Source organism: Neoarius graeffei, chromosome 14 (genome assembly GCF_027579695.1).
Source record: "Neoarius graeffei isolate fNeoGra1 chromosome 14, fNeoGra1.pri, whole genome shotgun sequence".
Lineage (NCBI taxonomy): Eukaryota > Metazoa > Chordata > Actinopteri > Siluriformes > Ariidae > Neoarius > Neoarius graeffei.
In genome coordinates this window covers 15086798-15230976 of record NC_083582.1, presented here as the reverse complement: position 1 = coordinate 15230976, position 144179 = coordinate 15086798, and the positions used below count along the sequence as shown (strand labels likewise).

At 45.5% G+C, this 144179-nt stretch overlaps 2 protein-coding genes across 5 annotated transcripts in view; both read left to right on the top strand.

Annotated features, from left to right (window-relative positions):
- The first annotated feature begins 23235 nt into the window (after positions 1–23235).
- Positions 23236–126345, top strand: slc4a1b (solute carrier family 4 member 1b (Diego blood group)). The gene is made up of 17 exons (XM_060939349.1): positions 23236–23295; positions 40276–40456; positions 42803–42938; positions 84827–84893; positions 85268–85310; positions 85709–85893; positions 103714–103927; positions 104136–104339; positions 104477–104625; positions 104722–104916; positions 108333–108581; positions 108750–108839; positions 109762–109928; positions 110650–110891; positions 112537–112706; positions 114014–114187; positions 126142–126345. Exons 2-17 carry the CDS (start codon positions 40300–40302, stop codon positions 126220–126222), a joined length of 2523 nt encoding a protein of 840 aa, XP_060795332.1. The 5' UTR covers positions 23236–23295; positions 40276–40299; the 3' UTR covers positions 126223–126345.
- A 16383-nt stretch (positions 126346–142728) lies between these two features.
- atxn7l3b (ataxin 7 like 3b) overlaps positions 142729–144179 on the top strand; it is an 11481-nt gene continuing 10030 nt past the window's right edge. For all 4 annotated transcript variants that reach the window (XM_060939348.1, XM_060939347.1, XM_060939346.1 and 1 more), the window contains exon 1: positions 142729–143631. In XM_060939348.1, coding sequence (XP_060795331.1) covers positions 143581–143631 — 51 coding nt within the window. In that variant the 5' untranslated portion in view covers positions 142729–143580. The remainder of the gene's footprint in view (positions 143632–144179) is intronic.

Below are 144179 nucleotides of genomic sequence, written 5' to 3'. Positions count from 1 at the left end.
TCCCTAATTATTCAGACGTCACCAGCCCGCTGACTGATCTCACTAAAAAGGGGGCACCAGATCCGGTCCAGTGGACGGAGCAATGCCAGCGGGCTTTTTCAGAGGTAAAGGCTGCACTGTGTGGGGGGCCACTTTTACACTCCCCTGACTTTGCTCTCCCTTTTGTGTTATAGACCGATGCGTCGGACAGAGGGCTGGGGGCAGTTTTGTCCCAGGAGGTGGAGGGGGAGGACCGCCCCTTCCTCTACATCAGTAGGAAGCTGTCAGTGCGTGAAGGGCGCTACAGCACCATTGAAAAGGAGTGTCTGGCGATCAAGTGGGCGGTCCTCGCCCTCCGTTATTACCTGCTGGGGCGCCCTTTCACCCTCTGTTTGGACCATGCGCCCCTCCAGTGGCTCCACCGCATGAAAGATGCCAACGCGCGGATCACCCGTTGGTATTTGGCACTCCAACCCTTTAATTTCAATGTGGTCCACAGGCCGGGGGCGCAGATGGTCATGGCGGACTTCCTCTCCCGTCAAGGGGGGGGGAGTCGGCTGCGGGCCGGACGGCTGCCCGGCCTGAGTCAGGCGGTGGGGGTATGTGGCAGCAGGGGCATGGTCAAGCGCCGGTCTGTGACAGGAGGGCGGAGTCAGGGAAGGTGAGTGGCAGAATCACTACACCTGAGAGCAATTAACCTGTTTGTGTGTCTTCCCAGTGGCCGCGCCCTATTTAGGGAGGGAGAGCGAGAGCAGAGGAGATCTCTCCCGAACCAGACACCTGATGTGTGTGTGCGCGTGTGTCTGTGCCCAACTTATTGTGTTAGACTGAAAAGTGTAACAATAAAACTATTTGTTGAACCTGATCTCTGTCCTGCCATCCTCTGTGCTCCACCCTTCCGTAAGAACTGCTACAGCGGTCTTCAGTTGCCCAAGGCTAAATTGGAGTACAGAAAACAAGCCTTTTCTTCCTCTGGGGCGGCACTTTGGAACACATTACCACATCATCTGAAAGCAGCTAGAACTCTAGCAAGTTTCAAACAATTATATGAACTTGATTGTTTGCCGAATATTGATATGCAAATTCTATCTTGATTTTAATTTTTTAAGTTTTTGTCATATTATGTTAACGTTATATCATTGTACTATTTCTTTTGTAACATGACTTTATTTATAGTTTGAAGCATGTTATTTTTAATGTTACTTGGTTTTTTTTGTTATTTATTGTATCATTTCATTTGATGTTGATAGTTTATGTCTGGGGGTTTTCCACCCAGGGCACATTGAAAAATGCCAGTAGGCAATATGTTTCCCCTGGTGAAATAAACAAACAAACAAACAAAACTTAGGTAGTCTTTAGCATAAACTAAAGATAGCCAAGTAGTTCTAGAAAAGGTTAATTTGAACCCAATATCAGGAATACAAGTGTTCAATAGCATTAAGACAAAGTTGTCCACACTTAAGCAAAATTCTAGAGTTTATTGTATGCTTACAACATTGGCTATGTACCCAACTCCTTTAAACTAGCAGTTATCAAACCCCTGATTTAAAAACCTGACCTTGATCCCTGTCAGCTGTCCAATTATCAGCCATTATCAAACCTCCCCTTTATCTCCAAGATCCTAGAAAAAGCTGTGGCACAGTCATTATGCTCATATTTACATAGTAATAACATCCATGAAATGTATCAGTCAGGATTTAGACCTCATCATAGCACTGAGACAGCACTGGTTAAAGTAGTAAATGACTTACTGTTGGTGTCTGATCAGGGCTGTCTCGCTGTTTGTGTTGCTTGACCTCAGTGCAGCATTTGATACCATTGATCATTCCATTCTTCTGGATAGACTAGAAAATATTGGGGGAGTTAAGGGAATGGCCCTCTCCTGGCTCAGGTCTTATTTAACTGATCACTATCAGTATGTTGATGTAAGTGGCGATTTTTCTAGATATACTGAGGTAAAGTTTGGTGTTCCACAAGGTTCTGTCTTAGGTCCACTGCTTCTTTCTTTATATATGTTACCTCTGGGTGATATTGTTTGTAAGCATGGTATTAGTTTCCACTGTTATGCTGATGACACACAGTTGTATGTTTCTGCAAAACCTGATGAGAGACACCAGCTTAATAGAATTGAGGAATGTGTGAAGGACACTGGACACCGGATGCTTATTAACTTCCTTCTGCTTAACTCTGACAAAACTGAAGTACTTGTACTAGGACCACATGCAGCTAGAAGTACATTTTCTGATTACACAGTAACTCTGGATGGCCTTTCTGTTTCTTCATGTGCAGCAGTAAAAGACCTCGGGGTAATTATTGACCCCAGTCTTTCATTTGAAACTCATATCAATAACATTACCCAGATAGCTTTCTTTCATTTCAGAAATATTGCTAAGATAAGAAATTTAATGTCACTATATGACGCAGAAAAACTAGTTCATGCTTTTCTTAACTCCAGGTTGGATTATTGTAATGCCTTACTGTCTGGATGTTCCAATAAGTGCATAAACAAGCTCCAGTTAGTTCAAAATGCAGCAGCAAGAGTAGAAACTAGAAAATATGACCACATCACCCCTGTCTTATCCACACTGCACTGGTTCCCAATCAAATTTTGTATTGTTTATAAAATACTACTATTGACCTTCAAAGCACTGAATGGTCTCGTGACACAGTACCTGAGTGAACTTCTGGTACTTTATGCCACGCCTACTTAGATCAAAAGGTGCAGGCTATCTGCTGGTACCTTGTATAGTGAAGTCTACATCAGGGGACAGAGCCTTTTCTTACAAAGCCCCACAGTTATGGAACAGCCTTCCAAAGTAGTGTTCAGGAATCAGACACAGTCTCAGCATTTAAGGCTAGGCTGAAAACACATCTGTTTTGTCAAGCCTTTTGTTAATAGTGTTTATGAGGGAAAGGAGTAGATCTGGAGGGTCCTCAGACATGGAGTGTTTTGGTAAACTGGGATGTATGGATGCTGTCAGTCCCCCACTCACTTGCTCACTCGAGTTTGTTGATGGTGTAATGTCTGTTGCTTATGTCCTGGGGCCCCCTCATGACCGTGCTACCTTCTGGCTCTCCCTGCCTGATTGATCCTGATGCCCTACATCTGGTTGGAGTCTGATCACATTGCTCCTGTGGAGGACGGCCCCATATGGACAGTTGAAATTCACACTTGGAAGATGTTCTGGACACTTACAGTAATGCTTTTATGGCTGAGGACTACAGTTGACTTGCTAACTTTATGACTGCAGTTGTCATGAATAGTTTTGCACTCAAGTTTCCATCAATGAAGAGTTATAACATCAACAAAACTGACTTCATGTTAAAACTGTTAAAAGTGTTATAATCACATTGTCTGTTATCACCCAAAATAGGATGGGTTCTCTTTTGAGTCTGGTTCCTCTCGAGGTTTCTTCCTCATGTCATCTGAGGGAGTTTTTCCTTGCCACCGTCACCACAGGCTTGCTCATAGGGGATAGATTAGGGATAAAATTAACTCATGTTTAAAGTAACTTAAATTCTGTAAAGCTGCTTTGTGACAATGTCTACTGTTGAAAGTGCTATAAAAATAAACTTGACTTGACAACACAAGACACCCTTGATATCCCCTGAATTCATGGACTACAGCACACTTCCACTGGAAATCCAAACTTGGCACCAAGTTCATGAGTTGAGATGCAGCCAATGAAAGATGAGCCAGCATCTTTATAGGAAGGTGACATTTATTCAAGGTCATACATTCATCTGATTTGTCCATGAATTATGTGCACACAGCAAGGCATGATAGTTGAAGGAATAGTCTCCAGTGCCCCGTCCTAGGGATTGAAAAGAAAATTAGCAGTTAGCCAAGGAATAAAAACCTCAGGGAAGGCTTTACATTTTAGAGGCAACTTCCTACTTTAGGGTAGTTTGTTTTATTTAAAAAAAAAAAGCAGCTTGCCATGTTAACAAGACCACAAGTTCTTCTATCCTGAAGACTTCCCATGAACTGGAAAAGTAGTTTTATCCCAGACTGTTAGTGCCAATGCTGAAGACACCTTCCATAAGACTTTACAGAAAAAGATCACCACAGTAACAAGCATTTTAACGTTTGTGGCAGAAGTGAACAAGCTACAACAAAAAACCTTCCAGTCAGAAACCCAGCAGTGTATAGAATAAAGGACATCCACAAACAAGGTCCCTAATGTGAACACTCATAGCAAAAAATAGCTAGTTTGAGCACAAAAAGACACGATTCAGACATTACCTTTCCTATTATCCAGCTCACACTTCTAGTATTCCTAATCCAGATCCTGTATCTGGATCACTTCCATCCCACAGCACTAGTTTCCCAGAGTGTGGATGCAAAGCATGGAAGTCTACAGAAAAATCAAATCAAAATCAAATCAAGTTTATTTGTATAGCGCTTTTAACAATAAACATTGTCGCAAAGCAGCTTTACAGAATTTGAACGACTTAAAACATGAGCTAATTTTATCCCTAATCTATCCCCAATGAGCAAGCCTGTGGCAACGGTGGCAAGGAAAACTCCCTCAGACGACATGAGGAAGAAACCTCGAGAGGAACCAGACTCAAAAGGGAACCCATCCTCATTTGGGCAACAACAGACAGCCTGACTATAATATTAACAGTTTTAACAGGTATAACCCTCAACTGTCCTCATGGGGCCGTCCTTCACAGGAGCGGTGCGATAAAACTCCGACCAGACACAGGGCACCAGGATGGATCAAGCAGGTCCGAGGGGCAGAAGAGGCCAGCATCTCAATCCCAGGATCAACATGTAACTCAGAGGGACAGATGGGGGGGAAGAGAGAGAGAAAGAAAACACAGGTTGTTAGGTATGCCCTAAAAATGACAAGTATTAAATCTGTGTGGTAGGCTCGCAGAGACAAGAGTCTTTACATCAGGCATAACACGCAACAATGGCATGTTAATATGGTAAAAAATATCATGACCTGCTCTGGCTGGATGCTTGATTGGGTGATGGGAGCACACTCCTCAGCAATGATGAGATGCAGATGGGACCCTTAGGGCTGGCCAAGACAATTCAGTTACATTTCACCGGGTCTGGGACATGCAACAGAATGTCTGACGGCCGATTCCCTGCAGGCTACGATAGCCAGTCGAGGTCTCCACCAAAAGATTTCCTGTTGACTCCATGTAACTCAGAGGGACAGATTTTGGGTGGGGGGGAGGGAAAGAAAACACAGCCCAGATAGCAAGCTGACATTGAATAGATATTGATTTTCCATCTGAATCATCAGAATGGTCGACATTGAAATCTTGATGCAAAATAGATGTTGAATCACCATTGTTAAACCGATGTAACCCGACCTAAAATAAAGTTGACAGCAGTGATATTGAAACAACATTGATTCATAGTCATCCTTATTATGATTGATGTATCATTGATATTTGGTTTACCGGGTGATAACAGTCATGTTGAAAAGTCATTGATTTTGTGTTGACCGGGAAATCACATATGGTCGAAAAGCCATCGATATATAGTTGACCGGGAAAGATGATTGAAAAGTCATTGATCATTGTTGAACGGGACAGGGGACAGCGTGAGACAAAGACTGGCAGCGGCGCACAGGCACCCTTTCTCGGATCCGGGATCAATTACAGGTAAGCAGCACTTTCAGCATTTAATCCTTACACATAGTTCAATGTATAGTTCACGCGATACATAGACTGCCACAGCGTGCTGTCACGGCCGATTTCCTCCGATCAGCAATGCAAGCTGTCAAGTAGGCTAGCCTGCTAGCAAGCTTGATAAACTGCAGGTTCTAGTTAGCTCAATGACTTCACTGGTGTCATAGTTGCTGTAACACTTAACACTTAATACACTTAATACATTGCCCACTTAATACAATTGTGTTGCACTGCAATGTAGATCCTAGTCCCTTTACCTAGGATCAGCGATCAAGGCGGAATGTCGATTTTGAATGAAACACTGCATGTGTGACCGAGGTCATCCTGCGACAGTTCGCTCGAACTTGCGACCTTCTAATCAACGTCCCTCTGTCCGGCTTGAGAGCATCGGTGAGAAGCTGCTGAGCTAAAGGTCCGGGCTGATAGCTCAGCAGCTAGCCAGAAATGAACTCGTAGCCTATTACAAGCCTATTACAAGTATTATGGACATTATCACAGTAATGTTTTGCTACTGTCTGGGTAATTGGCAGACTGTCAAACACGATTCCTTTTTTTAACGCACCATAGATTAAGCTGACCGTAAGGCTTCCTGCATGATGCACCTTTTGCAATATGTTCAGTAGCTGCTATGCATTCCGAATTCTTAGTCCAAGCTCTGCTTGACCAAACAACAAAGATCAATTCGAGCCTGTCTAGACATTCTCACATATTCTGAAATACCTTTCCAACAAAATGAAGTCAACATCTGCACTTTCTGCTGTATTCACATGCCACACCGAACTGCACAACAAGACGTCACAATTTCCAAAACATGTCTGGCAAACTAGCAAAATAGAATCACAATAAAATATGCCTATACTAATAAACATTTTATAAAATAAACGTTCCCTTCTAGCTGGGTAGCCCGTCGGCTCGCTATGCTAAGCATCCACTGAAAACAATGCCATAGCGGGCCAAAAATTCACCAAAACATACATAATGACTTACATGAACTTAACACAAAACAGGACCGTCTGATATCCCATATCGTATATCCCATAACGTCAAGTCAGGTCGTCATAATCCATTGTGTTATGATCAAGGATGTTTTCTGTGTTTTTCTGTGCAGAAAAAAAGTGTCAAGAGAGCAATCTTCACCCATGCGCTTGATTGTTGCACGAGAGAATGGACTGACTGATGCGTGATTTCATTCAGTCTGAATCAATTCCGAGCCAGGCTAAAAAAAAAAAAAATCTATACATGCTCGTATTTTACTCGTCTATGTTATCTCAATTCAACATAGAGGGGGTTGGCAAAGTCTTTCACAAATGCTCAGTAAAGCAGGACAGACACAAGAAACCCCTAGCTCATTCTCCCCTTTATATTACAGCGAACTCTCAGAATGATACGCTTCCGCTCTATTCACAATACCAGAATGAACCGCACGTTTCCATGAAGTGCAAAGTTCCTGGACAAATAACAAGCAAACAAAAAATGAATTTACCCAGTCAACCGATTTTGGGTAACCAAGGAAAAGGAAATTTGGTATTAGTAAAATAGTTACATTTTAGCTCGTACTCATAGAATATGCCTACCTAATGCTAATCATGCATTGGATTTCCATCGCACTGCAAATGACCACAGCGGGTCAAAATGAAACCAAAATTACTTACATGCACTCCAATGGAAACGGTCTAGTCGTAGTAATCCACAGCGTTATTATCCATGACATCTCATGACATCTCTTTTCTATATTTACAATATCTGAAAAATCGTTAAAGGACTGACATCGCACCTGCACCTGAACTCGAACACATAGATAGCTAGCTAGTGGTTGAAGCAATGCATGCTGGGATGGCCAATGCGGCCTTTTCATTGGGCACACAGCAGCATGAATAGGCCGCGGGCCAAAAAGGGTCAGAGGTCAAACCCCTAGCTTTAAAACTGATGGAGAGTTATCTGGGTATTGTCTGCATAGCAGTGGGAGGAAACGTTATATTTTCTTAGAAATATGCATGTTAAATCTCATGTACAGGGTATAGAAAATATAGTTTTTGCTGTTAAACGCAATAGTAAGGGCAAAAGTGCAGAACTGGTAGCCTATCTCATACATGGGTGCATGGTGACTGGGGCTGCGGGTCAATATGTTTCCTCATGTCCACACTTGTCTCCTCACGCCTCGCGCCACCCCTTCACCCCTCCTCCCTTGGAGGAAGCAAAGAAGGAATCAAGGGAGGATGGAGGTCTTAACTCTTGGCTTTTAAAGGCTTCAAAACCGCACGTCAGCCCAAATTGCCACCGGCGACAAATAACTTCTAAAACCACGCTTCTCTTCGTCGACATTTCGCTTCCCTCCTCTGTCCTCGTCCTCAGGCATCTTTGTACATTGATATGCCCTCAGTGATGTCAAGCATTGCATCATGAGGAGTGAGGAGACAAGTGTGGACTTGAGGAAACATATTGACCCGCAACCAAGGTCTTCTGGCCTCCCTACCCTTCCAAGGAGACTGGCAATGTCTCATTTACATATTTATGGCATTTCAGAAGACTATAAACATATTTAATATCTCATCTCATTATCTCTAGCCGCTTTATCCTTCTACAGGGTCGCAGGCAAGCTGGAGCCTATCCCAGCTGACTACGGGCGAAAGGCGGGGTACACCCTGGACAAGTTGCCAGGTCATCACAGGGCTGACACATAGACACAGACAACCATTCACACTCACATTCACACCTATGGTCAATTTAGAGTCACCAGTTAACCTAACCTGCATGTCTTTGGACTGTGGGGGAAACCGGAGCACCCGGAGGAAACCCACGTGGACACGGGGAGAACATGCAAACTCCACACAGAAAGGCCCTCGCCGGCCCCGGGGCTCGAACCCAGGACCTTCTTGCTGTGAGGCGACAGCGCTAACCACTACACCACCGTGCCGCCCATATTTAATATTTATATTTTATTATAATTATTATATTTAATGTTATTTAATGGCCCAACGTTTCACTGCACTATAGCCTACTTGTTAAGCACATTGAACTGCTTCTGTGTATGAAATGCGCTATATAAATAAAATTGTCTTGCCTTGCACCCCATTGGCAATATAACAAACTATTACAATAGAATACTTTTATTTTGCACCTGTGCAAACAATTCACATAACATTATGTTCTAAAAACAGCAGAAAGTAATAGAAAATGAAATTAAAGTAATAGTCTAAAAATATTAGGTGCCCAACTGTTTCTCATACAGATAATTTAACATACTGTTATCATATGCTTTGCTGCACAAGTGAGTGAAATGCTGTTTGCTACCACTGTACTCTCCCTTTTTTCCCTCTTTCCCCAGAAAATTCATTGTTTGTCAAGTAAGCAAGTACCTTTTCTGAATTGGTACACCACTTCCACAATGGCTTCACGCTGGTCAAAGAGGCGCAAAATTAGGTCACAGCTTAAGGCCACAGAAGCTGAGATATTACAGACCTTTGAGGAGAAATTTAGAGGTTCAAATATGCAAGGCAGCACAATCATAATAAAACATACTGATTGCCAGAGTGTAGAAATGCAGTCAGGTTTGTCAGCCTCTGGCCCAGGTACAGAGGATGTACCCATATGTGAGGATTGGGAAAATGAGCCAAATTCACTCGATAATGAGACCCATGAGCCAATGGACACTGTAAATGATAATGACTCAGATTCAGAACATGAGGAGGAACCCAGCCTTGAGTTTTTGTTGATTAGTTTGAGGTATTGGGCTTCAAAATTTTCAGTCTCTCTAGTGGCTCTGACTGCACTTTTGAGGATTTTGCACGTGTTTCACCCAAAATTACCCAAAGATGCTCGGACAGTTCTTAGGACGCGAGCTGAAGTACCAACTCAGGAGATGGAAGGTGGGGAATATCACCATTGTGGGCTAGCCACAGGGCTGATGTCAAGACTAAAAGCTTTGACCTTCTCTGGTAACACTTTGTGGCTGCAGTTCAATGTGGATGGACTGCCACTGTTTAAGAGTAGTAAACTGCAATTCTGGCCAATTCTTGCCACAGTGAATGTGGATCCTACCAGGTCGCCATTTCTTGTGGGCCTCTTTTGTGGTGCTGGTAAGCCAAAAAGTGTGTTTGAGTATTTGGGGCCATTCATAGCAGAGCTGAAAGAGATCCTAGAGAAAGGTATTTGGCACAATGGACGGCAGATACTGATTAAAGTTGGTTCGTTTGTGTGTGATGCCCCTGCCCGAGGCTTTCTCAAAAACATAAAGGGCCACAATGGTTACTCTGACTGTGATAAGTGTGTTCAAGTGGGTGAATGGCAAGGCAAAATGGTCTTCCTGGAAGTTAATGCAAAACTGAGAACTGATGAAGACTTCAACTCAATGGTTGATGAGGACCACCACTTAAATCAAACACTGTCTCCCCTAGCTTCTGTGGTGAAAATGGTAACAATGTTTCCCTCAGACTACATGCATTCATGTTGTCTCGGAGTAACCAGAAAACTGCTGAATATCTGGATAAAAGGGAAGTCACTGAAAAATAGGTTGGGTAGCCGCACGATTACAGAAATCTCTGATAAACTCTGCCAACTGAGTCCCTACACCCCAACTGAGTTCAGTCGCAAGCCCAGGGCCCTCTCAGAGATCGATAGGTGGAAGACAACTGAACTGCGGTACTTGATGCTATATGCTGGCCCCATAGTTCTTAACAATAGCATACCCATAGAGATGTACAACAACTTTTTGTTGTTTTCTGTGGCAATGCACCTCCTTCTGTCACCAGGAACAGCTGAGAGCATGATAGACTGTGCTAATGAATTGCTTATTTCATTCGTCAATCACTTTGGGCAACTGTACGGGAAAACTGAAATCACTTATAATGTCCATGGGTTGACACACCTGGCAGCAGAATACAAGGTCTTTGGTCCCCTAGACAACATTGCATGTTTTCCTTATGAAAACTATTTAGGCCACTTGAAGAGCCTGTTACACAAGCCTCACCTGCCTTTGCAGCAAGTCGTTAAGAGGCTTTCAGAGATGCCCACAGAGACAGACTCAAACCAGAACAGCCACAAGTACATGCATCATCACTATGATGGTCCAGTGGTGCCTCACTTAGAGCATGGGGATCAGTACCATAAGGTTGTCACTGAAAAGTTCACCTTAACAACCAACTGTGGAGACAATGGCATACAAATTCTTGAGGACATTGGGATTGTTGAAAACATTGTCAGGGTAGCTTGTGAGACTTTCGTAATTTTCTGAACCTTTAGAAAGAAGGACTCCTACTTCCAGTATCCCTTTCCTTCCTCGACAATAGGGCTGTATAAAGTGTCAGGGCTGAGCAAGAGTGTCAGTGTGGTAAAGTTGGACTTGATTAAAAAAAAATACATACTTTACCCCGATAAAACCGATTTCATTGCCATTCCCCTACTTCATACTAAGTAAATATCCTAACTGTCAATCAGTTCATCAAAAGAATCAAATAGTATATTATACAGTTCATTCATAAATTCATAACAGTCATAAAAAACAATCAGTTCAACAATCAGTTCATCAAAAGAATCAATAAATAGTATATTAAACAAATAAATAAATAAATAAATAAATAAATAAATAAAATTCATAACAATCTTAATAAATTCATAATTCAGTTATTTGTGTCCTTCTTTTTAGTCCTTACAAACCGCCTCTCTAAATCACAGCAATGAGCCAGTGGTCAATTATCCAGTTCACCAATGGGGGTACAGAACTGGTACCCAATACTTGGGTGCAGGGTGACAAAGTCTTCTGGCCACCCTACCCTCCCAAGGACACTGCCAAGCTCCGGGCTGCCGTCAATAGGAGGGATGAGCCAAGTAGTGGGTGGCACATGTATCAGCCCATAAAAGTCCTCTGTAGCCGTGGTGGGTATTGTCAAATAATTTTACATTTGATAAACATGTCAATGTTATCAACACTTGCTCGTATCTGATAACAATTCTGCGTTATAGGGACATTTGAGGAAGCACAGAGGAGCATAGACTGGTACTTGAGGCAGCATTGTGATACAACAGACATGGAGTCAGATGGGGAGGATTCTGGAAGATTGAAGAGGTTTCCTTTAAATTTACAAATTCAAAACCATGCATGTTTTCGGTACTTGGCAGAGTTCCCACTGTTTTAAACGGAATATTGAGTTTTGTTTTGCTTGTTTTTTTCACTTCTAGACCAAATCCAAACTATGTGAATGATGAATTTGACCGGGGAAGTAAAGCATCCAAACATCAATATCCAGCTGCACCAAAAGTTTTACTGCCAGGTATGGCGAGCTGGATTTGTGTGTGTGTGTGTGTGTGTGTGTGTGTGTGTGTGTGTGTGTGTGTGTGTGTGTGTGTGTGTGTGTGTGTGTGTAAACTTAAAGGAGAAGTTTGGTGTGAATCAATCCATAGCCCTGTTGTTGAAGGTCACTGAATGCTGTTTATAGGAAAAAGAACGAAAAAAATTGATACAATATAGACCGAATAATGAACAAGGCAACTAACACTAAGTAAATGGGGCATAGCATCTTTCAGTTTCATTCCGCTATGCCCCATTCAGTTAACAATAGTTATTGGTTTATAACTCGGCCTATGTTGCATCATTTTTTTTCCCGTTCTTTTTGCTACAGACAGCATTCAGTGATCTCTAACAACAGGGCTATGGATTGATTCACACCAAACTTCTCCTTTAAGTACAATGGCTTGTAATTAGGCTACCTTCATTTCCCCTAACTCTTTGTTGATACAGCAACAGCATCCACCACCCTGCAGTCCCCACCAAATAAAAGCCCTATATACCACAATCTCGAGCCCCTCTCCAGCTCCTCTCCTCAGTCCACAAATCTCCCGGTCCTGCAATCCTCTGCGATGCTTTCTTTCGCAGAGGACTTCCCAGCCATAACGCATCATGCAGAGATGCCAGCAGTCCATCCCTTCCAAGAGTTTTCACCTGAAGGTCTGTTGTAACAGAGGATATTTCATGTAATATTTAATTCCCATATTCAGTACTGTGCATTATTCATTTTCTCTTCATGGTTGTTACAGATACCAGAGACACTGCCAGGCAGGCTTTAAAAGGCAAGTGCAACTTTTGTGCTTTTATATTATCAGTAGATTGCCACTTGATGTAAATGGCCGTATACAATGCCTCTGGAAAGTATACATACCCCTTCCAATGAGTCACCTTTTGTTACATTGCAGCCGTCTCCGAGAATATGTTCAGTTTTTCTCCCCAATCTGTCATCATGTCCAAACAATTTAATTAAACAAAGGTGGTAGGATGTAGACTTGTGTCAAAGATATATTTGAAGAGGTGAGGGGTACCATAATCTAATTCTGCTCATGTGGATTGAGGAGAAAAAAAAATGAACACAAATGACTCAAGGAGATGGCTGCAATGTAACAGAAGGTGAAGCATTGAAAGGGGTGTGAATACTTTCGAGGGGCACTGTAGTTGTTTGCATAGCCTTAATTTTATTATTTCAACATGAAACATATACAAATCCTTGAACTCAAGTGTGATGAATACCATCAACAGATGTGGCCTTGCAGAAGCTGCTGGCGATGGTCACTGAGCTCTCCTCTGAAGTGAGGGAACTTCGGAAGGAAGTCCAGGAGTTCCGCCAGTCTTGCAGGTGCTGCCAACCTGTAAGGGGGGTGGGACAACAGGTGGCCCAGGCAGACGTGCTGGAGTTGCCCCTCCGAAGCATCGACGCATTTGAGCGCGCAGAGGATGTTCTTCAAACTTCTGAGGCCTGCAAGGCATTGGTAACTACGTCATTGTTGTGGTTGAACATGCAAGAACATGACAAGCTTTTCAGACATATAAGGAATCATTCTGAATGAATGAACCTTATAGTCCTTGAGGGTGAATAGGGTAAAATTTTCAATAAGTATCCCCACAAAACTTCCCCAGTAGATTGTTTACATTAAAACAATACCTTTTTTTGTTTTGCAAGCTTACTGGAATACTTTGTGCATATATGTAGATGAGCAATTATCAACTGAAATATTTGAAATTACCATGGGCTAGGGTGGGGGGGGTTCTACCAATGAAACGTACTTTTTGTGAAAGGCCTTGGCCAAGCGCTGTTGGTAGGTGTGAGAACAGCATGTCTTTTCTACAAAATAGATCAGATAGCAAAATGACTGATATTATAAGATAACTTTTGTCCCCTGTATTTTTGCCATGTGGTCTATGTGGCACTACATTCTCCCTCATACATACCATCAGCACTCAAACAATACCACATTAATTACTCTGACATTGTGTAACCAATCTCACAATCTGAAGCTACAATCTGCATTACCAGCAGGACTTAATTGAGGTGGAAAGAAAAGGCACTTTTGTGCATTACTAGCTTTAAAATAACTTGCCATCTGAAACTCACAATCACTGTATTTTTATAACAGGTGACTTGCTTGGCAGTTGTTGGTGGGAACAATTTGGAGTCCAGGGTGCGCCGGATCCTTTCATTGTTGCTGACCAATGAAGTGGCCTCTGGACTGAACTGGGCTGGGAAAAGGCCTAAGGAGGATGGGAGACAGAAGAGGGCCTTCAGAGATACAAGACTCTGTAAATGCATTTATGGTGAGTCATTACTGCTACCATTCTGCCTTTTTCAGGTTGTCATATGGTAACACACACCAATCTCACACACACTAATCCCGCTTGGTGTATGGGTCTATATTATGTCCACTCTGCATCGTAGCCTAGCCTACTTACATCACTAACGCTTAATCTATACAAGTTTAATTTTTTAAATGAAATTATAGAAATAAATCAACTTTTCCATGATACTCTAATTTTTTGGAAAGCATCTGTAGTATATTTGACGCTTTGTGATACTTTCCGTTTAATTGTTGCCGTTTGCTCGTTATGCAGCAAAAGTTGATTAGTTTTACCGGAGCAATCCCAAAATACAATTTGGCAACACTTGACGCGTCCCATGTAAAGTGAATGGAGTGCCGCTTCACTTACGCGTCTGCCACTTCACTTTACGTGTGACGCGTCAAGTGTTGCCGAATCAACTTTTGACGGATGACGAGCAAGCGTACAACGAGCATAAAAGGGGTTTAATTGGACTTGGTGGATGAAGGCTACGGAGCATCTGCAGGTTGTTAGACACACACTCACGTTACCCTTCAGATAACGTTTCACCAGACTGTAACGTTACAGTTGTCCCATGTTGGATGCTGAGCATGTTAACTGCAGTGGCATGCTAATTCCTCTGGAGGTCTAAATGGGCGGGTTGTAGTGAATTTGTCATCGTCACGACGCACGTAATGAAACATAATTAAAGGGTCATTCCATGTCAATTCAAGCAGTGCCCATGCACTTAGGTCTCAAAAAAATCTGAAAAAAAAATACCAAGTGTACCTATGGTACCCAGGAGACACTTTGTAAATTTTTGTTATGTTAAGATCAATCCTTTCCAAGTTACAAACAGTTTTATGGAGAGAGGAGAGTGTCGATAAGGGAAAAAAAATCAAGAGCTTAGGTTGAGTGAAAATATGCCTTCTGAAGGTCTCAACAGAGCCCAGACAAAAATGCCAATAAAATTTTGATCAACTTTGAGGGACAGATGTGACCATGCAGGATCATCCAGACCAAATGTGACAATTCAGCTACATACTATTCCTATTTATGTACCAGCATACAATATTTTAACCTCCTACATGGTTTAGTTCTTGAGCTATGGGCTTGTGAACTTGGCCAAAAAAAAAAGAGGACGAACAAAATCGACACCCTCCTCCCTCCGTAAAACTGTCTGTAACTTGAAAAGGATTGATCTTAACAAAACAAAAATGTACAGAGTGTCTCCAGGGTACCATAGGTACACATTTTTTTTTCAAATTTTTTTGAGACCTAAGTGCGTGGGCCCTGGTTGAATTGACATGGAATGACCCTAAAGATAATTCCAAAACCAACAAAAGTTCTTGTCTGATACCTACACGGCCCTCGATGCGGCATTATCCACATTAACTTAAAACATGCAATGTTAAAAAGCAATGGCAATAGAGATTAAAAATTTAACTGGTGTTCGAACCACGACCACAGCTAAGAAATCAATTAACTTACATAAAAGACTGGCACACATCGCGTCACGCCACCTATTGCCGAAAGCCTACAAATGGTAGCAGCTAACCGCACATAATCATCAGGTTAACATAAGATAAATAGCCTACACTTAGACCTCCAGAGCCTTATAAACATTCCGTGAAATTAGGCAAATGACACAAGTTGACATGTTCACCATCCAACATGGAACACCCGGAACGTGACACTAACTTGGTCTACAAAAAAATCTCTAAATAAACAAAATTTGTCCGCAGAATAACCAGAGATAGTCTATCCAGTTAGGTCTATATGCATACAACAGGCCAGTTGATTTGTTACACTTTCGTATAGGTAGGCTAAGCTAACTGTGGTGTGGCAGTAGTGCCTGAATACAATGTAGACGACCCGGTCGATTCCCTCTATATTTTTCTTATGCAAGCGAACATCGAAACTAACGTTAAAAGTAAGGTTTTGTTAGGTAACTTGGTAACTTGGACAGTTCCCACACCGAAAATAATTTAGGTTCCCCGAAAGTTCACATAACCAGAAAATGTCACCTGATGACCCCTCTGCTGCAGCTGGGCCTAGCGTTCTGCTTACCTTGGTCTTAAGATAGGCGTGAGGCTAAAAAAGCGACGTTAAACTGGTACAAGACAGTATCATATAGCCTATATAATAAAGGTGTGCTTACCATTTGATGTTCCCAGATGTAAATTCTCTTCAAAGAAATTTTGAAATGTATATGTGGCATCAATGGTGACTGCTGAGCCTTCACCTTGCGACCCCAGAGTGTGTCTGACCTAAATCTCTGGGCAGAATTAACTGATCATTCAATCAGCGCAAACGTTCACATATTCTCCACCAATCAGAGAGCGAGACAGAAAGGCGACGGGAAGATGAGTTGAGGCTTGCTTGCTAGTTATTCATTTTTCTCCTCGAGTTTTACTTGCCTACTTTTTGTTATCTTTTCCCCCTCCCTGAGCGTGTTTGACCTTTATGAGGATAGATGACATTTAAATAATAGTATTCCACAAAATATATAGCCTATTTTTTTTTTGGTAGCAGCCTATTATTAGCAGCAGTAGTACAATGTGTAACTGAAAACTATGTTTTGTGTGTGTTTCAGATGCCCTCACTCAACAGCCTGGCATGAATGATCTGGTCTTCACCCAGGCTGTGCAGAAATGGCTACGATATGCGCCAGACAGAACTGGAGGTGTCGCTCGCACCGAAAGACATGAAAATTAAATGAACTTAAAATAAAAATCTTGTTTTCTTAAAAAAAAGGCATGTGTTTCATATTTACTATTTTAGGCAATTAAAATGGAGATCCTGGCTGTAGATAAAGCAGGATATATGAGCCAGATATTTCTGGTAGGCTATCAATTGAAATAACATTGAAAGCGCATTGATTTTTAGTTATGTCAAAATTTCAATGTTGTTTCAATATCGACGCGAATTGAAATACAATTGAAGTTACGTGTGTTACGATGTTAATAAATCAACATCGTTTCAATGTTAGCGGAGGGTGCAAACTGATGTTAAATCAACATCGAAATCTGACGTTGATTCAATGGTTTAACGTCAACAATGCAATGTTGATTCTACATCGTTTCAATGTCAGCTTGCTATCTGGGAGGTTGTTAGGTATGCCCAATGTCACCTGAATAAGTAGGAGCAGTATACATATTGCACCAAGTACAAGCAGGGACTCCGGCAACTAACTATCACAGCATAACTAAAAGGAGAGAGCCAGAAGGTAACACAGGCATGAGGGAGCCCCGGGACATAAAGCAGCCAGCCACTACACTGTCAACAAACTCGAGTGAGCAAGCAAGTGGGGACTGACAGCATCCATACATCCCAGTTTACCAAAACACTCTATGTCTGAGGACCCTCCAGATCTACTCCTTTACCTCATAAACACCATTAACAAAAGGCTTGACTAAACAGATATGTTTTCAGCCTAGACTTAAATGCTGAGACTGTGTCTGATTCCCGAACATTACTTGGAAGGCTGTTCCATAACTGTGGGGCTTTGTAAGAAAAGGCTCTGCCCCCTGATGTAGCCTTCAATATACGAGGTACCAGCAGATAGCCTGCACCTTTTGATCTAAGTAGGCATGGCGGGTCATAGAGGAGCAGAAGTTCACTCAGGTACTGTGGTGCGAGACCATTTAGTGCTTTAAAGGTCAATAGTAGTATTTTATAATCAATACGAAATTTGATTGGGAGCCAATGCAGTGTGGATAAGACAGGCGTGATGTGGTCATAGTTCTAGTAAGGACTCTTGCTGCTGCATTTTGAACTAACTGGAACAAATAAAAAGGCCCCTTTCTTTGTAAGAAGAGTTAAATCAAAGTCACGCCATGGTTTCCACAGACATCACATGCACTCGCACCTGGTTCTGGTTTTACAGGTGGTGTGAGGACATCTGCTTCCCACCCATGTTTGTGCAATTGCTACAATACAAGAGAGTGTGTTTGTAAAGCTGTTCATGTAGCTACAACCCACAAAAAAGACCAAAAAACACATGCACATGTGTGGGTTTAAACTTCCAGCGTGAGACGACAGCAAAAACAGTGAGGCTTGAGACACACATTGTGACACGTCAGTATAGACAAACACCCACGAGTGCAATAAATACTGGAGCAAGCTATCATCTCACCTCACCTGAATGCACCTTACCTGGCCATCATTAGGAGAAGTGAGCCAATCAGCGTGCATCTTCTGCCACCTAGTGGCCATCACGCACTCATCACAAATACCCCAAAACCTTTTTGTTCATATGTTACACATTTTTTTCCCATTTGGACCCAAAGCGCATGCCAGTGCTCTCTTCATACGAATATTAAACATAAGCTGCAAAATAACGTCATTCTTTTCACTAAAACTGAAAATTAAGTTATTTTTTCTAAGACATGAAAATGGAGGTGGCACAGTGGTACAGTTGTTATCACTGTTGTCTCACCGCAGGAAGGTTCTGGGTTCAAACCTGTCAGCTGACTGTATGGAGTTTAAATATTCTCCTTGTGCCTGTGTGGGTTTTCTCTGGGTGCTCCGGTTTCCTTCAACAGTCCAAAGATGTGGATTTGGTGAATTGGATACCCGTGAATGTGATGGTTGTTTGTCTGTGTAGTCCTGTGATAGAGCCCAGGGTGAACCCTGCCTCCTACACAAAGTCAGCTGGGATTGGCTCCAGCTTCCCCCATGACTTGCAATGGATAAGTGGCATAGAAAATGGATGGTTGAATGGATGGACGGACAAGAAAATGTTAATGTTAGGATGAAGGACAACGAATTTCATCACCGTTCTGAAATCACCAACACTTTGTGCCTAAAGTTCAGTGTTTCACTTCAGCTTTCACATACATTTCACATATGATTATGTAAATAGTAATGATTATGTCTAAAATATACAAATGAAAATGAATTAATCATCTCAGGGTTGGGGATGACGTGAAAAGAAAATCACATGTGGAAATAAATGAATCATGTGAAATATTACATGTGAAGAAAAATGAACTGTCTGGAATCATGTGTGTCATAAAACAATCACATTGAAATTGATGAATCTTGTAAAAAAATACACATGAAAATCAGTTAATTGTCTTTAATCCTGCGGGGGGGAAATCATGTAAATAATTATGAATCTTGTGTGGGACAATCACCTATGAAAAAAGTACATGTGAAAATAAATGTATCTAAAAACCACAGGTGTAAATTTCACGTGATGTTTGTGGGTCTTTTCTGTATGGGTCCAAAAAAATAATAATGTAACAAACCCCAAGATAGCTGAGGAGATTAACCTGAGAGAACTGGAGAGGAAATGTGAATTATAACCAGTTTTGGTGACTGATAAATCATGAGCTGGAGAAAAGGAAAGATGATTTGAATCATGATCTTTGAGACTGATATTTAATATCAGCAATGTTATCAGTGTCTGGTCTTTTTGTGGTGGTTTTGTAATGGTACAACCTGGAACAGAAACTTACTTGATTGGGATTTTATGTCAGTGACTGGATAAAGAGGGTGTTAGCCAGACGAGGAACCAACAGGCCAAGGGTAATGCTACAGGAGCTGGAGAGAGGCACAGGTCAAATGGGAGAAGCTGTTCACTGGACACATGCACCCTGGGCACTCTACAAAGTTGTTGTTTATGGAAGAGTGGCAAGAAGAAAGCAGTTATTGACAAAAAAGGGGAGGGGGCATGTTGGAGACTCAGAAAACATGGAAAAAGGTACTCTGGTCTGATGAGACTAAAATTGAACCTTTAATGCTTAGCATTTAGCCAAGACCCAACACTCTGTTCATCACCCTGAGAACATAATCCCTATTATGAAGCCTGGTGGTGGTAGCATCATGCTTTTCATTAGCACAAACTGGGAAACTGGTCAGGGTTGAAGGTAACATAGATTGCATCATATACAAGGTAATCCTAGATGAAAGCCTAGACCTCATTCTAGTCTCCAAGAGACTTGAGACTGATGCAGAGGTTCACCTTCCAACAGGACAAAACCAAGGACCTGAATGTGTTACAGTGGTCCAGTACTCAATCTGATTGAGAAACTGAGGCAGGACTTGAAATTTGCTGTTCAGTAATTGTCGATAGAGCAATTTTAACAAGAAAAATGGGCAAAGAAATGTCAGGATCCAGATGCATATCCCAGAATACTTAAAGCTATAATTGAAGCCAAAGATGGTTTTAACAAGTATTATTCTGAGTCTTCAAATGTTACAAATACTGTGTAGATTTTTTAAAATTCCATTTCATTTCCAGGTTGTAGCAATATAAAACATGGAAAGGTTCAAGAGGATGAAATATTTTGCAAGGAACAGTAGACACATACGTACAATCAGGACAAACAAGAACAGAATCCAAACTCATGTCTAACTCAAGACTGTAACGCTATAAATACAATGTCGTCTTTTGAAGCATGAAGGAAACCTGCAGGGCCTTCATCACACTCAGGGTAATTAATCAGGTTAAGTTTGTGGTTTACAGTAAATGCGGCATGTCCATAGTGTTCTTCAGCAGAAAGGATGAAAAGTCAAACCTGGATATAAAAAATACTACAAATTTACAAATTTCTGTGGGCGGCATGGTGGTGTAGTGGTTAGCGCTGTTGCCTCACAGCAAGAAGGTCCTGGGTTCGAGCCCCGGGGCCGGCGAGGGCCTTTCTGTGTGGAGTTTGCATGTTCTCCCCGTGTCCGCGTGGGTTTCCTCCAGGTGCTCTGGTTTCCCCCACAGTCCAAAGACATGCAGGTTAGGTTAACTGGTGACTCTAAATTGACCGTAGGTGTGAATGAGAGTGTGAATGGTTGTCTGTGTGTCAGCCCTGTGATGACCTGGCGACTTGTCCAGGGTGTACCCCACCTTTCGCCCGTAGTCAGCTGGGATAGGCTCCAGCTTGCCTGCGACCCTGTAGAAGGATAAAGCGGCTAGAGATAATGAGATGAGACAAGTTTCTGTTATGACAATCTATTTCCCATGTTGCAGAATAAATGACAATGGAGAGAAAGCGTAAAGGTTAAGGAAGCAAAAGTTAAAGTAAAAGTATCTCCCGTGCCAGGACCTGATCTTCCCAGGAAGTTTCCTGTCCCAGTACTAACCAGGCACTTAGCACATAGAGCGGCTCCAATCTCCGCTTCCATAGCCCTCGGCCTCTTGCCTATTACATAGCTGAGGTTACAGTGGGGGCCAAGGAAGCATAAAAAGTCATAAAAAGTCACTGAATGAGGAAATGTCTTCTTCTTCCAGCTGCTCCCATTAAGGGTTGCCAGAGATCTGTTCTGCATATTTAATTTGGCATAGGTTTTACATCAGATGCCTTTCCTGACGCAACCCTGCCCAATTTATCCGGACTTGGGACCAGCACTAAGTATGCACTGGCTTGTGCAACCCCAGTTGCTGGATCTTTTACATAATCTACATGGCTTTGAACTGTGGGGGGGAAACTGTAGCACCTGGAAGAAACCCACACAGACATGGGGAGAACATTGGTCATGAGGTTCAAACCTGGAACCTTCTTGCTGTGAGGTGACAGTGCTAACCACTGCACCACCGTGCCGCCCTGAATGAGGAAAAGTAAACACCAGAAAACTTTAATTTAAAAATCAGAATTTCTGAACACTGATTATTTAACACTTATGTAATATCTATGGAAGGAGTCTCCAGTGTCAGCACTTTGTAACAGTCAGAGGTAAAGCTGACATGTTCAGGACAGAGGAGTTTACACTTTGAGGTTTCTCAGTAATATGGCATGTTATATTTTTTGTCTTATTAACTTCAAGAGAGAGAAAAGAAAGGCTGGTGAGGGAATGACTGTTTATAGCTGCTATTATGTAAGCTAGAACAGGAATTTCTTTCACGGATATTCCACAACATGGAAAAGTAACAATGAATACAACCCCAAATCAGAAAAAGTTTGGATGGTATGTTGAAATTGAAATTAAAACTGAAAACAATGATTTGTAAATAATCTTTGACCTGTATTGCACTCAAAACCATACAACACCACATTATTTGATGTTTTACCTCATGAATTTTTTTGTTTGTTTGTTTTCAAAATAAACATTCCAATTTTGATTCTTGAAATACATTTCAAAAAAGTTGGGACAGTAAAGCATTTACAACTTTATAATGTTGCCATTCCTTCTCACAACACTTAAAAGATAGATGTTTATGGACTGAAGACACTAAGTGATGAAGTGTTTCAGGTGTTATTTTGTCCCATTCTTCCTGCAAACAGGTCTTAAGGTGTGCAGCAGTACGGGTCAGAGTGGGATGAGTCAGGGGGAAATGACAGAAAAAAATGAGAAAGAAAAAAGCAAACCTGTATTTTTAGGTATGATCAGATTACATGAATTCAGCCCGATTTTGACATGATTTTGTTGTGGCTGACAAATTTCCAGCATCAAGGAATAATATGAAAGTTGGGAATGATGACTGGGCCATGTAGCATGACATTATCAAAAACAGTGATATTGGGTCTGGGATGCACCACGACACTCCAATAAAAAGTCTAGCATGTTAGAATTTTTTATATTTTCTTATATTTTGTTTGACAGCTGCTACAACGTCTTCTTTGATTGCCATGACTGATGATTTCTTGACCCTCCTCCCAGACGACATGCAAGGACGTGAACAATGATTGGTGGGGGGTCAAACTTGTAGTGTTTCCAGTCTCCCAACCAAGACATGGCAAGAATTTAGGGCGCTATGATTATGATTGCCTAATCTGACATGGTGACCATTGTGAAAGACATATCATGGCACCTGATTCTTGTATTACAGGCTCAGCATTGTGGAAGATGTTGAAGGTGAGTGAAACTTTATGTAGCTGGAGAGTGTGTTTAGTTTAAACAGACTGTATACATGTCATAAGATGAAAAGTAGACACACACACACACATTTTGTCCGATCAGTGAAGTTACCAAGTTTGGCTGTTTAGTACATCAATATTATGGATGAAGGTAGGAACAGTGCTCTGGGTGTGGGGGTGGGGGTGTGTCTATGCACAGTGTCTGTCAGTGTTGCAGGTATATGTGCTTTACAAGGCCCTGAGAGCTTTTTCACTATTGGTGCAGACATTCTTCGCATCTCCTTGCAGTTGGTAAGTGATTTGTGTCATTTATTTTTCATCTTATTTGTATGAAAAAGGGAGTTATATAATTTTTCCATCTTTACAACTGGAATTTTAATTGTAATCACTTTAGCTTATCATTGTGATCATTCATTTAACTTTTTCCAGTTGTTTTCCTTTGTGGTAAATTTGTTAAAAATCCATTCACATACATAAAATACAAGAAAAGACAGTATGAAATATGTGAATATTCAATAATACGTAATAAATATAATTAAGCTCAATGAAACTGTAAATATAAAGAAATGGAAGTAAAGACAGTCTCATGTAAATCTTCACTTTTCAGTCAACTTGGTTTAGCATAATTTAATATACAAGAGACTACATACACATTTGTTATACACTTCGAATATTGAATATTGTGGCTGCTGTATTCCTCCTTCTTCTTCTACTACTTCTTCTGACAAGAATAAAAATCAAACAGAAAGAAAGAAAGAAAGAAAGAAAGAAAGAAAGAAAGAAAGAAAGAAAGAAAGAAAGAAATTAGCATTTCATTATAGCATATCAAAGTTTGAATTTTGGAGAGAAGATATTAGTTACAGTTTTTTGGAGGACACACACACACACACACACACACACACACACACACACACACACACACACCTGTATGTATAACTCAAGACGTCTGCACAGATGTTATGGAAACAGTAAATGGTATTTACACCAACAGCAGCAATATAATGTCAAGATCAACAAAGAATTTCAGGAGATTACACATTATATAACAGTATAAAGTGCATTTATACATTATATATTAATGATTATATTAATAAAACTTGATATTTAATATTTTTTTTACCTTACCATTTATTTACATGTGAAAGAATGTTGCTCCTGACCAACAAAAGCCTGCTGTCAGTTTCTGTGTGACTTTTTTCATCATCAGTGTAAACATGGCTTTTACATCATCAGATCTCCAGATGTCAGAAAATGGCTGAATTTAAACAAATTAAACTCAACCAAAATGACCAGCATGTGAAACCTGACATTTGTTCTAGCACATGGCAGCTTAGTGCAATTAGCCATTAAATTAACACATAAATTATCTGTACTATGTACAAGCCAAATGATGAGTAATGAAGTGTGAAGTATGAGTAGCGTATTTTCATACAAATCTGTTGTTATAGGGTTGTTTGGGTAATTATGTTAAACTGTCACATGCTACCATGAGTTTCAAATTTCACTCGAGTCCATAGTCAGGAAGCCAGGAAAACATTTTGTCCTGCTCTTGGGGTGGAAAGGACAGCATTTCTCATGCTTCTATCAATCCAAATGACACTAAACAATGAGTGCAGGCACCTGGGAACAGTTAGTGTCTCCAACATTCAGGATCAGCATCTGATCTCTGATTGAATTAGAAAGAAAGAAAGAAAGAAAGAAAGAAAGAAAGAAAGAAAGAAAGAAAGAAAGAAAGAAAGAAAGAAAGAAAGAATTTTCAAAATATACTTGCATCTGTGCGGCACGGTGGTGTAGTGGTTAGCGCTGTCGCCTCACAGCAAGAATGTCCGGGTTCGAGCCCCGTGGCCGACGAGGGCCTTTCCATGCGGAGTTTGCATGTTCTCCCCGTGTCCACGTGGGTTTCCTCTGGGTGCTCCGGTTTCCCCCACAGTCCAAAGATATGCATGTTAGGTTAACTGGTGACTCTAAATTGACCGTGAGTGTGAATGGTTGTCTATGTGTCAGCCCTGTGATGACCTGGTGACTTGTCCAGGGTGTACCCCACCTTTCGCCTGCAGTCAGCTGGGATAGGCTCCAGCTTGCCTGCGACCCTGTCGAACAGGATAAAGTGGCTAGAGATAATGAGATGAGATGAGACTTGCATCTGTCTCCACATTCTAATCCTAACAGAATACTTCAACTGATAAAATAGATGCAGCAGCACACATGAAACAGCCATACAACAGGATCACCATGCTGATGCATTTCCTCCACCACTGGTAAATGGCTGGTTTTGGCTCCCTGTGATGGTGTTAAATACCCACCAAATGGGTTCCTACCCCAGTGCCAATGTTTTCATGTGAGCCTGGTGGAGCCCAAGCCTCACAAGAGTGTATGGGTGAGGTCTATGATACACTGGCTCATTGAGCCAGCACATCTGTGGGCCAACTACCTCACCAACATCAAACACCCATGCCTCAGAGACTCCACAAGGTTCAGTGAGATGTTAAATTTGCTGCTCCAAGCCCTCCAGAAGGAAAAAAACCCAGAAAAATTTTGGAGGGGCTGAAGCCTGCATGGACTCACCTGAAGCTGACAGCCTTCAATGAAAAGCTTCCTCCAGAGGCTGACAGGGCAACCTCCATCCCAGAGCTCACGGCAGAGGCTGATAGGGCGGCCTCCATCACAGAGCTCATGCCAGAGGTCAAAAGAGCAACCTCCATCACAGAGCTAATGCCAGAGGTCACCAAGGCAACATTCAAATGCCATGCTCCTGCCTAAGGTCTGTGAGGCAACATCCCATGCCATGCTCCTGCCTAAGGTCAGTGAGGTGATATCCGAAACCATGATCCTGCCTGAGGTCAACTAGGTGACATCTGATGCCATGCTCCTGCCTGAGGTCACCATGATGACCTCTGGCATCATGCCCATGTCAGAGACCGGCAAGGTGGTCTCTAGCATCATACCTATGCCAGTGACTGAAAAGGCAGTCTCCAGCACCATGCCCAGGTCCATGCCAGAGACTTACAACCCAGTCTCCAGCACCACACCCATGTCCAAATCCAACGGGGTGACCCCTACTGAAATGTTCATGCCAGAGGCCAATAAAATATTCTCTGCTTAGAACACTGTTCTGCAAACCTGTGTAATGGAAATTTCTAATAAACACTTCAGAACGCTAGCAGTCGTCTTTTCAGTTTATTTATTATAGTAAATCATACAAGGAATAAAGGATAGGAAAGAAAGAAAATTAAAGCAGAACATCACCTCTAGTGATGTGAGAGTACGCGCGCGCTCTCTGAGTTGTGTTCTAGTGGCTGCTATCTATTATACTCTAAAGGTATTCGCTTACTGCTTGCATCTTCACGTGATTGGCTCAAGATTTTCTATGAAGCTTTGTTAAAGCGTGCACCTGGCGTGCAGGCGGATGCGTAGTTATGAGAACTCAGGCACCCTGCTTATCACCACCGAGGTCAGGAAAAGGTGGTTACATCATGAGAAGATGCAAGCTAGGACGAACTCAAGCACCCTGCTCATTACCACCAAGGCCACAGAAAAGCGATTACAACATAGGAAAAAAACATCTTTCTCAGTATATTAGGCCACTTGAGCTCAACACACAGAAACACAGAAAATAGGAATGTTCATCCATTAAAATTCCCTCACATTCCCCCCTTTTTATCCTATAGGATGAAAATTGCTAAAAGGAAAGAAAAGAACTGTACACAGTTTCAGTGATAAGAGTTCTCAGAGAGATTTGACTTAACACATCATTGAGTGTACAGGGATAATGCTAAGGCTGTTTTTATAAGACATAGACATCTTAAATGAATGCTAGCAAGCCATATACATAGATCAGGAATAACAGAACAGGAAACAATCATATTGAAAGTGTTTTAAGTCAGGACTAATTTCATGTCAACTGTGCTGATGTCATCGAACGGTGGGTTATAGTCTTCATGTGAGTTTGGAGGCCAGTCAGACAAGTCATCAGAGTCTATTTTCACCATCTGGTAACCGATATTTGTCAGCTGCCTCTGAAACACAGACATACAACATTGACAGAGAACAGGGAGCAAACATAACATCACAATCACTAAGCCCAGGACCGGTATGGTGGATAGAATTAGAGTCTTCCATCCACTAAACCAACACCACCAGCTGTCTTTGTCTCCTCCATGTTCATCTGCTCGTAATTGTTCAGCAACCTTGCGCATCTTGTTCAGTGCCTCAGTGATGTTACCATGATTCCCGTCATTTTCAGGAATGTACGTATGACAGTGTTCTCCTATCATGACACACACTCCACTTTCCTTTGCCAAAAGGATGTCGAGGGCCATGCAATTCTGTGTCGTCATTAATCTGAGTGCAGTCAATTCAGTTCTCACGCCCTCCATGGCCTCTATGGTTGAATTCACAAACTGCGCCAGCCTATAATGCACCACCTCAAGTTCATTCCAGAGTTGTGTTATCCTGTACTGTGGAAACAGTGCCTGGAAGAATTTCTTCACCTTGGGTTGCAGCTGATGTTCTGGAGGAGGAAACTCATCGTTGACACTTCTGCACCGTCTGCCACTCGTCTCAGGGGTTGCTATTATTAGGTGGGCATCTAATTGGATCAGGGCACATGTGCCTTTCCAATCTACCGGAAGAAAGTTACACACATAGTGACCACACTTCCATTGCCAGCCTGGGTAATAGAAGGTTGGACCAGCTAACTGAGTTAGATTCCCTCCTGGTCCTAAGTCACCTCCCATTATCGCCTTGCTTGTACAGAGTGCCACTTTGTCCCGTGCAGGTCACATTTGGATTTGGGACTGAACCCTGCATAGTGCAAACGGTTGAACACCTAGTTTCCTTGACCTTCCCTACGAGGTTTGAGTTCGGATCGCCCTTTCGCCCTGCGCATAAGGTATAATTTATCCCCTTTCCTGGTTCATTTACACTAATTTCTACCCTCGGGTCATCTCCCCCACCTTGATACGTGACACTACAGTCTTTTTCTACATCATTACAGACAGCTTCCATCACAGCTTGCCATGCTTGCGCAGTGTCTTCATCCATTGTGTTGGTGATCTCAAACAGGAATGGTTGTGTAACGGTATGTGGCAGAGTTGAGCAAACTAGACAATTTGACCTGTTAGCTTGTTTAGCTGTAAAATTAGCATACTGCCAATACAAATTATGAGCTGGATGTCTCCCTCGTCTCGATTCTGTGTCAGTCTGGGTTCCCTGTATCGACCACCACACGAATCCTCCTGTGAGCCCCAGTAGGATCAAGATGCTCAGGCCCATGACTGGACCTAGTTTATAATGATTTACCCCCTTCATTTTATGTTAACTAGGTCTCCGAGTTAACCCTTGCCCTTCTTGACGTGTATTGGTGCTCAGAGGGCGGGCATGCCCTATCAGCCCTTGTCCCACCTCACCGGAGCTTGGAGAAACTCAGGACTTCTGAAACCAGTTTTACTGACTAGATACTAAAATACTCTTCTCTATTGAGGGTGCAACAGCGTAACTGTGCTGTCACGCTGAGTCCCGTGGAACTTGCTCGCCATGTGGTTTAGATTAAGGCAGGAAAGCGGTCATGTAGAGCACCTTCTAAATGATAATCACTTACCTCTCCTCCTGAGTCTCGGGTTACCACTTGTCCCACCTTATGGTTGGGATTCTGTTCTCAGATGTACTCAATTAACACTTCTTTCTCCTCGAGCTTTAATCAGCATCTGGGTTGCTTAGGCCTTCTTTTCCCTCCTCCTCAGCCGGTTCAGGAACCCTCCTGCAGTGGCTAGCGTGGATCCACGTCACTCTGCCTGTGACCTTCACTGCCGTTGGGGTCGTGAGCAGGACCTGGAATGGGCCATTCCACCGTGGCTTGTTCCACTTGGTTCGTTGGAAGTCCTTCACCACGATCCAGTCCCCTGGTTGTAGATTGTGCAGAGGTCCCTCAGCGGATTTGGGAAGTGCTTCTTTTACCTGTTTGTGGATAGATTTCAAAGCAGAGGACAACGTTGCACAGTAATTCAACATTGCATCATCACACAGTGTGGTGTCCGGCAGTGTTCCTTGAGCTGGCCCTATCCCCGTGTTGGGTACTCATCCAAACAGAATTTCAAATGGGCTTAACCCATGTTTAGGCCTAGTTTGCATCCTCATTTGTGTGAGTACTACAGGGAGGACCTTTGTCCATCCTAGCCCTGTTTCTGCACAAGCTTTGTTTAGTTATTTTCCCTCTCCACTGCTCCCGCACTGGCAGGATGGTAGGCACAATGTTGTTTCAGGTCTATCTCTAGGAATGCTCCTATTTTCTTTAGGGCTGCATTAACAAAGGGCGTTCCGTTGTCACTTGAGATTTTGCTAGGTATACCCCACCTAGGAATTACATCTCTCAGGAGTGCTTTGACTACTGCCTCTGAGTCTTGTTTAGCTGTGGGGAATACCTCAACCCATTTTGAAAACATGTCAACTATTACCAGGCAATACCTTTTCCCTTCACTAAGTGTCAGTTCAATAAAGTCCATTTGGAGGTGATCAAATGGTTTGTCTGGTATTGGGTGTGCTGCTTGAGTTAGTCTGATACCTTGACCTGCATTATGTTGTGCACATATCAAGCATTGCTTTCAAAATTTCGCAGCATAATTTGAAAACCCCTTTGTGAACCATCTCTTTGTTACTTCTGCTACCATCCCCCCTTTTGACACATGGGTGAGCCCATGTGTCAATTTTGCATAGAAAGGGAACATGTATTTTGGTAGACAGGGACGGCCCGAGGGACAAACCCAGACAGAGTTTGCAAGGATACAGCCTGCCTGTTTCCAGACTCATCTCTCGTCCTGGGTGGCAGTGCTCTGAAGGTCCGCTAGCTGTAAACAAGGGGTAGAAACCTGAGGAAAGGCAAGGTTAGAGAGTGAACTGGAAGCTGAGGCTGCACATTTAGCTGCCGCGTCCGCCCTGGCATTCCCTTGAGACACAAGATCAGTATTGTTAGTATGGGCAGCACACTTACACACAGCAATGGCTCTAGGGAGTAAAACAGTATCCAACAACTCAGAGACCAGTTTATGATGTGCAATGGGAGATCCTGTGCTAGTGAGAAAATTTCTATGTTTCCAAATGGTGCCAAAATCGTGCACAACGCCAAATGCATACCTACTGTCCATAAAAATATTGACAGATTGCCCTGCCGCCAATTTGCATGCCTCAAAGAGGGCACAGAGCTCTGCAGCCTGCGCCGACAGGTTTGAGGGCAGACATGACGCCTTGAGGACCTCGTGATCTGAGACTACGGCAAAACCTACTTTGTTCTTTCCCATCTCTGGGTCTCTGGAGGCTGAACCATCCACATAGAGGATCATGTCTGGATTTTCCAAAGGGTTGCTCTTTAAATCTGCCTGGGGGAACAAAAATCATTAGTGAGAGCAACACAGTCATGTGGCTCTCCATCGTCCTCTGTAGGGAGAAGAGAGGCAGGATTCAGAACAGTACAATGTTTCACAGTGATGTTAGGCATATCAAGTATGACTGTGTTATACTTCAGCCATCTCTGTGCTGACAAATGTGACGTCTTTTTCACCAAGAGAAGCAGGGAGACAGCATGTGGGACCAAAAGGGTGAGGTTAGAATACCCCACAATATTTCTGGAGGCAGTTACCGCCTTTTCAGCTGCAGCAACTGCACGCAGGCAAACAGGAAGTCCAGCCGCCACTGGATCCAGCCTGCTGGAGAAGCTACAGGTTTCAATCTATCCCCGTGTTTCTGCAAAAGAACAGAGGTCATGAAACCCTTCTTTTCATCTACAGTTTGAACAAATGGTTTATTGGGGTCAGGCAGTCCCAGCGTGGGTGTGGTCTGCAGGGAGCCTTTTAGGGCCAGGAATGCTTCTTCAGCTTCTGGTGTCCATACGACAGGTGACGAAGTGGTGAGGGACGAACCATGCACGAGCTCTCTCACTGGACTTTCCAGGATGGAATAATTCGGAATGAATGCTCTGCAATAGGAACACATACCCAAAAATGACAAAACTTGTTTCACAGTGATCAGCTTGGGAATTTTCTGAATAGCTGAGACTCTGTCTGCAGACAGTGTTTTTCCCTCCCCTGTGATATCATGCCCCAAGAAATGCACCTTCTGTTTTGCAAACTGTAATTTTGTGAGGCTAGCCTTATGACCTTCCTTACTGAGGTGTCGCAGTAGCGTTACGGTGTCATCCTCACATTGAGCTTTAGTTGGGGCACAAATCATTAAATCGTCAACATATTGCAGCAAAGCTGATCTTGGTGACAAAGTTAATGAAGGGAGGCTGTCTCTGAGGCACTGGTTGTATATGGTTGGGGACTCACAGTAACCCTGGCACAAACAAGTGAAAGTGTATGGACGACCATCATACATAAAGGCAAACCAATACTGGCTGTCTTTATGTATAGGAATAGAAAAGAACGCATTTGCTAGATCCACCACTGAAAACCACTTACTGTCAGCGGGCACCTGGCCCAAAATGGTGTATGGGTTAGGGACGTCAGGTGCACGCGGAACAACCGCAGCATTGACTGCTTGCAGATCCTGGACAAACCTCCACTCATCGAGCTGGGATGTTTTTCTTGCCTTCTTAACTGGAAAAAATAGGAGTGCGCACTGGAGAGTCCGGGCAAGGGACAATTACACCTGCCTTCAGCAACGAATCAAAGACCGGTTTTATACCTGCTATTGCTTCTGGTCTGAGTGGATACTGGGTCTGTCTAGGCCTGAAATCTGATTTGGGGGTGATCACCACTGGTTCAGCATTCTTTATTAGGCCCACATGATGTTTACCCTTTGCCCAAACGGAATTTGGAACTCCCGCCAATTTGGGGTGCACCTCTGCTGGAGTTATGCCTGTGGAAACAGAGACAAACAGGCCACTATGGCCAGGGTCCCCAGGACCCTGGTCATCAGTGGCTAATATTATGCTGCGCTTAACATGCACACACATAGCCTGACTTTGCTTGTAGACCCCAAGCCTTTGACAAAACAACACACTAGGGTCCTCTGTTAGGGACCCTAACATTGTCATTGGCTGCACACTTCTTGACCCACTTCCCCACATCTTTCCAATGGGCGGCTCGCGGTTTTGCTAATGAGACATGGGGTATAGAATTAATGATGTCAAAGAAATCATGTTGGCAGAAGTCAACCTCAGAGTCCTCTGTCATGAGGCTGTGTCGATGAGCATTGATGCAGCTGTTTGGACAACGAATAAAATGGACCTGCACAGCACAGTAATGTTTAGACCAATATGTAGTTTTGGGGGTCAATCTTTCACGTGTGTGGGGGTCTGCAAACCAAGCCTTTTCAAAATCTACATCTTGCCCTTGGTGAACATGTGCTGTGCAATGTAAATCTTCCTCTTTCATATAATCTGTGTCAACTGATGAGGTGTTCAAGCGTGCAAGCTGTACAAGGTGTTTTGGAGTTTGTGAGAGTTGATCTTAGCAGAGCCGCCAGACATACACATACAGGGGGCTTCCAAACCCATACTGCACACCGCACATTTCACTTACTTCAATAGTTAGCCCATCTGGAGTGGACATGAGATTTACTCCTAATTTGCACATTAAATCATATGCTAACAAATTTACTGGATGTGTATGTGAGATGAGAAATGAGTGGGACGTAACTATTCCTCCCTCGCTTTCACACGGGAGGTTGACTGAGAAAGTTTCGGTTACAGGTCGTCCTGAGATGCCCACTGTCTGAATAGAATTTGAGCTGAGCGGTGGGTCTACTGGAAGTACCCCATGTTGTATCACTGAGTGTGCTGCTCCAGAATCTACTAAAAAGGTTAACACATGCCCACCCAGGGACGCCAAATTGTAATGGAAATTTCTAATAAACACTTCAGAATGCTAGCAGTCGTCTTTTCAGTTTATTTATTATAGTAAATCATAAAAGATAGGAAAGAAAGAAAATTAAAGCAGAACATCACCTCTAGTGATGTGAGAGTATACGCGCGCTCTCTGAGTTGTGTTCTAGTGTGTGCTATCTATTATACTCTAAAGGTATTCGCTTACTGCTTACATCTTCACATGATTGGCTCAAGATTTTCTATGAAGCTTTGTTAAAGTGTGCACCTGGCGTGCAGGCAGATGCGTAGTTATGAGAACTCAGGCACCCTGCTTATCACCACCGAGGTCAGGAAAAGGTGGTTACATCATGAGAAGATGCAAGCTAGGACGAACTCAAGCACCCTGCTCATTACCACCAAGGCCACAGAAAAGCGATTACAACATAGGAAAAAAACATCTTTCTCAGTATATTAGGCCACTTGAGCTCAACACACAAACACAGAAAATAGGAATGTTCATCCATTAAAATTCCCTCACACCTGCTCTAAGGGCATCAATGCTCTGCCACCTGACTCTTTGCTGAAGACATTATTTTGCATGCTAGCTCCACTATAGACATAATGTCATAACTCAACCCCAGCAAGGACGTCTCTCTACCCCGTTTTCCTGCAGTCCTGCCCTCTGTCTTCTCCTCTGCCTGAGACTGTGCTTGCCTTGGAACCCAGGACCTTGTTGGATGTTTAGGAGCAAGTCCACCCAGAGATGTGTTCTTAGGCACTCTGGGAGTAGCACCTTTGGGGGGAGGGGCGGCGGGTTTTCGGTCACATATTTCCCCTCATGCTGAACATATCCAGTGGCTCAAGTACCATGAAGTGCAGTTTTGCATTCACTTTCTGTTTGTTTACATTACCATGTGTGTTGATTCCTGTCTTGTCTCCTCCCTTGTCATATCATTGGTTCACTCAAGTTTTTACTCACCTGTCTTCAGTTTCCCCGGATTAGTTTGTTCATTTAAACCCTCTTGTTCCTGTATTCCTTGTAAAGTATTATGTCCTGTGTCCCATTTGACTTTGATATCCTGTTTGCCAGTCACCGAACCTGCGTATGTTTTATGAACATGTTTCTGCCTGCCGATTTGGATCTGTTTTGCTTGCCTTTTAATAAATATAGTTAAACTGCACTTGGATCTGTTTCCACCTCCCAGTCTGAACAAAGAGAACAACTGCTCTAATCTAAAGACCTTAAAGGGGCAGTTTGTCACTTATATTTCCTTATCAAAATGTCAAATCAGACTGTTTTGTAAACCTTGTTGTTGTTCCAGCTGCTCAGAACGTCAGCACTAATGCCAAGGAGTAATATTCTCACAGACACCTTTGCACACAGCCCCTTTCTCTCATACTATGGCATGTGTCACTCACATTCCTGGTGTTTTCAGATTGAACATGAGCCAGAGTTTATCAGTGATCACACACACACAGAGTATCTATTATGGGTTGTCACAGCATGATTCAAAGTTACTGTTTCCAACCCAAAGTTGAACATTTATTAAGGAATGTTTATATAATGTTATAATGTTTATAGTTACATTTAATGTGAACAAGTTAGTTCCTTTTCTTATGTTATTGCAGATATAGACCCCTTCGCATGTTTGTAAACAAACCGACCATTGCCAGGATGCGCGTGCAGCCTGGACCCAGAAACAATGGTGTTGCCCATAGACCGGCATTATGAGCTGTCAGATTATGCCAAACAATTGTCGTTACAAGATCGAGAATGCTACATAAATAAGTTAACTCTAACAAGTGGACATCGCCTACCAGATCCGCATTTAATTAAAGAGTGGACAGACGATGTTAGTAAGTTCCCTGGTATACAATGGCCAGATATATACTCGTACCTTATTGACAAGACTTCAGTGTACACCCACGAAAAACTTCGTGCCTACAAGTCTTTAGACGCATATGATTATGTTATGTGCGGGCATGTACAACTTGATTAACAATGGGACATTCATATTCATTTTGTTTTAATCAAATTATGCCAGTGATGTGATGGCAATGTGGCTTTAGCTACAACAGCAAATACCAACACTAAACAGCAATTTGCAGTAGGTAATGGCATGAAAGGAATGATAGTGTAAAGAGTGCAGCTAAGAGAAATCAGAGCTGTGTAAAAAGCGAGAGGCAGAGACCAGAAATGAAACTGAACGGGGCAGGTGCTAGGTTAGAGCAGTCAACGTAAGTTGGCATTTAGAGTGAGGGCACACAATTTTACCTTTCCATCCTTGCTTTAAAATTGTGATTTTCGGCATACACAAATAATGATGGCACAAAATCTGGACTGCTTGAGTCAAGCAAGACCTCTCCTACAAACAAAATTGCATGCAAAGCTAAGTTAACATGCTAACAATATTCATGACATTGTGTAACTATGACCCAGCTAATCAGACAAACGTTACCAAAGTATTTTGCTACATCAATAAACGAAGACTAGAAAGAATAAAAAAGAAAGATTTAATAAATAGCCTGATCTTACCTGTGATGAAGTGGGCGCTGCAAACCCATGCATTTTTGATAGTGCTTTCATCCCAGTCTACACATTTGATGGCTCGTAGTCATAGATGTCGGCGATTTTTTTGGAATGGGTGAGATCCTGCTGAAATTCTGAACATTTTAACCCCATCACTGCTACGATTCTGACACCCGAAAACACAACAACTAGGCATTTCTGAGTCTTTTTTGGATCCAGGCTGCACGCGCAATTTCTGCTTACGTATGAATGACGTTTACTGCGAAGGGGTCTATAAAAAGTAATTCCCTTATCAGCCTCTTTTTTCAGTCGCTTGAAGGTAATACAAAAAAAATGTCGCTTATCATGATACCTAGAAACTGCAAAGTGCTGTCACTGGAGACTCCTTTCCTAAATCTTGAACAAACATCTCCTTGAAGAAAAAAAGTCTCTTTTCATCATAACAATATGCAGAGCATCTGTTGTACTAGTCCCTGTGAACAAGCTGTTAGTATAGAAACAGTCAGAACAAGTGTGTTTAAATAAACAGAAGCTGTTATTTAAAAAAAATAAATAAAAATAATTTGAACAATCAGAATTGAGGAGAATTCAACAGCATTGTAGTAAGAGTACTGTAGCAGTTCGTAGGAGGGGGAGGAGCACAGAAAGACGGCAGGCCAGAATAAAGTTCCATAATTGTATTTATTTGTTCTTTCCAGACACAAATATATTTCAGTCCCACAGAACACACCAGTTGGCTGGTTCAAGAGAGAGCTGCCTTCCTCTGCTCTCTCTCTCTTTATATAGGGCATGGTCACTGGGAAGACACACAAACACAGGTTAATTGACATCAGGTGTAGTGATTCTGCCACTTACCTTCCCTGACTCCGCCCTCCTGTCACAGACCGGTGCTTGACCACGCCCCCGCTGTCACATACCCCCACCGCCCGACTCAAGCCGGGCAGCCATCCGGCCTGCAGCCGACTCCCCCCCCCGACAGGAGAGAAAGTCCGCCACAACCATCTGTGCTCCCGGCCTGTGGATCACCTTGAAATTAAAGGGTTGGAGTGCCAGATACCAACGGGTGATCCGCGTGTTGGCATCCTTCATACGGTGGAGCCACTGGATGGGCGCGTGGTCCAAAGAGAGGGTGAAAGGGTGTCCCAGCAGGTAGTAGCGGAGGGTGAGGACCGCCCACTTGATCGCAAGGCACTCCTTTTCTATCGTGCTGTAGTGCCCCTTGCGCACCGCAACTCATCAATATGAGGCATTGGGTACGCGTCGAATTTAGACACCGCATTGACTTTTCTGTAGTCCACACAGAACCGGACCGACCCATCGGCCTTGGGAACCAAGACCACTGGGCTGCTCCAGTCACTGTGGGACTCCTCAACGATGCCCATCTCGAGCATGGCCTCGAGTTCTTCCCGAACCACTTTTTTCTTGTGTTCGGGCAGCCTGTAAGGGCGGCTACGCACTACCACCCCCGGGGGCGTCTCAATGTGATGCTCTATGAGGTCGGTGCGGCCGGGCAGGGGCGAGAACACGTCCGTAAACTCGGTCTGCAACTGGGCGACCTCCGCGAGTTGGGTCGGGGAGAGGTGGTCTCCACAGGGGACCAGAGAGGTATGCAATGCCAATGCGCCCTTTTGAACCTCTGGCCCCAGCTCCGCCTTCTCCGGAACCACCGACACCAACGCTACAGGGACCTCCTCGTTCCAGAGTTTGAGTAGATTGAGGTGGTAAATCTGTAGCGCCCCACCCCTGTCTGTTCGCCTCACCTCATTGTCGACCTCCCCGACTCGCCGTGTGACCTCAAAGGGTCCTTGCCACTTGGCGATCAATTTGGAGCTCGATGTGGGCAACAGTACGAGTACTTTATCTCCTGGTGCAAACTCCCTAAGGCGCGTACCCCTGTCGTACAGGCGGGTTTGCTGTTCTTGGGCCTGCCGCAAATTCTCCTGGGTTAGGTGTGTGAGCATGTGGAGTTTTGCGCACAGGTCAATAACATACTGAATTTCATTTTTACTTGGTGAAGGTCCCTCCCAATTTTCTCGCAGCACATCTAAAATGCCGCATGGCTTATGCCCGTATAACAATTCAAATGGGGAGAAACCCGTGGAGGCTTGCAAATAACAAGGGTTCGAGCCATTTATCCCAGTTACGTGTGTCCTCACTTATGAATTTTTTAATTATATTCTTGAGGGTGCGATTGAACCGTTCAACTAAACCGTCCGTTTGTGGGTGATAAACGCTGGTGCAGATCGGCTTAATACGTAATAGCCCATACAGTTCGCTCAGTGTTCGTGACATAAACGAGGTGCCTTTGTCAGTCAGAATCTCTTTTGGGATTCCAACTCGGAAGATGACGCGGAAAAGTGCCTCCGCAATACTGCGTGCTGAGATATTGCGAAGAGGCACCGCTTCTGGGTATCACGTTGCATAGTCCACCAGAACTAATATAAAGCAGTACCCTCGTGTTGACCGATCTAATGGCCCGACGAGATCCATCCCAATTCTTTCGAACGGGGTCTCGATTAATGGTAGGGGGCGCAAAGGCGCTTTTGGAATGGCTGCTGGATTTACTAACTGGCATTCGCGGCATGCCGTACACCGCCTACGGACATCGCCGCCAATCCCCAGCCAATAGAATCGGGCCATTATTCGGGCTAGTGTCTTATCCTGCCCTAAGTGTCCAGCCATGGGATTAAAGTGAGCCGCCTGGAATACCAATTCCCGGCGGCTTTTTGGAATCAAAAGCTGGGTGATTTGCTCTTTCATCTGAGTGTCCTGCGTCACTCGATATAATCTATCTTTCATAATAGAAAAATAGGGGAAGGACGGGGTGGCATTCGGCGGGAGCGTTTGACCATCGATTACTCTCACTTGGTCAAACGCAAGCCGCAGAGTCTCGTCTCATGACTGTTCTAATGGGAAATCCACAAGGGATTCCCCGAGAGAGGGAGGAGGAGCCTGTGGCTCCTCACTCTGACGCGGAGATGACGTAGACGGCTCTGCAACAGCTGCTCCCGCCAAAGCGACACCAGGACCTCCCCCTGCTGACCTATGGCAGGACCCACTCTTCACTAGATGACTCATCAACTCCCCGAATCCCGGCCAATCAGTCCCCAAAATTATCGAGTGGGTGAGGCGAGGATTAACTGCCGCCTTTACTATAAATTTTTCCCCTCGGAACAAAATGTGGACCGACACCAACGGGTAGCTGTGAACATCCCCATGCACACACAACACCTTCACCCCCTGTGCTCCCCCCAATGCCTCATCTTGCACCAGGCTTTGGTGAATTGAGGTCTGATTACAACCGGAATCCACCAACGCCTGATATGTATCCCCTTGGATACTCACTGGTATGCGATACGCTCCGGCCTGATCGAGGGCAGCTCCTGGCGCATCGGGGATCCGAACCACTGCGCCCACTCCCATTGCCGAACATTGCTGTTGGAGGTGGCCCGGCTCCCCGCAGCGCCAGCAAACCGGCCTGGGCTTCCTCTCTGCACCGGCGCCCTGGGGCTCACTCACCTGAGGGGGGGGAAGAGACAGACACAGAAGGGAAAAACGGGAGGACACCACGGGTGCGACAGGCCGGCTGGGGGGGCTGGCCCCCGCCTCCGGGGTGGGGGAACGGGGCGAGGACGAGACACAGGAGGAGAGAGGGGGAGAGAGAGAGAGGAGAGGAGAGAAGAGGATGTCCGCTGTCCTGCTGTCGGAACAGCCGCCAAATTGTCCTCCGCCAACTCGATGGCCTGATCCAGCGACGCCGGGCGGTGGCACTGGACCCACTCCGCGGTTCCCTCTGGCAGGCGGACGATGAACTGCTCCAGCACCACCTGATCGAGGATTCCCTCGGCGTCGCCACTGTTGGCCCTCATCCACCGCCAGCAGGTGTCTCAGAGCTGCTGGCCAAACGTGAACGGCCGGCCGACTTCCTCCAGCTGCAGAGCGCGGAAGCGCTGATGTTGTTGTTCGGGGGTGCACCCCACCCGCTGGAGGACGGCCCGGCGAAGGTCTGCGTAGGCCAGCTGGCGGTCGGCGGGGAGCTGTAGCGTGGCCAGCTGCGCCTCTCCCGTTAGCAGGGGGAGAAGGCGCGCCAAGCGCTGCTCCATCGGCCACCCTGAGGTCTCCGCGACTTGCTTGAAGAGCATGATGAATGCCTCGGGGTCGTCCTGCAGGCCCATCTTGGTTAGGGTGAGGGGGGATGGGCCCGCGGTGGGAGCACTGGTGGACCCGCCGACGCAAGGAGGTGCCGGAATGCCTGACGATCTTCCTGCTGCGCCAGCACCAGGGCCTCAAACCAGCGCTCTTGCTCCTTCCGGAGGGTGATTAGCGCCTGGTGCTGGCTCTGCTGGGCCATGGCGAGGGTGTGGACCAGGTCCGCGAAGGGGGAGGACTCCATAAGGTTGTTCTTTTCCTGTGCTCCATCCCGGGTTTCAGCACCACTGTAGCAGTTCGTAGGAGAGGGAGGAGCACAGAAAGACGGCAGGCCAGAATAAAGTTCCATAATTGTATTTATTTGTTCTTTCCAGACACAAATATATTTCAGTCCCACAGAACACACCAGTTGGCTGGTTCAAGAGAGAGCTGCCTTCCTCTGCTCTCTCTCTCTCTTTATATAGGGTGCGGTCACTGGGAAGACACACAAACACAGGTTAATTGACATCAGGTGTAGTGATTCTGCCACTTACCTTCCCTGACTCTGCCCTCCTGTCACAGACCGGCGCTTGACCATGCCCCCGCTGCCACAAGTACATTTCAGAGTAAGAGCAGAGTTTTTTTTTTATCCATGAGCACTAAATGTTTTTACGTCTACCACCTCTGCTACATCTTCCTTCACACTTAACTGATGACTCTTCAAGTTCACATGATGTTCCTCCCAAAGTGTGCAGGTGAAGAAATTCTCCATGGTGGGAACATCAAACTTCTATCTCCATCTGTCTTTTTTAAGGTCTATGTGGAACTGAGTGAGCTGATGAAGAACCAGAGCAAGCAGGGAGGCCGGCAGGAGACAGGACGATGGCAGAGTTACAAAGAGAGCCACGACCCTGAGGTTGGCCACTGGGAATCTTCTCATGTCTCCTATCTGACCTTTAAGAGCCTTGTTCAGCTCAGATGCATGATGGACACTGGTGAGAAAAACAAACATAACACAACACTTTCAGACATAAACAGACCTCTGTGCTTATCTCAAATGTCTGTATGCATGTTTGTGAAATCTGAAAACCTGGTTTAAGAGTACTAGGAAATTCTTAGACACTTGCAAGCTGTCTCTCAAACAGATAAGTTGTAATGAGTGAAAATGTTCATCTGAAGTCCGGACTGATGGCTCAAAAAGTACTTCTGGTCTTATCAATAAAAAAATTAAGCTTCAGGAACCTGAAATGTCCCAAAAATGGTATTTTTAATATATTTTCAGCCTTACTTGATAGCTTAAAATGAACATAACATCAAATGTTCTTTTTCTTCATATTCTCTACCAGTGTTGTAGTTGAGTCACTAAACCTCGAGTCCGAGTCCAGTCTCGAGTCCCCAGTGTCCAAATCAAGCTCAAGTCATTAAAAAAATTTCTAGCCGAGTCAAGTCCAAGTTGAGTCCACTATTGAGCCAAGTCGAGTCGAGTCCAACACTGCAACCACACCTTTTGACAGTGGCTGTTTTAGCACCATTAACATTAGTTTGTTCCTGAACATGACGTTTGAGCAGGTGAATGTGCATTCTCTTTGTAAGGGAGTGCGAAGTATTCTGTCAGAGATGGTTGGGAGACGGATGTAAGTACAGAAGGTCAATTAATACAAGTGAAGATCGGTAAACAATCCAGAACGGCAGGTAAAATCGTAAAACAGTGAAACAGGCAATAGGTCGAGTGAGACATAAACAGGTTATTGTAGACTCGGCAGAATCAAAAACAGGAAATCAGGAAACCAAACAAGGTAATAAGGCTCAGTAATGTGTCAGCAACACAACTCAATACTTTCCAAAGTAAGTGTGTTTTCACAGTTTTAATATAGGCGCGCTGTTTGTTCCTTAATCTTATACAGGTGCGAGTTGTTTACAGTGCACACACGTGAGTCTGCTTGGCGCACGCGCTGTCTGGAGCGTGCCCGAGAGTCAAGTGCGACACTCTTGCATGAAATTCGTACAAACATTAATGTAGATATAAATGTCTTATGCCAAATTATTATAGCATGTTACCAAAGAATCAAGAAAAAAATCTGAGTCTTTGTCTCCATTTTCTGAGTCCGAATGCAATTAATGCACGAGTCCAAGTCATCAGTGCTCAAGTCCAGTTTGAGTCACAAGTCCTTAAAATTAGGGCACGAGTTGGACTCGAGTCCAAGTCCTGGACTCGAGTACTACAAGCCTGTTCTCTACATTTTAAACACATCAGCTACTCAATAACAGATCACTAAATTGTTTTTTTTTGCAAGACAGCTTCAAGAAGGGCCGGCACGGTGGTGTAGTGGTTAGCGCTGTCGCCTCACAACAAGAAGGTCCGGGTTCAAGCCCCGTGGCCGACGAGGGCCTTTCTGTGCGGAGTTTGCATGTTCTCCCCGTGTCCGTGTGGGTTTCCTCTGGGTGCTCCGGTTTTCCCCACAGTCCAAAGACATGCAGGTTAGGTTAACTGGTGACTCTAAATTGACCATGAGTGTGAATGGTTGTCTATGTGTCAGCCCTGTGATGACCTGGCAACTTGTCCAGGGTGTACCCTGCCTTTCGCCCATAGTTCAGCTGGGATAGGCTCCAGCTTGCCTGCAGAACAGGATAAAGCAGCTACAGATAATGAGATGAGATGAGCTTCAAGAAGCTCAAGAAGATTCCATCCACTACTCCAAGTTGAAACATCCAGTTAAAACAGTTAGCTAGCTGTTTATTTACTGCTACGAGATTACTCTGTAGCTAGGCAATCATTCACTTTCACAGGAAAATCTATTGGACAAAGGCATTTCCAGCTAATTCATTTCTGACAAAAACCATTCAATTTTTCAAATTTCCAAATTCAAATTATTCTGATTTTTGACATTAAAAAGCAAGTAGCTCCAGATTTAAATGCCAATTTAAGTAAAACTGAGATGTGGAAATAACAGTTTTTCTTGCATGATATTGATTCGAGTGAGGAGCAGCATTAAATCCAGAGCCACTCTGACAGTTTCAAGCTAGGGCAGGCAATGTTGGAGACACCAGCAAGAGTAAACTATATTTTGAAAGAATCCAACCAAAAAAACAACTGGGACTATTCATGCAACAGTGTATTAGGTTGTGTATGAGAAGGTTTGTCTGATTTCCAGAATGAGGAATGTGAGTGTTGGTAAATCAACTGAAAAAAGAAAACAACACCATGGCCTCACATTACGCCACACTACACTTACCTCTGTCCATGTTCCATGCAGATCCACAATCCATCCTTCTTCCATCTCCTGTTTCCTCTTCTTTTTCCTTTTTTTAATTTCCCTGATCACATTCTGCCATGTTCTCAGGGGTGGTGACGTTGGACAGAGAAGAGCCATCACTCTCCAGCATCATGGAAAAAATTGTGGATGAGATGATCAAGAAGAGGCAGATCAGACCCAGTGACCATGATGGGGTTTTTAAAGCTCTAACAGAAAACTGTAGGTAAAGATGACACTTTACTAATTCCAATACCATTTTGGATTCCAGTTCAAATTCAATCTTGAGTTTAAAAATTCTACAACCCCGATTCCAAAAAAGTTGGGACAAAGTACAAATTGTAAATAAAAATGGAATGCAATAATTTACAAATCTCAAAAACTGATATTGTATTCACAATAGAACATAGACAACATATCAAATGTCGAAAGTGAGACATTTTGAAATTTCATACCAAATATTGGCTCATTTGAAATTTCATGACAGCAACACATCTCAAAAAAGTTGGGACAGGGGCAATAAGAGGCTGGAAAAGTTAAAGGTACAAAAAAGGAACAGCTGGAGGACCAAATTGGCAAGAGGTCATTAACATGACTAGGTATAAAAAGAGCATCTTGGAGTGGCAGCGGCTCTCAGAAGTAAAGATGGGAAGAGGATCACCAATCCCCCTAATTCTGTGCCAACAAATAGTGGAGCAATATCAGAAAGGAGTTCGACAGTGTAAAATTGCAAAGAGTTTGAACATATCATCATCTACAGTGCATAATATCATCAAAAGATTCAGAGAATCTGTAAGAATCTCTGTGCGTAAGGGTCAAGGCCGGAAAACCGTACTGGGTGCCCGTGATCTTCAGGCCCTTAGACGGCACTGCATCACATACAGGCATGCTTCTGTATTGGAAATCACAAAATGGGCTCGGGAATTTTTCCAGAGAACATTATCTGTGAACACAATTCACGGTGCCATCCGCCGTTGCCAGCTAAAACTCTATAGTTCAAAGAAGAAGCCGTATCTAAACATGATCCAGAAGCACAGACATCTTCTCTGGGCCAAGGCTCATTTAAAATGGACTGTGGCAAAATGGAAAACTGTTCTGTGGTCAGATGAATCAAAATTTGAAGTTCTTTATGGAAATCAGGGACGCCATGTCATTCGGACTAAAGAGGAGAAGGACGACCCAAGTTGTTATCAGCGCTCAGTTCAGAAGCCTGCATCTCTGATGGTATGGGGTTGCATTAGTGCGTGTGGCATGGGCAGCTTACACATCTGGAAAGACACCATCAATGCTGAAAGGTATATCCAGGTTCTAGAGCAACATATGCTCCCATCCAGACGACGTCTCTTTCAGGGAAGACCTTGCATTTTCCAACATGACAATGCCAAACCACATACTGCATCAATTACAGCATCATGGCTGCGTAGAAGAAGGGTCCGGGTACTGAACTGGCCAGCCTGCAGTCCAGATCTTTCACCCATAGAAAACATTTGGTGCATCATAAAATGGAAGATACGACAAAAAAGACCTAAGACAGTTGAGCAACTAGAATCCTACATTAGACAAGAATGGGTTAACATTCCTATCCCTAAACTTGAGCAACTTGTCTCCTCAGTCCCCAGACGTTTACAGACTGTTGTAAAGAGAAAAGGGGATGTCTCACAGTGGTAAACATGGCCTTGTCCCAACTTTTTTTGAGATGTGTTGTTGTCATGAAATTTAAAATCACCTAATTTTTCTCTTTAAATGATACATTTTCTCAGTTTAAACACTTGATATGTCATCTATGTTCTATTCTGAATAAAATATGGAATTTTGAAACTTCCACATCATTGCATTCTGTTTTTATTTACAATTTGTACTTTGTCCCAACTTTTTTGGAATCAGGGATGTAATTGTAGTTTCCCTTCTGAATTTTATTCTAATTTAAATCCACAGAGATTGCACTGAAACTCACAGTGATGATTAAAAATATTGTTCAGGTTAGTTTGGTTCATTCAGCTTTATAAGTTTAGAATAAGATAAGATAAACTTTATTCATCCTTCGCTGGGGAAATTTTCATGTTACAGCAACTCACAAATAGAAAGAGCCATGAATAAACAATAATAAAATAAAGTGCAATAAAAGTATATATATATATATATATATATATATATATATATATATATATATATATATATATATATATATATGCTAACATGCTACCGGTCAGACAGAGCGCTAGTCAAGGGGGGAAGACTCGCAGCGGAGGACTCTGTGTTTACATCAGTGATGCCTGGTGCTGCGATGCTGTCGTGGTCTGCAAACACTGCTCACCACTGGTGGAGTTTATAATTATTAAGTGCCGGCCATTCTACCTGCCGAGGGAATTTACAGCCATATTGCTGGTAGCGATATACATCCCTCCCGGCTCCAATAACAACACGAGTGAAGCACTGAATGAAATCTATCAGCACATCAGTGAGCAGCAGACAGCCCACCCAGATGCTTTCCTCATCCTGGCTGGGGATTTCAACCATGCAAACCCCAAGAGCATGTTTCCAAAACTCTATGGACATATCAACTTTCCCACACGTGGAAACAATACTCTGGACAATGTTTACACCATGCATAAAGACGCCTACAAAGCCATACCCCTCCCCCACCTTGGGGCCTCAGATCACTCCACTGTTATGCTAATGCCAGCATACAGGCCACTGGTTAAAGTCACCAAACCAGCTACAAAGCAGATACATGTGTGGCCAGAGGGGTACTCAGAGGCACTCCAGGACTGTTTTTCCACCACTGACTGGAGCATGTTCAGACAGGTGGCCACTTACAACAACACCACAGATCTCCAGGAGTACACGTAGACCATCACTGCCTACATGAGGAAGTGCATGGACGACGTTACAGTCACCAGAACCATCTCCATTCAGGCCAATCAGAAGCCATGGCTGACAGGGGAAGTCCACAGGCTCCTGAGGGCTCGGAATGCCGCCTTCAGAGCTGGGGATGAGGTGGGCCTGAGGACAGCTAGGACCAACCTGTCACGAGGCATCAGAGTGGCCAAGAGACAGTATTCCAAGAACATTGTTGTCTACTTCAACAACAGCAGAGACACCAGGAACCTGTGGCAGGGGATTCAGACCATCACAGACTACAAGCCCTTGCCACAGACCTGTGATAACTCCACCTCTCTGCTGAATCAGTTGAACGACTTCTTCGCTCGCTTTGGGGCAGACAACTGCACCACGGCACAGAAGACCCCACCACCTCCCAGGGACCAGGTGTTGACGCTGTCCCTAGACAGCGTGAGGAGAGCTCTCAGGATGACAAATGCATGGAAAGCCCGGGTCCTGATAACATTCCTGGTCATGTCCTGAGAGACTGTGCCGAGGAGCTCACAGATGTCTTTACAGACATCTTCAACATATCGTTGAGCCAGGCTGTTCTCCCCACGTGCCTCAAAACACACCAACTCTCAACGTTCATTAACACACTGAACTCAGGAACTGCACATTTCACTTTACCTCGCTCATTTGCACTATTCTGCACTACCTCACTGTGGCAGCGGGGGCGTGGTCAAGCACCGGTCTGTGACAGGAGGGCGGAGTTGGGGAAGGTAAGTGGCAGAATCGCTTCACCTGAGTGTCATTAACCTGTGTTTTGTGTGTGTTCTCCCCAGTAAACCGCCCTACTTAAGGAGGGAAAGGGAGAGCGGAAGGGAGCTTCTTCCCCGGCAGAGCCGACAGTGTGTGTGTCTCTCTCTCTGCCTGCGTGATTTAAAAACATTGTTAGACTGAAAAGTTCGGCAATAAAGCCATCTGGAAAACCTTGATCTCTGTCCTGCCGTCCTCTGTGCTCCACCCACACGCTATTCTCGCTACAGTGGTGCCGAAACCCGGGAGCAAGGTGGAGCATCAGTCCTGCAGCCCCATGGAATCCTCCCCGTTCGCGGACTTGGTCCACGCCCTCGCCACGGCTCAGCAGAGCCAGCACCAGGCACTCGTCACGCTCCGGAAGGAGCAGGAGCTCCACTTCGAAGCCCTGGTGCTGGCTCAACAGGAAGATCGAGAGGCGTTCCGGCGTCTCCTCGCGTCGGCGGGGTCCACCAGCACCCCGGCCGCGGGCCCGTCTCCCCTCACCTTAACTAAGATGGGCCCGCAGGACGACCCCGAGGCTTTCATCACGTTGTTCAAGCAGGTCGCAGAAGCCTCGGGGTGGCCGATGGAGCAGCGCGCGGCGCGCCTCCTCCCCCTCCTGACGGGAGAGGCGCAGCTGGCCGCACTACAGCTCCCCGCCGATCGCCGGCTGGCCTACGCCGACCTTCGCCGGGCTGTCCTCCAGCGCGTGGGGCGCACGCCGGAGCAGCAGCGCCAGCGCTTCCGCGCGCTACGGATGGAGGAAGTCGGCAGCCCGTTCGCGTTCGGCCAGCAGCTCCGGGACGCCTGCTGGCGGTGGCTGAGGGCCGAAGATCGCGACGCCGAGGGAATCATCGATCAGGTGGCGCTGGAACAGTTCACCGCCCGCTTACCAGCCGGAACCGCGGAGTGGGTCCAGTGCCACCGCCCGGCGTCACTGGATCAGGCCGTGGGACTGGCGGAGGATCATCTGGCGGCTGCTCCGGCGGCAGGACAACCACCAACATCGTCTTCTCTCTCCTCTCCTCTCTCTCTTTCTCTCCCCCCTCCTCCCGTGTCTCGTCCTCGCCCCATTCCCCCACCACGGAGGCGGGGGCCGGCTCCACCCCAGCCGGCCCGCCACACCCGTGGTGCCCTCCCGTTTCTCCCTTCTGTGTCTGTCTCTCCCCCCCCTCAGGTGAGTGAGCCTCAGAACACAGCTGCAGAGGGGAGGCCTGGGCCGGTTTGCTGGTGCTGCGGGGAACCGGGCCACCTGCAGCAACAGTGTGCAGCGATGGAGGTGGGGGTGGTGGTGCGGATCCCCGACGCGCCAGAGGCTGCCCTCGATCGGGCCGGAGCGTATCGCATACCGGTAAGTGTACAAGGGGCTACATATCAGGCGTTGGTGGATTCAGGTTGCAATCAGACCTCAATCCGCCAAAGCCTGGTGCAAGACGAGGCATTGGGGGGAGCACAAGGGGTGAAGGTGTTGTGTGTGCACGGGGATATTCACAGCTACCCGTTGGTGTCGGTCCACATATATTTCAGAGGGGCAAAATCAATAGTGAAGGCGGCGGTTAATCCTCGCCTTACCCACTCTTTGATCTTGGGGACTGATTGGCCGGGATTTCGGGGTTTGATGGCACGCCTAGTAAAGAGTGGGTCCTGCCGGTTGATGGGGGAGGGTCCCGGTGTCGCTTTGGCTGGAGCGGCGGTCGCAGAGCCGTCTACGTCATCTCCGCGACAGAGTGAGGAGCCCCCGGCCCCTCCTCTTTCTATTGGGGAATCCCTCGCGGATTTCCCACTGGAACAATCGCGAGACGAGACTCTGCGACACGCGTTTGACCAAGTGAGAGTAATCGATGGTCAAACGCTCCCGCTGAACGCCACCCCGCCCTTCCCCTATTTTTCCATTTTGAAGGATAGGTTATACCGATTGACGCAGGACACTCAGACGAAAGAGCGAGTCACCCAGTTGTTAATTCCAAAGAGCCGCCGGGAATTGGTATTCCAGGCAGCTCACTTTAATCCCATGGCTGGACACCTCGGGCAGGATAAGACACTCGCCCGGATAATGGCCCGATTCTATTGGCCGGGGATTCGCGGCGACGTCCGTAAGTGGTGTACGGCGTGCCGCGAATGCCAGTTAGTAAATCCAGCGGCCATTCCAAGAGCGCCCTTGCGCCCCCTACCGTTAATCGAGACCCCATTCGAAAGAATTGGGATGGATCTCGTCGGGCCATTAGACCGGTCAACACGTGGGTACCGCTTTATATTAGTTCTGGTGGACTATGCAACGCGATACCCGGAAGCAGTGCCTCTTTGCAATATCTCAGCACGCAGTATTGCAGAGGCCCTCTTCCACGTCATCTCCCGGGTTGGAATCCCGAAAGAGATTCTGACTGACCAGGGCACCTCGTTTATGTCACGAACACTGAGCGAACTGTATGGGCTACTGGGTATTAAGCCGATCCGCACCAGCGTTTATCACCCACAGACGGACGGTTTAGTTGAACGGTTCAATCGCACCCTCAAGAATATTATCAAAAAATTCGTAAGTGAGGACGCACGTAACTGGGATAAGTGGCTCGAACCCTTGTTGTTTGCAGTGCGAGAGGTCCCCCAAGCCTCCACGGGGTTCTCCCCATTTGAATTATTATATGGGCGTAAGCCGCGCGGCATCTTAGATGTACTGCGGGAAAATTGGGAGGAGGGACCTTCACAGAGCAAAAACGAAATTCAGTACGTTATGGATCTGCGCGCAAAACTCCACACGCTCACCCACCTAACTCAGGAGAATTTGCGCCAGGCCCAGGAACGGCAAACCCGCCTGTACAACAAGGGCACGCGCCTTAGAGAGTTCACTCCGGGAGATAAAGTACTCGTCCTGTTGCCCACGTCGAGCTCCAAATTAATCGCCAAGTGGCAAGGACCCTTCGAGGTCACACGGCGAGTCGGGGACGTCGACTATGAGGTTAGGCGAACGGACAGGGAGGGGGCGCTACAGATCTACCACCTCAATCTGTTAAAACTCTGGAAAGAGGAAGTCCCCGTGGCGTTGGTGTCGGTAGTTCCGGAGAAGGCGGAGCTGGGGCCGGAGGTCCAAAAAGGGACATTGGCATCTCGTACCTCTCCGGTCCCCTGTGGAGACCTCCTCTCCCCGACCCAACTCACGGAGGTCGCCCAGTTGCAGGCCGAGTTTTCGGATGTATTCTCGCCCCTGCCCGGTCACATTAACCTCATAGAACACCACATAGAGACGCCCCCGGGGGTGGTAGTGCGCAGCCGTCCTTATAGATTTCCCGAACACAAAAAAAAGGTAGTTCGGGAAGAACTTCAGGCCATGCTCGAAATGGGCATCGTCGAGGAGTCCCACAGTGACTGGAGCAGCCCGGTGGTCTTAGTTCCTAAGGCCGACGGCTCGGTCCGGTTCTGTGTGGACTATAGAAAAGTCAACGCGGTGTCTAAATTCGACGCGTACCCAATGCCTCGTATTGATGAGCTGCTCGATCGACTAGGCACGGCTCGCTTTTACTCGACACTGGATTTGACAAAGGGATATTGGCAGATCCCCTTGACTCCATTATCCCGGGAGAAAACGGCCTTTTCCACACCGTTCGGCTTACACCAGTTCGTCACACTTCCGTTTGGGCTGTTTGGGGCGCCCGCTACATTTCAGCGGCTGATGGACCGGGTCCTCCGGCCCCACGCCACCTACGCGGCGGCTTACCTAGACGACATCATTATTTATAGTAATGACTGGCAGCGGCACCTGCAGCACCTGAGGGCCGTCCTTAGGTCGCTGAGGCGGGCGGGGCTCACTGCCAACCCAAAGAAGTGTGCGATTGGGCGGGTGGAAGTACGGTATCTGGGCTTCCACTTGGGTAACGGGCAGGTACGTCCCCAAATTAATAAGACAGCAGCGATTGCGGCCTGCCCGAGACCCAAGACCAAAAAGGGGGTGAGGCAGTTCCTGGGGCTAGCTGGCTATTATCGTAGGTTTATACCTAATTATTCGGACATCACCAGCCCGCTGACTGACCTCACTAAAAAGGGGGCGCCAGATCCGGTCCAGTGGACGGAGCAGTGCCAGCGGGCTTTCTCTGAGGTAAAGGCTGCACTGTGTGGGGGGCCACTTTTGCACTCCCCTGACTTCTCTCTCCCTTTTTTGTTACAGACGGATGCGTCGGATAGAGGGCTGGGGGCCGTTTTGTCCCAGCAGGTGGGGGGAGAGGACCACCCAGTGTTATACATCAGCCGGAAGCTGTCAGTGCGTGAGGGGCGCTACAGCACTATCGAGAAAGAGTGCCTGGCCATCAAGTGGGCGGTCCTCACCCTCCGTTACTACCTGCTGGGGCGCTCTTTCACCCTCTGTTCGGACCACGCGCCCCTCCAGTGGCTCCACCGCATGAAGGATGCCAACGCGCGGATCACCCGTTGGTATCTGGCGCTCCAACCTTTCAACTTCAAGGTGGTCCACAGGCCGGGGGCGCAGATGGTCGTGGCGGACTTCCTCTCCCGTCAAGGGGGGGGGGGAGTCGGCTGCGGGCCGGACGAGCGCCCGGCCTGAGTCGGGCGGTGGGGGTATGTGGCAGCGGGGGCGTGGTCAAGCACCGGTCTGTGACAGGAGGGCGGAGTTGGGGAAGGTAAGTGGCAGAATCGCTTCACCTGAGTGTCATTAACCTGTGTTTTGTGTGTGTTCTCCCCAGTAAACCGCCCTACTTAAGGAGGGAAAGGGAGAGCGGAAGGGAGCTTCTTCCCCGGCAGAGCCGACAGTGTGTGTGTCTCTCTCTCTGCCTGCGTGATTTAAAAACATTGTTAGACTGAAAAGTTCGGCAATAAAGCCATCTGGAAAACCTTGATCTCTGTCCTGCCGTCCTCTGTGCTCCACCCACACGCTATTCTCGCTACACTCACCTTAACAGCTATTAGTTTATTGTTTATACTGCTTATTTCATGTTTACCTGCTATACCTCCAGTGCCCTTGACTGTTTATTTGCTCTAATTTATGTGTGTGTGTGTGTGTGTGTGTGTGTGTGTGTGTGTGTGTATACATATATGTGTATGTATACACTACCGTTCAAAAGTTTGGGGTCACTTTGAAATTTCCTTATTTTTGAAAGAAAAGCACTGTTCTTTTCAATGAAGATCACTTTAAACTAATCAGAAATACACTCTATACATTGTTAATGTGGTAAATGACTATTCTAGCTGCAAATGTCTGGTTTTTGGTGCAATATCTACATAGGTGTATAGAGGTGTATGTCTATTCCCTTGATTAAAGGGTGGGTGTGTCAGTTGATTGAATAAGCCAAATCAGGTGTGCTGCTGCATGGCTGGAATGAAAACCTGCAGCCACACGGCCTTTTATGGATCAGTTTGGACACCCCTGCTCTAGAACCTGGATATACCTTTCAGCATTGATGGTGTTGTAGGTGCATTTGGTAATTATTAAGTGATCTCATTAAATCAGTCTCATTAAATTTGAAGGTTAATAATTAAAATGAATCAGTCTCATTTCAATCGTTCAAGTGAATCAAATCAGTGAATCATTCAAAGTAGTGAATCATTCAAGTGAATCATACCATTAATCCTGGTGCTTAATAATAAATTACCAAACAGCTAAATTATGGTATATTCCAAATTATTATTGATCACTTACCATATTACATAACTTATATGCATCCTTTTGAATTCTTTGAGAGATTGGGTGACTTCAAAGATATTTATTAACACAAATAAAGCACAGTTTGTTTAATAAATGAATTTATTATAACAAAGATAAAAATAAAATGAATAATGTCAACAGATATATACAAATATGATGATATGGTCATATACTTGAGTATGTAGATGTGTAAGAGCGTGTGTGTGTGTGAGAGAGGCTATAAAGTTTGGAATGTTATCTGTGAGAGGGAGAGCAAGTGTGTGTGTGTGTGTGTGTGTGTGTGTGTGTGTGTGTGTGTGTGTGAGGGGGCTATAAAGTTTGGAATGTTATCTGAGGTGTTGGGGGAAGGTGAATCCTTGTGGTTTGCCTTGAGACAAAGGAATTCTACCTACTTATAACATTATCAAATCCCCTGAAATCTTGATAAGGTCAAAATGTGTGTTAAGGAGATTGAGGATATTAGTAAAAAGAAGCATGCACAGCCTATCTAATTGAGATATTAAAACAGAACAATTCAATTTGACACGCTGCGTGTCTAATAGTGTAAACAGAACTTTCCTGAGTTTAAATTCACACTGTTTCAATAAAACCTAAAATCCTAAGACTGATCTTTATTTATGCCCAAAATGTTGACAGTCTTACTTCCAGTATCTCGCTTATATGCAAGATTAGGGAGATGTTCTAAAACTTCTGAGTCTCGCCGTTGTGGAGCACGTGAGTTGATTCCGTGAGTCAATTCCGTGGACAGAGAACTTCTCTTGATCCGACGCGTCGTTCGTGATGAAAGGAAAGTCTCTGATTAAAATTAATGTGCACAGCGCTTCAATCAGGAGGAATTCTGGTCGCTCCTAATTACAAATTAAAACTGCGTTTGGGCGGCGGTCGTGACGTCACTTCTAATACGAATAAATCGGTTGTAACTCAGGTTGAGTTTAAAGATCGCGCGACTCTGGAGTTTACCTTGGCCAAGGGTAAGAAAGAAATCGCGCTGAATGATGGATCTTGCAAGAAAGAGGTGTTTTCGGGTTTGCCCGCGAAGCGAGCAGTCTCTTTGTGTCTGAAGACCACCGGTCCAGAGACGGAAAGAGGAAGGGCAGAGCATTTCCCTTTGTCTTATGCTTTCAGCGAGGATGTGGTGGTGATCCCGCCCCAGCGTGACGTGGGTCAACGCGGAAGTGGGCTGATGGGAAATGTAGTTTCTTAAAGAGACAGTGGAATGTACCTACAGTGTCTTTCCAGATGTGTAAGCTGCCCATGCCACACGCACTAATGCAACCCCATACCATCAGAGATGCAGGCTTCTGAACTGAGCGCTGATAACAACTTGGGTCGTCCTTCTCCTCTTTAGTCCGAATGACATGGCGTCCCTGATTTCCATAAAGAACTTCAAATTTTGATTCGTCTGACCACAGAACAGTTTTCCACTTTGCCACAGTCCATTTTAAATGAGTCTTGGCCCAGAGAAGACGTCTGCACTTCTGGATCATGTTTAGATACGGCTTCTTCTTTGAACTATAGAGTTTTAGCTGGCAACGGCGGATGGCACCGTGAATTGTGTTCACAGATAATGTTCTCTGGAAATATTCCTGGGCCCATTTTGTAATTTCCAATACAGAAGCATGCCTGTATGTGATGCAGTGCTGTCTAAGGGCCCGAAGATCATGGGCACCCAGTATGGTTTTCCGGCCTCGACTCTTACGCGCAGAGATTATTCCAGATTCTCTGAATCTTCTGATGATATTATGCACTGTAGATGATATGTTCAAACTCTTTGCAATTTTACACTGTTGAACTCCTTTCTGATATTGCTTCACTATTTGTCGGTGCAGAATTAGGGGGATTGGTGATCCTCTTCCCATCTTTACTTCTGAGAGCCGCTGCCACTCCAAGATGCTCTTTTTATACCCAGTCATGTTAATGACCTATTGCCAATTGACCTAATGAGTTGCAATTTGGTCCTCCAGCTGTTCCTTTTTTGTACCTTTAACTTTTCCAGCCTCTTATTGCCCCTGTCCCAACTTTTTTGAGATGTGTTGCCGTCATGAAATTTCAAATGAGCCAATATTTGGCATGACATTTCAAAATGTCTCACTTTCGACATTTGATATGTTGTCTATGTTCTATTGTGAATACAATATCAGTTTTTGAGATTTGTAAATTATTGCATTCCATTTTTATTGACAATTTGTACTTTGTCCCAACTTTCTTGGAATCGGGGTTGTAGATGAAGGAGGGAGTGGGGCAGAATCAAACCTGTTGAAGAACAGGTTCAATTCATTTGCCCATTCCAAGTCTCCAGATTCAGGGCCTCTCCCACTGTCCTTGCTGTGGCCAGAGATGGTTTTCAGGCCCCTTCACACATCTCGTGTATTGGTCTGTTGCAGGCATTCCTCCAGCCTCCTCCTGTAGCACTCCTTGCCCTTTCTTATCTCCCTTTTGTTACCTTCCACACTCTCCTCAGCTCCTCTTTGTCCCCAGATCTGAACAACAACTTCTCATTCAGCGGGGTTTTCAGGTCAGGGATCATCCACAGTTTGTTATTGGAAAAACACTGTACCTTTCTGGTTGGCACAGTCAGTGGCGATCCTAGTGTGATTTACTCCCTGGGCGAAACCCCCTGCTGGCGCCCCCCGTCTTTTTTTCGGGGTTTTTTTGGGGGGGACCTTTTTTTGGGACCGTTTTTTTTTTCGTGCCCGCGCTCGTGCTGCCCCCCCGCGTTGGGCTCTGTATTAGCCAACAGAATGTTAACAGCTTTACATGATCGTTTAAACATTTCTCGTCGTGTGTTGTACGTCGCGGACATGGCCCGTTATAAATTTGCTGTTACCAGAATGGCAATGATCAAGTCGTAATGTATTACTTAAGACTCTGTGTAATGTCATAGTAGTGTAGTACTATGGTAGTAAAGTCTTTTTGATGACTAGTACAACGTTCCGCTGGCGGGATTGTGCATATTATGGGGCTATGACAAGTTAGGCACACACACACACACACACTGATGACGTCACCTGCGCAACTTTGGTATCGAGGGCTACCGCATGATGTCACCATGCCACGAGATTTTGTTAAGCACTATATTGGAAGACCAAGTACACATCTATGCAAGTACATACATTCATAAAACAAACTACACCTGAAATGTAGCCAGGGCCGGTTCTGCCCTAATCTGGACCCGGGTGCAACATCACGCAACCCCCCCCCCCCCCCCCCCCAAAAAAAAACCCCAGTCTAAATCAGGACAACCATCACATAACTATAACTATAAACATTTTATATCAACTATTTTGACTAAATGGGCTATAATAAATAAGCCTGCAGCCACGGCGGGCTGCCTCAGAAAAGTAACCATTTGTCCTACCTTAAAACTCGTTTTGCATTTTCTGCCTCCTTTTTTGTATTTTCGACCCTCCGTTTATTTTCTTTCCTTTTCTGAAAACCCGATTTGTGTCCAGACATTTTGTTCTGCTACCAACGAACTAACTCGTCAGGTCTCGTCTCTCAAGCCCGTGATGATTCCCGTGGGAAGGGCAACAATTGCTCCTTTGCTCAGAGACACTCAGTAATGCACTTATTCTCTGTCTCCTGGCAGAAAGCTCCTTGGTTTGCTTGTGTCTCAATCACAGCTGGTATTCTGTAGAAAGACTTCTTTTCACCTTTCCCATCAGCTTTGTTGGAACACCCTAACACAGCACAAAAGTTTATCATTGTAGGTTTATGATGAATCAAGTGCCTCGTGGGTTTAAATTCCACGCGCTGCCATTATTTCCCCCTAATCACGAGTTTGTTGGTCTTCCAATATGGCGCAGGGTTTGTTTACTTCCGGTTTCTGGTGACGTCAGTGAAAAGGGTCTATTGGGCTTCCCCATCCAAAATGTTCACACACACACACCCGCCCGTCTTGTTTTTTTTTCGGGGGTTTCTTTTGGGGGGGACCTTTTTTTGGGGGGGGGACCGTTTTTTTTTTTTTCGCGCCCGCGCTCATGCCGCCCCCCCCCCCGCGATGCCACCCCGGGTGGCTGCCTGGGCGGCCCGCCCCCAGGACCGCCCCTGGGCACAGTGTTCTCCACACAAAAATTAACATAGTCTGTGATGCAGTGTGTAAGACTGTCAATGTCCTCCCCATGGTGACTAGACAGCACTTCCCAGTCTGTGGTTTCAAAACAGTCTCTCAGTGCCATGCTGCTCTCCTCTGACCATTTTTTCACACACCTAGTGGTGGAGGGTTGTTTGTTCACCACAAGTAGGTAAGTGGGGACCAGATTAACCAGGTTGTGTTCTGAGCAGCCCAGTGAAGGGAGGGGTGAGGAGCTGCATGCATCCTTGGTGTTTGCATACAGTAAGTCCAGTGTCTTATTATCCCTGGTATAGCAGTCTACATACTGAGTGAAAGTGGGGAGAGTGGAGGACAGGGTACCATGATTAGAGTCCCCTGAGATTAGGAGGAAGACTTGTGGAAGATGTTTGCAGCTGTGATACAACAGTGTGTAAAAGCTTGCAGGCTGCTGCAGCATTAGCCAGTAGGATCTACACAGTTATTGAAATAACATGCAAGAACTCCCTCGGGATGTAGTATGGCTGAATGCTAACAGCTAGCAGCTCAATGTCCCATGTGCAGCACTACTCTTTAACACTAATGTGCCCGAGGTTACATCATCTCTCGCTCCCAAACATCGCTACCCCCATGCTTCCTCTTACCAGTCACTTTAGATCCCCTGTTCACTTTCACAAGTTGAAAACCATCCAAATTGACAAGTGAATCCAAAGTGAGTTCATTCAGCCAGGTCCCTGTGAGACACATGATGCTGCACTCCCAATACTCTCTCTGCAGCCTGGTCACCTCTGTGAGCTCTTCCATCTTATTAGGGAGTGATCTTACATTCTCCACAATAACAGAAGGTATGGATGATTTATACTGTCTTTTCCTCTCACAGATCTTAGCTCCAGCTCTGCATCCCCTTGTCCTCCTCTTTATTTCCTCAGGGATCTTGTATCTCTCCAAGGGGAGCATCCGCGTGCTGCACAATGCCATCAGCTGATCGCAGGTGTAAACAATCAAGTCCATGACTGAATGGCTCTCCTGATATTGTTTTTAAAAGTCCCAAAACAAATAAACACAAAAGTAGGTCACACCAAAAGCACATGCATAGTTGCATGTGAACAAGTAAGATTAATACTAAGAAGGGTATGACTAAAGATGATAAAAAGAACAAAAACAGGAAGAAAAGTAAGAGCTGCTGAAACTGACTGCCAGTCATGTGGCACCATCTTGTATTTAGATGCATGTTTTTTTTATTTGTTTGTTTTTTGTCTTTTTTTTACATTTTTTGCTCAAAAATTTTTATATTACAATTCTTATAGGGCGGCACGGTGGTGTAGTGGTTAGCACTGTCACCTCACAGCAAGAAGGTCCTGGGTTCGAGCCCCATGGCCGGCGAGGGCCTTTCTGTGTGGAGTTTGCATGTTCTCCCCGTGTCCGCGTGGGTTTCCTCCGGGTGGTCCGGTTTCCCCCACAGTCCAAAGACGTGCAGGTTAGGTTAACTGGTGACTCTAAATTGACCGTAGGTGTGAATGTGAGTGTGAATGGTTGTCTGTGTCTATGTGTCAGCCCTGTGATGACCTGGCGACTTGTCCAGGGTGTACCCCGCCTTTTGCCCGTAGTCAGCTGGGATAGGCTCCAGCTTGCCTGCGACCCTGTAGAAGGATAAAGCGGCTAGAGATAATGAGATGAGATGAGAGACAATTCTTATACAGAATTAATTTTGTGTACAGATCCTATTATGCCCCATATATGCGATTGAAATTGTGTGTATAATGTGTCTAGCTACACTGGCAAACAAATTAACAATTTTTCAAGTTAAATATTCTATGTGGTGCAGCTTCTAAAAGGAAAATATTACATGGACTTAATAATACATATTTAGTCAGTGCCTAAAAGTGGTGCTCCTGATGAGTTTATGAGCAAAATATTTGCAAGGGCACAAAATCAACCTGAATAGAAGAATTTTATCACACGTACAGTTAAAGGAGATACACAGAACCATGGCCTCACTTTTTGTTTATAAATGCCTTGAGACCTCAAGAATGGCATAGGAATAGTTTTAAGCGTGAACAATTAATCTAATATAGTAATTTTTATGATTAAAAAGTGATTCATACAGGTAGTGGTCTGAGTGTATGACTTTGATATCTATGACATCACAGCGGGAAGGCTATCGGTCGGTCTCATTGCCATTTTTGCTATACTAAAACACAGAGCTAACTGCAACGTCTATCCTCCATTTTGAGTTAATTTAAATCACTATGCCATGTAGGTGTGTTACTGGTGGGTGCAGCAACACAACGGAAGCTGGATTTATGTTGCATTCATGGCCCAAGAATGTTCAAACTGCAAAGATTTGGATGCGTTTTGCAAGATTGGGTGCCTATGAAGTGGTCTCTCCTCTGCTCTGCGCATTTTACTGAGGACTCATACGAAACCTCTGATCTGTTGAGCATTGGTGTAGTATCTGACCAGGTGGGTGGAGCACAGAAGCACGGCAGGCTAGAACTGAGTTCTCAAAAACTCTTTATTTTTAGCTTTTCAGCTTTTCATACTCTCCCAGCCACACACGCACGCACATAAGTGTTCTGATTGGGGAGAGAGCTCCCTTTCTCTGCTCTCTCTCTCTCCTTTTAAAGGGCGCAGTCACTGGGGAAGACACACAAACACAGGTTAATTCCTATCAGGTGCAATGATTCCACCACTTACCTTCCCTGACTCCGCCCTCCATTCACAGACCGACGCTTGGCCACGCCCCCGCTGCCACATACCCCCACCGCCCGACGCAGGCTGGGGAGCCATCTGGCCTGTAGCTGACTCCCCCCCCGACGGGAGAGGAAATCCGCCACGACCATCTGCACCCCCAGCCTGTGGACCACCTCGAACTTAAACGGCTGGAGTGCCAGATACCAATGGGTGATTCGCGCATTGGCATCCTTTCTGCGGTGGAGCCACTGCAGGGGCGCATGGTCCGAACAGAGGGTGAAAGGGCGCCCCAGCAGGTAGTAGCGGAGGGCGATGACCACCCACTTGATGGCGAGGCACTCGTTTTCTATTGTGCTGTACCTGCCCTCACACACCGACAGCTTCCGGCTGATGTACAGCACTGGACGGTCCTCCCCCTCCACCTCCTGGGACAGAACAGCCCCCAGCCCTCTGCCCAACGCATCTGTCTGCAAAATAAAGGGGAGAGAAAAGTCAGGGGAGTGTAACAGTGGCCCTCCACACAGTGCAGCCTTTACCTCCGAGAAAGCCTGCTTACATTGCTCCATCCACTGGACCGGATCTGGTGCTCCCTTTTTAGTGAGATCAGTCAGTGGGCTGGTGACATCCGAATAATTAGGTATAAACCTATGATAGTAGCCAGCCAGCCCCAGGAACTGTCTCACCCCCTTTTTGGTCTTGGGTCTCGGGCAGGCCGCAATCGCTGCTGTCTTATTAATTTGGGGATGCACCTGCCCCTTGCCCAAGTGGAAACCCAGATACCATACTTCCACCCGCCCAATCACACACTTCTTCGGATTGGCTGTGAGACCCGCTCGCCTCAGCAACCTAAGGATGGCCTTTAGGTGTTCCAAGTGCCGCGGCCAGTCATTACTGTAAATAATGATGTCGTCCAAGTAGGCGACCGCGTAGGTAGTGTGGGGGCGGAGGACCCTATCCATCAGCCGCTGGAACGTAACAGGCTCCCCAAACAGCCCAAAAGGAAGGGTGACTAACTGGTGTAAGCCAAACAGTGTGGAAAAGGCCGTTTTCTCTCAGAATAGCGGAGTCAAGGGGATCTGTCAATATCCCTTTGTCAAATCCAGTGTTGAATAAAAATGAGCCATGCCTAGTTGATCGAGCAACTCGTCAATACGAGGCATTGGGTATGCATCAAATTTAGACACCGTGTTGACTTTTCTATAGTCCATACAGAACCGGACCGACCCGTCAGCCTTGGGAACCAAGACCACCAGGCTGCTCCAGTCGCTATGGGACTCCTCGACGATGCCCATTTCAAACATGGCCTCGAGTTCTTCCCGAACCACCTTTTTTTCTGTTTGGGCAGTCTGTAAGGGTGGCTGTGCACTACTACCCCCGGGGGTGTCTCAATGTGGTGTTCTATGAGGTGGGTGCAGTGGCTGGGCAGCGGCAAGAACATGTCAGAAAATTCTGTTTGCAACTGGGCGTCCTCCGTGAGCTGTGTCGGGGAGAGGTGGTTTCCACAGGGGACCGGAGCAGTGGGTGATGTAAATTTTCTTTTTTGAACCTCCGGCCCCAGCTCCACCTTCTCCGGAACCACCGACACCAACTCCACGGGGACCTCCTCATTCCAAAGTTTTAGTAGATTGAGGTGGTAAATCTGTAACGCCCCACTCCTGTCCATTCGCCTCACCTCATAGTCGACGTTCCCCAACTCGCCGTGTGGCCTCAAAGGGTCCTTGCCACTTGGCGATCAATTTGGAGCTCGACGTGGGCAACAACATGAGTACTTTATCTCCCGGTGTGAATTCCCTAAGGCGCATGCCCCTGTCATACAGACGGACTTGACGTTCTTGAGTCTGCCGCAAATTCTCCTGGGTTAGGTGCATGAGTGTGTGTAGTTTGGCGCACAGATCAATAACATATTGAATTTCATTTTTACTGGTTGAAGGTCCCGTCTCCCAATTTTCCCGTAGCACATCCAGAATGCCACGCGGCTTATGGCCGTATAATAATTCGAATGGGGAGAACCCCGTGGAGGCTTGCGGGACCTCTCACACTGCGAATAACAGGGGCTCGAGCCATTTATCCCAGCTGTGTGCGTCTTCACTTACAAATTTTCTAATTATGTTTTTGAGGGTGCGATTAAACCGTTCGACTAAGCCATCCGTTTGTGGGTGATAAACGCTGGTGCGGATAGGCTTAATTCCCAGTAACCCATACAGTTCACGCAGTGTGTGTGACATAAACGTAGTGCCTTGATTAGTCAGAATCTCTTTGGGGATTCCTACCTGGGAGATGACGCGGAAGAGTGCTTCTGCAATACTACGTGCTGAGATATTGCAAAGAGGCACTGCTTCCGGATATCGCATTGCATAGTCCACCAGAACTAAAATAAAGCAATATCCTCTTATTGACGGATCTAACGGCCCGATGAGATACATCCCAATTCTTTCAAACAGGGTCTCGATTAATGGCAGAGGGCGCAAAGGCGCTTTTGGAATGGCCACGCGATTTAAGAACTGGCATTCGCAGCATGCCATACACCACCTACGGACATCGCCGCAAATCCCTGGCCAATAGAACTGGGCCATTATTCGGGCGAGTGTCTTATCCTGCCCCAAGTGTCTGGCCATGGGATTAAAGTGAGTCACCTGGAATATAAATTCCCAGCGGCTCTTTGGGATTAAAAGCTGTGTTATTTGTTCCTTAGTCTGAGTGTCCTGCATCACTTGGTATAATCTATCCTTAATAATGGAAAAATAGGGGAAGGACAGGGCAGCGTTTGGCTGGAGAGTTTGACCATTGATTACTCTCACTTGGTCAAACACATGCCGCAGAGTCTCGTCTCGCGACTGCTCTAACGGGAAATCCGCAAGGGAACCCCTGAGAGAGGGAGGAGGAGCCTGCTGCCCCTCACTCTGACGCGGTGATGATATAGTAGACTCTGTGACAGCTGCTCCCACCAATGCCACTCTGGGACCTCCCCCTGCTGAACTATGGCAGGCCCCACTCTTCACTAAATGCATCATTAATTCCCGAAATCCCAGCCAATCAGTCCCCAAAATTATCGAGTGGGTATGGTGAGGGTTACCCGCCGCCTTTACTCTAAATTTTTCCCCTCAAAATAGAATGTGGACCGACACTAAAGAGTAGTTCTGAACATCCCCATGCACACACAACACCTTCACCAATTGTGCTCTTCCCAATGCCTTGTCTTGCACCAGGCTTTGGTGGATTGAGGTCTGATTACAGCCGGAGTCCCCACCAAAGCCTGATACATATCCCCTTGGATACTCACCGGTATGCGATATGCTCCAGCCTGATCAAGGGTGGTCCCTGGTGCGTCGGAGAGCCGAACCACTGCACCCACCTCCATCGCCGAGCACTGATGCTGGAGGTGCCCCAGTTCCCCGCAGCGCCAGCATACCAGCCCAGGCTCTCTCCCTGCACTGGTGTTCCAGAGATCACTCACCTGAGGGGGGGAGACACAGACAAGGAAGTAGGAAACAGTAGGGCACCGCTGGTGCAGTGGGCTGGCTGGGGTGGAGCCGGCCCCTGCCTCCGCGGTGGGGGAATGGGGCGAGGACAAGGAACAGAGGGAGAAGGACAGAAAGAAGAGGGGGGAGACACACTGTCCTGCCGTCGGAACGGCCGCCATATGGTCCTCCGCCAGCTCGATGGCCTGATCCAGCGATGCCGGGCGATGGCACTGGACCCACTCCGTTGTTCCAGTGCCACCAGATCGATGATTCCCTCGGCGTCATGGTTGTCAGCCCTCAGCCACCACCAGCAGGCGTCCCGGAGTTGCTGGCCAAACACAAATGGCCAGACGACCTCCTCCAGGCGCAGCGCGCGGAAGCACTGTCGTTGCTGTTCCGGGGTGCGACCCACATGTTGGAGAATGGCCCTGCGGAGGTCCAGGTAGACCAGCCGGCTGTCAACGGGGAGCTGTAGTGTGGCCAGCTGTGCCTCGCCCATTAGCAGGGGGAGGAGGCGCGCCACGCGCTGTTCCACCAGCCAACCGAATGCCTCTGCTGCCTGCTCAGAAAGAGCGAGGAAGGCTTCAGGGTCATCATGCGGACCCATCTTCATTAGGCTGAGGTGGGGAGGGTCTGCGGCGATGGTGATCGTGGACCCCGCCGATGCAACCAGGTACCGGAAAGCCTGGTGATCTTCATGTTGAGCCAGCACCAGGGCTTCGAACCATTGTTCCTGCTCCTTCCGGAGGGCGATCAGCGCCTGGTGCTGGCTCTGTTGGGCTGTGGCTAGGGCATGGACCAGGTCATTGAAGGGGGAGGACTCCATGTGGCCGTTCCCTTCTGCACTCCTTCCCAGGTTTCAGCACCACTGTAGTATCTGACCAGGTAGGTGGAGCACAGAAGCACAGCAGGCCAGAACTGAGTTCTCAAAAACTCTTTTTATTTTTAGCTTTTCACACTCTCCCAGCCACACATGCATGCACGCACACAAGTGTTCTGGTTGGGGAGAGAGCTCCCTTTCTCTGCTCTCTCTCTCCTTTTAAAGGGCATGGTCACTGGGGAAGACACACAAACACAGGTTAATTCCCATCAAGTGCAATGATTCCACCACTTACCTTCCCTGACTCCACCCTCCATTCACAGACTGATGCTTGGCCACATCCCTGCTGCCACAGTTGGCTATAAGCCCATGTTGAAAGAGGGTGCAGTACCAACAATTAAAGGAAAAAAACTACAAGAAAAGGAAAGTAAGTTCAGTTGCACCAGTTCTTCCGGAGTGTGAGACAAGCAGTAATGACAGAGTATTCAGTATGGAGATAATGTAGAATGAGTGGACCAGTCGTCAGATTTCTCCACTGGATGTGCTTCCCCCCCACTGGATATGCTTGCCTCAGCAGCAATATCTCACCCTTATGTGGAAGAAGCGAATGAACGAAGAACTGAAAGTCAGATTGTTTCAAAACAATTGGCCACAAGCTCAGCCTTCAAGAAGCGAGAACACAGATGGGTAAGATCAAATCAAATCAAATCAAGTTTATTTGTACAGCGCTTTTAACAATAAACATTGTCGCAAAGCAGCTTTACAGAATTTGAATGACTTAAAACATGAGCTAATTTTATCCCTAATCTATCCCCAATGAGCAAGCCTGTGGCGACGGTGGCAAGGAAAAACTCCCTCAGACGACATGAGGAAGAAACCTCGAGAGGAACCAGACTCAAAAGGGAACCCATCCTCATTTGGGCAACAACAGAGAGCCTGACTATAATATTAACAGTTTTAACAGGTATAACCCTCAACTGTCCTCATGGGGCCGTCCTTCACAGGAGTGGGGCGATAAAACTCCGACCAGACACAGGGCACCAGGATGGATCAAGCAGGTCCGAGGGGCAGAAGAGGCCAGCATCTCAATCCCAGGATCAACATGTAACTCAGAGGGACAGATGGGGGGGGAAGAGAGAGAGAGAAAGAAAACACGTTGTTAGGTATGCCCTAAAAATGACAAGTATTAAATCTGTGTGGTAGGCTCGCAGAGATGAGAGTCTTTACATCAGGCATAACACACAATGGCATGTTAATATGGTAAAAAAAATATATCATGACCTGCTCTGGCTGGATGCTTGATTGGGTGATGGGAGAACACTCCTCAGCAATGATGAGATGCAGATGGGACCCTTAGGCCTGGCCAAGACAATTCAGTTACATTTCACCGGGTCTGGGACATGCGACAGAATGTCTGACGGCCGATTCCCTGCAGGCTACGATAGCCAGTCGAGGTCCCCACCGTCTCCACCAAAAGATTTCCTGTTGACTCCATGTAACTCAGAGGGACAGATTTGGGGTGGGGGGAGAGAAAGAAAACACAGGTGGTTAGGTATGCCCAATGTCACCTGAATAAGTAGGAACAGTATACATATTGCACCGAGTACAAGCAGGGACTCCGGCAACTAACTATGACAGCATAACTAAAAGGAGAGAGCCAGAAGGTAACACAGGCATGAGGGAGCCCCGGGACATAAAGCAGCCAGCCACTACACCGTCAACAAACTCGAGTGAGCAAGCGAGTGGGGACTGACAGCATCTATACATCCCAGTTTACCAAAACACTCTATGTCTGAGGACCCTCCAGATCTACTCCTTTACCTCATAAACACCATTAACAAAAGGCTTGACTAAACAGATATGTTTTCAGCCTAGACTTAAATGCTGAGACTGTGTCTGATTCCCGAACATTACTTGGAAGGCTGTTTCATAACAGTGGGGCTTTGTAAGAAAAGGCTCTGCCCCCTGATGTAGCCTTCACTATACGAGGTACCAGCAGATAGCCTGCACCTTTTGAGGCGTGGCGGGTCATAGAGGAGCAGAAGTTCACTCAGGTACTGTGGTGCGAGACCATTTAGTGCTTTAAAGGTCAATAGTAGTATTTTATAATCAATACGAAATTTGATTGGGAGCCAATGCAGTGTGGATAAGACAGGCGTGATGTGGTCATATTTTCTAGTTCTAGTAAGGACTCTTGCTGCAGCATTTTGAACTAACTGGAGCTTGTTTATGCACTTATTGGAACATCCAGACAGTAAGGCATTACAATAATCCAACCTGGAGGTAACGAAAGCATGGACTAGTTTTTCTGCATCATGCAATGACATTAAATTTCTTATCTTTGCAATATTTCTGAGATGAAAGAAAGCTATCTGGGTGATGTTATCAATGTGAGTTTCGAATGAAAGACTGGGGTCAATAATCACTCCGAGGTCTTTTACTGCTGCACGTGAAGAAACAGAAAGGCCATCCAGAGTTACTGTGTAATCAGAAAACTTACTTCTAGCTGTATGTGGTCCTAGCACAAGTACTTCAGTCTTGTCAGAGTTAAGCAGAAGGAAATTTATAAGCATCCAGTGTCTAATGTCCTTAACACATTCCTCAATTCTATTAAGCTGGTGTCTCTCATCAGGTTTTGCAGAGACATACAACTGTGTGTCATCAGCATAACAGTGGAAACTAATACAATGTTTACGAATAATATCACCCAGAGGTAACATATATAGAGAAAAAAGCAGTGGACCCAAGACAGAACCTTGTGGAACACCAAACTTTACCTCGGTACGTCTAGAAATATCACCATTTATATCAACATACTGATAACGATCAGTTAGATAAGACCTGAGCCAGGAGAGGGCCATTCCCTTAACTCCCACAACATTTTCTAGTCTATCCAGAAGAATGGAATGATCAATGGTATCAAATGCTGCACTAAGGTCAAGCAACACAAGTAGCGAGACACAGCCCTGATCAGACGCCAACAGTAGGTCGTTTACTACTTTAACCAGTGCTGTCTCTGTGCTATGATGAGGTCTAAATCCTGACTGATACATTTCATGGATGTTATTCCTATGTAAATATGAGCATAACTGCTGTGCCACAGCTTTTTCAAGGATCTTGGAGATAAAGGGGAGGTTTGATATTGGCCGATAATTGGACAGCTGACAGGGATCAAGGTCAGGTTTTTTAATCAGGGGTTTGATAACTGCTAGTTTAAAGGATTTGGGTACATAGCCAATCATAAGAGAAGAATTTATTATTTTTAGAAGCGGTTCAATTACTCCAGGCATTATCTGTTTGAATAGATGTGTCGGTAAGGGATCTAGTACGCAAGTTGAGGCTTTTGATGTAGAGATTAATGAAAGTAATTCAGTTTCTTTTAGGGGAGTAAAACATTCTAACTGATGATCTGATACAGTTATATTGTTAACTACAAGGTCACTTTCATTGTCTAACCTTAAATTAGTAGTTTGAATTTTTTGTCGGATATTCTCAATTTTGTCATTAAAAAAATTCATGAAGTCGTTGCTACTACATACTGCAGGTGTGCATGTGTTGATAGTGGACTTATTCCTGGTTAATTTTGCTACAGTATTAAATAGGAATCTAGGATTATTTTTGTTATCTTCTATTAGGGAGGAGAAATATGTTGATCTCGCAGCACTAAGAGCTTTTCTATACTTCAGGAAGCTCTCCTTCCAAGCTAATTTGAACACTAACAATTTTGTTTGACGCCATTTACGTTCCAATTTTCGAGTGGTCTGTTTTAATGTGCGAGTGTCATCATTATACCAGGGTGCTAATTTTTTGTCTCTGACCATTTTCCTTTTTAGAGGAGCTACATTATCTAAAGTATGGCGGAATGTTGACTCTAAGCATTCAGTTGCCTGATCAAGTTCTGCAGGGGCTGACAGTGACCCAATCAAAGTTGACAGCTCCGGGAGATCATTTATAAAGCTCTGTGCAGTAGTTGACATGAAAGTATGTTTAATACAGTAGCGTGGTGAGGTGCATATATTATTACTCAGACATATTTTGAATGAGATGAGACAATGATCTGAGATAACTTCAGACTGTGGAAGTATGACTATATTGTCTACGTTTAATCTGAATGTTAGTATTAGATCAAGGGTGTGACCACCATTATGGGTCGGTCCTATGACATTCTGCTTAATCCCGACTGAATCTAAGATGGACACAAACGCTGTTTTTAAAGGGTCTTCTGGGTTATCGAAGTGAATATTAAAATCTCCGACAACTAAAGCTTTGTCTAAGGAAATAACCAAATCTGAGATAAAATCTGCAAATTCAGAAAGAAACTCAGAATATGGCCCCGGGGGCCTGTAAATAATAAGCAATGGAATTAACTGGGTAGACTTATTTTTCGAGGCTACATACATTATATGAGTATGAAGAACTTCAAATGTATTAAATTTATAACCAGGTTTGTGTGTTACACCTAGATAATCGTTATAAATAACTGCGACGCCTCCTCCTCTGCCAGTTAGACGAGGCTGGTGTATATAACTGTATCCAGGAGGACTCGCTTCATTTAATGCTATATATTCATTTGGCTTAATCCATGTTTCTGTTAAACACAGTACATTAAACTCCTGATCAGTAATGAGTTCATTAACCATTAGCGCTTTAGATGTAAGAGATCTAATATTTAATAGCCCCACCTTTAGATCAAAGGTGCTGGCAGCAGCTGTACAGTCAGTATGATCTAATTTTATATTGATTAGGTTACTGGAACAAACTCTCTGAAAATTTCGACCTTTTTGTTGAGCTCGGGGAACAGACACAGTCTCGATGTAGTGGGCCCTGAGTGACGACTCTGTGCAGCTAGCAGACAGTCGGTTTAGCCTGTTCATCTGCTCCCTGGCCTTGGCTCTGTATTGTCAGAAATTAACTAGGCCTGTTCTGAGACTATGACCTATGCTGCAGGAAATGAGAGCAGCACCTTCCCGAGTGGGATGGATACCGTCCCGCCCTAACAGGCCAGCAGTGCCCTCAAAATTAGCCCAATTATCTATAAAGCCCACACTGTTTTCAGAGCACCACCTGGACAGCCAGCAGTTCAGCGACCATAACCTGCTGTAAGCTACATCGCCACGCCGCATTGGGATGGGGCCAGAGCATACTACAGCATCGGACATCGCCTTCGCTAATTTAAACACCTCTACAAAGTTACTCTTAGTAACCTCAGACTGACGAAGGCGTATATCATTAGCTCCTGCATGGATAACTATCTTTGAGAACCTGTGCTTGCCTAGGACCCTAAGATTACCTGCTATGTCCGGCGCCCTGGCTCCCGGTATACACCTGACTAAAGCTGCTGGTGCCCCTAAAGGCTGAGCTAATTTCACGTGCCGTATGATAGAGTCCCCTATAACCAGAGCTCTTTCAGGTTTCTCAGTGGGTGCATCACTAAGGAGAGCAAACCTGTTCGACACGTGACGCGGAGAGGAGTGGTGCTCCCGTGGGCGAGCCTCAGCGGTAGCTTTGGCTCTACGCTTATGCCGCCGAGCCGTCACCCATTCACCCCGCTGTAAGGGCTCTAATGCCGGAGTTGGGGGATTGCTAACTCCACCTAGGGCGTCCAGACTTTCCCTAACAGAAACTACACTGTTCTCACGCTCACTAAGCTGCTCTAAAGCCTGGACATGCGCTTCTAGCACTGTAATCTTCTCTGTCAGAGAGCTAACTAATCTGCACTTATCACAAGTAAAGCTAATAGAGCTATCGCTAGTGACGGAGGAAGAATGACTAAACATCCTGCACTCAGCACACTGAACAGGCTGAAGGTGTGCCATGATGAAAAGATTCACGTACCTTAAATGAAGATCTGTTGATATTAAAGCAGATCAGATGGCCTCCGCTTGTGGACTTTACACAGGAGGAGAGAAAAAGAAAGCTTCCGGTCTCGGCGTTCTTCCGAAAAAAGAAAGGAAAAAAAACGGAAAAAGGAAAGCGAAAGTGAAAAGTACAAAAATGAAAGCGACAGTATAATAAAAATGAAGAGGATACTGGAAATTTATTTATAGAAAAGAAGTTAAAAAAGGATTAGTAATTAACGCCGGCACTCGCGGGAAAAAGGACTCGGCGCGAACAACTCAGGAAACAGGAAGATGCGACTCATTTTGTTACTGTAGCACGAATAAAGTGTGGGTGGAGCACAGAGGATGGCAGGACAACGTTTAGATGCAGAGAAGGATATTTATTAATCAACTTTTCAGTTGAGATGCAGCGTAAGCTCACATACACACACACACACACACACTCTGCTTCCGGTCCCGGGTCGCGCTCCCTCTGCTCTCTCTCTGCGTCCTTAAATAGGGAGCGGTTACTGGGAAAACGCACACAAAACACAGGTTAACTACCGTCAGGTGTAGCGATTCTGCCACTCACCTTCCCTGGCTCCGCCCTCCTGTCACAGACCGGCGCTTGACCACGCCCCCGCTGCCACATACCCCCACCACCCGACTCAGGCCGGGCGCCCGTCCGGCCTGCAGCCGACTCCCCCCCCCCTTGACGGGAGAGGAAGTCCGCCACGACCATCTGCGCCCCCGGCCTGTGAACCACCTTGAAGTTGAAGGGTTGGAGTGCCAGATACCAACGGGTGATCCGCGCGTTGGCATCCTTCATGTGGTGGAGCCACTGGAGGGGCACGTGGTCTGAACAGAGGGTGAAAGGGCGCCCCAGCAGGTAGTAACGGAGGGCGAGGACCGCCCACTTGATCGCCAGGCACTTCTTCTCAATCATGCTGTAGCGCCCCTCACGCACTGACAGCTTCCGGCTGATGTATAGGACCAGGCGATCCTCCCCCTCCACCTGCTGGGACAAAATGGCCCCCAGCCCTCTGTCCGACACATCCGTCTGTAACAAAAAAGGGAGAGAGAAGTCAGGGGAGTGTAAAAGTGGCCCCCCACACAGTGCAGCCTTTACCTCAGAGAAAGCCCGCTGGCACTGCTCCGTCCACTGGACCGGATCTGGCGCACCCTTTTTAGTGAGGTCAGTCAGCGGGCTGGTGACTTCCGAATAATTAGGTATAAATCTACAATAGTAGCCAGCCAGCCCCAGGAACTGTCTCACCCCCTTTTTGGTCTTGGGCCTCGGGCAGGCCGCAATCGCTGCTGTCTTATTAAGTTGGGGACGCACCTGCCCGTTGCCCAAGTGGAAGCCCAGATACCGTACTTCCACCCGCCCAATTGCACACTTCTTTGGGTTGGCAGTGAGTCCTGCCCGCCTCAGCGACCTAAGGATGGCCCTCAGGTGTTGCAGGTGCTGCTGCCAGTCATTACTATAAATGATAATGTCGTCTAGGTAAGCGGCCGTATAGGTGGCGTGGGGCCAGAGGACCCGGTCCATCAGCCGCTGAAACACAGCAGGCGCCCCAAACAGCCCAAACGGAAGTGTGACGAACTGGTGTAAGCCGAACGGTGTGGAAAAGGCCGTTTTCTCTTGGGATAATGGAGTCAAGGGGATCTGCCAATATCCCTTCATCAAATCCAGTGTCGAGTAAAAGCGAGCTGTGCTTAGTCGATCGAGCAGCTCATCAATACAAGGCATTGGGTACCCATCGAATTTAGACACCGCATTGACTTTTCTATAGTCCACACAGAACCGGACCGAGCCGTCGGCCTTGGGAACCAAGACCACCGGGCTGCTCCAGTCACTGTGGGACTCCTCGACGATGCCCATTTCGAGCATGGCCTGAAGTTCTTCCTGAACCACCTTTTTTTTGTGTTCGGGTAGTCTATAAGGGCAGCTATGCACTACCACCCCCAGGGGCCTCTCTATGTGGTGTTCTATGAGGTTAGTGCGACCGGGCAGGGGTGAGAACACATCCGAAAACTCGGCCTGCAACTGGGCGACCTCCGTGAGTTGGGTCGGGGAGAGGTGGTCTCCACAGGGGACCGGAGAGGTACGTGATGCCAATGTCCCTTTTTGAACCTCCGGCCCCAGCTCCGCCTTCTCCGGAACTACCGACACAAACGCCACGGGGACCTCCTCGTTCCAGAGTTTCAGCAGATTGAGGCGGTAGATCTGTAGTGCCCCCTCCCTGTCCGTTCGCCTAACCTCATTGTCGACGTCCCCGACTCGCCGTGTGACCTCAAAGGGTCCTTGCCACTTGGCAATTAATTTGGAGCTCGACGTGGGCAACAGGACGAGTACCTTATCTCCCGAAGTGAACTCTCTAAGGCGCGTGCCCTTGTTGTATGGGCGGGCTTGCTGTTCCTGGGCCTGCCGCAAATTCTCCTGAGTTAGGTGGGTGAGCGTGTGGAGTTTTGCGCGCAGGTCCATAACGTACTGAATTTCGTTTTTGCTCTGTGAAGGTCCCTCCTCCCAATTTTCCCGCAGTACATCTAAGATGCTGCGCAGCTTACGCCCATATAATAATTCAAACGGGGAGAACCCCGTGGAGGCTTGGGGGACCTCTTGCACTGCAAATAACAAGGGTTCGAGCCACTTATCCCAGTTACGTGCGTCCTCACTTATGAATTTTTTGATAATATTCTTGAGGGTGCGATTGAACCGTTCAACTAAACCGTCCGCCTGTGGGTGATAAACGCTGGTGCGGATTGGCTTAATACCCAGTAGCCCATACAGCTCGCTCAGTGTTCGTGACATAAACGAGGTGCCTTGGTCAGTCAGAATCTCTTTCGGGATTCCAACCCGGGAGATGACGTGAAAGAGGGCCTCTGCAATACTCCGTGCTGAGATATTGCGAAGAGGCACCGCTTCCGGGTATCGCGTTGCATAGTCCACTAGAACCAATATAAAGCAGTACCCTCGTGTTGACTGATCTAATGGCCCGACGAGATCCATCCCAATTCTTTTGAATGGGGTCTCAATTAATGGTAGGGGGCGCAAGGGCGCTTTTGGAATGGCCGCTGGATTTACTAACTGGCATTCGCGGCACGCCGTACACCACTTACGGACGTCGCCGCGAATCCCCGGCCAATAGAATCGGGCCATTATCCGGGCTAGTGTCTTATCCTGCCTGAGGTGTCCAGCCATGGGATTAAAGTGAGCCGCCTGGAATACCAATTCCCAGCGGCTCTTTGGAATTAATAACTGGGTGACTCGCTCTTTCGTCTGAGTGTCCTGCGTCACTCGGTATAATCTATCCTTCAAAATGGAAAAATAGGGGAAGGACGGGGTGGTGTTTGGCTGGAGCGTTTGACCATCGATTACTTTCACTTGGTCAAACGAGTGTCGCAGAGTCTCGTCTCGCGATTGTTCCAGTGGGAAATCCGCGAGGGATTCCCCAATAGAAAGAGGAGGAGCTGGCGGCTCCTCACTCTGTCGCGGAGATGATGTAGATGGCTCTGCGACCGCAGCTCCAGCCAAAGCGACACCGGGACCTTCCCCTGTCAACCGGCAGGACCCACTCTTTACTAGGCGTGCCATTAAACCCTGAAATCCAGGCCAATCAGTCCCCAAAATCAAAGAGTGGGTAAGGCGAGGATTAACCGCCGCCTTCACTATAGATTTTTCCCCTCTGAAATATATGTGGACTGACACCAACGGGTATCTGTGAACATCCCCGTGCACACACAACACCTTCACCCCCTGTGCTCCCCCCAATGCCTCATCTTGCACCAGGCTTTGGCAGATCGAGGTCTGATTGCAACCCGAATCCACCAACGCCTGATATGTAGCCCCTTGTACACTCACTGGTATGCGATACGCTCCGGCCCGATCGAGGGCAGCTTCTGGCGCGTCGGGGATCCGCACCACCATCCCCACCTCCATTGCTGCGCACTGTTGCTGCAGGTGGCCCGGTTCCCCACAGCGCCAGCAAACCGGCCCGGGCCTTCCCTCTGCAGCTGTGTTCTGGGGCTCACTCACCTGAGGGGGGGGAGAGACAGACACAGAAGGGAGAAACGGGAGGGCACCACGGGTGCGGCGGGCCGGCTGGGGTGGAGCCGGCCCCCGCCTCCGTGGTGGGGGAATGGGGCGAGGACGGGACACAGAAGGGGGGAGAAAGAGAGAGAGGAGAGGAGAGAGGAGACGCTGTCGTCGGCCGTCCTGCTGCCGGAACAGCCACCAAATGATCCTCCGCCAGTCCTACAGCCTGATCCAGTGAAGCCGGGCGGTGGCACTGGACCCACTCCGCGGTTCCGGCTGGTAAGCGGGTGATGAATTGCTCCAGCACCACCTGATCAATGATTCCCTCGGCGTCGCGATCGTCGGCCCTCAGCCACCACCAGCAGGTGTCCCGGAGCTGCTGGCCGAACGCGAATGGCCGGCTGACTTCCTCCATCCGCAGCGCGCGGAAGCGCTGGCGCTGTTGCTCGGGCATGCGCCCCACGCGCTGGAGGACGCCCGGCGAAGGTCGGCGTAGGCCAGCCGGTGGTCGGCGGGGAGCTGTAGTGCGGCCAGCTGCGCCTCTCCCGTCAGGAGGGGGAGGAGACGCGCCGCGCGCTGCTCCATCAGACACCCCGAGGCTTCGGCCTCCTGCTCAAATAAGGTGATAAATGCCTCGGGGTCGTCCTGCGGGCCCATCTTGGTCAAGGTGAGGGGAGACGGGCCTGCGGCCGGGGCGCTGGTGGACCCCGCCAACGTGAGGAGATGCCGGAATGCCTCTCGATCTTCCTGCTGGGCCAGCACCAGGGCTTCGAAGCGTCGCTCCTGCTCCTTTCGGAGCGTGACGAGTGTCTGGTGCTGGATCTGCTGAGCTGTGGTGAGGGCGTGGACCAAGTCCGCAAACGGGGAGGATTCCATGGGGCTGCAAAGCTGGTGCTCCACCTTTTCCCGGGTTTCGGCACCACTGTAGCGCGAATAAAGTGTGGGTGGAGCACAGAGGATGGCAGGACAACGTTTAGATGCAGAGAAGGATATTTATTAATCAACTTTTCAGTCGAGATGCAGTGTAAGCTCACATACACACGCACACACACACTCTGCTTCCGGTCCCGGGTCGCGCTCCCTCTGCTCTCTCTCTGCATCCTTAAATAGGGAGCGGTTACTGGGAAAACACACACAAAACACAGGTTAACTACCATCAGGTGTAGCGATTCTGCCACTCACCTTCCCTGGCTCCGCCCTCCTGTCACAGACCGGCGCTTGACCATGCCCCCGCTGCCACAGTTACATAACAAAAACAGCACTTGTTTACCTGCATTTAGATTAATACATGTAATACAACCCCGATTCCAAAAAAGTTGGGACAAAATACAAATTGTGAATAAAAACGGAATGCAATGATTTGGAAGTTTCAAAATTCCATATTTTATTCAGAATAGAACATAGATGACATATCAAATGTTTAAACTGAGAAAGTGTATCATTTAAAGAGAAAAATTAGGTGATTTTAAATTTTATGACATCAACACATCTCAAAAAAGTTGGGACAAGGCCATGTTTACCACTGTGAGACATCCCCTTTTCTCTTTACAACAGTCTGTAAACGTCTGGGGACTGAGGAGACAAGTTGCTCAAGTTTAGGGATAGGAATGTTAACCCATTCTTGTCTAATGTAGGATTCTAGTTGCTCAACTGTCTTAGGTCTTTTTTGTCGTATCTTCCGTTTTATGATTCGCCAAATGTTTTCTATGGGTGAAAGCTCTGGACTGCAGGCTGGCCAGTTCAGTACCCGGACCCTTCTTCTATGCAGCCATGATGCTGTAATTGATGCAGTATGTGGTTTGGCATTGTCATGTTGGAAAATGCAAGGTCTTCCCTGAAAGAGACGTCGTCTAGATGGGAGCATATGTTGCTCTAGAACCTGGATATACCTTTCAGCATTGATGGTGTCTTTCCAGATGTGTAAGCTGCCCGTGCCACACGCACTAATGCAACCCCATACCATCAGAGATGCAGGCTTCTGAACTGAGAGCTGATAACAACTTGGGTCGTCCTTCTCCTCTTTAGTCCGAATGACACGGCGTCCCTGATTTCCATAAAGAACTTCAAATTTTGATTCGTCTGACCACAGAACAGTTTTCCACTTTGCCACAGTCCATTTTAAATGAGCCTTGGCCCAGAGAAGACATCTGTGCTTCTGGATCATGTTTAGATACGGCTTCTTCTTTGAACTATAGAGTTTTAGCTGGCAACGGCGGATGGCACCGTGAATTGTGTTCACAGATAATGTTCTCGGGAAATATTCCTGAGCCCATTTTGTGATTTCCAATACAGAAGCATGCCTGTATATGATGCAGTGCCGTCTAAGGGCCCGAAGATCACGGGCACCCAGTATGGTTTTCCGGCCTTGACCCTTATGCACAGAGATTCTTCCAGATTCTCTGAATCTTTTGATGATATTATGCACTGCAGATAATGATATGTTCAAACTCTTTGCAGTTTTACACTGTCAAACTCCTTTCTGATATTGCTCCACTATTTGTCGGCGCAGAATTAGGGGGATTGGTGATCCTCTTCCCATCTTTACATCTGAGAGCCGCTGCCACTCCAAGATGCTCTTTTTATACCCAGTCATGTTAATGACCTATTGCCAGTTGACCTAATGAGTTGCAATTTGGTCCTCCAGCTGTTTCTTTTTTGTACCTTTAACTTTTCCAGCCTCTTATTGCCCCTGTCCCAACTTTTTTGAGATGTGTTGCTGTCATGAAATTTCAAATGAGCCAATATTTGGCATGAAATTTCAAAATGTCTCACTTTTGACATTTGATATGTTGTCTATGTTCTATTGTGAATACAATATCAGTTTTTGAGATTTGTAAATTATTGCATTCCGTTTTTATTTACAATTTGTACTTTGTCCCAACTTTTTTGGAATCGGGGTTGTATATTTTTTGGCAATAGATTATTTCTTGCTTTGTACATTATTTGTGCTGTTCTGAATTTGACCAGATCCATAAATTTCAACATGTGTGATTTTATGAATAGTGAGTTTGTGTGTTCTCTGTATCCTGTTTTGTTTATTGTCCTTATTGCTCTTTTCTGTATTGTACATATCGGCTGCAGAGTGGTTTTGTAGGTGTTTCCCCAGACTTCGACACAATAAGTCAGATATGGCAAAAATAATGAGTAATATAGAGTATGCAAAGATTTACAATCAAGAATATATTTTGTTTTCCACAGAATTGCCGAGCACTTTGCCAGTTTTGCTCGTACATATCCTACATGAGGTTTCCAGCAGACTTTAGGATCCAAAATCACACCAAGAAATGTAATTTCCTGTACCATTTCTATCTTAGTATTGTCTATTATCAATTCTACATTACAATCTATTTTGTGTCTCCCAAACAACATAATATTTGTTTTGCTTAGATTTAATGATAATTTATTTTTGTCAAACCATAGTTTTAGTTTATTTATTTATTTCAGTTGTTATTATCTCTAAAGTCTGCTGCAAATTCTCACCGGAACAAAAAATATTGGTGTCATCTGCAAACAAAAGAAATTTCAGTACTTGAGAAATTGTACATATGTCATTGATATATATTATGAATAATTTCTGACCTAATATTGACCCCTGTGGTACCCCGCATGTAATGTTCATGAAATCAGATTTATGGTCACCTATCTGCACAAACTGTTGCCTGTTTCTTAGATAGCTCGACAGCCAACTCCACCCAACTCCCCTAACACCACACTTTTCTAGTTTACTTAATAATATACTATGATCAATAGTATCGAATGCTTTTTTTAGGTCCACAAATACTCCAATTGCTATTTTTTTATTGTCTATACATTTTGTGATTTCCTCTATTAGTTCCATTAGTGCCATCGATGTTGATCTGTCCGTTCTGAATCCATATTGACTGTCTGTAAGGAGGTTGTGTTTTTCAATGAATTTGTCCAATCTATCTGAAAAAAGTTTTTCGAGTATTTTGGAGAATTGGGGGAGTAAAGAAACAGGCCTGTAGTTTGTGAAATGGTGTCTATCTCCATTTTTAAACAATGGTATCACTTTTGCAATTTTCATTTTGTCTGGAAATGTACCTGATTGAAAAGATAAATTGCAGATGTGGGTGAGTGGTTTCACAATTCCCTCAATAACTGTCTTTACTGTTAAAGTTACTTTACTGTTACTTTAATGTTCATTAAAGACATTAAAGACATTAATGAAGGTTGGTGTACTGATGTCACAGTTCTAAACAAATCATGCAGTCCTCATCTGGAGTCATTATTCATAAACTGCAAACCGTTTTATGCTCCGCGAGAGTTTTCCTCGTTTATTCTGGTTGGAGTTTACATCCTCCCTCAGGCGTGTGTTAATGAGGCGTTACAACACCTGGCTGACCAGATAAACAATGTGGAGAAAAAACACCCGGACTCTTTGCTCATTGTTTTGGGGGACTTTAACAGAGCAAACCTCAGCCACAAACTGCCAAAATATAAACAGCACATTAAGTGTCCCACCAGGGACACTAACACTCTGGACCATTGTTACACTGTTTTAAAGGACTCATACCACTCTGTCACCCGTGCAGCCTTGGGACTATCTGATCACTGTATGGTTCATCTTATCCCGTCCTACAGGCAGAAGCTGAAAGCTGCTAAGCCTGTAGTTAAGACGGTGAGGAGATGGTCCGATGAGGCCAAAGTGGAACTACAAGCCTGCTTTTGACTGCACTGATTGGAGTGTTTTTGAGGCTGCAGCCTCAGACCTTCATGAACTGACTGATACTGTGACATCTTACATCAGTTTTTGTGAGGATATGTGTGTGCCTACCAAAACCTTCCCCATATACAACAACAATAAACCCTGGTTCACTGCAAAACTCAGGCAACTTTGACAGAACAAAGAAGAGGCTGACAAAAGTGGAGACAGAGTTCTGTATAATCAGACCAGAAACACACTCAGTACGTTTACATGCACATCCAAATCGAGCTACTGTCAGTAATCGAGCAAAGGGTCCCAGCAGGGGTGCCAGAGAAATCCAATCCTACATGCAACTGTGAAATCGAGCTATTGTGTGAGGTGCATTGTGCACCCGAGCCACAGGTGGCGCTACACGCCCCATCGTGTTGGTACACTTCCAGTTGTCGTCATGAAGAAGAGCTATAGTGTTGCCAGATACTGCTGACGTTTTCCAGCCCAAAACATGTTCAAATCCGCCAAAATGCACTTAAAATCTGGCAACACTGGCAGTTCCGTGTTCAAGCTGTTAGGCTTGCTCTAACAGACTGTATGGCTACAAACTGTCCTGCGCAGACCACTGTTTTGTAAGACAACTTATTTTGCACAATTGTATATTTTTCTAAAGTCCATTTTTTGCTTACAAAAAAATATTTTTTTTGCTTACAATTTAACTTATGTCTTAATAAACACACAGAAAGTTCAATTGTTTTGTTTTTATTAACATTCTTCAGATGTTGGATATACACACACACACACATATATATATATATATATATATATATATATATATATATATATATATATATACACACAAATACAATGACTTGTTTATGTACACAATTCACAGCTATGCAACAGCTGTACAGATGTATTTGGTGATACAGTAAGTGAGCTAAATTTTAACAGTGCAAACAATGCCACAAAAAGAAAAGATTCATGCCGTTGTCATGATTCGTTGTCATGCCGACCGAGGCTGTTGTGTTTCCCGCTTGTGGTCTCGTCACTCGTCACTTCTGGAAGGGGCAGTAGGTAGCTCGACTACTAGCTCGATAGGGTATACATGCACTAAGTAGCTCGGCAGAAATCGCATAATCTAGGTCGTGTAGCTCGATTCTGAGAAATCAAGTTCGGTTCAATTTCAGCCGAATTAAGGTGTATACATGGCATTTTGAACTTCGATTTCAGTCGAGCAACGGCAGAAATTCGATTCTCTCTATGTGCATGTAAACGCACTGACTGACAATGGAGGTGAAAGCAGCTAAGAGGAGCTATGCTGATAAGATTAAAAACAGCCTTTCAGCAAACGATCCAACGTCAGTGTGGAGAGGCCTGCAGAACATTACTGACTATAGGAGGCCATCCCCCAACACTGCAGTGAACCATTAACTGGCTGACGAGCTGAATGTGTTTTACTGCAGATTCGACACATTCACACCTCTCCCCCTTTCAGTCATTAAAGACCCATTTACACCCCCTGCCATTCTGCCACCCCCCGCCTCTGACCCCCCACCAGCACTCAAGATCTGTGAAGAGGATGTCTGTCAGCTTTTCTGCAGACAGAAGATCAGGAAGGCACCTGGCCCAGATGGTGTGTCACCCTCTTGTCTGAAGGTCTGTGCTGACCAACTGGCTCCCATCTTCACCCAGATCTTTAATAGATCCCTGGAGCTGTGTGAAGTCCCCTCATGCTTCAAACACTCCACAATAATCCCAGTTCCTAAGAAAACCAATATCACAGGACTGAATGACTACAGGCCTGTTGCCCTCACATCTGTAGTCATGAAGTCCTTCGAGAGACTGGTGTTGTCATACCTGAAGGATATCACAGACCCCCTGCTGGACCCCCTGCAGTTTGCCTACTGGGCAAACAGGTCAGTGGATGATGCAGTAAATATGGGTCTACACTACATCCTACAACACCTTGACACTGCAGGGATGTACACCAGGATCCTGTTCATGGACTTCAGTTCGCCATTCAACACCATTGTTCCAGACATCCTCCACACCAAGCTCACCCAGCTCACTGTGCCCTCCTCCACCTGTCAGTGGATTACAAACTTCCTGACTGACAGGAAGCAGCAGGTGAGGATGGGGAGCATCATATCCAGCACTCGGACTATCAGCACTGGCGCACCCCAAGGGTGTGTGCTGTCCCCACTGCTCTTCTCCCTTTATACCAATGACTGCACCTCAAGAGACCCGTCTGTTAAACTCCTGAAATTTGCGGACGATACAACGGTCATCAGCCTCATCCGAGATGGTGACGAGTCTGCATACAGACAGGAGGTTGAATGGCTGGTCTGTTGGTGCGGTCAGAACAATCTGGAGCTGAACATGCTCAAAACTGTGGAGATGACAGTGGACTTTAGGAGGAGCCCCCCCACTCTGCTGCCCATCACCATCACCAACAACATTGTGACTGCTGTTGAAAGCTTCAGGTTTCTGGGTTCCACAACCTCTCGGGACTTGAAGTGGGAGACCAACACAGTCACTATCATCAAAAAGGCTCAGCAGAGGTTGTACTTTCTGCGCCAGCTCAGGAAGCTCAACCTGCCTAAGGAGCTGCTGACACAATTCTACTCTGCCATCATTCAGTCTGTTCTTTGCTCTTCCATCACTGTTTGGTTTGGATCAGTCACCAAAGAGGAGAAGAACAGACTGCAATGGACAATAAGGTCTGCAGAGAAAATTATTGGTGTCAACCTGCCCTCCATCCAAGACCTGTACCTGTCCAGAGTCAGGAAACGGGCAGGTAACATCTCTGTGGACCCATCACACCCTGGTCACAAACTGTTTAAACTTCTCCCCTCAGGGAGGCGATATAGATCACTGCATGCAAAAACAACCAGACACAAGAATAGTTTCTTCCCTCAGGCTGTCTCTGTGATGAACAGCTAAAATCCAGATTCATATATCAGTAATATCACTTGCAAAATATTTGCACACTCATACTGTCATTCTGTGCTCACTGTTACTTATATTATATTTATACTTATTTATATTTACTATTTCATCTTTGCACTATGCACCATATTGCACCATAAGGGAAAATCCTTTCTGTGATGAACAGCTAAAATCCAGATTCATATATCAGTAATATCACTTGTAAAATATCTGCACACTCATACCGTCATTCTGTGCACACTGTATACTTTATATTTATTTATCTATTTCATACTTGACTTACCTGGATTACTTTGCACTATGCACCTATTGCACCTTTTTTGTTTGTTTGTTTGTTTGTTTGTTTGTTTGTTTTTGTTTGTTTGTTTTTGTTTGTTTGTTTGTTTGTTTTGTGTATACACTTTTTATCTGTTTTTGTACTATGAGATCTAAGTGAAACCGGAGTCAAATTACTCGTGTGTGTCCACATACCTGGCAATAAAAGTGTTTCTGATTTCTGATTTCTTGTGATTCTCTTCATCTGGGGAGTAAATCAGGATGTTATCAATGTATGCAATAGTGAATCTACCTAGCATGTCCCATAGCACATCGTTGATCAGGCATTGGAACACGCTAGGTGCTGAAGAAATATGGCATCACCCAGTACTCAAAATGGCCGGCGGTTGTGCTAAAGGCAGTCTTCCATTCATCGCCCCTTTTGATCCTGACCAAGTTGTACGCATTTCTTAGATCCAACTTTGAATATATCTTAGCTGATCAAAGTTGTTCTAGAGCCACAGGGACTAGAGGAAGGGGATAAGGGTATTTTACTGATACCTGGGTCAACCCTCTATAATCAATACAGGGTCAGAGTCCACCGCCTTGTTTTTCCATGAAAAAGAACCCTGCGGAAGCAGGAGACTTAGACGGGTGGATATATCCTTGCTTCAGGGCCTCTTGGATGTACTCTTCCATGGTGGCATGTTCTTTCTGGGAAAGGGGGTAGATGTGCCCCCATGGAGGTGACATGCCTGGCAGGAGATCAATAGTGCAGTCATAGGGCCGATGTGGTAGTCCACATGCCTTTCCCTTGCTAAAGACCTCCTGCAAATCCATGTAGCACTCTGGGATGCCCTCCAAGGAGTCAGGCTGAGGACTCTCAACTGTGGTGGAGGAGAGCTTAACTTGTAGAGCAATGTAGTTAGTGAAACAAGTTATAGACCACTGAAGAATTTCCTTGCTCTGCCATGAGATCAAGGGATTGTGAAGCTGTAGCCATGGATAGCCAAGAATAAGGCTGTGACTTACTGTATTTGTGATGTATAGTGAGATTTGCTCCAAATGCAGAATGCCCACTTGGAAGTGAAGTGGTGTGGTCCGTGAAGTGGCGAGACCGTCTCCTACTGGTCCTCTGTCAATGGACCTAATGCTAAGCATGCTTTGCAATGGGACCATGGGCAAGTTGAGTTTCTGCATGGTGGAATGGCTGATAAAGTTTCCTTCCACCCCTGAATCAATGAAAACACACAGGAGATGTGTGGAATCGGTCAACTTCAATAATACTGGGATTTTGAAGGACTTTGATGTGAATTTTCTCACCAGACTCACAGAGTGTGTAGAACCTTCTGCTAGAGCTGCACAGGACAGATGAATGGGACAGTGGTTGAGCTGATGTTCGGAGCTCCCACAGTAGAAGCACAACCCCTCCTTCCTCCATCTCTCACACTCAGAATGTGACAGCCTGGTGCGTGAAACCTCCATGGGAGAGCTGTCTTCAGTAGCCATGATAGGCTGAATGCCTTCCTAGATGGAAGGGTGGTGAGTCAACAGATGGTTGAGCCGGATGGCCAAATCGATCAGCAAGTCCAGCGTGAGTTCTTCTTCTTGGCATGCTAGCTGACTGAGAATAGCAGGACATAGACCCTGATGGAAAACAGCCTTCAAAGTGGACTCGTTCCATTCACTAGTTGCTGCCAGGGTTCTGAAGTTGAAAGCGTATTCCGCCACACTTTGAGAACCCTGTGAGATGGTAATGAAACTTTCACAAATTTTAATACCTTCCGATTCATGGTCGAATACCCTCTTGCACATAGTGAGAAACTGCTCATATGATGTGGTTTGTTCTTGGTCTTTGCCCCATACTGCGTTTGCCCAGCATAGCGCTTTGCCAGAGAGAAAAGAGAGGAATTTATTGATTTTATGCTTATCGGAGAGATTTGGCATGGTGTCAAAATACATAGAGCATTGAAGCAAGAAACCTCTACAGGCAAGGGCGTCTTCAGCAAACTTCTTGGGTGCAGGGAGTTGTAGGATGGGGCTAGGAAGAGACTCAGGACACGGTAGGAGGGCCTATGACATCACAGTGGTCAGCTGCATGAGACGGGTGTCGAGGTCCACTCGGATCTGTTGATGTTTTCCCAGTAGGCGACCCTGATCATTCAAAGCAGTCCGCTTCGCTTCTTCTGCTACATCCATAAGGGAGAAGTATCCTGTCAGAGTGCAGGCACTTATGGATGTAAATGCACAGGAGAGCGGGGAAGCAGACTGTCAATGAAGCCAAAATGATAGACAAGAATTGAGGTCAGGAAACAAGCGAGGGTCAGTCAATCAGCAAACAACGAAGAAGAGACGAGATAAAGAGCATAAACGAAGGAAGGCTAGCAAAGGTCAGAAACTAGAGAGGCAGATATAGAAATACAAGGCTTGGTATGAACTGGGTAGATACAGAACAATACTTCGCATTGGAGTGGAGTGTGAGAGTGGTTTATATAGGAGAGGGGCTAATTGACGAAATGAGTCAAGTCAAATCAAGTTTATTTGTATATCGCTTTTAAAAATAAACATTGTCGCAAAGCAGCTCTACAGAATTTGAACGACTTAAAACATGAGCTAATTTTATTCCTAATCTATCCCCAATGAGCAAGCCTGTGGAGACGGTGGCAAGGAAAAACTCCCTCAGATGACATGAGGAAGAAACCTCAAGAGGAACCAGACTCAAAAGGGAACCCATCCTCATTTGGGCAACAACAGACAGCATGACTATAATATTAACAGTTTTAACATGAAGACAGTTTTGTTGATGTTGTAACTCTTCATTGACGGAAACTTGAGTGCTAAACTGTTCATGACAACTGCAGTCCTAAAGTTAGCAAGTCAACTGTAGTCCATAAAAGCATTACTTTAAGAGTCCAGAGCGTCCTCCAGGTGTGACTTTCAACTGTCCTCATGGGGCACAAAGTCCACAGGAGCGATGCGATGAGACTCCAACCAGACACAGGGCACCAGGATGGATCAAGCAGGTCCGAGGAGGGGCACAAAGTCCACAGGAGTGATGCGATGAGACTCCAATCAGACACAGGGCACCAGGATGGATCGAGCAGGTCCGAGGAGCAGAAGAGGTCAGCATCTCGATCCCAGGACCGACATGTAACTCAGAGGGACAGATTTTTTTTGGGGGGGAGAGGGAGAGGAAACACAGGTTATTAGGTATGCCCAATGTCACCTGAATAAGTGTAGGCAACAGATGTCAGCGTCTAAAAATAAAACAAGTATTAAGTCTGTGTGGTAGGCTCACAGAGACAAGAGTCCTGACATCAGGCATAATACACAACAATGGCATGTTAATATGGTTAAAAAATATCATGACCTGCTCCGGCTGGATGCTTGATTGCGTGATGGGAGCACACTCCTCAGCAATGAGACAGTTGGAATTATAGATCAGAGTGAGTGCAGGCAAATGCAGATGGGACCCTTAGGGCTGGCCAAGACAATTCAGTTACATTTCACTGGGTCTGGGACATACGACAGAATGTCTGACGGCCGATTCCCCGCAGGCTACGAGAGCCAGTCGAGGTCTCTACCCTCTCCACCAAAAGATGTCCTGTTGACTGCATGTAACTCAGAGGGACAGATTTTGGGGGGGGGGGGGGGGGGGGGAGCGAGCGGGAGAGAAAACACACTGAGTGTCAGCTGTAGTTAATATTTGGGAGACAGAGGGTGCTGTGAGTCTTGGGGATTGTAGTCTTGAATGTCGATGTTTGTAGTTTGAGTGTTGACAGCAGGGTTACTGACACCTTGCAATTACAATGGGGTTCCCTGTGGTAGTATATGTACGTTGTTTTTATGTACAGATGTCGGAGAGTTGCAAAAGCCATCAAAAATCAGGTCATTGCATTACCATATTCTCTTAAGTATTGAGCTCTGCTAATAATCATTGTAATGATTTTCCTCTTCTGTTGTCTTTTTTGTTTTGTTTCATTTTAGCTGGGTTGTTGCTGAGGCTCTGTAATCTATTTTTTTAAAAGCCAAAGCCAGTCCTCAACCAGTTCTTTGACCTCTCTCTTTCTCACTCTCTCTCTTTCTATGTCTCTTCAGCCAGTCAGTGGAGACACAGCCCTTGGTGTCACCTCTAGAAATTCAGACATTCTCAGTTGCAGAAAAGGTAAGAAATATCTTTTTATTTGTGTGTACTGTAAATACAAATTTCAGTCAGGGACTGATTAGGGTAATATTATGTGCTTAAAACTAGTTTTTAATCTAACAACAATTTTATTTTGTTTTATTTATTTGATAGCAATACATTTGTTCCTATGTGCATTGTACAGTCCATTATTCTCTTACAGTATGTTTATCAATAAACACTTGTTTCTAGTGAACAGCACTGAGTTCTTATTAAAACTAAAAGGAAAAATATTTGACGGTTTCTGAACTGATTTAAAAAAACACACACTTTTTGGACCCAGTTTGTTAAAAAATGCTGCATTGTGGTTTGATTGCCACATGTGAATGGTTAAATTCCCCTTGCGTATTCAACAGAGAGATGTATCTGAAGGTGTGGAGGCCTCCATGGTGTTTGTAGGTGAGTGACTGTGGATTATATTAATTTTCTAAACCTTTAAAAAGTGAAATACTTTTCCACATCCTTGAGATGAAATAAAATAAAATTCATCCTTTGTGTGACTTTTATTTCATAAGATAGAAAGTGATCAGATTGAATGTCAAGAAATGATATGTTCCAGATGCTATAGTAATAAAATATGATTTTAAAGTTTCTCACTTTGATGTTTTTAATTCAATGTGAGATTTCTCTCATTTTCAGTGGGAGATAAAGTTAATTACTTGGAAATACATTTTATTATAGCCTTTTTTTTCAATCCCATCTTTATCAAGAGTGCCAATAATTTTGGAGCTGACCGTATATACAATAGTGTGTGTGTGTGTGTGTGTGTGTGTGTGTGTGTGTGTGTGTGTGTTCAGCGGCTCTGGACTTCCTGGAGAAGCCGACTGTGGCATTTGTCCGCCTGAAGGAAGCCCAAGTTCTCGAGACATCGCTGAAGGCTTCAGCTCCTGTTCGCTTCATCTTTGTGCTCATTGGATCAACCAAAAATGACATGGACTACCATGAGACTGGACGAGCTATGACTGCACTTCTGTCAGATAATGTAAGAATGATTCATCATGGTTAACCAGTTGAACCTGGGCAGCTATTTTTGCTTTTACAATTCCCCATATTTCTTCTTTGATCATCTAAACAATATAAAACAAACGAGAAATCTTAGTAACACTTTGAATGAATATTTGAAATATTCATATATACAACCCCAATTCCAAAAAAGTTGGGACAAAGAACAAATTGTAAATACAAACGGAATGCAATAATTTACAAATCTCAAAAACTGATATTGTACTCACAATAGAACATAGACAACATATCAAATGTCGAAAGTGAGACATTTTGAAATTTCATGCCAAATATTGGGTCATTTGAAATTTCATGACAGCAACACATCTCAAAAAAGTTGGGACAGGGGCAATAAGAGGCTGGAAAAGTTAAAGGTACAAAAAAGGAACTGCTGGAGGACCAAATTGCAACTCATTAGGTCAATTGGCAATAGGTCATTAACATGATTGGGTATAAAAAGAGCATCTTGGAGTGGCAACGGCTCTCAGAAGTAAAGATGGGAAGAGGATCACCAATCCCCCTAATTCTGCGCAGACAAATAGTGGAGCAATATCAGAAAGGAGTTCGACAGTGTAAAATTGCAAAGAGTTTGAACATATCATCATCCACAGTGCATAATATCATCAAAAGATTCAGAGAATCTGGAAGAATCTCTGTGCGTAAGGGTCAAGGCCGGAAAACCATACTGGGTGCCCGTGATCTTCGGGCCCTTAGACGGCACTGCATCACATACAGGCATGCTTCTGTATTGGAAATCACAAAATGGGCTCAGGAATATTTCCAGACAACATTATCTGTGAACACAATTCACGGTGCCATCCGCTGTTGCCAGCTAAAACTCTATAGTTCAAAGAAGAAGCCATATCTAAACATGATCCAGAAGCGCAGATGTCTTCTCTGGGCCAAGGCTCATTTAAAATGGACTGTGGCAAAGTGGAAAACTGTTCTGTGGTCAGACGAATCAAAATTTGAAGTTCTTTATGGAAATCAGGGACGCCGTGCCATTCGGACTAAAGAGGAGAAGGACGACCCAAGTTGTTATCAGCGCTCAGTTCAGAAGCCTGCATCTCTGATGGTATGGGGTTGCATTAGTGCGTGTGGCATGGGCAGTTTACACATCTGGAAAGACACCATCAATGCTGAAAGGTATATCCAGGTTCTAGAGCAACATATGCTCCCATCCAGACGACGTCTCTTTCAGGGAAGACCTTGCATTTTCCAACATGACAATGTCAAACCACATACTACATTAATTACAGCATCATGGCTGCGTAGAAGAAGGGTCTGGGTACTGAACTGGCCAGCCTGCAGTCCAGATCTTTCACCCATAGAAAACATTTGGCGCATCATAAAACGGAAGATACGACAAAAAAGACCTAAGACAGTTGAGCAACTAGAATCCTACATTAGACAAGAATGGGTTAACATTCCTATCCCTAAACTTGAGCAACTTGTCTCCTCAGTCCCCAGACATTTACAGACTGTTGTAAAGAGAAAAGGGGATGTCTCACAGTGGTAAACATGGCCTTGTCTCAACTTTTTTGAGATGTGTTGTTGTCATGAAATTTAAAATCACCTAGATTTTCTCTTTAAATGATACATTTACTCAGTTTAAACATTTGATATGTCATCTATGTTCTATTCTGAATAAAATATGGAATTTTGAAACTTCCACATCATTGCATTCCATTTTTATTTACAATTTGTACTTTGTCCCAACTTTTTTGGAATCGGGGTTGTATATATATGCACGGTGGTGTAGTGGTTAGCGCTGTCGCCCCACAGCAAGAAGGTCCGGGTTTGAGCCCTGTGGCCGACAAGGGCCTTTCTGTGCGGAGTTTGCTTGAAGACATGCAGGTAAGGTTAACTGGTGACTTTAAATTGACCGTAGATGTGAATGGTTGTCTTTGTCTATGTGTCAGCCCTGTGATGACCTGGCGACTTGTCCAGGGTGTACCTGGACAAGTCAGCTGGGATAGGCTCCAGCTTGACTGTGACCCTGTAGAACAGGATAAAGCAGCTAGAGATGATGAGATTATATATATATATATATATATATATATATATATATATATATACAGGTAGTCGTCGACTTACGACTGCGTTTGGTTATGACTGACCAGTCGTAAACCGATCTAGTCGTAAGTTGGCCTATGTTAAATGACGTAAGTATATTGTGATGTGTAATGATATTGTAATCATCTTAAAGTCTTATTTTATCAACATTTTCTTATTTCATTATCTTGGCTCATTATTTGGTTTAAGTCAAACACTGCATACTACACTGCATACAGTACAATTCATTTAATATGTGCAAAACAAAAAATATAAAATACAGGTGTGAAAAATAGAAAACATTTTAGTTTGAAACATACCAAAATACAAATGTAAAACATAGCAAAATACAAAATTTAGTGACCGCTGGCATCACTGGTGCTTGGCTGTGGGTCGTCTATGTCATCATCAGCTGTTGCAGCGCTCGGGCTGGCGGGAGCATTTGCTCGTTTCATAAACCAGGAGCTGGGGCGTAAACTGTATGACGGAGTGCGCAAGGGTGTGCGAGAGAGACTGCGCATGTGCCTGGAGCTGGGGCGGAAACTGTTGTACGCGGTGAGAGGCGCTGCTGGGATATGGGGCGGAAACTGTATGACGGAGTGCACAAGGGCACACGAGAGAGACTGCGCATGTGCCTGGAGCTGGGGCGGAAACTGTATGATGGAGTGCGCAAGGGCGTGTGAGAGAGACTGCACATGTGCCTGGAGCTGGGGCGGAAACTGTATGGTGAAATGTGCAAGGGCGCGAGAGAGAGACTGCACATGTGCCTGGAGCTGGGGCGGAAACTGTATGACAGAGTGCGCAAGGGCGCGTGAGAGAGACTGCGCATGTGCCTGGAGCTGGGGTGGAAACTGTTGTATGTGGCAAGAGGCGCTGCCGGGAGCTGGGGCGGAAACTGTCTACGCTCAGCTAGCTCAGCTGGGAAACACTTGCCAGTCATAACCAGACAGTCGTAAAGTCGATCGGTCGTAAGTCGCATAGGTCGTAAGTCGACGACTACCTGTACAGTGTCATGCAAAAGTTTGGGCACCCTTGCTGAAAATGTCTATGTGGCAGCGGGGGTGTGGTCAAGCGCCGGTCTGTGAAGAAGGGCGGAGTCAGGGAAGGTAAGTGGCAGAATCACTACACCTGAGAGCAATTAACCTGTCTTTGTGTGTCTTCCCAGTGACCGCGCCCTATATAAGGAGGGAGAACGAGAGCAGAAAGGAGCCCTGACCAAGACGCCAGTCGTGTGTGTGTCTGTTCGAGTTGAGAATTGTGAAACTGAAAAGTGTAGCAATAAACACTATTTTGAACCTGATCTCTGTCCTGCCGTCCTCTGTGCTCCACCCACCAATACTGAACCGCTACAGTGGTGCCGAAACCCGGGAGAAGAATTGTGGAGCACAGCAGCCGATCAGCCCCATGGAGTCCTCCCCGTTCGCCGACCTGGTCCACGCCCTCATCATGGCCCAGCAAAGCCAGCACCAGGTGCTAGTCACCCTCCGAAAGGAACAAGAACGGCACTTCAAGGCCCTGGTGCTGGCCAAGCAAGAAGATCGGGAGGCGTTCCGGCACCTCCTCGCATCGGCGGGGTCCACCAGCGCTCCCACCGTGGGCCCGTCCCCCCCCAACGTAATCAAGATGGGTCCGCAGGATGACCCCGAGGCTTTTATCATGCTCTTCGAGCAAGTTGCAGAGGCCTCGGGGTGGCCGATGGAGCAGCGCGCGGCGCGCCTCCTTCCTCTACTAACGGGAGAGGCGCAGCTGGCTGCGCTACAGCTCCCTGCTGACCGCCAGCTGGCCTAAGTGGACCTCTGCCGGGCCGTCCTCCAGAGCGTGGGGCGCACCCCGGAACAGCAGCTCCAGTGCTTCCGCGCCTTGCACTTGGAGGAAGTCGGCCGGCCGTTCGCATTTGGCCAGCAACTCCGGGACGCCTGCTGGCGGTGGCTGAGGGCCAACAACCGTGATGCTGAGGAGATCGTCGACCAGGTGGTGCTGGAACAATTCATCGCGTGCTTGCCAGCAGGAACCGCAGAGTGGGTCCAGTGCCACAGCCCGGTGTCGCTGGATCAGGCCATCGAGCTGGCAGAGGTCCATTTGGCGGCTGTTCTGGCAGCAGGACAGCAGACCGCCTCTTCTCTTCTCTCCTCTTCTCTCTCTCTCTCTCTCTCTCCCCTCCTGTGTCCCGTCCTCGCCCCATTCCCCCACCGCGGAGGCAGGGGCCGGCACCACCCCAGCCGGCCCGCCGCACCCGCGGTGCCCTCCCGTTTCTCCCTTCTGTGTCTTTCTCTCCCCCCCCTCAGGTGAGTGAGCCCCAGAACACCGGTGCAGAGAGGAAGCCCGGGCCGGTTTGCTGGCACTGCGGGGAACCGGGCCACCTCCAACAGCAGTGCATGGCAATGGAGGTGGGCGCAGTGGTTCGGATCCCCGACGCGCCAGAAGCCGCCCTCGATCGGGCCAGAGCGTATCGCATACCGGTGAGTATCCAAGGGGATACATATCAGGTGTTGGTGGATTCTGGTTGTAATCAGACCTCAATTCACCAAATCCTGGTGCAGAACGAGGCATTGGGGGGAGCACAGGGGGTGAAGGTGTTGTGTGTGCATGGGGACATTTACAGCTACCCTTTGGTGTCGGTACACATTTTTTTCCAAGGGGAAAAATTTATAGTGAAGGCGGCGATTAATCCTCGCCTTACTCAGTCTTTAATTTTGGGGACCGATTGGCCGGGATTCCGGGATTTAATGACATGCTTAGTAGAGAGTGGGTCCTGCCATTTAGCAGGGGGAGGTCCCGGTGTCGTTATGGCGGGAGCAGCTGTCACAGAGCCGTCTACGTCATCTCTGCGTCAAAGTGAGGAGCCGCCGGCCCCTCCTCTCTCTATTGGGGAAGCTCTCGCCGATTTCCCATTAGAGCAGTCGCGAGACGAGACTCTGCGACATGCGTTTGACCAAGTGAGAGTAATCGATGGTCAAACGCTCCAGCCGAACGCCACCCCGTCCTTCCCCTACTTCGCGATTATGAAGGATAGGTTATACCGAGTGACGCAGGACACTCAAACTAAAGAGCTAGTCATGCAACTTTTAATTCCAAAGAGCTGCCGGGAATTGGTATTCCAGGCGGCTCACTTTAATCCCATGGCCGGACACTTAGGGCAGGATAAGACACTAGCCCGAATAATGGCCCGATTCTATTGCCCGGGGATTCGCGGCAATGTTCGTAGGTGGTGTACGGCGTGCCGCGAATGCCAGTTAGTAAATCCAGCGGCCATTCCAAAAGCGCCTTTGCGCCCTCTACCTTTAATCGAGACCCCGTTTGACAGAGTTGGGATGGATCTCGTCAGGCCATTAGATCGGTCAGCACGAGGGTACCACTTTATATTAGTTCTGGTGGACTATGCAACCCGGAAGCCGTGCCTCTGCGCAATATCTCAGCACGCAGTATTGCGGAGGAGCTCTTCCGCATTATCTCCCGAGTTGGAATCCCGAAAGAGATTCTGACTGATCAAGGCACCACATTTATGTCACGGACACTGCGCGAACTGTATGGGTTATTGGGGATTAAGCCGATCAGCACCAGTGTGTATCACCCACAAACGGACGGCTTAGTTGAACGGTTCAACCGCACCCTCAAAAATATAATTAAAAAATTCGTAAGTGAGGACACACGTAATTGGGATAAATGGCTCGAACTCTTGCTATTTGCAGTGCAAGAGGTCCCCCAAGCCTCCACGGGGTTCTCCCCATTCGAATTATTATATGGGCGTAAGCCGTGCGGCATTCTAGATGTGCTGTGGGAAAATTGGGAGGAGGGACCTTCACAAAGCAAAAACGAAATTCAATACGTTATGGACCGGCATGCAAAACTCCACACCCTCACCCACTTAACCCAGGAGAATTTGCAGCAGGCCCAAGAACAGCAAACTCGCCTGTACAACAAGGGTACAAGCCTTAGAGAGTTCGCACCGGGAGATAAAGTACTCGTACTGTTGCCCACATCAAGCTCCAAATTGGTTGCCAAGTGGCAAGGACCCTATGAGGTCACACGGCGAGTCGGGGATGTCGACTATGAGGTGAGGCGAACGGACAGGGGTGGGGTGCTACAGATTTACCACCTCAATCTGCTTAAACTCTGCAATGAGGAGGTCCCCGTGGCATTGGTGTTGGTGGTTCCGAACATAAAAAAAAGGTGGTTCGGGAAGAACTCGAGGCCACGCTCAAAATGGGCATCATCGAGGAGTCCCACAGTGACTGGAGCAGCCCGGTGGTCTTGGTACCCAAGGCCGACAGGTCGGTCCGGTTCTGTGTGGACTATAGAAAAGTCAATGCGGTGTCTAAATCTGATGCGTACCCAATGCCTCGGATTGATGAGTTGCTTGATCGACTAGGCACGGCTCGCTTTTATTCGACACTGGATCTGACAAAGGGATACTGGCAGATCCCCTTGACTCCTCTATCCTGAGAAAAAATGGCCTTTTCCACACCGTTCAGATTGCACCAATTCGTCACACTTCCTTTTGGGCTGTTTGGGGCGCCCGCTACGTTTCAGTGGCTGATGGGCAGGGTCCTCCGCCCCCATGCCATATATGATGCCGCTTACCTAGATGACATCATCATCTACAGTAATGACTGGCCGAGGCACCTCGAACATCTGAGGGCCATCCTTAGGTCGCTGAGGCGAGCGGGGCTCACAGCCAACCCAAAGAAGTGTGCGATTGGGCGGGTGGAACGGGCAGGTGCGTCCCCAAATTAATAAGACGGCAGCAATTGCGGCCTGCCTGAGGCCCAAGACCAAAAAGGGGGTGAGACAGTTCCTGGGGCTGGCTGGCTATTACCGTAGGTTTATACCTAATTATTCGGACATTACCAGCCCGCTGACTGATCTCACTAAAAAGGGGGCACCAGATCCGGTCCAGTGGACGGAGCAATGCCAGCGGGCTTTTTCTGAGGTAAAGGCTGCACTGTGTGGGGGGCCACTTTTACACTCCCCTGACTTTTCTCTCCCCTTTATGTTGCAGAACGATGCGTCAGACAGAGGGCTGGGGGCGGTTTTGTCCCAGGAGGTGGAGGGGGAGGACTGCCCCATCCTGTATATCAGCAGGAAGCTGTCGGTGCGTGAGGGGCGCTACAGCACCATAGAGAAAGAGTGTCTGGCCATCAAGTGGGCGGTCCTCACCCTCCGCTACTACCTGCTGGGGTGCCCTTTCACCCTCTGTTCAGACCACGCGCCCCTCCAGTGGCTCCACCGCATGAAGGATGCCAATGCGCGGATCACCCGTTGGTATCTGGCACTCCAACCCTTTAATTTCAAGGTGGTCCACAGGCCGGGGGCGCAGATGGTCATGGCGGACTTCCTCTCCCATCAAGGGGGGGGGAGTCGGCTGCAGGCCGGATGGCCGCCCGGCCTGAGTCGGGCGGTGGGGGTATGTGGCAGCAGGGGCGTGGTCAAGCGCCGGTCTGTGACAGGAGGGCGGAGTCAGGGAAGGTAAGTGGCAGAATCACTACACCTGAGAGCAATTAACCTGTCTTTGTGTGTCTTCCCAGTGACCGCATATAAGGAGGGAGAATGAGAGCAGAAAGGAACCCTGAGCAAGACACCAGTCGTGTGTGTGTCTGTTCGAGTTCAGAATTGCGAAACTGAAAAGTGTAGCAATAAACGCTATTTTGAGCCTGATCTTTGTCCTGCCGTCCTCTGTGCTCCACCCACCAATACTGAACTGCTACAGTCTGTTACTGTGAATAGTTAAGAGAGCAGAAGATGAACTGATCACCAAAAGGCATAAAGGTAATGATGACACATTTCTTTTCAGCATTTTATGCAGGATTTGTGTATTATTTTTGTTTTGTACAATTGGAGAGTGAAAAAAGAAAAGGAACACCATGCAAAAGTTTGGGAACCCCAATAGATTTGAGTTCTCAGGTAACTTTTACCAAGGTTCCAGACCTTAATTAGCTTATTGAGCTGTGGCTTGTTCAAATTTTTCCTTAGGAAAGGTCAGATGATGCAGATTTCAAAGCTGTATAAGTTCTCCGACTCCTCAAACTTGTCCCTAAAATCAACAGCCATGGGCTCCTCTAAGCAACTCCCTAGCATTCTGAAAAATAAAATAGTTGATGCTCACAAAGCAGGAGAAGGCTACAAGAACATAGCAAAGTGTTTTCAGGTAGCTGTTTCCTCAGATTGTAATGTTATTAAGAAATGGCAGTTAACAGAAACAGTAGAGATCAAGGTGAGGTCTGTAAGGTGAAGAAAACTTTCTGAAAGAACTGCTCATTGGATTGCTAGAAAGGCAAATAAAAAACCCTGTTTGACTGCAAAAGACCTTCAGAAAGATTTAGCAGACCCTGGAGTGGTGGTGCACTGTTCTACTATGCAGCGACACCTGAACAAATATGACCTTCATGAGAGAGTCATCAGAAGAAAACCTTTCCTGTGTTCTAGCCACAAAATTCAGTGTCTGATGTTTGCAAATGAACATCCAAGCAAGCCTGATGCATTTTGGAAACAAGTCCTGTGGACTGATGAAATCAAAATAGAACTTTTTGGCCACAATGTGCAAAGGTATGTTTGGAGAAAAAAGGGTGCCAAATTCCAGGAAAAGAACACCTCTCCAACTTTTAAGCATGGGTGTGGATCGAACATGCTTTGGGGTTGTGTTGCAGCCAGTGGCACAGGGCACATTTCATTGGTCGAGGGAAGCATGGATTCGAATATATACCAGCAAACTCTGGAAGCAAACATCACACCATCTGTAAAAAAGTTGAAGTTAAAAAGAGGATGGGTCCTACAATAAGACGATGATCCAAAACACACCTCAAAATCTACAATGGAATACCTCAAGAGGCACAAGCTGGAGGTTTTGCCCTGGCCCTCACAGTCCCCTGACCTAAACATCATTGAAAATCTGTGGATAGATCTCAAAAGAGCAGTGCATGCAAGACAGCCCAAGAAACTTGTAGAACTGGAAGCCTTTTGCAAGGACGAATGCATGAAAATCCCCCAGGTAAGAACTGAAAGATTATTAGCTGGCTACAAAAAGTGTTTACAAGCTCTGATACTTGCCAAAGGGGGTGTTACTAAGTACTGACCATGTCAGGTGCCCAAACTTTTGCTTCAGGTCCTTTTCATTTTTTGGTATTTTACACCTGTAAATGATGGATATAAAAATGTAATCTTGCGGAAAATATTAAAGAAATGTGTCATCTTTACCGTTATGCCTTTTGGTGATCAGTTCATCTTCTGCTCACTTAACTATTCACAGTAACAGACATTTTCAGCAAGGGTGCCCATATACACACACACACACACACACACATATATTTTTTTTAATCTCTCGAAATGGTTTCTAATTGTTTCATTTTCAAACATGCTTTTAAAAGACTGTAATATTTTATTACACTTCAGTTTTCATTGCATTTGTTTAGATTTTTATTTTTAATCAAATTCAATTTCATTAAAATAAACTATTGCTAAGAAGGTAAATACATCTGTGGCAGCAGGGGCATGGTCAAGCATCGGTTTGTGAATCAAGCGTGGGGCCAGGGAAGGTGAGTGGCAAAACAATCACACTTGTTGTCAATTAATGTTGTGTAAGAGCAAAGAGAGCAAAGAGGCAAGGTCTCTCCCGACCACAGCATGTGTGTGAGCAAGCTAAGGAGTTTAGTGAAGCTGAAAAGCAAAAGAAAGAGTGAAAATAAAGTCTGTGTTGACATCATCCTCTGCCTAGCCATGCTTCAGTATTCCACCCACCCAGGGACATACTACAATATCATATTGACAAACCAAATTTGAATAAGTGTGACACACCTTCTAATTTGATGCTTTTTCTTAATGATTTTTATTTATTAAAAGTCACTTCTTATCTTAAAAGTAATGATGGCTGTCATTTCTCTTTACTTAGCTTAGCAGTTCTTGACATAGGATGGATTATGAAATAGGGCTGTTTACTGTTATAATGACTTTGGATGGGTGGAAAATAAGGAACTGGACACAGGCACTACAATTCAAGGTGCACTTTATTTTTGACGCTCACTTTTCAGTGAATACTACACACACAGGCACCACACACGTTGGGGAACACAGCTCTCTCTCTCGTTCCTGGGTATCTGAAAGACACACAGAGACACATGTTAGTAGACAGCCAGTAATTAGACACAGGTGTAACTTGTAACATGTTACCTGCTGGTTCAACCTGACTCCTCGCCATTCACAGCCGATACTTGACCACACCCTCACTGCCACATACCTCCACCACCCAACTCAGGCCAGGGAGCCTTCTAGCCCACAGCTGACTCCCCCTCCTGGCAGGAGAGTTAATCTGCCACCACCATCTGCGCCCCCGGCCTGTGAACCACCTCAAATTTAAAGAGTTGAAAGGCCAAATTACCAATGAGTGATCCACACGTTGGCATCCTTCATGCGGTGGAGCCACTGGAGTGGGGCATGGTCAGAACAGAGGGTGAAAAGGCATCCTTGCACATAGTACTGGAGAGTGAGGACCGCTCACTTGATGGCCAGACACTCCTTCTCTATGGTGCTGTACTCTGACTCTCGCATGGAGAGTTTGTGGCTGATGTACAGCACCAGGCGCTCCTCCCCCTCCATCACCTGGGACAAAACAGCCTCCAGCCCTCTCTCCAATGCGTCAGTCTGTAAAACAAAAGGGATAAAAAAGTCAGGAGAATGTAACAACGGGCCCCCACATAAAACCGCTTTTACCTGAGCAAAAGCCTGTTCGTACAGCTCCATCCACTGGACCAGATCTGGTGTCCCCTTTTTAGTGAGGTGAGTCAGCAGGCTGTTGATGTCCAAAAAGTTAGGTACAAACCACCTATAATAGCCAGCCAGCCTCAGGAACTGCCTCACCCCCTTTTTGGTCTTAGGTCTTGGGCAGGCCACAATTGCTGTAGCCTTAGCAATTTGGGGACGCACCTGCCTATAACGGCGGCACGGTGGTGTAGTGGTTAGCGCTGTCGCCTCACAGCAAGAAGGTCCGGGTTCGAGCCCCGTGGCCGGCGAGGGCCTTTCTGTGTGGAGTTTGCATGTTCTCCCCGTGTCCGCGTGGGTTTCCTCCGGGTGCTCCGGTTTCCCCCACAGTCCAAAGACATGCAGGTTAGGTTAACTAGTGACTCTAAATTGACCGTAGGTGTGAATGTGAGTGTGAATGGTTGTCTGTGTCTGTCAGCCCTGTGATGACCTGGCGACTTGTCCAGGGTGTACCCCGCCTTTCGCCCGTAGTCAGCTGGGATAGGCTCCAGCTTGCCTGCGACCCTGTAGAAGGATAAAGTGGCTAGAGATAATGAATGAATGAATGAATGAATGAATGAATGACCTGCCTATAACCCAAGTGGAAACCCAGATACCATACTTCCACCCATCCAATTGCATACTTTTTCAGGTTCACTGTGATCCCAGTGCACCTCAGCAACCTCAGGACAGCCCTCAGATGTTGTAAATGTCACTGCCAATCATTACTATAAATAATAATGTCATCTAAATAGGTAGTGGCATACACATTGTGGGGACAGAGGATGTGGTCCATGAGACACTGAAATGTCGCTGGGGCCCCAAACAACCTGAAAGGAAGGGTGACAAATTGGTATAAACCAAACGGAGTGAAAAAGGCCATTTTCCCGTGGGATAATGGAGTCAAGGGGATCTGCCAATATCCCTTTGTTAAATCCAGTGTTGAATACAAGCAAGCCACACTTAACCAATTGAGCAGTTCAATGCAAGGAATTGAATATGCACCAAATTTAGACACCACGTTGACTTTTCTATATTCCACACAGAATGGGACCGACCCATCAGTCTTGGGAACCAAGACCACCGAGCTGCTCCAGTTGCTGTACAATTCCTCAATTATCCCCATCTCAAGCATAGCCTTGAGTTCATCCCGAACCACACTTTTCATGTGCTCAGGGAGCTAATATGGGCAGCTGCACACCACCACTTCTTGGAGAGTCTCAATGTGGTGTTCTGGGAGGTCAGTACAACCAGGGAAGAGTGAGAACACATCGCAGAACTCCTCCTGCAACCTGATAACCTGTGTTCTCTGGGACAGTGAACGGTGGTTTCCACAGGGGATGAGAGTTAATTGGGCTGCACTTTTTGGACTTACCTCCGGTCCCAGCTCCACCCTCTTTGGAACTGCCATTGCCAGAACCACAGGAACCTACTCTCTTCATGGTCTTAGGAGATTGAGGTGGTAAATTTGACATGTGTTGCCTCTATCTGGATGTCTGATCTCGTAGTCAACTTCCCCAATTCGCCGTGTGATTTCAAAGGGCCCTTGCCACTTGGCAAGCAATTTTGAGCTTGATGTGGGCAATAAAATTTTAGATCTTTATCTCCCAGTGCAAATTCCCTTAGCTGTGTCCCTCTGTTGTACAGGTGGGATTGATGTTCTTGTGCCTATAGCAAATTTTCCTAGGTTATGTGACTCAGTGTGTGGAGTTTTGCTTTCAGGTCAAGAACCTACTGAATTTTATTTTTGCTTTGTGAAGGCTCCTCCTCCCAATTTTCTTTAATGATGTCTGAGACACCATGGGGCTTGTGCCCATACAGCAATTCAAATGGGGAAAACCCAGTGGAGGCTTGTGGGACCTTGTGCACTGCAAACAACAGAGGGTCTAGCCACCTATCCCAGTTTCGAGTGTCCCTCTGAATGAACTTACGAATCATTTTTTAAGTGTTTGCTTAAATCATTCAAACAGCCTGTATGTTTGCAAATGATAAACAATAGTATGAATCGATTTAATCTCCAATAATTCATACAATTCACATAGTGTGCATGACATGAAACTAGTGCCTTGATCAGTCAGGATTCTTTCGGAATCCTGACTCGAGAGATAACATGGAAGAGTGCCTCTGCAACACTATGTGCAGAGATATTGTGGAGAGGCACCACTTCCGAGTATCGCATTGCATAATCCACTATGAATAACACAAAGCGGTATCCTCATGCAGATCAAGCTAATGGCCTGATGAGATCCACGGCAATTCTTTCAAAGGGGATCTCAATTAATGGTAATGGGTGCAATGGCCCTTTTGGCATGGCTGCTGGATTTACCAGCTGACATTTGCAACAAGCTACACACCACCTGTGGACATCACCGTGAATCCCTGGCCAATAGAAACAAGCCATGCGATGATTGTGTTTTGTCCTGACCCAAGTGCCCAGCCATAGGATTATGATGAGCTGCATGGAATAAAATTTCCCTATGGCTCTTCAGGACCAACAACTGTGTGATCTCTTCTTTAGTCTGAGTGTCCTGCATCACTCAATGTAGGTTATCCTTTATAATACAAAAATACAGAAAGGAAAGTGCAAAGCTAGGCTGGAGTTTTCAGCTATCAATGACTTTCACTTGGCCGAAGACATGCCTCAGAGACACATCACGCATCTGTTCCAACAGAAAATCCCCTGAGGGATTTCCCAGAGAGAGAGGGGGCAGAGCCCTCCTCATGCTCCATGTCATCCTGACATGGCACCAACATGGACAGCCCTGGGACAGCCTCCCCAGCCAACATTGTGTACTACTGCAGAACCCATCCATCTCCTGTTTTATTAATGTTTTAAACCCCAGCCAATATATCCCCACGATAAGTGGATGGGTGAGGCTTGGGCTAACCACCACTTCCAGACTATGCTTTTCTCCCCAGATATTAATAGTGAAGGGCATTAGTGGATATTTTTGAACATACCCATGTGCACACCTCACCTTCATCAATTGTGCATTTCCCAGTGCCTTGCTTTGAATCAGGCTTTGATTCATGGAGGTCTGATTACAACCAGAATCCACCAAAGCCTGATGTGTACCCCCTTGAATACTAACAGACACTCAGTATGTTCCTGCTCAGTCAGGAGAAGCCTGTGGCATGTTGGGAATGCGAATCAGAATCCCCACCCTTTTGCGGAAGTGCTGATGCTGGGAAATATATGCCTTCCTGCCACGCCGGCAGACCTGCCTGGATTTTCTCCTGATTTTGAGGGGCATGGATGGTTTCAGATGTGGAGAGAGAGGAGGTTAGCAGCAGCACAGACACGGGAGAAGAAAGGGGTGAGGAGACATGAGGACAGACACGAGTGCAGGGAGCAGGTATCGGGGGAATTGGCCTCCATGTCCATGGGGCTGGGGTAGGGGAGGGGCAAGGGGAGGGTGAGGGAGAGGGAGAAAGTGAGAGAGAGAGAGAGAGAGAGAGAGAGACGAAGAGATGTTGAAGGAGCGCCTGCTCCTGGAGATGCCGTCAGGTGGTCCTCTGCCAGTCGGACCACCTCCTCCAGTGATGCCGCTTGGTGACACTGTATTCATGTTGATGTCTTGCTCAGCAGTTGAGTGACGAACTGCACCAGTGTCACTCAATCAATGATGGTCTCGATGTCACACTTGCCTGCCAGCAGCACCTGTCAGCAGGCATCCCAGAGCTGTTGCGCAAATGCAAATGGCCAGCCAACTTTGCCGTATGCCAGCCAGCGGACATGCTGACACTGCTTTTCTGGGCTGCAGCCGACCTGCTGCAGTATGGCCCACTTTAGGTCGGATACTCTAGCATGCTGGTGGCCAGGAGCCAACAAGCTATGAGCTGTGCCTCCCCCAACAGGAGCAGCAATAGACAAACCATCCGCTGTGAGGTCGGCCAGGAGCTTGCCTCCAAAACATGCTCAAATAGCTCAATGAAGGCTTTGGGGGTGTCCTGCGGCCCTATCTTGACCAGTTGGATGGGCACGCTGGCCGCAGGAACAACCACTGGAGCACCCGCTGTCTGGACCAAGCTCCGGACCACCTGCTGGTCCTCCGCCTGGGCCTCAAGCAGAACCTGGAAGCACTGCCCCTGATCCATGGACAGCACAATGAGTGCCTGGTGCTGGCACTGGAGGTCGTTGGTGAGTGCCTGGAGCGGCTCCCTGACTGGTTCAGTTTCCATGGCAGCATTATGTTCCTCACTCCTGGGTTTCACCACCAGTGTAATGACTTTGGATGGGTGGAAAATGAGAAACTGGAGACAGGCGCTACAATTCAAGGTGCGTTTGATTTTTGACGTTCACTTTTCAGTGAATACTACACACACAGACACCATACACGTTGGGGAACACAGCTCTCTCTCTTGTTCCTGGCTATCTGAAAGACACACAGAGACATCCAGTAATAAGTCACAGGTAACATGTTAGACACAGGTACAGTAACTTGTAACATTTTACCTGCTGGTTCAACCTGACTCTTTGCCATTCACAGCCAACGCTCGACCACACCTTCACTGCCACAACTGTATTTTTATTATTTACTATTTACTGTTTGATCTCAAATGCATTAAGAAGGCGAGAAACTAGTCCACTAATGAACTTTTGATGAGACACACCTGTTAATTGAAAAGCATTCCAGGTGACTACCACATGAAGCTGGTTAAGATAATGCAAGTAGTGTGTAAAGCATCACCACGGTAAATGCTGGATACTTTGAAGAATCTAAAATATCAAACATTTTGGGTTTTTAACACTTTTTTCCACATAATTCCATATACAATGTCTTCCAAAATTATTCATCCTCCTTGATGTTTGTCCTGTTTTTTCACATCACAAACTGGAATTAAAATGTTTTTTTGGGGGGTACCACCATTTGATTTACATAACATGCCTACCATTTTAAAGGTGCAATTTTTTTTATTCTGACACAAACAATAATTAAAATGAAAAAACAGAAAGCTGGAGTGTGTATAGGTATTCACCCCCTGAAATCAATACTTTGTAGAGCCACCTTTTGCTGCAATTACAGCTACAAGTCTCTTGGGGTATGTCTCTATTAACTTAGCACATCTAGCCACTGAGATTTTTGCACATTCCTCAAGGCAAAACTCATCCAACTCTTTCAAGTTAGATGGGTTGCATTGGTGTACAGCAATCTTCAAGTTATGCAAAAGATTCTCAATTGGATTGAGGTCTGGGCTTTGACTAGGCCATTCCAAGACAAATGTCTTGGAATGGCCTAGTCAAAGCCCAGACCTCAATCCAATTGAGAATCTGTTGCAAATGTTTCCCTTTAAACCACTCCAGTGCAGCTTTAGCAGTATGTTTAGGGTCATTGTCCTGCTGGAATGTGAACCTTTGTCCCAGTCTCAAACCTCTGGCCGACTCAAACAGGTTTTCCTCCAGAATTGCCCTGTATTTAGTGCCATCCATCTTTCCTTCAGTCCTGACCAGCTTTCCTGTCCCTGCAGATGAAAAACATCCCCACAGCATGATGCTGTCACCACCATGCTTCACTGTAGGAATGGTGTTCTCAGGGTCATGTGAAGTGTTGGGTTTGCGCCACACATGGCATTTCCCATGATGGCCAAAAAGTTCAATTTTAGTCTCATCTGACCAGAGAATCTTTTTCCATGTGCTTGAGGAGTATGCCACATGCTGTTGGGCAAACTCCAAATGTGTTCTTATTTTTTTCTTTAAGCAGTTGGCCACTCTTCCATAAAGCTCTGCTCTGTGGAGTGTATGGCTTAAAGTGGTCCTATGGACAGATACTCCTATCTCCCATCTTTGCAGCTCCTTCAGTGTTATCTTTGGTGTCTTTATTGCATCTTTGATTATTGCCCTCCTTACCCAGTCTGTGAGTTTTGGTGGGCAGCCTTCTCTTGTCAGGTTTGTAGTGCTGCTATATTCTTTCCATTTTGCTATAATGGATTTAATGGTGCTCTCTGAGATATTCAAAGTTTGGGATATTTTTTTATAACCCAACCCTGATCTACACTTTTCCACAACTTTGTCTCTGACCTGTTTGGAGTGCTCCTTGATGTTCATGTTGCTTGCTTAGTAGTGTTGCAGAGTCAGGGTCCTTCCAGAACAGGCTGATTTATACAGACATCATGTGACAGATCATATGACACTTTGATTGGACGCAGGTGGATCTTAATCAACTAATTATGTGACTTATGAAGTTAATTGTTTAGACCAGCTCTAATTTAGGAGTTTCATACAAAAGGGGGTGAATACCTTTGCACACTCCAGATTTCTGGTTTTCATCTCAATTATTGTTTGTGTCCCAATTAAAAAAAAAATGCACCTTTAAAGTGGTAGGCCTGTTGTTTAAATCAAATGGTGCTAACTCCCCCCCCCCCCCCCCCCATCCATTTTAATTCCAGCTTGGAATGTGACAAAACAGGATAAACACCAAGATGGATGAATACTTTTGCAAGACACTGTATGTTCCATATGTTACTTCCTAGTTGTGATGTCTTCAGTATTGTTCCACAATGTAGTAAATAGTCAAAAAAACAGAAAAAACAATGAATGAATAGAGTAGGGGTGTACAAACCTTTGAGTGGTACTGTATGTCATATCGACAAACTCAATTTTAGTACATAAATATGTAGTCCTAAAAAACTAGATTTTATTTATTTTTTTCCTCCCCTTAATACTAAGTGTTTGTATGAATACACCGACTGGATTGCGTGCTTCAATTTCACTGTACTGTATGGTGCAGTGACAATAAAGGAATCTTGAATCTAATGAGTATGTAAGTATGTTGTATTGACAAACTAGCCACAGAAATGTGTCATGGAAATATTTTGTTGAATGAACAGAGAAAAAAATAAAAAGGAAGAGCTGCAAAGAGGTGGAGCCACTATTCAGTGAGTGGAGGAGTTAATAGCTGCTTGATTGAGATGGTACAATTAGGATGTAGATACTTTCTTCTTGATGCATATTCATAGATCAGCAGCTACCCTTTACTGCTATTGATTTCTAACATATCCTATGTGCACACACTCTTAGGTGTTCAACCAGGCAGCATTAAAAGCTCAGAGTGATAAAGAGCTGAATAATGCGATGAAGGACTTCCTGGATTATAGCATGGTGATCCCGCCTACAGAGATTCAGGACGAAACCATGCTTGCACCCATCATTGGCTTCCAGAAGAAGCTCCTGCAGGACAGACTCCACCTCTCTGAGCCTCAGCATCACCTCAACCCCAAAGCAGATAAGAGATGTATTGAAATGCTAACAAACAATATTTATATGTAACTTCCTCATTTTCATTATATATCTACTAGATTACATGATTAACATAGTCTTAATCATGATATTTAATGCTAGTTAGTCAATTAGAGACTATGAAACAAATAAAAATATTTTATCATATGCTCCAAAAAGAACAATAATAATGTCTTATTCATGAAAATTATTTTTCCACATAGCGTCTATTTCCAAAGTGCCTCTACCGGAGGATCCACTGGTGCGCACTGGAATACCATTCGGAGGGTTGATCAGAGATTTAAGAAGACGCTACAAACACTATAAGAGTGACATCACTGATGCCATGAATGCCCAAGTCTTTGCTGCTGTAATCTTCATTTACTTTGCCGCCCTCTCCCCTGCTATCACCTTCGGCGGTCTGCTAGGTAGGCATGAGTATGCATATATGTGTGATGTTGTGTACTCAGAGTGTGCCTGTGATTTTGTGCCCTGGGAAATTTACCAAAGAAGATGATATTCAAGCAAATGTTATATTACCATTTTGCCCCACCACCTGCAACAGCTGATAAAGTCGATAATATGATGGGAGTATCAGAGCTCATGCTGTCTACAGCAGTGCAAGGTGTTATTTTCTGCCTGACTGCAGCCCAGCCAGTCCTCATCATCGGCTTCTCAGGACCACTGCTGGTCTTTGAAGAGGCCTTCTATGGGGTAACAGTCACACACACACTCATGTAGACATATTAGTATCACATAATTCATCCATCATCGACTGTTTTTTGAATGCAACGTTTTGTGTTCCCTCAGTTCTGCAAGTCTCAGGACATTGAGTACATCGTAGGTAGAGTGTGGGTTGGCATGTGGCTCATTATCATTGTTGTGCTGATCGTGGCAGTGGAGGGCAGCTTCCTGGTGCGCTTCATCTCCCGCTTCACCCAAGAGATCTTCTCCATCCTCATCTCCCTCATCTTCATTTATGAGACGTTTGCCAAACTTGGCAGTGTATGAAACACATATAGCATTATTTCATACTAATGTTTAATTATTCACCTTTAGTTTCCATTCAGTTAGGGCTGTATTCAGAGTCAAGTGAGGATTTAATACTGAAATTGTGTAAATTGGTATTCAGATCTCAGATGTAAGGCCCTGGTCACACTACAGCTCGTGATGGGTTTATGTATACTTGGTAATGAAAAATTAGTAGCATCACCACCAATCATGCAATGCATGGCGAATGTTCTCCAAGCTTTGCGAGTTGTTTTTTGGTGAATACTTTTTGATGAATACTCACAGATGGGTTTGGGAATACTTCATGAAGCATTGCCACCAAAATGCCTCATTTTCATCAATAACCCATCGCAAAGCATCGCAAGCTGTAGCGTGACCTTAGCCCAGGCTTGTAGTACTTGAGTCCAGGACCCCGACTCGAGTCCAACTCATGCCCTAATTTTAAGGACTCGTGACTTAAATCGGACTTGAAAACTGATGACTTGGACTTGGACTCGTGCATTAAGTCCATTAGGACTCGGAAAATGGAGACAAGGACTCGGATTTTTTCTTTCTTTATTTATTTTTTTGGTAACATGCCATAATAATTTGGCATAAGATATACTAAGTAACTTTAAAAACGCACAATGGAATTCAACACGATATCACTTTAGATCCATGCATATATTTGAAATTTATGATATTGTATGTAATGCACACACATCTTGAAACATCGATAAAGGACATTTATTGTCAAACTCAAGAATTAATTCACAATAAAAAAATTCAAAGTGACAGTTGGTCCATGTTCGGACCGTCATGCTGGAGATTCTGGGTCTGTGTCGTCCAGGGGTCTCAGCAGCAGTGACTGAGGGTGTCAGGAATCTGTCACGGAGGTGAGCTAGCCTGATGTGCTGATCCTGAACTGGCGTCGTGACTCAAGGCTGACCAGGGCGTGGACGATCCCTGGTGCTCCCTGTCTGTCTGTAACGCTGACTCAAACGGGAAATGGTCGAATGATGAACACCGAAGTGCCGGGCGGCCTCTGTCTGTGTACTTCCGGCACGCAACATCCCGATGGCCTGTTCACATTGATTTTAGCTTAGGCATGGCATCTTCAATAATGACAATTTTCCCATCATTTCCCCCAGGTATTTATAGGCAAGATTGTGTGTGTACAGTGTATGCAAAATTTGTTTGAAAATTAAAGCCTGTGCATGTCATTGACTACCCGAGTCATATTGTACGTTATTGAGTACAACTCCCTTAAATTCTGATTTGAGCACAGATTTGGAACTTATTCGGGCGGAACGAAGTTATTTTTCCATTGTGATATATTTCTTTTCTTCTTGAGATAAACTCAGCATGAATTCAGCAAGTTTTATCAATGTGCGTTTTTAAAGTTACTTAGTGTATTTATATCTACATTAATTTTGTACTAATTTCGTGTAAGAGTGTCACACCTGCGCACCTTGGCGCGTGCATCAGATAGACTATAGGGCGCACTCCGGACAGCGTGCACACCAAGCGGACTCTCGCACGCATGCTGTAAACAACTCGCACCTGTACAGGATTAAGGCACAAACAGCGCACCTATATAAAAACTGTGAAAACACACTTACTTTGCAAAGAATTGAGTTGGGTTGCTGACACATTACCAAGCCTTATTTCCTTGTTTGGTTTCCTGATTTCCTGTTTCTCGTCTTTGATTCTGCCGATAGCCTGTTTGCCTCGCTCGACCTATTGCCTGTTTCACTGTTTTATGATTTTGCCTGCCGTTCTGGGTTGTTTACCTGTCTTCACTTGTATTAATAAACACACCTTCTACACTTACATCTGTCTCCCAACCATCTCTGACAGAATACTTCGCACTCCCTGACAAAGAGAATGTACATTCAGCTGTTCATACATCACGTTCAGGAACAAACTAATGTTAATGGTGCTAAAACAGCCACCGTCAAATGGTGCGGTTAGAGTGTTGGACTCGACTCGACTCAAAAAATTTTTAATGACTTGGACTTGAGTTGGACTTGAATACTGGGGACTAGACACTGGACTTGGACTCGAGGTTTTGTGACCCGACTACAACACTGCCATAGCCTAACCACAAACTATACAAAAGTTATGTACACAAGGCTTGCCCCAATACATGTGGAGCTGTTGCCACAATATTTCATGCTAAAAAGCAAGTTTTGGCTGTTAATACACTCAAAAATCTGCCATTTGTGGTCAATATTAAATACATAAATATGACATTATTAATTAATTAATAGTATCATCACTTTAAAATCCATTAAACATTGTTTGTTTTTCACAAATAGGACATTGGAAGAGATGCATCTTAATCTGGGACATTGTTTATCTCATGGACTGAATTTTTAATGAAAAAATATGAATTAAGTTAAAGTGAGCAGAAAAGTGCTTGCTTAGCTTATCCTTCAAACAATCAGCATATTTTCTTTATAGAACAGTGCAATGAATTAACATAAACATGGGTATTATTTTATGAATTAGACAAGTCAAAATAGCAAATCAGCCTGAGAAAATTGATTATAACCTGCGCACATATTACGATTTCATGACATCAATTTAGTATCTCATGGTTTCATTAATTAGTGTGCATCAGTAACTCATCTCATCTCATCTCATTATCTCTAGCCGCTTTATCCTGTTCTACAGGGTCGCAGGCAAGCTGGAGCCTATCCCAGCTGACTACGGGCGAAAGGCAGGGTACACCCTGGACAAGTCGCCAGGTCATCGCAGGGCTGACACATAGACACAGACAACCATTCACACTCACATTCACACCTATGGTCAATTTAGAGTCACCAGTTAACCTAACCTGCATGTCTTTGGACTGTGGGGGAAACCGGAGCACCCGGAGGAAACCCACGCAGACACGGGGAGAACATGCAAACTCCACACAGAAAGGCCCTCGCCGGCCACGGGGCTCGAACATGGACCTTCTTGCTGTGAGGCGACAGCGCTAACCACTACACCACCGTGCCGCCCTGCATCAGTAACTGTTGAAGCATAATATAAAAGAAAAAGAAGAAAATGTTATGTACAATACTTGGATGCAAGCATGGAAGCCACAAAGTTAAACTTAACCAATTTTGCAATGATTCATGTGACATTTACATTATATATCCTAAAATAGAATTAAAAGGCAAATAGAGATGAGTCAAATCAAGTCAAGTCAATATTATTATAATTATTTGCTTATAAATATATTATTTAATTATTATATAATTGATTAATCATCATTCATTCATCAACTATCACAGATAACATATTTAATTAACTTATTAAAAAACAGAGTACATGCAATACAGAGTAATGGATATGAATTATATAATGAGAGAATATGAATTATATAATGGTATAGTACTAATACTAGAATTAAAATCAAGGCTGTTCTATAATCGTAGATTTTCAAGGTCCACCCTCTTAATCTCAACTACGAGCACTTGAACACTTCAGTCGCAGATCCTTGGCACCCCGTTGTCACCCATCGCACAACTGTAAATAATTCCACAGGCAACATCACTACGGTCAGCACCATCCATTACCGTGCCTACCCCAACACAGCGCTGCTCTCCATGTGTTTGATGTTTGGCTGCTTCTCCATCGCTTACTTCCTACGCATATTCAAGAATGGGTGCTTCCTGCCGGGCAAGGTTAGGTCCTGGTTTGGGTTTTTGGTGGTTAGAAAGGCCATTTATTACTTAAAAAATATTAATATATTAATTAATTAATTAATTAATTAATTAATTAAAAGGGCAATAAATTATAAGCCATTTATTTTTACTTCAGATTTATTTTACAATTTTTTTTGTCTTTTTTAGGTCCGTCGTTTGATGGGTGACTTTGGTGTCCCAATCGCTATTTTCCTCATGGTTGCTGTGGATATCAACATTAATGACACCTACACACAAGTAAGTTTTCATGTGACAAATATATTCATTCTTCTTGATTAATTTTCTAGAACAGCAGCAAAAAAAAAAAGCAGCTGCAACTCACAGGTTTATACTAATTTACTCATTCTATTATCTTATCATTTCTGTAGTAACAGCTTGATATAGTGAAGTTTTCTGTAAGGACATGTTTATCTCATCTCATTATCTCTAGCCGCTTTATCCTTCTACAGGGTCGCAGGCAAGCTGGAGCCTATCCCAGCTGACTACGGGCGAAAGGCGGGGTACACCCTGGACAAGTCGCCAGGTCATCACAGGGCTGACACATAGACACAGACAACCATTCACACTCACACCTACGGTCAATTTAGAGTCACCAGTTAACCTAACCTGCATGTCTTTGGACTGTGGGGGAAACCGGAGCACCCGGAGGAAACCCACGCGGACACGGGGAGAACATGCAAACTCCACACAGAAAGGCCCTCGCCGGCCCTGGGGCTCGAACCCAGGACCTTCTTGCTGTGAGGCGACAGCGCTAACCACTACACCACCGTGCCGCCCAGGACATGTTTATTTAACATTTAATTAAGGAGTCTCTAGTGTTAGAGGTAAAGCTGTAACTAAGTTTTCTGGCACAGCAAAGTCTTCAGGATAGAGAAGTTTGCTCTTTGCCATTTCTCATTAATATAACAAGATGCAGTTTTTTTATCTAATTAAATTACAGCAAGAGAAAAAAGAGAGGCTGGTGAGGGAATGACTCTTTGTAGCTACTATAACATAACTGAGAATGGGAACAAACTTGTTTTATGGATGTTCCACAGTGTTAAATGTAACTGTAAATAGGTAAAAAGTATGACTTACTGTTCTTTAATTAATTTTAAAAAAATTAATAATTGGCAAATTGCTATGGTAAGAGTGACCTTGTGATCTCAATTTTTTGTAGAAACTAGTGGTGCCTAAGGGCTTGCAGGTGTCTAACCCTGCCATGCGAGGCTGGCTCATTAACCCTATGGGCGAACACAAGCCCTTCCCCACCTGGATGAAGTTCGCTTGTGTAGTGCCCGCCATTCTAGTCTTCATTCTCATCTTCCTTGAATCACAGATCACTACGTAAGTCCCAGTTTTCTATCTTTGGTCTTCATTTACCAAGATCTCAAATAAAGAGGCTAATTTTACTTGCACAGCTACTGGGTGTGTAATGGGTGATTTTCAAAGAAGAATTGAGAATTGAACCATGCAAAAGCAGAGGAAGCATTATTTAGATACAGTGTTTTTTGTATGTTTGTTTTTGTCTTTTTTGTTGTTGTTGTTGTTGTTGTTTAACAGTCATGGCAAGTTTAGACCGTGAAGATAGTGCCAGATACATAACGACTGTGTAGTTGCACATCAAGTGCAATGTGCAAAAATGCATCAAGAAAATTTTCAAAATACAATGTGAATGGAAAAATTAAAAAAAGATATAGACACCAGTTCTGTTTGAAATGATAATTGTAAAGAAAATATTTTACAGGTACCTCAAATACTGTTAGGATCGGAGATGAGAAAGTACAGTGAATTTCAAATTAACCAACTATCCCAGGGTAATATTAAATTATTATTTTAAGAACCTCTTGTTTTGATATACTGTATTTAGAAAAAATAAAAAAGAGGCTTTTTTGTTTAAAAAAACAATCCTCTGTAGACCCTACAGTATTAGTAAATTAGCTTGTTGGCTTTTTTGACAGTCTGCTAGGAGTGCTTAGCTTCATGCTAAAGAAATCCTAGTTATGTTAGCATGATGTCAGATCCACTACTTTCCCACCTCTGAATTTGTTCTTATTGTTCCCTGTAGGTTAATTGTGAGTAAACCCGAGAGGAAGATGGTGAAAGGTTCAGGCTTCCATCTGGACCTTCTGATTTTGGTGTGCATGGGGGGGTTCAGTGCTTTCTTTGGAATGCCATGGCTCAGCGCTGCCACAGTTCGCTCCGTAACACATGCCAATGCCCTGACTGTTATGAGCAAAGGGTCTAAACCAGAGATTGAAAAGGTTCTGGAACAGAGGCTTAGTGGTGTATTGGTGGCCCTTCTTGTGGGTAGGTCCCACTTTTTTAGAACTCTATTTTGATGCAAACATAAGTGTATTTTCAGGCCTAACAGGCATACTGATTTGGTCATACATATGCCAATTTTCCCCATTTATATTCAATTCTGCTAAGGCAGGCCTTAAAACTCATTGGTCCAAAATTGTGCATTAGCACCTGCCAAGACACACACTGCAGTGCTGAAAGTGCAGTGCTGTATTTTCCTGTCTTCAAACAATACCCTTAATATTCCCTCTTAATCTACCCTTGGAGAACCTTGGGCAAGACCTTTAGGCAAAGTATGGGGATTCCTTTGGGGGAAAACACTGAAAGAATCTCTTAGTGGACTCTTGGGAGAATCCTGTGGAAGTCTCTCAGTAGTCACGTCTTGGGGCACATTGGGGGAATCCGTTTAGGGATTATTGGGGAATTGATTGGGGAAGTCTCTTGGGGGAATCCTTTCAGGGAATATTGAGGGAATCCTTGGATGAATCATGGTAGAATTATGGGAGAATTCTGGAGGAATCTCTTATTGGTATCTAAGGGAAATTTGAAGAATTTCTTGGGGGAATATTGGTGAATATTCAAGAAAATACTTGACTTTGACCTTGAAATGACAATTTTAAAAAAACCTTGACTTTGACCTTGAATTCCTTGAGAAATCTTTCAGGGAACTCTAGCGGGACTCCTGAGGGGATCTTGGGGGAATCCCTTGAGGGATTCTTGTGGGAATTAACTGGGAACATCTCTGGGGGGATTCCTTTGAGGGGAATCACTTGGTGGAATCTTGGGGAATCCCGGGAGAGTTTCAGTGGAAACTTGTGGGAACTTGTGGAATCCCATGAGGAATCTCTCAGTGGAATCTTGGGAGAATCCTGAGAGATTATTAGGGAAATCAGCTGGGGAGTTGGAAATCTTTTGAGGGAATCTTCAGAGAATCCCTTGAGGGACTCTTAGGGGAATCATTTTTTTAAAACCATAGGGGATTCTTAGGAGAATCCCTTGGTGGAATCTTGGGAGGAATCTTGGTGGAATCTCCCTTAGGAGAATTTCTTTCAGGAATCTTGGGGAATTCCTTGGAGGAATTCCTTTCTGGAATTTTGGAGAATTCCTTGGTTAATATCCCTGATATAACCAAACCAGTGAGTGAAGGAATTTCTTGATAGGAAGGTCCTTGATATCCTTGATCTCTTCTTTCTTGGGTTACTTAATTAGGTATGTAACATATCTATTCGGGCAGCACGGTGGTGTAGTGGTTGGCACTGTCACCTCACAGCAAGAAGGTTCGGGTTCGAGCCCCGTGGCCGACGAGGGCCTTTCTGTACGGAGTTTGCATGTTCTCCCCGTGTCCGCGTGGGTTTCCTCCGGGTGCTTTGGTTTCCCCCACAGTCCAAAGACATGCAGGTTAGGTTAACTGGTGACTCTAAATTGACCGTAGGTGTGAATGTGAGTGTGAATGGTTGTCTGTGTCTGTGTGTCAGCCTTGTGATGACCTGGCGACTTGTCCAGAGTGTACCCCGCCTTTCGCCCATAGTCAGCTGGGATAGGCTCCAGCTTGCCTGCGACCCTGTAGAACAGGATAAAGCGCCTAGAGATAATGAGATGAGACATATCTATTCATAAATTGATCCCTGTTCTTCTTTTGAACTCTCACAAGGTCTGTCCATCCTCATGGAGCCCATTCTGAAGATGATCCCAATGGCAGCTTTGTTTGGAATCTTCCTCTACATGGGAGTCACGTCTCTGAGTGGCATTCAGCTGTGGGATCGCATACTGCTGCTCCTTATTCCAAAGAAGTACCATCCCAATGAACCATATGCTCAAAGAGTATGTTTCAATGATGAATATACCTGCACCCTTTCAGGAAAACTTCTCAATATTATGATTGTATTGTATATTGTATTATGATTATATTGATTATATTATGATTGTATTGGGGGCGGCACGGTGGTGTAGTGGTTAGCGCTGTCGCCTCACAGCAAGAAGGTCCGGGTTCGAGCCCCGTGGCCGGCGAGGGCCTTTCTGTGCGGAGTTTGCATGTTCTCCCCGTGTCCGTGTGGGTTTCCTCCGGGTGCTCCGGTTTCCCCCACAGTCCAAAGACATGCAGGTTAGGTTAACTGGTGACTCTAAATTGACCGTAGGTGTGAATGTGAGTGTGAATGGTTGTCTGTGTCTATGTGTCAGCCCTGTGATGACCTGGTGACTTGTCCAGGGTGTACCCCGCCTTTCGCCCGTAGTCAGCTGGGATAGGCTCCAGCTTGCCTGCAACCCTGTAGAACAGGATAAAGTGGCTAGAGATAATGAGATGAGATGAATGAGATGATTGTATTGTATATTGGCTATTCATAATGAGGCATATGTCAGTTTTACTTGCCTTTTTATCACTAAAATATTTGTTGTATATTTACTTGTATTTATTGTGTTAAGCATGGGAGCTTCTAGCATAATTAGATATAAATAGTGTTGACTCTTATATTAAAGTACAGTGAATGATTTACACAATAAGCAAATAAGCTATTCATGATGAGGCATATGTCAGCTTTACTTGCCTTTTTATCACTAAAATATATGTTGTATATTTATTTGTACCTCTTGTGTTAAGCATGGGAGCTTTTAACATATTTAGATATAAATAGTGTTCACACATTAAAGTACAATTAATGATTTATACAATAAGCAAATCATACACATTTTTAATGATGCATTAGCCATTTTACATTATAACTTAAGATTAGCAAATAGTGTGTGACACTGGAACACAGGAGTGATGGTTGCTGAAAAAGGACCTTTGTATGCCTATGTAGATATTCTATTAAAAATCAGCTGTTTCTAGCTATAGTAGTCATTTACAGCATTTATATCTAGACTATATTTCAGCTCAATCAAATGTCATTTTAATTGAAAGTCTGTTAAGTAAATTGTTGTGAAAAAAATGGCAATTTCTGAGTGATTCCAAATTTTTGAAGAGTAGCATAAGTCATGTAATTTCCCAGCTCCTGGCATTGTGCCATTTTTATAAGGTTAATATTATTAGACCTTTGCTCGAACTTCAACTTTTAGCAAAACCATTGCATGTTTTGTTGAAAGAATGTTGTTTCTTCTGTTTCTGGGCATGATTTCCCATTATGCTTTAGGTGAAGATGAGCAGGATGCATATGTTCACAGGCATCCAGATTGTGTGCCTGGCCATGCTGTGGATAGTGAAGTCAAGTCCATTGTCACTCGCCTTGCCCTTCATCCTCATCCTGACCATCCCGCTGCGTGTGTACCTCAGTCGCCGTGTCTTCACCAAGCTTGAGATGAAATGCGTAAGTTACAAATCACATCACTAGCCAACAAAGGACTGATAGTATAACCTATAGACTTATAACTATTGCCTACATTATAATATAATATTAATTATATGAGAAGCGAGAAACCTGATATTGGGTCACAGCAAATTTCATGGATTTATTATAAAGAGGCTTATTTTTGAAGATAAATTTTATTAAATATCTCCTTGCAGAAAACCAACAATTAAAATCTCAACAATTGCACATTTTTAATCTGTTTATGTTGAACATCCACCGTACAAGTCTCTGTAATTACATATTTCTCTGTAAAGCTGTCACTATATAAATTATAAATTACTAGAATAAGTACATTACTGTAATCCAGCCACTGGGGATGCATAAGTGTACTCTTGGTGCCAGTCCCAAGCCCGAATAAATTGGAGAGGGTTGCGTCAGGAAGGGCATCCGGTGTAAAACTGTGCCAAATCTAACATGCAGAATGAAGAGAGAAATACCATACCGGATCGGTCGTGGCCCGGGTTAACAACGACCACCTCTGGTACTGTTGGTCAACAGGGTGCCGGTGGAAAGTGTGCTACTGTTGTGCCAAAATGGAGAAGGAGAAAGAGAGCGTGAAAGATGGAAGGGAAGGAGCTTAGAATTGAAGGTAGGAACACTGAATGTGGGAACATTGACTGGCAGAGCAAGAGAGTTAGCAGGTATGATGGAAAGAAGGAAGTTGGACATTGTGTGTGTGCAGGAGATGAGGTGGAAAGGATGTAAGGCCAAGAACATTGGAGATGGATGCAAGTTGTTTTATTATGGAGTCGATGGAAAGAGAAATGGTGTTGGTATTGTTTTGAGGGGAGAGTTGGTCAACAATGTGACTGATGTGAAGAGGGTGTCAGATAGAGTGATAGGCATGAAGTTGGAGATTCAAGGAGTGGTAATAAATGTTGTGTGTGTGTACGCCCCACAGGTTGGATGTGAGAATGAAGAGAAAGAGTCTTTCTGGGAAAAGATGGATGAAGTGGTAGAAAGTATACCGAGGGAGGAGCGCGTGCTGATAGGAGCAGATTTCAACAGACATGTTGGCAAGGGAAACAGAGGAGATGAGGACGTGATGGGCAGATATGGTGTAAGAGAGAGAAATGTTTCCACATTTCTCTCTCTTACACTATATCATCTCATTTCTTCCCTAAGCTCCTTCTGATGTTCAACCTCTTTTAGTTTCTACCACTAAATCAACCATGATGGTTGATTTTTCAAAGAAGGTGAATTTGGCAATAGTCAATACATACTTCGAGAAGAAAGAGCAGCACAGGGTGACGTTTAAGAGTGGAGGAAGATCTACACAGGTGGACTACATACTCTGCAGAAGGGGTAACCTGAAGGAGACTGGAGACTGTAAAGTGATGGCAGGGGAGAGTGTAGCTAGACAACATCAAGTGGTCGTGTGCAGGATGAGCTTGAAAGTGAAAAAGAGGAAGTGTGAAATAGTGAAGCTGAAGATTAAGTGATGGAAACTAAAAGAGGTTGAACATCAGAAGGAGTTTAGGGAAGAAATGAGACGAGCATTCAGTGGTCATGGAAGTCTGCCAGAAGATTGGAATACTACTGCTGTACTAGTAAGAGAGGCAGCAAGGAAGGTGCTAGGGTGGTCATTGGGAAGGAGGAAGGGAGACAAGGAGACATGGTGGTGGAACAAAGAAGTGCAGGAAATTATAAAAGAGAAGAGGCTATCAAAGAAGAATTGGGACGACCAGAGAGACGAGGAAAGCAGGCAGTTATACAGAGAGACGAGGCAGAAGGCAAAAAGAGTGGTAGCGAAGGCGAAAGCAGATGCATACCAGGAGTTGTACAAAAGACTGGAGACCAAAGAAGGAGAGAAAGACCTGTACAGACAAGCTAGGTAGAGAAACAGGGAAGCGAGGGATGTACAGCAGGTAAGAGTGATGAAAGATGTAAATAGCAAGGGCGGCTGGTGCATAAGGACGATTGGGCGACGCACTGCCAAAACAAAAAAAAAAAGTTTTTTTTCTTTTTTTAAAACAAACTTTCACCAGCGCTGCTCGAGGCCATTTTAATCTGTCTCTGGGTATCATTGTCCAATCAGGGTGGTCTTGCTTCTAGAGTACTGCCCCTTTTGGGGCTATTTCATTCACGCTGAAAATCGCCCAAGAGTTCACTGATAGAGTCCCATGTTATTATATTTTTTTCTCCTGACTGACACTTCAATGCAATCTCTATGGGTTCCGGGGGGGCTTGCCCTAACGTGCTTACATCACTGCGAAGCGTGGCAAAGTTGCGTTCGATCCGCTCAGTTTCTGAAGTGAGATGGATGCGGAAAGCAATTCAGTGCGGTCCTTAAAAGAAGTTCCATTTAGTCAGCGATCAAATCAAGTTAAATTGGCAACAAAACAAGCTGGACCCCCCTCGACCAAATCTAAACATAAAACAAATTTTGACAAGGGGGGAAATCATATACTCGAGGTTTTACTTCAACATGGTCCCAGCGCAAATCCTGGCGAGCTGGCTGCGAGAACGCCTCAGCGGTTTTCTGCTCCCCCTGCTTACTTTTCCACCCTGGAGGTGGCTCCACGGACAACACTGCTTGGACGGTCACTGGAGTTTCGGACATGCATCATTTGTTGGAGAAAATAAAAAAAACATGAGTCATCAAAGATTCACATGGGCAGCTGCCTGAAATTTTCGGCTTTTGGGAGAGTGAACATCGCTACACAGCCGGATGAGGGCTACAGGTTAGCAGTTCACCGCCACAACGATGAGGTGAGCAAGAACAGGCACATATTAAACCGGCTCACCCGATGCGTGAAATTTTGTGGAGTGTTCAAGTTAGCTCTACGAGGCAAAGACGAAACTGAGGGCTCCAGTCACCGTGGTGTTTTTCTGGGTTTGGTTGACTTCGTGACTCACACACACACACACACAGTCACAGAATCCGTTCACTTTTGATGTTTTCAATGTGCATTTTTATATTTGCCACACTTTGCTCTGAGAGTTAGCACTTTGGTAATATCCTTGGTAAATACCAGTAATTGCAAGATCTAAAGATCCACTCATCTATTTATTCAACTGCTATTGTTATGTTAGCCAACTATTTACAATGTTTTGTTACAGTAAGTGCACTTTCCTGTTTGTCCTTAAGTTGCACAGTCTGTAAAATTCTTGCTGGTCATGGAGTTTGAAGTACAAAATCTATTTACAGAACATTCTGTAGAACAGTTGACTTGCTACCTACGGTAGGTCAATTTACTTCAGTCCTGTGGACATTTATGGTCCATGTAGACATAACGGGGGAAAATTGCCCCCCCTGAAAAAAAATTCAGGAGCCGCCACTGGTAAATAGAAATGTGCTGACAAACAAAGAGAGTGTATTAAGAAAATGGAAAGAGTACTTTGAGGTAGAGGCCTGCATGGGACAGAATTTTCAGTCCCGCTCCCACAAAGAATTATGATTTTCAGTCCCGCTCCCGCCCGCACCTGCCATATTTTGTCCCGCTCCCGCCCGCAAATCCCGCATGATGCAGACATTCGCATTTGTAGCGGTTCGCTAGGCGTGGGTGGAGCACAGAGGATGGCAAGACAGAGATCAGGTTCGGATATGGCTTTTATTGTTAACCTTTTCAGCCTTAACAATGTTTTTCTATTCGGAGACTAGAGGCACAGACTAGCATCTCGTCCGGCGATGATCTCCCCTGCTCTCCGCTCTCCTTCCCTAAATAGGGCGCAGTCACTGGGAAGACACACAAACACAGGTTAATTGCCATCAGGTGTAGTGATTCTGCCACTTACCTTCCCTGACTCCACCATCCTGTCACAGACCGGCGCTTGACCACGCCCCCGCTGCCACATACCCCCACCGCCCGACTCAGGCCGGGCGGCCATCCTTGATGGGAGAGGAAGTCCGCCACGACCATCTGCGCCCCCGGCCTGTGGCCCACCTTAAAATTGAAGGGTTGGAGTGCCAAATACCAACGGGTGATCCGCGCATTGGCATCCTTCATGCGGTGGAGCCACTGGAGGGGCGCGTGGTCTGAACAGAGGGTGAAAGGGCGCCCCAGTAGGTAGTAACGGAGGGCGAGGACCGCCCACTTGATCGCCAGACACTCTTTCTCGATCGTGCTGTAGTGCCCCTCACGCACTGACAGCTTCCTGCTAATGTACAGGATGGGGCGGTCCTCCCCCTCCACCTCCTGGGACAAAACCGCCCCCAGCCCTCTGTCCGACGCATCGGTCTGCAACACAAAGGGGAGAGAAAAGTCAGAGGAGTGTAAAAGTGGCCCCCCACACAGTGCAGCCTTCACTTTAGAAAAAGCCCGCTGGCATTGCTCCGTCCACCGGACCGGATCTGGTGCCCCCTTTTTAGTGAGATCAGTCAGCGGGCTGATGACGTCCGAATAATTAGGTATAAACCTACGGTAATAGCCAGCCAGCCCCAGGAACTGTCTCACCCCCTTTTTGGTCTTGGGCCTCGGGCAGGCCGCAATCGCTGCCATCTTATTAATTTGGGGACGCACCTGCCCGTTGCCCAAGTGGAAGCCCAGATACCGTACTTCCACCTGCCCAATCGCACACTTCTTTGGGTTGGTTGTGAGCCCCGCTCATCTCAGCGACCTAAGGACGGCCCTCAGATGTTCGAGGTGCCTCTGCCAGTCATTACTATAGATGATAATGTCATCTAGATAGGCGGCCGCATAAGTGGTGTGAGGGCGGAGGACTCTGTCCATCAGCCGCTGAAACGTAGCGGGCGCCCCAAACAGCCCAAACGGAAGGGTGACGAATTGGTCTAACCCAAACAGTGTGGAAAAGGCCGTTTTTTCTCGGGATAGTGGAGTCAAGGGGATCTGCCAATATCCCTTCGTCAAATCCAGCGTCGAATAAAAGCGAACAGGGCCGAGTCGATCGAGCAACTCATCAATACGAGGCATCGGGTATGCATCGAATTTAGACACCGCGTTGACTTTTCTATAGTCCAGACAGAACCGGACCGATCCATCGGCCTTGGGTACCAAGACCACCGGGCTGCTCCAGTCACTGTGGGACTCCTCGACGATGCCCATTTCAAGCATGGTCTCAAGTTCTTCCCGAACCACCTTTTTTTTGTGTTCGGGTAGCCTGTAAGGGCGGCTACGCACTACTACCCCCGGGGGCATCTCTATGTGGTGCTCTATGAGGTTAGTGCGACTGGGCAGGGGCGAGAACACATCCAAAAACTCGGTCTGCAACTGGGTGACCTCCGTGAGTTGGGTCGGGGAGAGGTGGTCTCCACAGGGGACCAGAGAGGTGCATGATGCCAATGCCCCCTTTTGAACCCCCAGCCCCAGCTCTGCCTTCTCCGGAACCACCGACACCAACGCCACAGGGACCTCCTCATTCCAGAGTTTAAGTAGGTTGAGGTGGTAAATTTGCAGTGCCCCAGCCCTGTCCGTTCGCCTCACCTCATAGTCGACGTCCCCGACTCGCCATGTGACCTCAAAGGGTCCTTGCCACCTGGCGATCAATTTGGAGCTCGATGTGGGCAACAGTACGAGTACTTTATCTCCCGGTGTGAACTCCCTAAGGCACGTACCCTTGTTGTACAGGCGGGTTTGCCATTCTTGGGCCTGCTGCAAATTCTCCTGGGTTAGGTGGATGAGCGTGTGGAGTTTTGCGCACAGGTCCATAATGTATTGAATTTCGTTCTTGCTGTGTGAAGGTCCCTCCTCCCAATTTTCCCACAGCACGTCTAGGATGCCGCGCGGCTTACGCCCATATAATAATTCGAATGGGGAGAACCCCGTGGAGGCTTGGGGGACCTCTCGCACTGAGAACAACAAGGGCTCGAGCCACTGATCCCAATTATGTGCATCCTCACTTACGAATTTTTTAATGATATTTTTGAGGGTGCGATTGAACCGTTCCACTAAACCATCCGTTTGTGGGTGATACACGCTGGTGTGGATCGGCTTAATCCCCAATAACCCATACAGTTCGCGCAGTGTCCGTGACATAAATGTGGTGCCTTGATCAGTCAGAATCTCTTTCGGGATTCCAACTCGGGAGATAACGCGGAAGAGCGCCTCTGCAATACTGCGTGCTGAGATATTGCGCAGAGGCACTGCTTCCGGGTATTGCATTGCATAGTCCACCAGAACTAATATAAAGTGGTACCCTCGTGCTGACCGATCTAATGGTCCAACGAGATCCATCCCAATTCTCTCAAACGGGGTCTCGATTAATGGGAGGGGGCACAAAGACGCTTTTGGAACGGCCGCCGGCCAGGTGGATAAGGCGCCATACCATAAATCCGGGGACCTGGGTTCGATTCTGGCCCAAGGTCATTTCCCGATCCCTCCCCATCTCTCTCTCCCACTCATTTCCTGTCTCTACACTGTCCTATCCAATAAAGGTGAAAAAAGCCCCAAAAAATATCTAAAAAAAAAACTTTTCAGCCTTAACAACGTTTTTCTATTCGGAGACTAGAGGCACAGACTAGCATCTCGTCCGGCGATGATCTCTCCTGCTCTCCACTCTCCTTCCCTAAATAGGGCGCGGTCACTGGGAAGACACACAAACACAGGTTAATTGCCGTCAGGTGTAGTGATTCTGCTACTTACCTTCCCTGACTCCGCCCTCCTGTCACAGACCAGCGCTTGACCACGCCCCCGCTGCCACAGCGTTATTTATCACGAAAGTTCTTGTGATTGGCTTGGGGAATTAAACATGCTGAGCTTAGCTGAGCTCTCCACTGACCGATCCTTCACCTAGCGCACATACCGAGGGTGCGCGTTGCCAGGCGGCATGCGCAGCTGAGGCTTTACAGAGATACCCATTGTGAGCTTCACTAGAGGAGCTCTGCTCTTCTGCCATGATTGGAGATCTCAAACATGGAAGAGTGGAAAGGAATCGGAAACGTACATGAGATTAGACCACTGTGGCAGCGGGGGCGTGGCCAAGCAGCAGTCTGTGAATGGAGGGTGGGGTCAGGGAAGGTAAGTGGCTAGATCATTACACCTGATGTCAATTTGTGTGTGTGTGTGTGTGTGTGTGTGTGTGTGTGTGTGTGTGTGTGTGTGTGTTGCAGGGATGGAGTATAAAGGGAGGGGGAGAGGAGAGGGATTCGCTCCCCGACCACAACACATGAGTGAGTGAGTGAGTGAGTGAGTGAGTGAGTGAGTGAGTGAGTGAAAGAAAGAAAGCTGAAAAGCTCAATAAAGTGAGTGGGTGTGAACACGAACTCTCGCCTGCCGTGCTTCTGTGCTCCACCCACATCGGGGATTACTACAGTGGTGCTAAAACCCGGGACATACAGTGCGGGTTTCAGCACCACTGTAGTAATCCCCGATAAACACAGTTCACTTTATTGAGCTTTTCAGCTTTCTTTCTTTCACTCATTCACTCACTCACACACGTGTTGTGGTCGGGGAGCCAATCCCTCTTCTCTCCTCTCCCCCTCCCTTTATACTCCATCCCTACAACAAACAAACACACACACACACAAATTGACATCAGGTGTAATGACCTAGCCACTTACCTTCCCCGACCCCGCGCTCCATTCACAGACTGCTGCTTGGCCATGCCCCCACTGCCACAACCACATCTGCAAATTTAGGCATCTTAAAATGTTTTTATTAATGCCAAATAAAATATCCAGCACAAATTATATATGATAGACATAAATTAATAATTTATAAATTTTATTTTAAACACGTTTTTAGTTAGCGGGACTGCAGCTTATCACCTCTCCCGCCCGCTCCCGCATTGTGCACTCCCCCTCCCGCCCGCGCCCGCAATGAGCTTTCAAAATTTGTCCCGCGTCGCACTGCTTTGCATCAGGTCCCGCGGGAGTGCAGGGCTCTACTTTGAGCAAGGACACGTTATCCTAATGGGCTTCATGGGCAGCTGCCCAGGGCCTTGGCCACTAGGGGGCCTCGGAGGTAGCGAGATTGGAAAATATGAAATGATATTTTCAAAAGTTTTGATCATATTGATAACATTTTTGATGCATTTCGCCACCCATAAGGAAGCCCACCTTGTCCCGTCGCATAAATCACCCGTCATTGTCAATATGATCACTGTCCACCATGTTTTCACACGCTATGCCAGCTTGAGTTCAATGATTTAATTAATGACTTCGCTTTCCAGAAAAGTAGGAAAGTGCTCTTGTAAGCTGACCCATGGTTGTCAAACTGAATGCGCAAAGCTGTGTGCCACTGCTGTTTGGGACATTACGTGTGTGAAAGGATGAAATGTTTCACATAGCCTAACATTTTGAGATTTTTTTTTCTGAGAAGCAAGATATAGAGCCCTGCACTCCCGCGGGAATCCCGCAGGACCTGACGCAAAGCAGTGCGGCGCGGGACAAATGTTGAAAGCTCATTGCAGGCGCGGGTGGGAGGGGGAGTGCACAATGCGGGAGCGGGCGGAAGAGGTGATAAGCTGCAGTCCCGCTAACTAAAAACGTGTTTAAAATAAAATTTATAAATTATTAATTTATGTCTATCATATATAATTTGTGCTGGATATTTTATTTGGCATTAATAAAAACATTTTAAGATGCCTAAATTTGCGGATGTGGTCTAATTTCGCGTACGTTTCCGATTCCTTTCCGCTCTTCCGTGTTTGAGATCTCTGGCAGAAGAGCAGAGCTCCTCTAGTGAAGCTCACAGTGCTTCAGAAGTAAGTGCTGCTTTAAAAAGAGGTACATTGCTTGAAACGCACCCCTGAACGTGAGCTGTAGATATTTATGCTCAAATCCACTCAAAGTAGGGGGCAGGGCACCATCATGCTGTGTCTTTAAATTATATTAATTTTTATAGGCCTACTTGTATTTCCTAGAATGTAAATGTGAGGAGTGACATATAAGCTATGTGCAATGTACAATATTCTTAATATCCACTGTAGATTTTGGTAGGTGTGTTGGGTATCTCTGTAAAGCCTCAGCTGCGCATGCCGCCTGGCAACACGCACCCTCGCTACGTGCGCTAGGTGAAGGATCGGTCAGTGGAGAGCTCAGCTAATCTCAGCATGTTTAATTCCCCAAGCCAATGACAAGAACTTTCGTGAGAAATAACGCAAACGTCTGCATCATGCGGGATTTGCGGGCGGGAGTGGGACAAAATATGGCAGGCGCGGGCGGGAGCGGGACTGAAAATCATAATTCTTTGCGGGATCGGGCGGGAGCGGGACTGAAAATTCTGTCCCGCACAGACCTCTAGCAAGATATTTTTCTTTCTTTGTTATCGCTCTTTGTTTTCACAAGTTAAAAGTCGCCTGGATTCCAAAATGAAAACGAACGGTTATATACCAAATGAATGTTCTTGTTCTGAATACTAAAGAAACTGTTGTAGGCCTAGGTTATGTTCTTGACATGTTGTTCATTGACTCACTCATTCAAAGGCTTCTTGAGGCTAAACTTTAGTTAACCAGACTTGTTAACTGTGATGTCTGATGGATTTTTTCACCATGCAATTGCCTATTTCACTATTGCTTTTTCTCGATGAAATAGGTGTTGATGGATATAAAGTTTTATCATTCAATAGTATTTCTAATTGTGCCACTGTCATTATTTAAGTTTCTGTGTCTAGTTAGACAGGCACGTCTGAGGGGGTGAATTTGCTGAGCGTAGTTGACAACAGGCGGGGGTGGGGCCTCAGGGGTGTGTCTGCCCAGGGCCTCGGCAAGGGTTAACGTGGCCCTGACTTTGAGGATTCATTAAATGAGGAGAATCCAAGAGAGAAAAGGTCAGATTCGTTGGAGACAGCAAATCAGGAAGCAGAGTTGGTTAGTAAGGATGAGGGTGAGGGCAGCCATGAAAAGAATGAAGACTAGGAAAGCAGTCAGACCAGATGGTATCCTGATTGAGGCTTGGAGATGTTTGGGTGAGACGGCTGTGGAGTTCCTAACAAGATTGTTTAATAAGATCCCAGAGAATGAGAAAATGCCAAATGAATGGAGAAAGAGTGTGCTAGTCCCAATATACAAGAATAAGGGAGATGTACAGAGCTGCAGTAATTACAGAGGAATAAAATTGATGAGCCACACCATGAAGCTATGGGAAAGGGTATTGGAGGCGAGATTGAGAAGAGAGGTAGCAATCTGTGAACAGCAGTACAGGTTTTTGCCAAGGAAGAGCACATCGGATGCAATTTTTGCTTTAAGAATGTTAATGGAGAAGTACAGAGAAGGCCAGAGAAAGCTACATTGTGTGTTTGTAGACCTGGAGAAGGCATACGATAGAGTGCCGAGAGATCTCATCTCATCTCATCTCATTATCTCTAGCCACTTTATCCTGTTCTACTTTATCCTGTTCTACAGGGTCGCAGGCAAGCTGGAGACTATCCCAGCTGACTACAGGCGAAAGGCAGGGTACACCCTGGACAAGTCGCCAGGTCATCACAGGGCTGACATATAGACACAGACAACCATTCACACTCACATTCACACCTACAGTCAATTTAGAGTCACCAGTTAACCTAACCTGTATGTCTTTGGACTGTGGGGGAAACCGGAGCACCCGGAGGAAATCCACATGGACATGGGGAGAACATGCAAACTCCGCACAGAAAGGCCCTCGCCGGCCACGGGGCTCGAACCCGGACCTTCTTGCTGTGAGGCGACAGCGCTAACCACTACACCACCGTGCCACCCTGCCAAGAGATGACTTTTGGTATTGTATGAGAAAGAGTGGAGTGAATGAGAAATATATTAGAGTGGTGCAAGACATGTATGAGAACAGTGAAACAGCAGTGAGGTGTGCAGTTGGAACAACTGAATGGTTCAAGGTGAAGGTGGGACTCCATCAAGGATCTGCTTTGAGTCCTTTCTTGTTTGAAATAGTGATGGATAGCTTGACGGACGAAGTGAGGCAAGAGTCACCATGGAACTTGATGTTTGCGGATGATATTGTGATATGTGGTGAAAGTAGAAAGGAGGTTGAGTTGGGTTTGGAGAGATGGAGGTATGCATTGGAACGAAGAGGAATGAAGGTGAGCAGTAGCAAAACAGAATACATGTGCATTAATGAGAATGGGGATGAGAGTGTAGTGAAGATGCAAGGAGTAGACGTAAAGAAAGTTGGTGAATTCAAGTACCTGGGGTCAACTGTGCAGGAAAATGGGGGCTGCGATAGTGAGGTGAGAAAGAGAGTGCAGGCAGGGTGTAGCAGTTGGAGAAGGATTTTGGGAGTCATTTGTGATAGGAAAGTCCCAGCAAAAGTGAAAGGTAAGATGTATAAGACAGTAGTGAGACCAGCTGTGATGTATGGATTGGAGACCGTACCCTTAACGAAGAGACAGGAGGCAAAGTTGGAGGTGGCGGAGTTGAGGATGTTAAGGTTTGCGATGGGAGTGACAAGGTTGGACAGGATAAGAAATGAGCACGTCAGAGGGACAGCACATGTGGAGAGCTTGGGAATTAAGCTAAGAGAGATGAGACTGAGATGGTATGGGCACATCCTGAGATGAGATGCAGAGCATGTGGGAAGGAGAATGTTGAGTATGGAGCTGCCAGGCAAACGAAAATGAGGAAGGCCAAAGAGGAGATACATGGATGTGGTGAGAGAGGACATGAAAGTGGCAGGTGTGGTAGAGAAGGATGCGGAAGACAGGGAGGAATGGAGACAAAAGAGCCGCTGTGGCGACCCCTAATCGGGAGCAGCCAAAAGAAGAAGAAGTACATTAATGTAGCTGTTATATGCTGCTATAGAAAAATCTGACCAATTCGAATCCAGAATTCAGCACTGGTATTCGAATTAACTGATTATTATTATTATTATTATTATTGGAAATTATATAAATTATTAAAGTGCAATAAAGTTTTGGGAATCCACTTATATAAAACTGAAATTCTCCTGTTTAATAGGTTTATTTTATAATTGTAATTTTTGTTGTTGTTGCTGCTGTTGGAAATGCTCTATATTACCTTTTATTAAATGGATGTTATAAAGTTTACAAAGTTATTAATTCCTCTCATTTCATGTCTGTCAGTTGGATGCTGTTGATGTCAAAGTGACATTTGAGGAGGAGCCCGGAGTGGACGTGTATGCAGAGACTCGGATGCCATCATAAATGTGTTACACCAATGAGGCAAAAGCTACTTTGAGTCCCATAACAACTTGTGATATGGAGATGCTTAATAAATGTAGTATACCTACCAATATCTCCAAGTTAAATGTAATCATTTTATGACTTTCTCTATGCCACTTCAACTGTAATTTTAAGTATAAAATAACTTTAAAATACCTCAGAGAGGAAATTTGTCTTGTATCACTACTGCAACAAAAAATAATGATAAACAGTACAGACAAATGGTATAAAAATCACTGTTGAATTGTGTTTAAAAAATGTATTATGGAAAAAAAAATAAAAGCTTTGGAGTCACTGGTAACCAGCTATCTATTTATTTTATTGTAAATTTCTCTTTATTTAAAAGTAAAATGTACTTTATATTTTATATATATATATATATATATATATATATATATATATATATATATATATATACAGTGGTGCTTGAAAGTTTGTGAACCCTTTAGAATTTTCTATATTTCTGCATAAATATGACCTAAAACATCATCGGATTTTCACACAAGTCCTAAAAGTAGATAAAGAGAACCCAGTTAAAAAAATGAGATAAAAATATTATACTTGGTCATTTATTTATTGAGGAAAATGATCCAATATTACATATCTGTGAGTGGCAAAAGTATGTGAACCTTTGCGTTCAGTATCTGGTGTGACCCCCTTGTGCAGCAATAACTGCAACTAAACATTTGTGGTAACTGTTGATCAGTCCTGCACACCGGCTTGGAGGAATTTTAGCCCATTCCTCCATACAGAACAGCTTCAACTCTGGGATCTTGGTGGGTTTCCTCACATGAACTGCTCGCTTCAGGTCCTTCCACAACATTTCGATTGGATTAAGGTCAGGACTTTGACTTGGCCATTCCAAAACATTAACTTTATTCTTCTTTAACCATTCTTTGGTAGAATGACTTGTATGCTTAGGGTTGCTGTCTTGCTGCATGACTCACCTTCTCTTGAGATTTAGTTCATGGACAGATGTCCTGATATTTTCCTTTAGAATTTGCTGGTATAATTCAGAATTCCTTGTTCCAACAATGATGGCAAATCATCCTGGCCCAGATGCAGCAAAACAGGCCCAAACCATGATACTACCACCACCATGTTTCACAGAAGGGATAAGGTTCTTATGTTGGAATGCAGTGCTTTCCTTTCTCCAAACATAACGCTTCTCATTGAAACCAAAAAGTTCTATTTTGATCTCATTTGTCCACAAAACATTTTCCAATACCCTTCTGGCTTGTCCACATGATCTTTAGCAAACTGCAGATGAGCAGCAATGTTCTTTTTAGAGAGCAGTGGCTTTCTCCTTGCAACCCTGCCATGCACACCATTGTTGTTCAGTGTTCTCCTGATGGTGGACTCATGAACATTGGCTAATGTTAATGTGAGAGAGGTCTTCAGTTGCTTAGAAGTTACCTTGGGGTCCTTTGTGACCTCGCCGACTATTACACACCTTGCTCATGGAGTGATCTTTGTTGGTCGACCACTCTTGGGGAGGGTAACAATGGTCTTGAATATCCTCCATTTGTACACAATCTGTCTGACTGTGGATTGGTGTAGTCCAAACTCTATAGAGATGGTTTTGTAACCTTTTCCAGCCTGATGAGCATCAACAATGCTTTTTCTGAGGTCCTCAGAAATCTCCTTTGTTCGTGTCATGATACACTTCCACAATCATGTTGTGAAGATCAGACTTTGATAGATCCCTGTTCTTTAAATAAAACAGGGTGCCCACTCACACCTGATTGTCATCCCATTGAATGAAAACACCTGACTCTAATTTCACCTTCAAATTAACTGCTAATCCTAGAGGTTCACATACTTTTGCCACTCACAGATATGTAATATTGGATCATTTTCCTCAATAAATAAGTGACCAAGTATAATATATTTGTCTCATTTGTTTAACTGGGTTCTCTTTATCTACTTTTAGGACTTGTGTGAAAATATGATGATGTTTTAGGTCATATTTATGCAGAAATATAGGAAATTCTAAAGGGTTCACAAACTTTCAAGCACCACTGTATATATATATATATATATATATATATATATATATATATATATATATATATCTCAGTGGCAGCTCCTGAATTTTTTTTCAGGGGGGGCAATTTTCCCCCATTATGTCTACACGGACCATAAATGTCCACGGGACTGAAGTAAATTGACCTAGGTAGCAAATCAATTGGCCGAACTTGTTTTTGCCTGGTAAATTCAGATATCAATATAGACAATATCTCTTCTCTCCACTAGGTGGCAACACTGAACATGTTAAAGGTGGCAAACTAAGGTAGCCTAGTAAACTAGACCCACCCGCCTAGCGGCCAAAAATATTTTTGCCTACGAGTGGCAAATATTCACATTTAGTCTGGCTTGCCAGGCTAAAACTAAGGAAGATTCATTGTGAAGCCTTCAAAGCAAAACATTTGGCATCACAATCAATTAATATTACATTACTCATTTATTTTCTCATATTTTTCCAGTATTCTATAATAAGTAGACACAAATTCTTAATTATAAACATATTCTAATTTCTTCATTCTAAAGAATGCAATTAAAGTGGCAGGATATAAATCCAAAACAAGTGTTTATTTAAGTTTTGAAAAAGATGAAGAAAAGCATAACCATCAAACAAACATGTGCAGCTTAATTATGTGTTTTTTATATGGAATTGCACCATTTTAACAACAAATAATAATTCTAAATAAATTCTGCAGTTTTTTTCCCAAGAATTCCTCCAGAAAGCCATGCCTTAAAAGGAAATTTAAAGTATTACAAGCATGTCAATGAACACAAAAGGCTTTAGTTATTTAGCTATATACACACAAGGTTACACAAGGTTTTGTAGTCAGTGCAACTTGGCTTAACAAGTTGGAAAAAAGGTAAGGTGCTGCTGGCTCCAATGAACACACATACTGTACAATATACAAAAACTGAAAATATGCTTAATTTACACCAAGTCAGAGAGAACTTGAGGCTACTGAAATATTCCAAGCATGGCAATGTTAAACTGCCATTGGTAAAACAAAAACATGGCAATGTTAAACTGCCATTGGTAAAACAACTGCCATTGGTAACACACACACACAAAACTTTTGCCTACTAAATTCAAATATCAGATATCACTGTACCGTCTGCTGTGCTACTTCCAGGGTGGAAGAGAATGCAAGGGTAGCAAAAAAGAGCATTGACTACATCACAGCCAGCTAGCCAAGTTTTCCGGTGGTACCAGTTCTTGTTAAAACCTCTTGAGTAGGTCTTCTCCCCCTTTGTAGACACTTGCTTGACGATGTTTAAATTCGGTCTAGGAGGTCCTAGCTGTTTGATTGCCGTTTTCTCCTCATTGGCACGACGACTAAAGGGAACTTCTTTCAGAGACGCTATCGTATTGTTGCACTCAACACTCGCCATCTTCTTCATAGAATGTTCACACATTTCCCACGCAAGTTGCGTTTTCCAGCCCAAAATTATGTTCAAAACCCGCCAAAATGCACTTAAAACAACACTTGCGCAGCGCAACAGGCGTATGATGTAAGCACGCTGCTTGTGCGAGCACATAAAACCTAATAGAAAATGCATTGGGAGCATGATTTTTGAAAAAAACGTACATACCATTAGTGTCAATGGGAGATTTTGGGGCAAATCTGAACCTGACAGAAATCGCACCAAAAGGGCGTGGCTACACCAGGCGCAACCTTAGCCTGATTGGACAATGACATTACTGTTGCCATGGTAGTAGGAGTAGATTAAAAAAAAAATCTCCCTCCCTGTTTGGGAGTGCGTCGCCCAAATCGCCCCTATTAACGAGCCGCCAGTGATATATATATATATATATATAATGCTGTCTTGATATAAGTGCTTCAACACCCCCCCCCCAAAAAAAAAGCCTATAAAACTAAATTTTTTAATAAATTAAGAAAACAAACAATGCTAAATGACTTTTTCCCAGGAATTTTTTTCAACAGCATAAATCCATCCATTATCCATAACCTGCTTATCCTGTGCAGGGTCGTGGGCAAGCTGGAGCCTCTATGAGACTTGTGGTGGCATACCCAATATAAGCCTCATAATAAATGGATTTTTGAAAAACTGTGTTTGTTGTTGAACAAAGAGAAACTTATTACTGATGTTGTAGAATTTTCTGTTAGGAGGCATTTATTTAACATTTATGGAACGAGTCTCAGTTGTAAGCATTTCCTATGATTTCTTGGTAAAATGATAGGCTGTGTGTGTGTGTGTGTGTGTGTGTGTGTGTGTGTGTGTGTGTGTGTGTGTGTGTAAGAGAGAGAGAGACTGAGGAAATGCTATTCTGATAGCCTGGGCCCGCCCATCCTAAGTGTGACGCAACACGGGGGCCTGTTGTGAACTTAGTCTGGCAAGGCAAGCTATCTCCAGCTCTTCCAAGCTCCTGAAAAATCGGGAGCCAATCAACTTTGAGCATCTCCAACGGCCCTGGGTAGAGGCGTGTTCAAGGCAGTGACGTAGTAGAACTGCGACCGGAAGCCATAGATTGTTTACACAATCTATGCCGGAAGCGCTTCATTCACTAGAAACATTACGAACATGGAGCAGCGGCAAGCCTTTGACACAGCGGTAGATGCTGTATTGAAAGCATTCAACGGGAAGTTCTCATTGAAAATGGAGCAAAGAGCAGCCCTGGAGGTATTTATCTTCTTCCTGTTACTCAAGCAGTTTCCGTCGCATCACATACGTCAGAGGAAAGGGTGATGTGATTGGTTTAAGCTTCATCACAGCCTTTTCTGGCTTCGACCAGTAGCAAACTGAGGCATTTCAGGGAGGCGGGTCAACCACGCGCTTTGGGAAACGGTTGGGCTTAATATCTTTGCCAGACCAATGCTCACAGAGCTTTGAAGTTGTGTTAGCCAGACTACTATTCTGAGGGAGTTTTTCCTTGCCACTGTCGCCACATGCTTGTTCATTGGGGATACAGTAGTGCTTGAAAGTTTGTGAATCCTTTAGAATTTTCTATATTTCTGCATAAATATGACCTAAAACATCATCAGAGTTTCACACAAATCCTAAAAGTAAAGAGAACCCAGTTAAACAAATGAGACAAAAATATTATACTTGGTCAATTATTTATTTATTGAGGAAAATGGTCCAATATTACATATCTGTGAGTGGCAAAAGTATGTGAACCTCTAGGAGTAGCAGTTAATTTGAAGGTGAAATTAGAGTCAGGTGTTTTCAATCAATGGGATGACAATCAGGTGTGAGTGGGCACCCTGTTTTATTTAAAGAACAGGGATCTAGCAAAGTCTGATCTTCACAACGCATATTTATGGAAGTGTATCATGGCACAAACAAAGGAGATTTCTGAGGACCACAGAAAAAGCATCGTTGATACTCATCAGGCTGGAAAAGGTTACAAAACCATCTCTATAGAGTTTGGACTCCATCAATCCACAGTCAGACAGATTGTGTACAAATGGAGGAAATTCAATACCATTGTTACCCTCCCCAGGAGTGGTCAACCAACAAAGATCACTCCAAGAACAAGGCGTGTAATATTTGGCGAGGTCACAAAGGACCCCAGGGTAACTTCTCAGCAACTCTCACATTGGCTAATGTTCATGTTCATGAGTCCACCATCAGGACAACACTGAACAACAGTGGTGTGCATAGCAGAGTTGCAAGGAGAAAGCCACTGCTGTCCAAAAAGAACATTGCTGCTTGTCTGCAGTTTGCTAAAGATCACGTTGACAAGGCAGAAGGCTATTGGAAAAATGTTTTGTGGACGGATGAGACCAAAATAGAACTTTTTGGTTTAAATGAGAAGCGCTACTGTGGCAACGGGGGCGTGGCCAAGCATCGGTCTGTGACCGGAGGGCGGAGTCAGGGAAGGTAAGTGGCAGAATCACTACACCTGACGTTAATTAATGCATTTGTGTGTCTTCCCCAGTAACCGCGCCCTATTTAAGGAGAGAGAGCGAGAGCAGAGGGAGCTCTCTCCCCAACCAGACGACGGATGTGTGTGCGTGTGTCTGAGTGCGTGTGAGAGTAAATATAGAAGCTGAAAAGATAAATAAAAGAGTTTTGTGAACCCAGTTCTGGCCTGCCGTCCTTCTGTGCTCCACCAACCTACACGAACTGTCACAGTGGTGCTGAAACCCGGGATGAGCACAGAAGAGAACAGCCCCATGGAGTCCTCCCCCTTCACAGACCTGATCCACACCCTCACCACAGCCCAACAGAGCCAGCACCAGGTGCTGCTTGCCCTCCGAAAAGAGCAAGAACAACAATTCAAGGCCCTGGTGCTGGCGCAACAGGAAGATCGTCGGGCGTTCCGGCACCTCCTCGCGTCAGCGGGGTCCACCATCTCCACCGCCGCGGGCTCTTCCCCCTCACCCTCACGAAGATGGGCCTGCAGAACGACCCTGAGGCCTTCCTCACGCTCTTTGAGCAGGTAGCAGAGACCTTGGGGTGGCCGGTGGAACAGCGGCAGCGCGCCTCCTCCCCCTGCTAATGGGAGAGGCGCAGCTGGCCGCGCTACAGCTCCCTGCTGACCACTGGCTGGCCTACGTGGACCTTTGCCGGGCCGTCCTCCAGCGGGTGGGGCGCACCCCCGAGCAACAACGTCAGCGCTTCCGCGCTTTGCGCTTGGAGGAAGTCGGCCAGCCGTTCACGTTTGGCCAGCAACTCCGGGACGCCTGCTGGCAGTGGTTGAGAGCTGACAACAGTGATACCGAGGGACTCATCGACCAGGTGGTACTGGAGCAGTTCATCGCTCGTTTACCAGCAGGAACCGCAGAGTGGGTCCAGTGCCACCGCCTGGCATCGCTGGATCAGGCAATCGAGCTGGTGGAGGACTATTTGGTGGCTGTCCCGACGGCAGGACAGCAGACGACCTCTTCTCTCCTCTCTCTCTCTCCCCCCTCCTCCTGTGTCTCCTCCTCGCCCCATTCCCCCACTGCGGAGGCGGGGGCCGGCGCCACCCCAGCTGGCCCGCCGCACCCACGGTGCCCTCCCGTTTCTCCCTTCTATGTCTGTCTCTCCCCCCCCTCAGGTGAGTGAGCCCAGAGCACTAGTGCAAAGAGGAAGCCCAGGCCGGTTTGCTGGCGCTGTGGGTAGCCGGGCCACCTCCAACAGCAGTGCTTGGTAATGGAGGTGGGCGCGGTGGTTCGGATCCCCGACACGCCAGGAGCCACCCTCGATCGGGCCGGAGCGTATCGCATACCGGTGAGTATCCAAGGGGATACATATCAGGCGTTGGTGGATTCTGGCTGTAATCAGACCTCAATCCACCAAAGCCTGGTGCAAGACAAGGCATTGGGGGGAGCACAATTGGTGAAGGTGTTGTGTGTGCATGGGGATGTTCACAACTACCCTCTAGTGTCAGTACACATTCTTTTTCGAGGGGAAAAATTTATAGTGAAGGCGGCGATTACTCCTCGCCTTACCCACTCGATAATTTTGGGGACTGATTGGCCAGGATTTGGGGAATTAATGAGTCATCTAGTGAAGAGTGGGTCTTGACATAGTTTAACAGGGGGAGGTCCCAGTGTCGCATTGGTGGGAGCAGCTGTCACAGAGCCGTCTACATCAGCTCCGCGTCAGAGCGAGGAGCCGCCGGCTCCTCCTCTTTCTGTTGGGGAATCCCTCGCGGATTTTCCATTAGAGCAGTCGCGAGACAAGACTCTGCGGCATGCGTTTGACCAAGTGAGAGTAATCGATGGTCAAACGCTCCAGCCAAACGCCACCCTGTCCTTCCCCTACTTCGCAATTATGAAGGATAGATTATATTGAGTGATGCAGGACACTCAAACTAAAGATCGAGTCACGCAGCTTTTAATTCCAAAGAGCCACTGGGAATTGGTATTCCAGGCGGCTCACTTTAATCCCATGGCTGTACACTTAGGGTAGGATAAAACACTAGCCCGAATAATGGCCCGGTTCTATTGGCCAGGAATTTGTGGCGATGTCCGTAGGTGGTGTACGGCGTGCCGCAAATGCCAGTTAGTAAATCCAGCGGCCATTCCAAAAGCGCCTTTGCGCCCTCTACTGTTAATCGAGACCCCGTTCGAAAGAATTGGGATGGATCTCATCGGGCCATTAGATCAGTCAACACGAGGGTACCGCTTTATATTAGTTCTGGTGGACTATGCAACACAATACCCGGATGCAGTGCCTCTTCGCAATGTCTCAGCACGCAGTATTGTGGAGGCACTCTTCCGCATTATCTCCCGAGTTGGAATCCCGAAAGAGATTCTGACTGACCAAGGTATCTCGTTTATGGCACGTACACTGAACGAACTGTATGGGTTGTTGGGTATTAAGCCGATCCGCACCAACATGTATCACCCACAAACGGACAGTTTAGTTGAACCGTTCAATCGCACCCTCAAGAATATAATTAAAAAATTCGTAAGTGAGGACGCACGTAATTGGGATAAATGGCTCGAACCCTTGCTATTTGCAGTGCGAGAGGTCCCCCAAGCCTCCACGGGGTTCTCCCCATTTGAATTGTTATACGGGCGTAAGCCGTGCGGCATTCTAGACGTGCTGCGGGAAAATTGGGAGGAGGGACCTTCACCAAGTAAAAATGAAATCCAATACGTTATTGACCTGCGTGCAAAACTCCACACGCTCATGCACCTAACTCAGGAGAATTTGCGGCAGGCCCAAGAATGACAAACCCGCCTGTACGACAAGGGTACGCGCCTTAGGGAGTTCGCACTGGGAGATAAAGTACTCGTACTGTTGCCCAGATTGAGCCCCAAATTGGTCGCAAAGTGGCAAATACCCTTTGAGGTCACACGGTGAGTCAGGGACATTGACTATGAGGTGAGGCGAACGGATAAGGGTGGGGCGCTACAGATTTACCACCTCAACCTGCTCAAACTCTGGAATGAGGAGGTCCCTGTGGCGTTGGTGTTGGTGGTTCCGGAGAAGGCGGAGCTGGGGCCGGAGGTTCAAAAGGGAACATTGGCATCACGTACCTCTCCGGTCCCCTATGGAGACCACCTCTCCCCGACCCAACTCGCGGAGGTTGCCCAGTTGCAGACCGAGTTTTCAGACGTGTTCTCGCCCCTGCCCGGCCACATCAACCTCATAGGGCACCACATTGAGACGCCCCCGGGGGTGGTAGTGCATAGCCGCCCTTACAGGTTACCCGAGCACAAGAAAAAAGTGGTTCGAGAAGAACTTGAGGCCATGCTCGAAATGGGCATCGTCGAGGAGTCCCACAGTGACTGGAGCAGCCCGGTGGTCTTGGTACCCAAGGCTGACGGGTTGGTCCGGGTCTGTGTAGACTATAGAAAAGTCAACACGGTGTCTAAATTTGACGAGTACCCAATGCCTCATATTGATGAGTTGCTCAATCGGCTAGGCACGGCTCATTTTTACTCGACACTGGATTTAACAAAGGGTTATTGGCAGATCCCCTTGACTCCATTATCCCGAGAAAAAACGGCCTTTTCCACACCGTTCGGCTTACACCAATTTGTCACACTTCCTTTTGGGCTGTTTGGGGTGCCTGCTACATTTCAGCGGCTGATGGATAGGGTCCTCCGCCCCCACGCCACCTATGCGGCGCCTACCTCAACGACATTATTATCTATAGTAATGACTGGCCGAGGCACCTCGAACATCTGGGGGCCGTCCTTAGGTCGCTGAGGCGAGCGGGTCTCACAGCCAACCCGAAGAAGTGTGTGATTGGGCGGGTGGAAGTACGGTATCTGGGCTTCCACTTGGGCAACGGGCAGGTGCGTCCCCAAATTAACAAGACAGCAGCAATTGCGGCCTGCCCGAGGCCCAAGACCAAAAAGGGGGTGAGACAGTTCCTGGGGCTGGCTGGCTATTATCGTAGGTTTATACCTAATTATTCAGACGTCACCAGCCTGCTGACTGATCTGACTAAAAAGGGGGCACCAGATCCGGTCCAGTGGACGGAGCAATGCCAGCGGGCTTTTTCTAAGGTAAAGGCTGCACTGTGTGGGGGGCCACTTTTACACTCCCCTGACTTTTCTCTCCCCTTGATGTTACAGACGGATGCGTCGGACAGAGGGCTGGGGGCTGTTTTGTCCACGGAGGTGGAGGGGGAGGATCACCCAGTACTGTATATCAGTTGCAAGCTGTCGGTGCATGAGGGGCGCTACAGCACCATTGAGAAAGAGTGCCTGGCGATCAAGTGGGTGGTCCTCGCCCTCCGTTACTACCTGCTGGGACGCCCTTTCACCCTCTGTTCGGACCACATGCCCCTCCAGTGGCTCCACCGCATGAAGGATGCCAACGCGCGGATCACCCATTGGTATCTGGCACTCCAACCCTTTAACTTCAAGGTGATCCACAGGCCAGGGGCGCAGATGGTCATGGCGGACTTCCTCTCCCGTCAAGGGGGGGGAGTCGGCTGCAGGCCAGATGGCCGCCCGGCCTGAGTCGGGCGGTGGGGGTATGTGGCAGCGGGGGCGTGGTCAAGCATCGGTCTGTGACCGGAGGGCGGAGTCAGGGAAGGTAAGTGGCAGAATCACTACACCTGATGTTAATTAATGTGTTTGTGTGTCTTCCCCAGTGACCACGCCCTATTTAGGGAGAGAGAGCAAGAGCAGAGGGAGCTCTCTCCCCAACCAGATGACGGATGTGTGTGCGTGTGTTTGAGTGTGTGTGAGAGTAAATATAGAAGCTGAAAAGCTAAATAAAAGAGTTTTATGAATCAGTTCTGGGCTGCCGTCCTTCTGTGCTCCACCCACTTACAAGGCCGGATTAACTATATGGGCCAGGGGCACTAACCACTCACAGCCAGTGGGGGGGCACCACATGACAGAAACTTTAAAAATATTTTTTCGTGAATGTTTGTACACTTAAAATGGTTATACACTTGACATTGTTAAATAGTCATATATAATTCATTATGAACACTAATTTCATAAGAACAACAACAATAATCATAATTCTGAGCAAGAGTGGCCTATGTGACCATTAACCCCTCCTTTCCTCAACCTGTCAGTTAAGCCAGTCCACCTACGGTGAAATGTATCAATTTTTTTAAAACTGCGGTAGAAATGAAAAATGGACAGACATCAATTGAGTGGTTGTGCGAAGAGAAAATTAAAAAAAGAGAAAGACTCCAGGCGTGTAGCTGCAATTAAAAATGTTCCAGTGTTGGATCGTTTTTTTATAAAAACATCGACAACTGCTGTCACTACCAGCGCGGAAGCCGAAGCTAGTGAAATCAGCGATGTTAGTGAGGGAGATGGCCCTGCTAGCACTAGCCGGGGAGATGCTATAACCACAGCCAGTGTTAGCCGAGGGGTCGGCGACGACGAGGAAGATGGGAGCGAGGGAGACCCCGGGGAGGAGGATATGTGCGAAGCCACTTTAAGCCAGGTAGAGATCAGTTCATACCATGGTGACGAGAAGGAAGACGAGGGTGTTATGGATGTCAACCCAGCACAGCCGACGCCAGTAGAACACTTCTCTATTTCAACTGATCCTGTGCTATGGGGAGATCTAATGGAGTTGAAAAAAGAACTGGCTATTGCTAATGGTCCCGCCACCTACCACAACCGGGTGGCTAAATATGCAGCATCTGCATGGCACGACGGTAAGAAAACCAGATTTCTTACAAATGATCTCTTTCAATGCCAGCTGCCGAACAAACAGTCAGTGTCCAGAGATTGGCTAATCTACTCCCCTTCAACTGGCATGGTTTATTGCTTCGCGTACAAATGCCTGGCTGTGCAGCAAAATGCCTTCACATCAGGATACAGTGACTAGAAACACCCCGACCGAGTCACAGCTCATGAGAAGAGCGCAAGCCACCGCGAATGTATGCTCGCACTTCTGAGGAGATCAAGGAATGTGGGTACAGTGGATACCGTACTCAGGCAGCAGAAAGAGGATGTGGCGAAGTATTGGAGAGAGGTTTTGCGACGCACTGTGGCCGTGATAAAGTTTTTGAGTGTGCGAGGTTTGGCGTTCAGAGGAGACAATAAGCTGCTGGGGTCGTCTGGCAATGGCAATTACCTTGGGCTGATTGAACTAATCGCAGAGTTTGACCCATTCCTGAAAGAACACCTGGACAAGCACGGCCAAAAGGGAAGAGGAAACACATCTTACCTGTCATCTACAGTGTGCGATGAGTTGATCTGCTTGATGGGCAAGAAAGTGAAGCGGAAGACAGCATCCGAAATTCAGCGTGCCAAATACTTTTCCATCATTACGGATTCGACGCCCGACATGTTGCACACTGACCAGCTGACTTTCATCTTCAGATGTGTGAGTGAAGAAGGTGAAATACTCGAGCGATTCATTGGTTTCGAGCTCATTTACAGCCACACAGGAGCAAGCCTCGCTGAGTGTGTTATGAAAATGACAGCTGATCTCGGTTTAGACCTGTCAAACTGTAGAGGTCAAAGCTACGACAACGCCAGCAACATGTCTGGAAAATACAATGGTCTTCAGGCTCACCTGAAAAAGGTCAATCCCTTAATTCACTATGTACCCTGTGCTGCACATTCCCTCAATCTCGTGGGGGTGAACAGCATTGAGGACAGCTGCCCCACCACACGGAATTACTTTGACTTTCTTCAGTCACTTTATGTGTTCTGTGCGAAGTCCACGCACCGCTGGGAAAAAATGTTCCGCAACACTGATGTGATGAGGACTCTCAAGCCATTGTCAAATACGAGGTGGACCTGCAGAGCAGATTCGACGAAGGCACTGAGAGAAAACTACAAGGTCATCAGAGAGGCTTTGGGCAGATTTTCCACCGATCCAAATGAGAGGGGGGACACCAGATGTGAGGCCTCATCACTCTGCGCTCATCTTGATAAGTTGGAGACAGCGGTCCTGACACGTGTGGGATAACATACTCTCCAGATTTAAGACCACCACAGAGGCGTTGCAAAACCACAACATTACGCTGGACACTGCAGAGCACCTTTTGCAGTCACTGCGTTCATATGTGGCATCGGAGAGGGATCAGTTTGACAAATACGAGAATGCTGCTCGAGATATCGAAGGAGTTTGTCATCTGTACGAGGAAGAGATTAAATGGGTCAAAAAAAGAAAACTTTTCCCAGATGAATCGGGAGACAGCAATGCCCTGCTTGGCCTGCACGGCAGCAGAAGATTCGAGGTGGAAACCTACTATGTGATCTTAGACAAGTTGCTGTCTTGTCTTGACAAACGCATTGGCGCATACACAGAGTTAAACAAACTGTTCAGTGTTTTGTTTAACATGGACACAGACTGTGATAACGTGCGTAAATGTGCTTCTACACTCTCCTCCGTGTATTCGGATGATCTAGACAAAGACTTCGGCGAAGAACTCATCCAATTCAAGACATTCGTCCAGGAAGAGAAAAAACGTTCTCCAGCAACAATGCTACAGCTTCTACACACACATGGACTCCAAAGCACATTTCCAAACGTCTTTGTGGGACTCAGAATCTTCCTAACCTTGCCCATCACCAATGCAGAAGGCGAGAGGTCGTTCTCCCGGTTGAAGCGGGTGAAGAATGAACTGAGGACTACGATAACACAGACGCGTCTGACAGCACTCTCACTGCTCACCATTGAATCGGAGTTGGTGAAAGAGTTGGACTTTGAGGATGTAGTCGACACCTTTGCTTGCGCAAAATCAAGAAAGAAGCAGCTCTGCTAAAGGTAAGAAAGCTGATTTATTCATCTCTGTTATTTAGACAAATGTCAATTGACGCGGTCAATTTACTGGTTTTCTTTGCCTGGTTCCTGTCTAGGCCCTGTTGCTGTTATGATGCTCTGGGACGGCTGTGGTAATGAAGTTCCCCTGGATAATAGGAGTGTTTTGTTTGTGCTGCATAGTCGGATGCTCTTTGAATTGATATATTTCAATATAGATGAATGCTCTTCGAATTGATACACATTTTGAATCTGTACATTTTAATATATATAAATGGATGCTGTTTGAATTGATATTGAATTGAATTGATTGATTTTAAGTTGAAATATTTGAATAATGGTTGTTTTCAGTGAATTTGATGGGCTGATGTAGCCTACTTAATAAATTTTCAATGAGGAAGAATGACCTTGTTTATGTGTACTATTTTTTATGTATATGCTACTATTTTTGACAGCAAAGGGCAAGGTTTGTGAGTGTGTGCAGGAGGTTACTGAACGCGTGCGCGCAGGGTGGTAGTGGGGGGGGCACTTGAGGTATAGTGCCCAGGGGCACCACATTGGCTTAATACAGCACCGCCCACCTACACGAACTGTCACAAATATGTTTGGAGAAAGGAAAACACTGCATTCCAGCATAAGATCCTTGTCCCATCTGTGAAACATGGTGGTGATAATATCATGGTTGGGCCTGTTTTGCTGCATCTGGGCCAGGACGGCTTGCCATCATTGATGGAACAATGAATTCTGAATTATACCAGCGAATTCTAAAGGAAAATGTCAGGACATTTGTCCATAAACTGAATCTCAAGAGAAGGTGGGTCATGCAGCAAGACAACGACCCTAAGCACACAAGTCGTTCTACCAAAAAATGGTTAAAGAAGAATAAAGTTAATGTTTTGGAATGGCCAAGTCAAAGTCCTGACCTTATTCCGATCTAAATGTTGTGCAAGGACCTGAAGCGAGCAGTTCATGTGAGGAAACCCACCAACATACCAGAGTTGAAGCTGTTCTGTATGGAGGAACGGGCTAAAATTCCTCCAAGCCAGTGTGCAGGAAAGATCAACAGTAACCGGAAATGTTTAGTTGTAGTTATTGTTGCACAAGGGGGTCACACCAGATACTGAAAGCAAAGGTTCACATGTTTTTGCCACTCGCAGATATGTAATATTGGATCATTTTCCTCAGTAAATAAATGACCAAGTATCATATTTTTTGTCTCATTTATTTAACTGGGTTCTCTTTATCTACTTTTAGGACTTGTGTGGAAATCTGATGTTTTAGGTCATATTTATGCAGAAATATAGAAAATTCTAAAGGGTTCACAAACTTTCAAGCACCACTGTAGATTAGAGATAAAATTAGTTCATGTTTAAAGTCATTAAAATTCTGTAAAGCTGCTTTGCAACAATGTCTATTATTAAAAGCGCTATAAAAAATAAACTTGAACTGATCACAGAACAATGTTTTATCATATTTAACAAGTGCGAACAGGAACTAACTTGTCTCTCATTAACGGTTGTAAGCCATTAAAATGTCTTATTTGTCCCTCATTAATAAATTAAACATTGTAATTTTTGGCAATAACACGCCAGACTGTGCTGTTATATGAAAATTGGAACTTTGGGGCACAGCATGCAGCTTGCACATTATGCCGCATCTATCCCACTTTATTTTCATATAAAAGCAAGGATTGTTAGTTTCTATTCTGATAAAACTCTATTCTGATTTATGTCACATGGTGTCATTATTATGATTTAAGTCACATGGTGTCATTCAATATGCAAATGAATATTCAGTAAATATACAAATTAATTAGTGATGTCACCTGATGAATTATAGTGACTTTTTTTGTGCATGCCTGGGTGCGTACATGCGTCAGCTCCTTTCTCCGGAAAAAAGTTACCAATCCAAGGCTGCATCTGAACATATGAATTCTCAGGATGGTTAAGTACCTACTACCCGACCGTAACTAGGAGTATGTGAGCAAGTACACAATTCAGACGTACCCATCCACTGATCCAGATGTTCACAGATGACTGAAGCTCTTGATTTGTATCTGCATGATTTTATGCCTTGTGCTGCTATCAAGCGATTGGCTGAATAGATAACTGCATAAAACAGCAGGTGGATGGATGGGTGTTACTAATAAAGTGGCCAGTGAGTGTATAGCCATCTATACATTATCTATAGCTGCTTATCCTGTACAGGATCACAGGCAAATTGGAGCCTATCCCAGCTGACTATGGGCAAGAGGCAGGGTACACCCTGGATAAGTCACCAGGTCATCGCAGGGCTGACACATAGACATAAATAACCATTCACACCTACAATCAATTTATAGCTACCAATTCGCCAAACCTGTATGTCTTTGGACTGTGGGGAAAACTGGAGCACCCAGAGGAAACCCACACAGACACTGGGAGAACATGCAAACTCCACACAGAAAGGCCCCCACCAGCCGCTGGGCTTGAACCCAGAACCTTCTTGTTATGAGGCAACAGTGCTAACCACTACACCACCCAAATGTATCCCCATGAAACTAAAAATATATACATATATTTTTGCAGTGGCAGAATGTTTGAAACAATTCATACAATGTAACAGCTTTGCTTTGGACAGCCAACTTCTTTTTATTATTCCTGGAGGAGTTCTTCTTCTTCTTCTTCAGTTATTCGGAGTGTCGAGCTGAATGATGTGATTGCGTAGTGTGGTGTGGTATGTTTGCATACTCTGGATGTTTTCTGGGGTTTTGCGGATCTATACCTGTAGTGTGAGTATTGAGATGCAGCCCAACCCTGGTTCACTCCGTTCCTGTGAAACGTCTTGGCTCCGCCCATATTCCGATCGACTCTCTCCAGTAGCAGAATCGGTTAATCAGGCCTGAGTGCGGTGGAGCGTGGAAGTGTGCGCACGCAATGTCGCTATTTTAAACTCGTTTTTGGAAATCTGTGAATAAATGGTTTCCAGAGGACTGTTTCCGAGCTTCGCTTGTGTTCTGAGCTCGTCTTTGGGACTCAGTGTGTGGGGATTTAGGAATTAGAGAGTAGATCTTGGGTAGATGAGTAGCAGTAGGACTCAAAATAAAAGGCGGCCTTTCTGCAGAAGGTAAAAAGGAAAAAGATGAAAGGAGCAACAATAAAGCGCGCTGTGTTTGAAAGCGGAACCTTTTGCGACATTGTGGCTTTAAGACATGTTTGTTTGCTGCGGTCACGTTTTTAAATCCAAAAAATGAGGAAAAAAAAGCTCATGTTTTATTGAATTTGCGGTGATTGTTTTGGCTTGGGCATGTAGATGATTGCATTAGTGTGTGTGGTTGGTTTGTTTGGCTTTCAAGCCGGTTTTGACTGCAGCGTGTGATCAAGTATTTTGTAGGCTAGTTGTGTGTCTTTGTTGTAAGCTCTACAGACATAAGACTTGAATATAGACAACATTGCTGTCTTACAGATCTGTACGTATCCGTGTCTTGGTAAGAAGAATTGTGTGTTTAACATCTATAGTATAAAGCTTAATTACAGGACATTGTCCTATACTGTCTGTGTGCTCCCTATTGGACATATAGTGCACTGCATAGGGTGGAGAAGCCTTGACAGGAGCCTTCAAGGGCTTTCCTGCTATAATTGTCCTCCTTATTATAAAGAAATCACCGGTGTGTGCGCGTGCGTGCAACAGCCCTGCGCTCCAGCATGTAGACGCCTCCTCTTGTAGTCTTCGCCAATGAAAATGGAGGAGACGGCCCTGTCCGGCATGGACAACAGCAAAATGGAGGTGTGTTGCACCCACTTGTTTTGCTCCCATAAGAGTGTGTGATGTTCCAATGGTACGTTTCATAATGCACACGCTCAAGTGCCAGCGTACACGGCTCTGATTACGCCATTATAAAGAAAGCTGAAATAATTAACATTGTTATGCTAGTATAGACAATGATATGTTGTTTGTGATGTAGTTTAATGCAGACGTTGAGCGGCTTCTTTGGTTGACGTGTTTCCTTTTGAAACAGGAAGTCAGAGTGGCGCTATGAGGGATGCCACGCCCCACACTGAATCTAAACAAACGTGACAGTACGTCAGTAGTGAGGTAGTTAATATGGAGACCAGCGGAGAGTTGATTCTTTTGTTTTCTGACTGCTAGTTAGATTAGATAAAACTTTATTGATCCCTTTGGGAGGGTTCCCTCAGGGAAATTAAGATTCCAGCAGCATCACTACAGATAAACAGAGAAAAGAAATAGAGGAAAATCTTCTAGATAAATTAAAATAAATTATTTACATATACAAATATAAAAAGAATAAGATATGGGGGAGGGGGGCGGCAGGA

Bases quoted from the DNA above. Each gene is read 5' to 3' on its own strand.
- slc4a1b (XM_060939349.1), top strand. From the start codon at position 40,300: ATGAAGAACCAGAGCAAGCAGGGAGGCCGGCAGGAGACAGGACGATGG. The intron at 104,626-104,721 runs GTAACAGTCACA...GTGTTCCCTCAG, and splicing joins TTGAAGAGGCCTTCTATGGG to TTCTGCAAGTCTCAGGACAT. The intron at 114,188-126,141 runs GTAAGTTACAAA...CATGTCTGTCAG, and splicing joins CCAAGCTTGAGATGAAATGC to TTGGATGCTGTTGATGTCAA.